This window comes from Ceratotherium simum, chromosome X (assembly GCF_057802395.1).
Source record: "Ceratotherium simum simum isolate JZ-2026a chromosome X, ASM5780239v1, whole genome shotgun sequence".
In the NCBI taxonomy this organism is placed as follows: Eukaryota; Metazoa; Chordata; class Mammalia; order Perissodactyla; family Rhinocerotidae; genus Ceratotherium; species Ceratotherium simum.
In genome coordinates, this window is record NC_141940.1 from 16,803,545 (window position 1) to 16,947,723 (window position 144,179).

Sequence of the window (144,179 nt, forward strand, 5' to 3'; positions counted from 1 at the left end):
ATCATATTATGTGGAATCTAAAAAAGCAAAACTTGTAAAAACAGAGAGTAGAATGTTGGTGGGTGGGGGAATTGGGGAGATGTTGTTTAAGAGTACAAACTTGCAACTAGTAGATAAGTAAATTCTGGAGATGTAATGTACAGCCTAATGATTATAGTCAACAATATTGTATTATAAACTCCAAAGTTGCTGAGAGAATAGATCTTAAATGTCCTTAAAACAAAAAAGAAATGATAATTATGTGATGTGATGGAGGTGTTAGCTAACACTACAGTGGTAATAATATTGCAATATATAAATGTATCAGACCAACACATTGTACATCTTAAACATACACAATTTATACATCAATTATATCTCAATAAAAAAATTACTCCCCATACATGAAAAGAGAAGTACAAATGACCAATGGGCATATGAAAAAATTTAATCTTGATATGTATTCAAAGGCATGTGCACTGAAACATCAAAATAAACTATTTGGCTTATCCAATTGAGATTTAAAAATGAGACTTTGGTACAGGTAAAGGGGAGGAGAAGAAGGAAAACATCGAGGTCTTTATCCCAGTACATTTGGAGACTGGATTTAACGCTAACTGTAAATTGGGGATGATGGGGAAGGAAGAGTTTTAGGGAAATAATGGGTTAAATGAAAGATTACACTGATCTTGAGGGGAGAGAAATGCACCCAGCTTGAGGCAATGAAAGGCAGTAACAAATTTTAAAACATCTGTTGTTACCCGGAATTTCCACCCTTGTCTCAAAACACTCTCATTCCTGAGTGGAGTGTGTAACTCGGCACCACCATTCTGGAGGGTGTCAAAACCCCTAAAGCATGCACATCCTTTGGCCCACTTCTAGGAATATATGTTAAGAAATTGATCACGGGCCAGCCCGGTGGTGCAGCGGTTAAGTGCGCGTGCTCCGCTGCAGCGGCCCAAGAGTTCGCAGGTTCAGATCCCAGCGCGCACCAACGCACCCCTTGTTAAGCCATGTTGTGGAGGCGTCTCATATAAAGTAGAGGAAGATGGGCACGGATGTTAGCCCAGGGCCAGTCTTCCTCAAGAGCAAAGGGGAGGATTGGCGTCCGATGTTAGCTCAGGGCTAGTCCTCCTCACAAAAAAAAAAAAAAAAAAAGAAATTGATCATGACTATGCCACAGCATTTATCCACAATGACATCTGTCACTGCATCATTGATAAAAAACAAATAAAAACAACAAAAAGCAAATCCTCACAACAACCAAAAACCCAACCCCACAAACAAACAACAATAAAGGCGAACAACAAAAAGGCCTTGGGAAATACATGATGAAACCTTCATACAAGAGATACCGTGCAGTTTTAGGTGCAGAAAAATACTTAATCACATGGTAAGATACACATCAAGTAGGGGGAGTAGGTTTCAAAGTCATATGTGCCTAATTTTATATATATAAAAGATGTACACACAAAGAGAAAATTCACCCCAAACTCAGCAGTTTCCCTTGGGGGTAGGGTGGGCTGGGATTCTGTCCACTGTTTATATTTCTCGGGTTCTACTGTATTGGCTCTAGTGCTCCTGGAACTGCCAACTCGGCTGCTGTTTTGCCCTCCCCTCAGTTGCTTAGATCCCAGCCGGTCTCCAGAGGTGAGAGGTAAGGGAGAAGACAGTTGGGCCCATCTCAGTGTGGCCCCAGCTGCTCCCATTGGGGAGCTCCATACCGAGAAGGCCCCCAGCTCTGCCCCCCAAGCCCTGGATTTCTTATCTGTTTCCTGTCCCCTACCCAGAAAGGACAGGGTCATCTTCAGCCTATGCCACTCCCCCACCCCTCCAGCCCAATTCCCTGACCCTCCAGGGGTACTGGGGCGTCAGGAAAAAAAGATTCTGCTTGGGGTTCTAGTTCAGAATGGGTTTGAGACTCCAGTCCTCAGTTTCTCCATAAAATGAGAATAACGTAACTGTTATTACTTAACAGTGGTGTTAGTTTGCAAATTGGCTCCCTTACAACACAGAGGGCGAGGAGAGACTGAATAAAATGGGAGACCACTCCAGCTTGGTAGGTGGCAGGATTAATAAGCAAGGGAACTCACATACAAGGCTCGTCTTGGGAGGCCACAAGATGAATAGATCTCTGTACCCACCCACTAGAATCTTAAAAGTTTATATAGGGGTCTTAATGGCATTTGTCACATATACCGTCCAGATGGTCTCAACGACACCTTACTCTCTCAAGGCTGCATCCCTGAAACAGCTCCGGCTATGGGACCAGTGGGCGGAACATACATTTCAAGGACAGGGGAGGGGCTGACCAGCCTCCGATTGCCCTGGTCCAGCTCATGGGTCAACCAGCTGTCACATCCTCTTGATGACCTCCTCCAACAGGTGGCTGTGTGGATTATGATGAGACTGTGGAAGCAAAGCACCCAGCAGGGTGCCTGGAGCTGGGTAGGCTCTCATCGCATGTCAGTTCCCTTCACTTGGTTTCCTCTCCGTATAGTGACAAGGCTGCTCCAGGTGAGATGTGAGGACAAATGTGGGATAGATATCATCACACTGAATGCCCGTAACCACCTGAAGGCTCCTTGCTGAAAACACATGAGCGCAGCTGGCTAGCCTGGGGCCACGCAGTGGTCAGCGGAGGGCCTGGGCTCAGGGCTCCACTCTCAACCAGAGCAGGACGTGCCTGCCTGCCTTCCTCCATAGCAGGGAAGGGTGGTCCTCCCTCATCAGCAGGCCTTGGACCCCAGGCTCTGGTCTGATCCTCTCCCACCTTGGTTGTGCCAGGCTACACGATCCCTGGAGTGGGTGCGGGACCATCAGGGACTGACTAGGACCACCTAGACAAAGGGGATTGAAGCTCAGGGCACTGGCAGGGACTGGGGTCCATCCCTCCTATGGTGGCTGATATTGGAAGGGTCCCTCTTATCAGGGTGCTTTGCCCCAGGTCATGCTCCTCAGTGTGAACATAACCCTGTGTCCTCAGGACGCCTCCCTCCTGGGGCCTGTGGGCCTTCCTTCCTCTGTGGCTGGCTGCTGCGCTCCCCCCCAGGCCTCCCTCACCCAGTCCTCTGACCCCTGCCCACCCTTACCGTGCAGCGGCCTCAGAGCCCCCGGCCCGGCTTCTCTGGGGAGGCACTGGGAGGGGGGCTCTGAAGAGGCAGTTTGGGTCTAGAGTGGGGGAGGGGGAGCAGGTTTCTGATCCTGGTGGTTCATCTTCCCCAAAGCTCCGCATAGTCCTGGCCAGCAGGGAGGCAGGGGGACCTTGCTACCTGCTGCTGCAGAGGGGCCTCCAGGTGACACAAAATGATCTGCAGACAGTCTATTTCACCTCACTTCCCCCAGCCCACCCTCGGGGTTCAACTGAATTAAGCGCTTTGTAACACCAGGCTCTAAAATGAAGAAAAGACTTAGGTAGTAGGTTATTCAAACAAAGGCTGTGAATGGGACAAATTGCCACCTCTCGGGCCAGGCCTATGCTGCTGCCTTCTCCTCATGGAGGCAGTGGTCCAGGTCAAGTTGGGTCTCTGAGCATCCTCTGAATGGGTCCCAGCCCCTTACAGCCCTCTGAGGGTGCTCCCCTCCCCAGCTCCTGGCCATCAGCGGGGTGACCTCACCACTGGCCCCTCTCTCCTCCAAGGCGACTGCACCACACCAGAAACAGGAGGCCTCCAGTTTTATTTTATTTCATTTCATTGAACTCAAGGACTGTTTTCAACTTAGAGAGACAACAAGATGTGACAACAGCAGAAACAAGACCATTTCTCTGACCAGACTGTGCGGACCAGTACAGAGTTAACACCCACAGGAAACTGAAAGTCATCTTACTAGGTCGGTGTCTTTGATTTTGTAGAAGCTCCGCGACCTGAAAAGCAGGCTGCAAATAAATAAAGTGCACTGACAGCCCGTCAAGCAGCGAGGGCCCAGGGAGGGAGAGAAGGAAGTGGGAGGGCAGAAGCGTGCTAACTACTCAAGGCCAACACGGTAAGGAAAGCAGTGGCAGGGACTCAGGCTGAGGACCTGTCCCTGGCCCCTCCCCCAGCCAATCCCTCTGAGCCCAGACAGCCACAGCCAGAGCCACCGGGACTTCCTGTGCCCCCCTGTGTGGGGTGGGGCTCTCTGCAGGGGAGGAGGTCTCGGAGGCCAGGCCCCTGAAGCTGTGCCCTGTCTGTGGGAAAGCTGCCTCCTAGGCCACAGGCAGCGCCAGCTGAGCCCCCTGCCCAGGGAGGGCCAGGCACTCAGTGCACTCATCCTGCTCCACAGCTCCACCCCACCTCACCACACACGCATGCACACACACACACACCTGCACACGCACAGGCACACGCAGTGAGTGAAGAGCCTCCCTCGTGCCATTCCCAGGCCTTCCTCCTCCCTCCCTGCCTGGACCAGAAAGATGCTGGAGCTGGGGATCGAGTCACCCAGAGGGTGAGACCTCGGCTTGAAAGGGGCACATCTGCATGTCAGCACCAAGGAGGCCTCTCCTCCTCCTCTGCTCTCATGCAGCCCCGTGTTGCTCTCCTCTCAGAGGCTGCCCCAGAGATTGATGGGTGGAGTCAGCAGGCTGGCAGGCTCCCAGAAGTGGTCCTGGGTGGACAGAGCTGGGGTGGAGGAGGGACCACTAGGACGGGGCTCCCAGGAGACTTGGCACAAGGAAGGAAGCCATCGGGCCCTGTCTGTGGAAACTGCAGGGGCCACGTGGTGGCCTTGGTCCAGCCTCATCCCTGGGATGAGGCAGGCAGAGATCTTCACCAGGACTCAGGCTCCGCCAGGCAGCTGAAGAGGGCAGATGCTGTGAGAGCGGGCCGCTCTGTCCCTGGGCTTGAGCAGACTGCTGTGGTTTTCAGTCCCAGGAACCCTGAGCACGTGGGCCTGGAGCAAGCAGTGTAGAGCAGATGTGGGACGGGGCTCCCCTCTGGGCCACCACGGGCCATCCTGTTATGCCAGTCAGCAGCGCAGCCAGGGCCCCCAGGACCAACCCAAGCCCATCCAGAGGAGATTCTCCTGTGTGATCCTGGGCCGAGCCTGGGGACAGAGAGATGGGGTCACGCAGGGACCCAGCCCCATCCCACCCCAGGGTTATCCCTTCACTCTCCTGCTTACATCATGTCCCACCCCCACCCCGCCACCCAAGCTGAGAGGCTTGTGCCACCCAACTGCTGCAGAGCCCTTGGTCACACCTGGGGTGGGGGTGGGGAGGCCAGGCTCTGTGGGTGGGGACCTCGGCTCGGGGGGGAGAGTGGGGTGGTTCTGGGGCTCATCTCTCCCGTGCCCTTCTCAGCTCAGAATGTTCTCCTGGTCTTCCCTGTGACCTCCCCTGCCACTCCAAGGAAAGCTAGTTCCCCACCTTCCCTACCCGGGACCTCTCTCTCCCTAGGTCCCCTGGGAGCCTTGTGCTTCCCCTCCCCTCCCCCCTGTGCCAGGTCTTGGAGAAGACTGGGGGGTCGCTGGGGGAGTGCAGCCTAGGCACAGATTCAGCTGCACCACTTATCTGTGTGACAAGGGCCAATCCCTCTTTCCCCGATTGCCCCAGTTTCCCCAGTCAGTAGTGGGGAGACTGGAACTCCCTCATGGTCTTGCTAGGAGATCTCAGTGCCCAGGTGACAGGGCCTGTCCTTCCCCATGCCAGAAACCGACCACTGGCCTACCTCACCCCTCGGGCCTCTGCCTGGAAGGCCCTTCTTCTCCTCCTCCATCAGGCTCTCACTCGCTGCTCCTCAGGCAGCTCTAGAGCCAGGGGCGCCCCCTGGGCAGGCATTTGCCTCTCCCGACAAGGCCAGAGAAGGGGCAGGTCACCACCCACACACACCGGTTCCTGAAAGACAGAAAGAGAGGGAGACTTGAGAGTTGCCTCGCCCCCCCAGAGAGGTCCCTGTTTCCCCAGTGCTGCCTCTACAAGCCCCTTCTCCATGTGCTCCCCCACCCCAGCCTGAGAGCTGCCCTCTGCTCAAGGAGATCCCCATTTCCCCAGATCCTTTGGGTATACAGGTGCTGCTGGAGGCCGCGCCGGGCCCGGGCCGGAGGAGGGTGTTCTGGGGCACCAGGAGGGCAGTGGTAGGGCTGCAGGGAGCATGGCTGAGATGGCAGAACAGCAAGACTGTGGGGGAGGAAGAGGGTGAGGGAGCAAGTCTTTCCCACTCTTCCTTGTCTCCAAATGCAGAGCTTTGGGGGACGCCCTCAGAGAGGGCAGAGGGGAGCAACAGGGACAGCAGCAGCAGGCGGAGAGCAGGCCCCCGGCCCCAAATACAGGGCAGGCGGTAGCCTGCAAAGGGCTGTGCCGGGAGCTGCAGAGAGCCCAGGGGCCTGAGGGCTGCGAAGGGGACAGACCTGGGAAACGTTTGGCCAAGAACACAACCATCCTCCCGGGCTGTCTACCCCAGGGGGTGGAGGAGAAGGGTGGCAGCATCATTTCTCCTCTAAGGCCTTCCCCCAGCCCAGGGGGTGGGGACTGGGCCGTGGACAGGAGGGGACGCCCGGGTCTCTGTCGGTGATGGGCTGACCCTCCGAGATGCAGATGCGCGGTGTCGAGGCGCCGCCGCCCCTCACCCCCATCTTGGAACCATGACACGGGGATCTGGAGAGCCTGCGCCTGCCCTGCCTTGCCTCCGCTCAGCTCGGTAGCTTTCCAGGAGGGCTTCCTCGGGTCCCTTCCATATTTCCCCCAAACCACCAAAGGGCTTGGACATCTAGACGTCATGGCAACCGCCTCCCTCCAGCCCGCGAGTCCACCCTCGGGCCTCCTACCTTTGTGGTCAGGGCCAGCCGAATCAAGTTCCTGCTGCGGAATTTCTCCTTTCTGGTCCCCCTTTGGCCAATGTGAGGCAACAGGTCGGCCACGCTCACTTTTCTCGAGCCCGACGGAAAGGGCCCGTTGTGTGAGTTTCGGTGCAACCTGTCACCGGCTGCGGCGCGTGTAGGCCGGTCACGCCGGGGCTGGGGCTCGGGGGCTGGAGCAGGGGGTCTGCGGCTCGGAGGCCGGCGTCCTCCCGCGCAGGTCTAGGGTCCAGGGGCCGGGGCCGCCCCACCTCCTCCCTCCGCCGCGTCTCGGCGGCCCCGGGCGGCCCCACCGTCCTTCATGCCGGCGCCCCTGCCCGGGGGGCGGGCGCGGGACCCTCGGGCCGGGCCGCTGTGGCCGCGGGCGCTCACTCGATCCGCACCTGCAGGCGGACGTTGAGCATCACGGAGGCCACGACGTAGAAGTAGGGGAAGTTCATGCGCAGCCGCCAGGCCAGGTCGAAGAAGGTGAGCAGCGTGCGCGTGAGCCCCTTGCAGAAGGCGCCGTAGGAGCCGCGGGCCGCCACCGAGCGCGACAGCCGCACCGCCGGGCCCGACAGGGCTGCCGCCGCCGCCGCTGCGGTCACAGCCACCGACGCCGCCATGGGCCCGGGCCCGCGCAGGCCCCGCCGACCCACCGCAGCGCGAGCGGGCGGGCGGGTGGGCAGGTGGACGCGAGGCCCGCACCGACCCGCCGCCGCCCTCCCGACCCGCCCTCAGTCTCCGGCTCCCAGGCTAGGCTCGGGCCGCACACACCAACACAGCCACGGCCGCTTCTCCGTCGCCCACCGACAGCTCCGCCCCCTCGCCGGCTCCCTGAAGCGCGGCCGCCAGCGGAGCTCCGCCCCGAGCGTAGCCACGCCCCTTGCCGTGCGCCCTGGAGCCTCCGCCGCTGACACAGCCCCGCCCGAGGGACCGCCCCCGGCAAGCCCCGCCCAAGAGTCCGCCCAGCCGGCAAGCCCAGCCCACGAGGCCACCCAGCCCGCAAGCGCGCCCCCTCCTGGGCTCCTCCCGCCTCAGGGCCTGAGCTGATTGGAAGGCAGGGACCGCTCCTACGGAACTTTCTAGAGCGGAGTGCAGGGCCAGAGGGTCTGGACCGCTGTGCTGATTGTGTACAGAAGGTCCGCCTGGAACACTCCGCCGTTCACCCCATTCGCTTTCCCCCACCGTCTCCGCAGAAAACCCGGCCAGCCAACCCGTTGTACCTTGCTTTAATTCGCGTTTCTGTGTTTCATCAAACCCACACGCGCATTTTTTTGCTTTCTGATATGTTTGCTGGTCATGTGTGTTTCTTTATTCGTGAATTGTTCCATTGGCCTTCCTTGTCCCTGTAGGGGTTGAAAGACTCTCCCTCTACTCTTCTAGATTCAATATATATACACCTCTTAGGTCTGTCAAATAAACCCACAACAGGCAGATTAACAGGAGAAATGTATACACATTTATTAGCTTTTAATATTGCCTGCACGGGGGCATCACAGGAAAAAAAGTGAGCACCCAGAAAGGCAGTGAGATTTGAGAGCTTATATACTGTATTCTTCTTTTTTTGTGTGTGAGGAAGATCGGCCCTGAGCTAATGTCTGCCAATCCTCCTCGTTTTGCTGAGGAAGACTGGCCCTGGGCTAACATCTGTGCCCATCTGGCTCTACTTTACATGGGACACCGCCACAGCATGGCTTGATAAGAAGTGCATCGGTGCGTGCCCGGGATCTGAACCAGCCAACCACGGGCTGCTGCAGCGTAGCGCGTGCACTTAACTGCTTGGGCCACGGGGCAGGCCCCTATATACCATATTCTTAATAGGGGAAGAGGAGGGAAGATGTAGGCAATTTAGGGGAAAGAATGATTTTTAGAAAAGATGAATGGTCCTTAGAAGAGTAGATGGAAGATATGATAGTTTGTGACAGAGTTTGTCTGAGTGTGGTGTGGACTTCTAGTTTCCTCTCCTGTGGTAAGAGTTAATTCTTCCCTGGCTGATGAACCTCCCAAGGAAGGGATTTATGACAACTGAATTCCTTCTGGAGGATCTGTCTTTAGACAGATAAGGGGATTTCAGAAGAGGCATCTCCCTGCATTTGCTGTTTTTCAAGTGCCTTCAGCTCAAAATAATCAGTATACTAAAGTGGCATATTTTGGAGTGGCATGTCCTGAGCTCCCTCTTACCTCCTAGTGATTTCTAAACCCTCCTCTTAATCCATTGTTTGTCCTGGATGCTGCACAGGATCTTCTCAGGTTTTCATTTGCACTTGTTCATAGTGTTTTTCTTGCTAATGGGCTTAAAAGCCTTTTCCTTGTTTCATCTAATCTTTTTATTCTAAGCCAAATCCAACCCAAACCCAATCGTGTTTTCAAGACTATTGAAATGCTCACACTTCTTTATAGTCATGACTTTTTAAAAGCTGTCTGCTAGAAGTAGATTTACCACGACCCCATCCCAGTTTTCATGGGAAGGGCTGGGCTGAGTACTAAGGCCCTCTCAAAATGCCTGTTCACTGTCACACTTGAATATCTCTGTGGCATCTGTGTAAATATTTAAGGAACCCAGCAGATTCATATACACTGATTGTGCAATTGTCATTCCTCCCTGGTCAAGGAAAAAAAGCGAGTTTCAGAGACACTAGGTTATTTTGTGGCATCATGATTTTATCAACAACATAACTGTGCATGGGTATGAATGCATAAAAAAATGCCCGGCCATATATATAAAATTACTCAACATTGTTTACCTCTGATTAAGGCAATAGGAAGGAAGACTTATACTTATTAATCTCTATGTATATATATGTATATCTATAAGTATTACTTGTATAATACAATGAAAAATTAATTATTTGAAAAAGAAAGGGCCACAGAAATATAGACTTAAGCCACTTAGAAGCCCTTGGTTCCAGACTGGATCCAGCCTCATTCATTTGCAAAGCTTGTTTCCTCCAATCATTTCTGAAACTTCTTGTCCTCATCTCATTTATTTTTAACATTTTATTTTGAAATAATTATAGACTCACAGAAAGTTGAGAAAATAGTACAAAAAAGACCTGTGCCTTTCACCCAGCTTTCCCACTGGTGGTATTTTCTATAGATGCAGTATAATATCAAAACCAGGAAATTGACATTGGTACATAACTGTTAACTAGACTATAGGCCTAATTCAGCTTTCACCAGTTTTCTAACCTGCATTAATTTGTATGTGTGCACATGTATAGCTCTAGCAATTTTATTCCATGTCAGGATTCATGTAACCCCCACTACAATCAAGATACAAAAGTATTTCATCAACACAAAAGAACTCCTTTGGGCTACTTCTTTGTACTCACTCAGCCACCCTGTACATATTTTGTTAGTTATATCTATTTCGTTTTCTTTGGAGTGGCTGTAAGCGGTAATGTGTGTTTAATTTTGGTTTCCACAAGTTCATTGTTAGTGTATAGAAGTGCAATTGATTTTTTAATTAAACTTTTTATTTTGAGATAATTGTAGATTTACGTGCAGTTATCAGAAAAAATACAGAGCAATCTCATATACCTTTTACTCAGTTTCCCACAGTGGTAGCATCTTTCAAAACTATAGTACAATATTAAAATCAGGATATTGACACAATCCATCTATCTTGTTCAGATTTCTCCAATTTATTTGTTCTTGTGTATGTATATATTTAGTTCTATGCAATTTTATCACATGTGTAGGTTCATGCATCCACCACCACAGTCAAGATACAGAATAGTTCCATCACTGAAAGGATCTGTCATGTTGTCCTTTTTTGACCACACCCACTTTCATCTTGTTCTCCGTCCTTAATGCCTGGCAACCACCAATCTGGTGTCTATTTCTATAATTTTGTCTTTTCAAGAATGTTATGCAAATGAAATAATACAGTATGTAACCTTTTGGGATTGACTTTTTTCACTCGGCATCATTCTCTGGATATTCATCCAAGTTGTTGGGAGTGTCAAGTGTCAATCGTTCACTTCTTTTTATTGCTGAGTAGTATTCCTTGATATGGTTATATCATAGTTTTGTAACTGTTCACCAATGAAAGACATCAGGGTTGTTTCCAGGTTTTGGCTATCAGGCTGTGAACATTTTTTTACAGGTTATTATGTGAACAAAAATTTCCATTTCTTTGGGGTAAATGCCCAAGAGTGCAATTGCTATGTCAAATAGTAAGTGCATGTTTAGTTTTGAAAGACTCTGCCAGATTGTTTTCCAGAGCGGCTGTAACATTTTACGTTCCCATCAGCAATTTATGAATACATCCAATTTTTCTGCATCCTTGTCAGCATTGGGTGTTATCACTATTTTTCATTTTAGCCATTCTGATAGGTGTATTGTGATATCTCATTGTGGTTTTATTTTGTATTTCCCTAATGGCTAATGATGGTGAAAACCTTTTCATGTGCTTATTTTCTATCTGTATATCCTCTTCAGTGAAATGTCTTTTGTAATTTTCTAATTTAACTGTTTGTTTTTTATTATTAAGTTTTGTTAGTTCTTTATATATTCTAGATATGAGTCCTTTACCAGTTATGTGGTTTGCAAATATTTTCCTCCCAGTCTGTAGCTTGTCTTTTCATTCTGTTAACAAGAGCTTTCTTAGAGCAAAAGTCATTAATTTGATTAGGTCTAATTCATTTATGGATCGTGGTTTGGTATCATAATAAGAACTTTTTACCAAGCCTTAGGTGCCAAAGATTTTCTCCTGTTTTCTTTTAAAAGTTTTATTTCACATTTAACTCTGTAGTCCATTTTTTTTTGAAGAAGAAGAAGATTAGCCCGGAGCTAACATCTGTTGCCAATCTTCCTTTTTTCTCCCCAAAGCCCCAGTAGATAGTTGTATGTCACACTTGTACATCCTTCTAGTTGCTCTCTGTGGGACACCGCCCCAGCATGGCTTGATGAGCAGTGAGTAGATCCGTGCCAAGGATCCAAACTGGCGATCCCCAGACTGCCCAAAACGGAACTCGTGAACTTAACCTCGCTGCCACCGGGCCGGCCCCTATAGTCCATTTTGAGTTAATTTTTGTGTAAGGTTTGAAGGTTTAAGTCCAGGTTCAATTTTTGACTATGAGTGTCCAATTGCTAGAGCACAATTTGTTGAAAAGGCTATCCTTCCTCCACTGAATTTCTTTTTCATCTTTGTCAAAAATCAGTTGAGCATTTTTCTATGGGTCTATTTTGGTGTTCTGTATTCTGTTGCATTGGTCTGTGTGTCTATCCTTTCTCCAATACCACACTGTCTTGATTACTGTAGCTACATATATAGTATGTGTTAATATCGGGTAGAGTGACTCCTCGCACTTTATTTTTCTTTTTCAACATTTCTCTAGGACTTGTGTTTGTTCATATAAATTTTAGAATAAGCTTGTCTATGGGTACATTAATCCTTGCTACAAAAAATAGTGTTAAACTTACAGACCAGTTTGGGGGAGAATTGACATCATTTCTATATTTGATTTTCCAATTCATGAACACAGTATGTCTCTTTATTTATTCATTTAGATCTTTGATTTCTTTCATCAAAATTTTTATGATTTTCTGCATTCAATTCCTGTACATGTTTAATAAATGTATTCCTAAGTATTCACTTTCTTTGAAGCAATTATAAATGATATTGTGTTTTTAATTTCAGTTTGCACATGCTCATTGTTACTATATAGAAATTATGTAGAATTAATTAGAAGTGTGTTGTTTATTTTCCACATTTGGAGATTTTATTATTATCTTTCTATTATTAATTTATAGTTTGATCCCATTGTGGTCAGAAATCAAACTCTGTATGCTTTCAATTCTTTTAAATATTTCTTAGATTTGATTTATAACTTGAAGAAGAGCATTCCTCTGGGGTGTTTCCAGAGGAAGACGATGTGGGTGATGAAGGAACTGGTTCCATGTCTTGTGATGAATGATTGAAAGAAATGTTTATAGTTTAGAGAAAAAAAACTTATAAAAGAAACATGAGAGCATCTTCAAATATTTGAAGGTCTACTGGGCTCAAGAGGGATGAAACTTCTGTACTATTCCACGGTTTAGAATTTAGGCCAATTGGCTGAAATTGTCCTTGACCAATGTAAGGAATGGACAGCCTTGAGAAGCCATGAGGCCCCTGTCATTTCAAGTGTCCTAGCACTGCCTGGAAATTAATTATTGGTGAGAAATATTGCTAAATTAAGTTTTCCATGATGGGGCCATTAAACTAGATGACCTAAAAGATTACTTACAATTCCAGGTTCTTTTGCTTCCAAGTTCGCTAATATTTATGTTCATTACAAAACTAAGAAATTTTATTTTGTACTTTATTTGGAAAACATGTTTTTTGTATAAGAAGCATAAAACTATGCTTTAAAATGAGTAAATCTTTAAAATCACATAAAAATCTTAAGTGAGGTTCTTGTAGGCAGCATAGAGATGGGTGATATGTTTTAAAAATCTACCCCGCCAATTTCTGTCTTTTAATTGTTGTTCTCACACCATTTACATTTAAAGTAATTATTGATATGTTAGTGCTTAAATCTGCCATTTTATTATTGGTTTTCTGTTTGTTCACTTTGTTCTCATTCCTCTTGCCCTTTTCTTGCCTTCCTGTAGGATATTTGAACATTTTTTAGAAATTCCATTTTGATTTATCTCTGTTTTTTAATATAGCTCTTTGTATAGCTTTTTATCTTTTATTTTATAGTTTTATTATTTATTTTATAGTTTTTTAATGCAATATACATGTGTACATATCACAGTTTACTGGTATCAGCACTTAAACCACTTCAAGTGTAGTGGAGAAACTTTACTTCCATTGAGGTCCCATTACCCTCTTCCCTTTTAAATATAAATAGCTTAAATATTTCCTATATGTACATTGAACCCACAGCAGATGGTGTTATAGCTTTTGCTTTCACCATAAAACATGATCTTAAAAATTCATCAGGAGATGATTATTCTATTATATTTACCCTGACTTTTACTCATCGCATTGGTCTGTCTTCCTTCCTGAAGTCCCATCCTCCTTGTGTTATAATTTCCTTTCCGGTTAGGGCATTTCCTTTAGCCATTCTTTAAGGGTACGTCTGCTGGCAACCAATTCTCTTAGATTGCCTTCATCTGAGAAGGTCTTTATTTTGCCTTCATTCCTGAAGGATGTATTTGCGGATATAGAATTGGCGGTTGTCAGTGGGTGGAAAAGCAGAGGGCCAACTAGTCCTGCCCGCCTGTTTCCACGAGGGGGTTGGGGGAGGGATTGAAGATCAGCTCCCTGCTTAGCCCTGTTGAAACTGTGGAGAGGAGGCAGCACTTTGACTGGAGAAAGGTGAGTACTGTCAAAAAGGTGTCCTGTTCTGTTAGGCCACCTTTTCCCCAGTTCTTTGACTAAGGGGAATAGGCTTTTCTTTGTTGGAGGTTCTGTGTTGCAGGCCTCTCCAGCGCCCCGTCAGGGATATGTGGGAGGCAAAGAGAAAGCCCAGGGAACTCACTGCCTTGTCTTTCCTCAAGTTCCAAGGTCCCTAGGCAGTCTTTACTTCCACCTTCCAGAGTTTTCCTATGTTTGAGGTATAATTAACATGCAATGAAATGCAACCATATTAAGTATACTTATTGATGAGTTCTGTTAAATTTCTACATCTCTGTAGCCATCACCACAATCAAGATACAGACCATTTCCATCACAACAAAAAGTTCCCTTGTGCCCCTCCCAATCAACTCCTTCCCTCTACACCCAGGCGCAGGCCACTCCTGATCTGTTTTCTGTCACCATAGATTTGTTTTTGTCGCTATGGATTTGTTTTTCTAGCTGGTTCACATAGATGATTCATACGGTATGAAATCATTTCTGTCTAGTCTTTTTTGCTGAGCACAACGTTTTTGAGATTCGTCCGTGTTGTTGCATGCGAGTATTTAGTTCCTTTTTATTGCCCAATAGTTTTCAATTGTATGGATATATTACAAATTGTTGACTCATTCACTTGTAGTAGGCAGCCTTTAAGATGGACCCCAGTAGGCTGGCCCTGTGGCTTAGAAGTTAAGTGCTTGCACTCTGCTTCTGGTGGCCCAGGTTCGGATCACGGGTGCACCTCGACGCACCGCTTCTCCAGCCATGCTGAGGCCGCGTCCCACGTACAGCGGCTGGAGGGATGTGCAGCTATGACGTACAACTATCTACTGGGGCTTTGGGGGGTAAAAATAAATAAATAAAATTATAAAAATAAAAAAAGATAGCCCCCAGTGATCCCCCACAACCTGGTATTTACTTCCTTGGGAAATCCACAGCCTTGAATGTGGGCTGGACTTACTGACTTACATTTAATAGCAATGCTTGGTAGAGAGAGTCTTTAATTTTAGCCATCCTAATGGGTGTGTACTGATATTTCATTGTGGCTTTCTTTTGCATTTCCCTTATGACTAATGAGGCTGAGTGTCTTTCCATACGCTTGTTTGCCATTCAATATCTATTTTCTTGTAGTGTTCATTCAAATCTTTTACTGCCTTTTAAAAATTAGGTTGTCTATTTATTATTGAATTGTAAGAGGTCTTTATATATTTTAAATACCAAGCCTTTGTTGGATACATGTTTTGCAAATATTTTCTCCCAGTCTGTGGCTTGCCTTTTAAATTTTGCAATGTATTTCAAAGACCAGAAGTTTTTAATTTTGATGAAGTTTAATTTATCAATGTTTTCTTTATGGTTCATGGTTTTTGGTCCTGTGTAAGAAATCTGTGCCTATCCCAAAGTTACCAAAATCTTCTCCTATGCTTTATTTTAGAAGTTGTCACTGACTAACTGCCCCGAGTAACTCAAAGGAGGGTTGGGAAGCACTTACTTGTTTCTCTTTTAGTTATGTTAAGAGATGCAATTGCCAACTGCCCTGAACTGGTCCAAACCCTACTGCAAGAGTGACGCCTGCATAGACGGGCTGAGAAGTACCTGAGAGGTTACATTTGCTTCTGTGGGAGATCAAGATTTGGCCACCATGAAATATTTCTTTACCTTGATTGTTTTCTCTCATGAACATTTGACCTCCCCCACTAACTGCCTAAAGAATTTAACATAGAAGACCTGTTCCAGGAAGGAGTTACTATCTGATAGCTGAAATATAATGTAAAATAGATGTTACAATAGGAAAGGCACCAACGGGCCCCTCTTATCAAAAATTCTGTCTCTTCCTGGCCACATTCTCTAGGTGGCCCTGCTAGGAGTTGCCAGACAAACATTTACATTTATAAGGGAAATCTCCATTTGTAAAGGTATCTCCCTCTCTGTACTGGGAAGAGGAGGGATGACCTCATCTCTAAAAACTTATCAGTGTGAAAAGTGAGGCCTTAAATCTGCATAATAACCTTACTCTTGTTTACTGTGCTTTTCTGGTAATCTCCTGTAACTGACTCCCCCCACCCCCAACATCCTCCTTTGTCTTTAGCTGAAGATAGTATTTAAGACGAGAATCTCTGCTATTGTGTTGAGAAACTCAGTTTCCCTGGTTTCTCCCATGTATACATGTTATTAAACTTGGTATTATTTTCCCCTGCTAACCTGTCTTTTTAATTATTTGGCCAGCTAGAAGAACCTTAAGGGAATGTGCAGAGGGGGATTCTCCCTCTTCCCCGACACTTCATTTTAGTGTTAAGATCTCTGCCACCAGGAGGAGCTTAGGCCTTATTACCATAACATGTGACATATGTGGAAGCATGTTTTCAAACTGTGCCTGTGCAAGCAAATACCCACCTCTACATGTGATGACGAAATCTCCCTTTTGAATATTCATTCCCCATCTGAAATAAAGGGTACCTGTTTTCTCTTGCTCAGGGGTCACGGCTTTGGAAACGATTCACTGTGGTCTCGTTATTTGCTGCAAATAAATCATACTTTGTGTGACAACTACTTCTGGTGAAGGCTTTGATTTCAACGCACCAAGAAGCAAACCCACTTTGGTTCAGTAACAAAGTCTTACAGTTTTAGTGTTCCATTTTGATCTGTTACCCATTTCAAAATAATTTTTGGTTATCCTCTGCCCAGTTGGAGTGGCAGCTGGGTGCTTCTGGCTTACAATGCCAGAAAGTAGGAGAGTGGAAGTGCCAAAAGTGTCTGCACCCAGTGAGAGAACATTCATGCTCTGGCTGAAAAAAATAATAATGACTTTTGTATGTATGGTAGGAAATAAGAGACAATGTTCATTTCATTTTTTTAGACACCTTTATTGAGGTATAATTGACATACAATATATAGAGCATATTTAAAGTGTATAATTTAATACGTTTTGACATATGTATACCCCCTTGAAACCATCAGTGCAATCAAGTGAATACATCCCTTACCCTCAAGTCTCCTCATGCCCCTTTGTAATGTCTACCTCCCATCCTTTCCTGCCTCCCACACCTAAGCAACCACTGATCTACTTTCTGTCATTATAGATGCATAGAGGAAGGGTCATTCACCAGGAGCTACAATTGTGGAGGGACATAGCCTCTGCCAGAAACACAATGACAAGTCAGGGTTGTGGTAAGGAGTAAACACCTCGGCCTGTTTCCTCCCATCCTCGGATTTCATGAAGTTGCTTACCATTGGCCAAACCCAACTACCAGCCAGAGGGCAAGGAAGCCCAGGTAATACAGTCTATGAGTGTCAGCCTTCTAGGGCACACAGTATGTAGAGATAGTCATATGTACATAGCATGTACAATAGTCATCTTTTTCAGGACCTGTGATGGAAAAAATCCAGTAGTGGTCGCCTATGGGATTGTAACTTGAAGAGAGAGGAACCAGAACTAATCATCAAGACCATCCAGGCGAGTAAGTGCATCTCTATGTAGTGGGAGGTGAGGGGTGATGGGCAGAGGGCAGTCTTCCTCTCCTGTCCCTTGTGCCGCCATTATAGATGGTGTTGAAACCCCTTCCCTGGGTCTCTAGAGACAGGAACTCTCAGCAGTGGCACAGTCACTCCTGGGCACTGCTGACTAGCTCCATGGTAGAGACCCTGTTTCTACAACCTGTTCCCTTCACTACACAGTGACATCTTTTCCAGTCCTTATTTGTGTTCCTCTGTCAATTGTGGGTGCCACTGTTATAGACACATTGACTATATTAGATGGTTCTCATTTAAAATAAACCTAACTTTGACCTTTTAAGCACCAAAATTTTGATCTTTATTTTTATCCTTATTTTAGAAAGCCATGCCATAGCAGGAAGCAGCAGGATGATGGACTGGGTGGGATTGTCGAAAAGAAACCACAAGAATCCAGTGAGTGCAGGTGTACTGCTCAGGTGCCTTTGTTTCAGAGTTGAGAATGTGGATCTAAATGTTATTTAAAGCCAGCTCTATCTATGAGAAAGGTGAAAGATGGGACCCATGGACTAAGTGGGGAGCAGGGAGTGGTGGTCTGCCAGTCTCTCCCTGTGGTGATGAAGTAGGCATGTGGAGGCATAGGCCAACGATCAAACTAATAGATACAATACTCCTCCACATCTTTACCTTTGATATATTGTTGTCCATTTTCTTGCTTTGCAGATGTTGCTGGGATCACAAAGCATGTTTCATTCACAAGAAGTCTCCAGTATCTGAGTCTGAAAGACCTTTGGCTCATTCTCACTAAATCTCATTTTCAAGCCTGAGTTTCCTCAGCCATCAAATGGGGATCACACCTTGCTATCAGGGATGTTGTGAGGATCAAGTGTGATTATCTTTGTAAAGTGCCCAGCACACAGGAGGTACTCAAGGAATTGGTATCCCATGTCCTTAATTCATGTTTTGGAGCAGAACATTATGGTGCTTGGTTTAGTATTTCCTCCTACCTGACCACCTTCCCATCCCCTATCCCCATCCCTGCCACCCCCCAAGCTCTTTAGATTTTTTCATCATTTCCTTTAATTGTTTGTTTCCTTTCCTAGGGCCAGCAAGTTTCCTCAGAGATTACATGGGCTTCCCTTTGGAAGCCACCCTTCTGTAATCTTGCTGTGAAGCAAGAGGTGGCCCAGGACCCCGGGCTTCTCCTTGCTTTGAGATGGGTTTTGCTCTGGTCAACTTGGACACCTTATGTGGAGGCCTAAGTGGCTCAACACCCAGCACCCATCTGGACTTTCTAGGATGTGTACACTGTGCAGACCAGAGAGTGCCTCTTCACTGGCAGTGCCAGAGAGGTCTCTGCTCTTTCCTTGCCTATGTAAAGTCAGTTCTTTTCTGGGCAGTGATTAATTCATTGAAGACTTTTGACAATTTGAGCAGGGAGATTGTTAAATATAAATATGAACTATTAGAAAATATTCTCAAAGAGACTTTTCACCTTTATTCTCAGTAGACATCTCTGGTCATTCTATTCTATATGCACAGGTTTTATTCACAGGAAAAGCTACATAATTTGCAGGACCCAAGTGCAAAACGAAAATGAGGAGTCTTTTGTTCAAAAATTAAGAATTTCAAGATACCAATAGCAAAGCATTAAACCAAGCTTGGGTCTTTGAATGCACAGGTGTAACACATGAGGCCAGCTGTTCCCCACACCTAAGATCCAAAACCCTAAATTTTTGGGGCCGGCCCGGTGGCGTAGCGGTTATGTTCACGTGTTCTGCTTTGGTGGCCCAGGCTTCACTGGTTCCGATCCTGGGCGCAGACCTACTCACCGCTCATCAAGCCATGCTGAGGTGGCATCCCACATAGAAGAGCTACAACTCTGCAACTATGATATGCAACTACGTACTGGGGCTTTGGGGAGAAAAAAGAGGAAGATTGGCAACAGATGTTAGCTCAGGGTCAATCTTCCTCAAAAAAAAAACCCTAAATTTCTATTTGATTAGAAACTGAACACCCGACCTTGCTTTTGTAGAGCACATTGACATTTCAAAGCCTTTTGATTTATTACTATAATTTATTAAATTATGTAAAAGCCTAGGAAGGTGGGGATCATTGTTATTTTACACCTGTGAAAAGCTGAGGCCTCATATATTTTAAAAAAGCTTAACCCCAAACCACTTATTTGAGCCATGGCAGCCAAGTTCTTCTATGAGCCAAGCTCTTCCACCGTGAAAACTTCCACCGAGTTCTTTGATGGTGACCAAGGGCCAGCCACTCACCAGTTTCATATTTGGCTCTTGACAATAATGTTGTTTATTTGCTAAACCAAGAAAGTTGTGAAAGTGAAACACATCCGTGAAACCTCTTTTACCTTAGAAACCCAGTTGTCTTGGGTGTCTTTATTGTACTAGGTTGGGGGAAGTCCTCAATAAATTGTTTGGTTTAATGAGCAATCCCACTGAGAATTGGTATTGAAAAAGAAGTCACAAGGCAGAGGAGTCCAAGACAGGCGACTCTAATCGGTGGCAATCTCCAGAATTGGAAAGCCACCCCTTCCCCTGAGAAAGGGAAAGTGACTTTTCTCCGAATTTATAGTAGCTCATGGCTCCTTGGATCACTCACAGGGAGTTGACTCCTAGGCCAGCGTTTGTCCTTTTACTCATGTGCCTTTTGTTCAGTGAATGGTTTCTCATTAGTAAGAATGGTAATTTGCTATAAATTATTGAGGTGATGTATTCCACATCAAACAAATTATTGGATTGTGTGTTTTCCTTTTCCTTGTTATTGTCCTTATCAGAAAGAGAATGAATTATTGAAACTTTAAGGCAAGGTCATTGACTCAAACTATGGATTATCTATGTAGGAGACAATTTTGCTAATACTTGATGAAAAAGCACAAAAGCACAAAAAGGCTAGATGTGCTCAATTTGTATTCTTTTGGAAATGATTTTTCAAATTATAGATGTAATATATGCTTGTGTAGAAGGTCTAGAGACTTCAGAAATATATAATAAATTTTAAAATCACCAAAAATCCATCTACCTGGAATTACACCCACTGTTAGCATTGTAGTGTATTTCTAGTTGTACTTTCCTCACTCCCTAGCTAGACTGGACAGAAGGTCTAGGTGTCTCTGCTGTACTATTGCATAAAATGGCACAGAATAGCCTGGTAACTGATAGATTTCAAAGAGTAGACCTGTGAGCTTCCGCTAGTGCACTCCTCCCAGAGTCAGACCTTGCTTGGATGCTTCTCCCTTTGATGACACAGTAATTGATGTTTGGACAAGGATTTCACTAGAGGAGGCAGGTAAGAGGTGCCAGTTGGAAGCATGGTGGGAAAGGAGTAGAGAGAGAAGCAGGACCATACTCAGTGCACAAAGGAACCTGTATAGCCTCCTACTCAGAGGGTAACTTCGTTCCTTCTCTAAATGTGGCATCTACCCAACAGATCCAATTTGTTGTTTTCACTGTTCCCTCTTGGCTGTTAAGTGCCTGCCTCTCTCAGGATCCTTGTGAATTGAGGATATGTGCAAGTAACAGAAGAGAAGGCCTATTTTTTTTAATTTATAGGTAGAGGAAAGTCCCTCTCCCCTCCCCCCTTCAGAAACTTCAGGCCTGTACTTCTCAACTTGAGTGCCACCTTCAATCCTCCTAGTGACTAAGTTGTTTTTCTGGAGCCTAGTTTCCAACCACAGATGGGAAACATTAGCCACTGAAAACAGTGTAGCTGTGTGTATTCTTTCCTGAAAGAAGAAGGGTTCCTGTTAAACCTCACCAATAGAGGAAGCCATGCAGCAACAGTCATTTTGAAAGAGGCACTAACTTTTTGGAAATGGCCATTGTGATGGTGATAATGGTGGTGCTGCTGGTGGTGGAGGTGATGATACATACGAAAACAGCCATAGCTACCAATGATGTAAAGCTTACTAGGACCAAGAATTGAGCTCAGCTCTTTTCATCTATCTCACTTAATCTTCTCAGAAACCTTATGAGATAAGTACTACTTTTATCTCCATTTTACAGATGAGATTGATTATTCCAGCATTCGTCATTGTACTTGATGTCGCACACTGAACTATAACCTTATTACAGTCATCATCATGCTTGTTGTCACACACCGAACCTTACACTTCTCCAGCAGTCATCTTCTTGCTTGTAATCTCACATTGAACCTTAAAATCATTCCAGCAGCTATCTCACGCTTATTGTGTTAGACTGAACCTTTATCTTATTCCAGCCTTCATTGTCATGTTTGTTATTTTGCACTGAATTTTTTTTGTGAGGAAGTTTGTCCCTAACTAACATCTGTTGCCAATCTTCCTCCTTTTGCTTGAGGAAGATTGTCCCTGAGCTAACATCTGTGCCAGTTTTCCTCTATTTTGTCTATGGGATGCCACCATAGCATGGCTTGATGAGCGGTGTGTAGGTCTGTGCCGGGATCTGAACCCGCAAACCCCAGGCCGCTGAAGCAGAGTGCACAAACTTAATCACTATGCCACTGGGCTGGCCCTTACACTGAATTTTAACCTTATTTCAATAGTCATCATCACGCTTTTTGTCTCACACTAATCATTATCCTTATTCGAGCAGTCAACATCATGCTTGTTGTCTCACACTGGCCCATAACTGTATTCCAGGAGCCATGATTATTCTTGTTGTCTTGTTGTTAAGGACACTGAACCTACACATTTTCCAGTTGTCTTCATCATGCTGGTTGTATCACGCTGAAACTTCACCTTATTGCAGTGGTAATCTTCATTCTTGTCTCACTGCAGTGTAATCCTTTGAAGTAGTCATATTCATGCCTGTTGTCTCACATTGAATAATTGCCTTATTTCAGCATTCATCCTCATGCTTGTTGTCCTACACTGAAACTTAAATTTATTCCAGTGGTCATCCTCACAGTTGTTATCTGACACTGAACATTAACCTTATTCCAGCAGTCAGCATCATGCTTCTTGTCTCACCCGAATGTTGCCCTCATTCCAACAGGCATCTTCCTGGTAGTTGTGTCACCCTGAATCTTAACCTATTCCATCAGTAATATTCTCCATTGTTGACACACTCTAAACCTTAACCTTATGCCAGTGGCCACGTTAATGGTTGTTGTGTCACACTGAACTTTAACTTTATTCCACCAGTAATCTTGTTTGTGTTGGCTCGGTGAAACTTAACTCCAGCAGTTGTCTTCATGCTTCTTGTTGCAAACTGTAAATTCACTTTATTCTGACCGTCAACTGAATGCTTGATATCACACATGAAACAAAACATTATTCCACTGGTCATCTTCCCACATTTAGTCTCATACTGAATCTTTTTTTTTTTTTTTAATTTTATTTATTTATTTTCCCCAAAGCCCCAGTAGATAGTTGTATGTCATAGCTGCACATGCTTCTAGTTGCTGCATGTGGGACGTGGCCTCAGCATGGCCGGAGAAGCGGTGCACTCCTGGGATCCGAACCCGGGCCACCAGCAGCGGAGCGCCCGCCCTTAACCGCTAAGCCACGGGGCCGGCCCCTCATACTGAATCTTAACCTTGTTCCAACAGTCATCATCACGCTTGCTGTCTCACAAAGAACTTTAATCTTATTCTTGTGGTCGTCATCATGCTTGTTGTCTCACACTCAACCTTAACCTTATTCAAGCAATCATGTTCCTGACAATGTTTGACACTTAACCCTATGACACTTAACCTTCACTTTATACCAGTGGTCATCTTCAGGTTTGTTGACTCACACTGAACAGTAGCCTAATAGCAATGGTCATCTTCATGCTTGATGTCTCACCACAAATCTTATCCACATTCCAGTGGTCTTCTTCCTAACTGTAGTCTCACACTGACCTTAAACTTCTTCCAGAGGTCGTCTTCACACGTGTTGCCTCACACTGAAGCTTAACCATTTTTGCAAGTCATCTACTTGCTTATTGTTGCACACTGAACCTTAACCTTATTTCAGCAGATGTGTTCATACAAACTGTCACACTTTGAACCCTAACCATATTTCCACAGTCATTTTCAGGTTTGTTGTCTCATCCTGAACTTTCATTTATAGCAGTCATCAACAAGCTTGTTGTGTCACACTGAACCGTACCTTTATTCCAGCAGTAATCAGCATGCTTGTTTTCTCACATTGACTATACCTTCATCCCAGCACTCAACTTCTAGCTTTTTGTTGCTGAAGAATCACCTTAATCCAGTGGTTATCTTCATGATTGCTGCATCACATGGAACAGTAACCTTATTCCGACAGGCATCTTCACGCTATTGTCTCACTCTGATCCTTAACCATAGTCTATCAGTTATTGTGTCACACTGAACCTTATCCTATTCCTGCAGTGACCTTCTAGTTTCTTGTCACACTCTAAGCCTTTACCTTATTCCAGTAGTCATGTTCACGGTTGTTGTGTCACACTGAACTTGAAACTTATTCCCCAGTGATCTTCTTGTTGTTGCACACCAAATCTAACCTCATTCAGCAGTCAGCTGGATGCTTTCTGTCTCACACTGATAAATAATTCATTCTGGCATTCATGGCTATGCTTATTGTGTTAAACTGAAACATAATCTAACTCGGGCAGCCATCTAATTGCTTGTGTTGCCCAGTGAACCTTAACCTCATTCCAGCAGTCATCTTCAGGATTGTTCCTCACAATGAGAATAGCCTTAGTCCAGGGGTCATCTTCATGCTTGGTGCCTCACAGTGAACCGTACCTTTACCTGGTGAAAATGTCCTGCTTTTATCTCACACTGAACAAGTGATCATCTTTGTGCTTGTGGTTTCAACCTGAATCTTACCTTTACTCCAGTGGTCATCTTTATGTGTATTGTTTCATGCTGAACCTTAAAATGATTCCATCAGTCAGATCGATATGCTTATTATCAAACACTGAACCCTAAATTTATTCCAGGTGTCATCTACGCTTGTTGTCTCACTCTGAACCTTAATACAATTCATGTAAGACATTTAAAAAAGTAAATGTGACCGTATCTGTTTGTCGCTGAACATTTAAAAGAAAATGATCTGTCCAAAGATAAGTCATTTTTCCTTTCTCTTTTAGGGAAAAAACTACAGCACAAATTAACTCAGTAGAGAGTTAGAGAGTAGTGAAAACAGAATTACATTGAAAATATAATTTAGAAAACAAATGTGCTTATTTTAGGTTAATAAGTATGATATGTAATTGTTGGTAACAAAAGCCAACAAGAATGAAATACAGACATTTGTATACCACCGTGTTTGCATGCCTCAAAAAGACAACAAAAAACGTGTTAAACTTTTCCAAGAGACGAATATACATATAAATAGGAAAAATTGTCCCTTGTTTATTCTTACCCCAAATTTTTTTCTATATTCAGTAATAAAAGTTTTTACTTTTTAAAAGTAGATGACAGCTATCAGTACAAATTTCTCATTTTAACAGTCACTTTTCATTTTATAATACGCAAGTTAGGTATAAATGATGCATGTTTAAATGGAACAATTTAATGTCACAACCCTTGTTGCTTCAACGTAACTAGAGAAGATTGAAAGCTAGCACTGTAGCATATTTTACTGTGGCAGACACACTGTGTTACCCTGTGCTAGTCTGATAGACGCTGGTCAGTGCTGCCATGGTAGCAATGTTAGGTGGCATTCCTCATTCCTCTGCTTTTTCTTCTTGAATCTTGGGAACACCAGGCGCATCAGAGAAAATGTTCATTCAGTATTTTTCTATAAAGGGTCTTCATGAAAGGATTACTCTACATTTATGAGGTTTGATTACGCCTTCTGATTCTGCAGACTCATCTGTCTCTGCAACTGCTGCTACCTGAACAGTTTGCATTCGTGGCGACTGAATAACTGATGGCTGTAGTGTCTCAATTACGCCCTGGACATGTACCGTTTGGCCTTAAGGTAGCGGCACTAGAGGTAGAGCTGAGGAGCCTCTTCTGATGCCTGATCCAGCTACAGAAACCTGAGCTAAAGTAGAGTTTGAATTTTGATCAGTATGGGTCTGCATATGAGCAGATTCACTCTGCCATAGAATCTGTTACACAGAATCTGTTTCATCCTGCTGGGATTCAATTGTTTCCAGGGTCATTTGTCTTAATATATTTTTTCCTGCCACGTTTGCTCATTATTAAGACATTTGTAATCAAAGCTTTGCTCCTTCCCCTTTTTCTTCTTCATCTATCCCTCCGTGATGTGATTTCTGTAGCAGATCTGGTCACTGATTACAGACGGGAGGAGGTGGAGAGGCCCAGTCCACCGCCCCTTGGGAGCAGGGCTGCTGCCCAGCAACCAGGTGCACGCGGCCCCTTGTCACTCCCACATCAGCTCTGACGTGCAGCGGCGCTTCCCCACCAAGCTGGGACCTGTAAGTCATTTTTATGCTGTTGTCACACACTGGACATTAACATTATTTGCGTCTTCACCTTAATGTTTCTTGTGTCCTGATCAGTAACAGCTGCAGGTATTATCATCATTCTTGTTGTCCCACATTAAGCCTTAAACTTACTCCACTGAACACCCTCATACTTTTTTCACTTTTAACTTAAACTTATCCCAAGGTCAGCTTCCTGCTGTCTTACACTAAACCTTACCCCTTTCCAGGCTGTGAACTTTGAATCCTAATGGGCAACTGTAGATGAAACTGGATGCCCAGCACTCTCCTAGATCAGGTCTCCAGACTGGCTGTTTAACCCCTACTATTCCTCAGCGCCTCAGAGGGCATGTACCTGCAGACTGCCTCAAAGGCAGGAAAAGGCTAGGTTACAGAAATGGCACATGCTTGATATCAGAATTACTAAATCCCTGCATCATATGGAGCTCCAATCAAATATAATTAGCCCAGGGACCACTGGGCTGTGACCTAGAAGCAGACCACCTCGGTACAAGTTTATTTTATGAGGTTTCAAATCAAAAGACACTCAAATCCTACAAGTCCACTTTAAAGCATGTATTGTTTAGTCCTTGAGGGAAAAAAGTCATCATAATATAAGGTGCAGAGAAGAAAGGGAAACCTTGAATAAGTTTGGTAAAGTGAAATGCAGAGGATTGTTCAAGGCTTCCTAAATAAAGTTCTGATAAGCAATGCCCCTTTGGGAAAATGCAAGTGATCCTCTGAGAAGACCAAAATGACAAATGGGTTCAGACCACCAACAGCCAATGGCTTTTAGCAGAGAAACAAGGAGAGTAAGCCATTTTCTTGAGGGCACACCAACTTCATACTAAAGATGTTAGGCAGCTAAATCCTATAGCAACATGCACCTATACTGTGAGTAAATGACTTGTACTAAGAGGCTTTCTGGCATCACATGGAAGAATTGAATTTTCAGTCCCACCTTTACCAACAGGGGTGACCCTTACCCTTGTGTATGGGGCATGATCTTGTTGATGCTCTTAATCTCAGTGGCCTTTAACAAGGTGAATGGGAATGTAGTGGTGTGAGGAAGTTAAGATAATGCCCTCTAAGGGGAAAACCAGACTCCAAAGCTTGGAGATTCTGTTGTCCAGAACTCAGTGCATAGAGAAGGTCTGAATGGAACCTGAAGATTGCTGAGGCAGATAGAGGGAACATCCTGGTTTGAATTCATCCCTCTCATGGAAGGCGTTGCGGACACAACAGAGAGAGATTTATTCAACTTCTATAGTTTTTCAGCAGCTGGAGTGGTTGAAGGATAAGGCTGAAGTTGCTTTTAGAGGGGTGGCTTGGTTTCTCTAGTTCACGCTTTTGACTTCTCTAGAAGTGTGAAATCTGGGTCAGTTTATGCAGGAGTCAGAGCAGGGGCTTTGATAAGACTGAGAGAAAAGGTATTTTGTTTTGAAAGGGAGTATGAAGAAGCGAGTGGTTTAAGGGATATAAAAAAAGTCTGGCGTGAAGCACAGAGTATTATTCATCCTGGACATTCTTCCCTTCAGCATGTAGCACTTCAAAATGCAGGCCATAGTGAAAGGTGAATATGGTGAGAGGAGTATCCAGGAGACAGATGATCATGGATGGAATCCGGCATTGCCCCGTTGAAGGGAAATTCCGAGCGCAGCAGGAAGTGGTCGCATACAATCAACATAGACTACTAATATTGTTTATTTCAAATAAAAATCCAGAGGAATTCTTCAGTGACTCAGTAGTTTTATATCTTTTGCATGTAAACTGGTTCTCTAATATATGAATCAGGTTTCCAGGTAATCCTTGGAGATAAAATTTTGTTTTTGAAAATCGGTGTATCATGTCTGTTGGGGATTGTGATGGGTTTCACTTATTCAAAGGAAAGATATGTAATAGTTTAATATCTTTGGATCCCTAAAAAATGTGACCTTAGGTCTTGCTAGATGTCTGAGAAGTCCTGTCTGACAATGCAATCTGAAAAAGGCCAGACAGAGACTAACCTATATATCATTCTGGTGAGAAAAGAATCTACCACTACCCCCACAATCCCAGTAGTTAAAATTCCAGAATTGGGGGGCTGAGTAAACTGATTATTGATGCTAAGGGTAGACTAAGAGATGAGCTGTCTTCCTGTCCATTCCATATCTGTTACAGAGGCCTAGAAAAGAAGCAGGGGCTGCCCAAGGCTAAAGTGTGAGCTTTTGTTATTTATGAGATTATTCAGCCCATATCACAAGGTTAGAAATGAGACAGGGTTTCAGGAGGAAAGATCATGCAGTTTACTGCAGGTGACCGAAACTGTTTCTCTTCCGAACGTCACGGTGACTGCAGGTGCAAGAGGGCAAAGTGTAACATCTCCTGCCCCACCTGATGGTGAGCCACTTGGGGGCTGAGTCACCCATACGTTACCTTGATTTTGGCCTAGACAACCTCCTCAGCATGCTGTGAAACAATCCCTGCTGATTCAAGAGGGCCTGTTGCAGAAACCTCAGAGTGCCCACTGCAGCTCCTCTCTGTTTTCAGGAGGACAGACCACGATGGAATCCCGAGGGAGAGCTTTCTCAGCTTGGTGTGGAGAGGCCAGGTCTCTCCTAGGTCCTTCAGCTTCCTGCTTTCACTGCCAGCCTCAATAGCCGTGCAGCTATTGACAATTGCTATATAACATCCATAGAACATATCCCCAAAAAACCTCTTACCAAGGAAACGGGGAGTACAGAAATGCAGGGAAGCAGAAATTGGGAGCAACCCAATCTCTTCTATGCTACTGCCTCTTCACAAACACTAAGAACACTCTTAAAGACATTAAAGTGATTGAGAGGTCCAAGGCTGTATTCTAAATTTGTACCTTACAAATAGAATCCTTATTTTCCAGGGTCTTTAGGATACTTACCAAATTTTATCAAATATAAGTTTAAAAAAAACCTAAATGAACTTCAAAAGCAGAAAAAGAATGAACCTCATTTTCTAATCACAATGCAGCAAAACCAAAAATTAAGAAAATGGAAATATTGTACAACTCTTGGGTCAAAGAGGAATTATGGAAACTGCAAAAACAATTTTGAAATCTTCAATAATAACATTGTGATGGTTCGTTTTATGTGCCAACTCGACTGAGCTAAGGGATGCCCAAATAACTGGTAAGACATTATTTCTGGGCATGTCTGCCAGGATGTTAACAGAAGAGATTAGCATTTGATTTAGTGACTGAGTAAAGAGATCTGCCCTCACCAATGTGCGTGGGCATCATCCAATCAGTTAATGGCCTGAATAGAACAAAAAGGCAGAGGAAAGGTAAATTCTCTCACTCTCTTTTTCAGCTGGGATGTCCATCTTTTCCTGCCCTCGAACATCGGAGCTCCTGGTCCTCTGGCTTTTGGACTCTGGGACTTACATCTGTAGCCCACTAGTTCTTAGGCCTTTGGCCCTGGACGGGGAGTTACACCATCGGCTCCCCTGGTTCTTATGTCTTCAGACTCACACTGAATTATACCTCCAGCTTTCCTTGTTCTCTAACTTGCAGATGGCAGATTATGGGACTTCTCTATCTCGATAACTGTCTGAGCCAATTCCTATAATAAATTTCCTCATGTATCTATCTATCTATATCTATATCTATATCTATATCTATATCTATATCTATATCTATATCTTCTATTGGTTCTGTTTCTCTGGAGAATCCTGACTAATACAAACATTACATATAAAATCTATCGAATGTGACTAAAGCCATATTTAGAGGAAAATTTATAGCCTTTAATACTTTTATCGTTAAACAATAAAGAATTAAAATACAATTTGCTGGATATTTATTGAAAGCCTATACTGTGTAGGGCCTGGACAAAATATATTTCATTTAATCTTCATAGTGCTTATGAGGTAGGTACTGCATTGTGCCCTTATCTTTTTGTAATGTTCAGAAGTATATTAGGCACATCCACACAATGTTCTATGATATCTTTTTCCAAGAACTATTTCACATATTTCTTGATTCAATGCCACAAATATTTATTAGTGCTTATTACATATAGGACACTGTAACAAAGAAATGAATAATAGATGTTCTCTACCCTGTAAAATCCAGTCATGTGTGTTTAAGATATAGATGAGGGGGAGGATGCAGCTCATATTATGATTACAACTAACCCAACTAGCTAAAATTGACTGTATTAAATGCTAAAAATGATGTATAAACCCAACACCATGGTTGCAAAGAGTAAAGTGATTCCAACTTAGGGTGGGGGCAGGAGTCAATTGTGGTGCTTGTTGCCACTGCTCAGAGAAGCAGCTCTAAGTTGTTCAAACAGTTAATGTGAGTGAAGCAGAAAGAGCATATACATTTCCACTTTATTAAAATATTGCATAGATACAGAGCAGTTGGGCACATCCATTCTAAGGCACTGTTCTGGTTTGAATGCAATTCCACAAGAGAGAAAAGAGAAGCCATTACATTCCGTATTTTTCATCTCTACATTCAGACTCTTCCCACATTACATGTTTATTGCTACTGGGATCTCAATTTTAACCCCACACTTATAGCAGCATCATAAAGAGACGTGGATGACAAGAATTAAAGACACATCCTGGCTCTAGCACTTGATATCATTTGGCACTTAACTACAAACTCTCTTGCACTGTTCTCCATTTGTTTCCCAACTCTTGTTTAACTAAAGATATTATAAACTAGTTATGAACCTGACCAATGAATTAATTTCTTTAGTAGTTTCCACTAAGCCTAGAACAGGACTACTTAGGCACATGGTAGATACCCCCCAAATACTTATGTTAAATATCACTTCCAAGAACTTCAATGGAATAGAAAAAATATACTTTCCCTAATTCTAGTTTAAGGAAAGGATGACTGGTATCCTCACAAAGGGAAAATACTTGAATATCCTATTGTATTTTATAACAAGGAACTAGGATGAATTAATATTTTCATGTATTATCAGCTTTAACTGACAAAGAGAGTTCTTTCCTTGCTAACAGGAATTTGAGTCATTAGCATGATTATGTGAGAACATTTACATAAGCAGCAATGTGTGTGTGATTATAAGTAAAATTCAAACAGGTTGAGAATCACTGAGTAACTTATAAATTATCTGAATTAGTGACCCTCACCTCCTTAAAATGATGTGTGAATGCATATGTGAATGTGTGTGTGTATGTATTACATAAAAAATGTATATGTATAAAAATTTTTCATAATACCCTTGAAACAACTGGAGATAACTAGGCTTGGGAGCAAGAAGATTATACTGATAGCTATAGGAATATTTGTTAAAGGCAGTGTGTGCCAAGAAGTATTTGCAGAATACTACTTCTGTGGGTTATTACTAGGTATACAAGAAAAAAGTTCTGGAGTCAAACAGGCTTGCAAAACATTGGGCCAAAAGAGGTACTTTTTCCCCCTCTCCGGGAGGATCTCTCAGAGACTCTCATGTGCTGATGTGCACTGTGAATTTAGAGAGGGGAAATAGCAGGAAGGGATTCCCAAACTTATTTGCAGAATATCTTGTAGAACTAAATGTTTTATGACACACACTTAGGGAGACATTGAATTAGAATGGGTAAAATTTAAAAAGTTCTGAGAGACATATAGTTGAATACCAAAGGAGAGTAAAAAGCAATGGACCACTGGTTCCTCAGTAAATCTAAATTAAATTAGATTCTACTTGTATGACTTCAACTGTCAAATGGATTCTTCCACATCCAGCTTACTTATTCTGTGAACAAAATAAATCATCAACTAAACAGCATCACCTCAGACTGCCAACTATGCAGACTAGCAAACTCGGCAAAATTCAAAAGTAAAGGTTAAAATCCTAATTTCCTTAAACATAAAAAAATGTCAATGGTATTAACCCAGTTCTTACTAGGCAAATGAAATCCTCTTCATCCATGTGTTCCTGACACATTTTTATTATTTGACAAAATACACTGCCTCCTTTCTTTGCCACTTGGCACACATATAAAGCTTTGAACGAACATAATCACCTATAATAATGACAGTAGAATACTTATGGTGCTGTTATAAAAGATATGTCAGATAGGCATGATTATCCATTATATTGACTCTACCCTGAAAAGGATTGTCATCAAAGGATTGTTATATACTTTATGCTTACATCTATGATACAATTGGCTTGGGACCAAAATTTTTCATTGTAATAAAAAAATAAGAATTGTAGAGACAGAATAAATCAAATTTAGGAAAGTTGCAAGAGTATGAATACTCTAGAATTCATATGCCTTGGAAGATGGGTTTTTAAAATAGTAAAAAAAAAAAAAAAAAAAAAAAAAGCTGTTCTTATAAGCTCAAACAAAAAGATTCTTCCAAGACAAACAGGCTGCTGCAGGTTAGGATTTTTTTTGAGTTACTGTCAATTTCTGTAGGATCTGTTTCCTTTAACAATTCTTAAAGAAGTCCTCTAAAGTGAGTGACTTGGTGCATAATAAGGCCTGCTCTCTGTCTGAAGCTTTTAGAACAATGACTACACTTGTATGGCTTCTCCCCTGTATGAATTCTTAAATGAATAACGAGGCTTGGTCTCTGTCTAAAGCTTTTCCCACAATAATTACATTTAAAAGGTCTCTCTTCAGTGTGAGTTCTCTGGTGCAAAGTAAGAGCTGTCAGTCTACTAAAACTTTTTCCACAATTAGGACATCTATGAGGTTTTTCACCCGAATGAGTTTTCAGATGTCTTTTAAGACTTGATCCATGACAAAAGCTTTTCCCACACTCAAGGCATTTATATGTTTCTTCTTCAGAATGGGTTCTCTGGTGCCCTATAAGGTGTGACCGCCGAGTGAATCGCTTTTTACACACAGTGCATTCATAGGGTCTCTCCCCTGTATGAAGTCGTTGGTGTCTATAAAGGTCTGAACTACGAAGAAATCTTTTTCCACATTCAGGGCATTTATGAGGTTCCTCTCCTGAATGAATTCTCTGGTGTCCTGTAAGTTGTGACTTCCGAGCAAAACATTTTCCACACTGAGAACATCGGTGAGGTTTGTCTCCTGGACTCTTTTTCTTATGCGGTCTAGGGTTGAGAGGTTCTTCCAAATTGGAGATCTCAGGTTTCTCTCCTGCAGAGGGGTTCTGATGATCTACCAGTTTTGTTAAATCTGTCTGTAAATCCTCTGGGGGGTTTTCCCACTGATTTTCTAACTGTACATAGTCTTTTTGCAAAATGGGACCATGGAGAGCATTCCCCTCTAAAGTAACACAAAATGGATACATATCCTCCAGTTTTTTCTGTTTTGAAGTATCTTCTTCATTTTCTATCCCAATCTCAAAACCTGAGAGAAGAAACAGAAACTGCAGCTGTCACTGTGTCCCACAGAGAAAAGAACATGAGGGAAAATGAAGACTTATATTAAACCACTAGTGGGAATACAGAAATTCCTAAGTAGAATCCAAAACTCTTTACCCTGATTCAGGTTGAATTTTTCTTTTCTTTCTTCTCTAGTGTCAATAAACAATTACTTACCTATCTTGGAATCAAGTAATTGTTTAATTTCTTTGGAATCTTGTAGTTCCTTCACCCATGCCTCTTCTCTATGCTCCAATGGAAAGCTCATGTCAAGCTTTGGGATTGGATATCCTGGCCATAAGAAAGATGAGAAGCATAATAGTTGGAATCATTTGGTTTCTGGTTTTGGTTTTTCCAGAGTTCAGGCTGATATCTTGGACCTATGGCCACTTAATATCTACTTCCTCCTCAATTACTATTACTTGACCTGGAATATCTTACAAGAGTCTTTTTTTTAAAGATAAGAACAAAAGAAAAATGAGAGAACACCCTTTAGTGCTCAATCCAAAGCTATTCTCCTCTAATCTATGGAAGGGGAATGAATCAATTCTGTGCTGAAATCAATGCACGAAATTACTTCTGTATCTATTTTGATAATAGATTTATTTAGGTTAGAGCCAAAATATGACGCAAATCTTCATAAGGTTTTGGCATATTAAAACTGAGAAATGCTGCTATTGAGTACCAAGTGAAGAGAGAGAGGTAAAAGTCGGAGTTATGAAATTGTTTACTGGAATAATTTCAGTTGAGATTTTCAAATTAAAATGGAAATTGACTGGGTTGGCAACCAGCAAAAGCAGTCTTCATGTTTGCTTTAGCTGAAGTCTAGAAGTGGATTCTCTTGAAATTAACCCAAATAACTATCAAACAGTATTCCTCACTGTCAATCTAAGGACAACCGGGAGAAACATCCGCCCTCCCTGTCCCCCTGTGTCCTACCACCCCTCTCCTCAGTAAGAGCTGCTGCGGCTTGCATCCTCTTTCTTTCCACACTCCATCCTTGCCTTCCTCAGCTCTGGCAAAGTATACTGGTCTACAGTCAAGTGTGGGTTGAAAATTGCTGATTTGAGATCAAAATGCAGAATGATGTTTAAATATTAACATTATTAAAATAAAATTAGCAAGTCAATTTGACAGAAATTTAAATTTAAAAACATTGTATCAAACATAGGAAGTGGACTAAAATACCTTATTTTATATTTTCATGGAAAAGAGATCTTTTTAAGATTAAGAAACAAAAATGCATTTCAAATAAAAATCTGTTTAAATTCATTACATGGTTTTTGTTGGGATATCAAAGCCAAGAGTGGGATGAAAGGGTAACATGGCACACGTCAAATAAAACTGGTGGTCAAATATCAAAGGAAAGCTGCCATTAGGTAAAGGTGGGAACAAACTGAAACTTGAAGTAAGCAGAGAGTAGCAAAGGCCTAGGTGTAAAATGTTGATTTATAATCTAAATGTAGGGAGGGAGATAGACTTCCATAATGATAACATGAAGAGCTCTGCAGACCTACTTCCCAATGAAATTTGTGAAAATTATTAAAAATAAAAAAATTTTAAAGTCTCTCAAAGAGGTCCTAAGGGCATACAACAAATTAGGAAACACCTATCTTTTAAAATCTGCTAAAATTCAAAGAGAACAGTGAGAATCTTAAGTATTTAAACCAGAACTGTTCTCTTTAGTCCCCCTCCCAGCTCCACTCTAAATTGGTGTAGCCAAAGGCCTGGGACACCCTCTGCCCCCAGTTTCCTTTCAGAGGGATATCTTTCTGGGAGGGACAGGACCTCAGCATTTCTCATCCTACTCTCACCTACCTATTGTCGAGTCTAAATTCCAGGCAATTGTGGCTGAGGGGTGGGGGCTCCTTTTATCTACCCAGTTTCCACTGGTGTGTGGAGGATCTACCTTGGGTGTAGTATTGCTGAGAATACTAGGGCCCTGATTGCCCTTGTAAGGCAACTGTGGTTTTGTAAGGCAATTGTGATTGTAAGTCAGTGGTCCATGTCTGGAGAGGCAAGCCAAGGAGGCCTGAGGCTCAGACCTAGTGCTCAGGTCCTAAAGTGGCAATGTCACCCATAGATAAGCACACCATTGTTCCCATCTCCAGCTCCAGAGCAATGTGCTAGAGATTTGGCCTGGGAAGAGAAGCACACCTTAAAACAGATAGCTTCTAATGTCTTCGCAAAGAAACCAACTTCATTTGCAACAGAGAGTGGAGAAGTTCAAGCCTAAGGGTACTCTCAAAAAGAGCGGAGGTTGTAACAAAAGGTGTGGGGGATCAGAATTGGCCACCTCAAAATATGTCTCCTTGCCTTGATTATTCTCGAGAACAAAAGACTCTGAAAGAAACTTTGACCTCCCCCCAACTAACTGCCTAAAAGAAATTTAAGATAGAAGGCCTGTCTCCAGGACAGGCCATCATCATAGATAACTCTGGGTATCGCTAGACTAGGAGGGTCCTGCTGAGCGCATTCTTATCAAAGCTCTGAAAACCAAGTAAAAGTTGAAGTTATACTTTGTAAGAGACATTAACATTTGTAAGGGAAATCTCCATTTGTAAAGGTATCTCCCTCTCTGTACCAGGAAGAAGGGGGGATGACCTTATCTCTAGAAACTCTTATCAATGTGGAAGGCGAGGACTTAAATCTGCATAATAACCTTATTCGTGTTTACTGTGCTTTTCTGGTAATCTCCCATAACTGACTCCCCCCACACCCGACATCCTCCTTTGTCTTTAGCTGAAGATGATATTTAAGATGAGAGCCTCTGCCATTTTGGCGAGTTATCCAGTTTTTCCTGGGTCTCTCTCATGTATACATGTTACAAAGCTTTGTTTGATTTTCTCCTGTTATTCTGTCTCATGTCAATTTAATTTGTAGCCCAGCCAGAAGGACCTAGACTGAGTAGAGGAAATCTCTTCCTCCCCTACAAAGGCAATTGGAAAGAGTTTGATCAATTTATTGAATATACAGGCTAAACTGTAGGCTGACTAGTTTGCACAAGAGAACTGGGAAAAGAGACAGCTGGGAGGAGCCTGGGCTCAGAACAAATCTCAAAAAATGACCTCAGAAACTAGCCCATCAAAAATGTCTGAATTTGACTGGATTAGTCTGCAGAGCAATTTATGCTGCAGTGCAGAGTTGAAAACAATAGAGCAATTCACTGGCAATTAATAGGTGGGTCTGGTCAGGGAAAGAGACAGACAAAGAAAGCCCTGCAAAAACTACTGTCATTCCAGGGTGACTGTGTGCTGTGAGGGGTAACATCAAATGCTTAACATTGCAGAGTGGGCTAGACTTCACTAAAATAATCCAGCTATTCACCAAACAAATAACAATAACAAGCCCTGGGGAGTGGGGAGAAGGACACAGAGTTGCTATAATATATTATTTAAAACGTCCAGTTTCTAACAAAAAATGATGAGACATGCATGTGGACAAGAAAGTATACACTGGAATAAAAAGAGCAAGCAACAGAATCTGCCTATGAGAGTGACTAGATATCAAATTTAACAAAGACTTCAAAGTAGCCATTATGAATATGTTCCAAGAACTAAAGGAAACCATGATTAAAGAAGTAAATTATGATGACAATATCACATCAAATAGAGAATATAAATAAATAGAAATTATAAAAAAAGAATCAAATGGAAATTCTAGAGTTGAAAAGTATAATAACTGGAAGGAAAAATTCACTAGAATGGCTCAAGAGTAGATCTGAACTGTCAGAAGAATTAGTAAACTTGAAGACAGATCAATAGAGATTATGCTATCAGAAGAACAGAGAGAAAAAAGAATGAAGGAAAATGAATGGAGCCTCAGAGAAGAGTGGGGCACCATTAAGTGCACCAACAGATATATAATGAGAACATCAGAAGGAGAGGAGTGAGAGAAAGGAGCAGAAAAAATATGAAGAAATAATGGTACCAAACTCCCCAAATGTATTAAAAAAACACTAATCTACACCCCCTAGGAAGCTCAATGAATTCCTAGTAGGATAAACACAAAGAGATCTACAAACAGACATATCACAGTAAAAATCCTAAAAGCTAAATAAAAAGAAAAACCTTGAAAGATAGCAAGAGAAAAATGACTTTTCACTAATAAAGGAGCTCCAATAAGATTAAAAGCTGAGTTCTCATTAGAAACAATGAAGGCTAGAAGACAGTGGGATAACAGATTCAAAGTGCTCAAAGAAAAATGAAAACTGTAAACCAAGAATCTTATATCCAGAAAAGCTATCTTTCAAAAATGAATATGAAATAACTTTTCTGATAAAAACTGAGAGAATTTATTGGTAGCAGACTTGCCTAACAAGAAATACTAAAGGAGGTTCCTCAGTCTGAAAGTAATTCCAAATGGTAATTCAAATCCACATGAAAAAACAAAGGGCACAAGTAAGGATAAGTATGTAATTATGAAGGACAGTATATATAAAAATTTCTGTTTCTTTCTTCTCTTAAAAGATTTTAAAGCAATCACATTCAACAATATGTATATAGTGCATTCTTGGGCATATCACATATAGAAATGTAATACATTTGCCAATAACAGCACAAATGAGGTGGGTGGGAGCAAAGTTGTATTGGGCTAAAGAAATGACTGCAGTTAGTAACTTGAATCCACAGGAAAAATGAAGAAAACCAGAAGTGATAAATAATGTTAATATAACAAACACTATAATATGTACTTGTTTTCCTTTCTTCTTTCAAGTCCTTTAAAAGTCTTAAATTATATAAAGTAATAGCTATAACAATGTATTGTTGAGTTTGTAACATTTTTGATTTAATCTGTATGATAGCAATACCAAAAAAAAGGGGGGAAGGGGAATAGAGCTATATAGGAGAAATAAGTCAGTATCTCACTGGCATTAAGCTAGTATAAATCTGAAGCTCATGATGATACGTTAAGATGTACATGCTAACCCCTAGAGCAACCACTAAGGAAATAACTAAAAAAGATGGTGAAAATTCATTAAAGTAAGTAAAATGTTACATTAAAAATACTTAGTGTAAAAGAAAGCAATAAATGAGGGATAGAGGAACAAAAAAGATATGAGACATATATAAAACAGAAAGTAAAATGGCAAATGTAAATCCAAAGCATATCAAAAATGGATTAATTGTGCATGGATTAAATAACTCAATCAAAAGGCAGAGATTGTCAGACTGGATAAAAAAATCCAACTATATGCTGTCTATAGGAGACACACTTTAAATTCAAAGATGCAAATAGATTGAAAGTAAAGGGATGGAAAATGATATATCATGCAAATAGCAACCACAAGACAGCCACAGTTGACTATACTAATATCAGACAAAATAGACATTAAAACAAAAAAGTTACTAGAGATAAAAAGGATCATTTTATAATGATAAAAGGATCAATCCATCAGGAATATATAACAATTATAGCCATACAGGCACTTAATAACAGAGTACCAAAATACATGAAGCAAAAACTGACAGAAATAGTAAAAGAAACAGACAACTGAACAATAGTAGTTGGAGACTTCAATACCTCCTTGCACTATTGGATAGAAAATCTAGGCAGAAGATCAACAATAGAAGACTTAAAATATACTATAAACCAACTAAACGTCACAGACATTTATAGAACACTCCACCCAACAACAGCAGAATAGACATTATTCTTAAATGCACATGGAAAATTTTCCAGGACAATAGAGATGCTATACCATAAAAAAATGTTCAAAAGTTTAAAAATATCCACCATTACAAAGTATACTCTCCCACCAAAATGGAATGAAATTAGAAATAAATAACAGAGAGCAATTTGGGAACTTCACATATATATGGAAATTAAACAACATACTCCTAAAAAACCAATCAGTCAAAGAAGAAATCAAACGGGAAATTAGAAATATTTTGAGATAAATGAAAATGAACACACAACATACCAAAACTTAGGGATGTACCTAAGCCAGTGCTTAGAGGGAAATTTATAGCTATGAATGCCTATATTAAAAAAGAAGAAAAATCTCAAATTAATAACCTAACTTTGTACCTTAAAATACAAGAAAAAGAAGAGCAAACTAAACTTAAGACAACTGGAATGAAAGAAATAATAAAGATTAGAGTGCAATTTAATGAAATGGAGAATAGTAAAACAATACAGAAAATCAATGAAATCAAGGTTGTTTCTTTTAAAAAAATTAATAAAACTGACAAACCTTCAGCTAGGTTGACCACGAAAAGAAGAGAGAAAACTCAAATTACTACAATCAGAAATGAAAAGGGAGGCATTACTACTAACCTCACAGAAATAAAAAGATCATAAAGGAATACTATGAACAACTGTATGGAAATAAATTAGATAAATGAAATGTATAAATTCCTAGAAACACACAAACTACCCAAAATTGAGTCAAGAAGAAATAGAAAATCTGAATAGACCTATAACAAGTAAACAGACTGAATTAGTAATCAAAACACTTCTCACAAAGAAAAGCTCAGGTCCAGATGGCTTCACTGGTGAATTCTACCAAACATTTAAAGAAGAATTAGCACAAATTCTACATAATCTCTTCCTGAAAATAGAAGAGAACGGAGTACTTTCCAACTCACTTTACTGGCATGAGGAAAGAAAGATATATCAATGGAATAGAATTGAGAGTCCAGAAATAAACTTTTACATTTATGGTGAATTGACTTTTGATAAAGGTGCCAAGACAATTCAATGGGGAAGGAATGGTATCCTTAACAAATGGTGCTGGGACAACTGGATATGCACATGCAAAAGAATGATGTTGGTTCCATTCCTCACATCATATACAAAAATTAATTCAAAATGGATCAATGACCTAAATGTAAGAGCTAAATCCATAGAACTCTTAGAAGGAAGCAGAGGTGTAAATCTCCATGATCTCGGATTAGGCAACACTTTCTTAAATATGACATACAAAGTACAAGCAACAAAAGAAAAAATAGCAATTCTTCACAAACACTTCCAAAAAATAGAAAAGGAAGAAAGACTTCCCTCCTCAATCTATGAGGCCATTATTAGCCTGATAACAAAACCAGATAAAGACAGAACAAGAAAACTACAGACCAATATCTGTGATGAAAATAGATGCAAAAATCTTCAACAAAACACTAACAAATCAAATTCAGCAATATATAATATGAATTATACACCAGGACCAAGTGGTATTTATCTCAGGAATGCAAGGTTGGTTTAACATTCAAAAGTTATGGTAATATACCATTACAATAGAATGAAAAGTAAAAACCATAGGATCATCTCAATAGACACACAAAAACCATTTGACGAAATTCACCACAGTTTCCTGATAAAAACACTCAATAATCTAGGAGTAGAAGGGAACATTCTCATCCTGATAAAAGGAATCTATGAAAGACCCAAAACTAACATTATAAATATTGGCAGAAGGCTAAATACATTTCCTGTGAGATCCAGAACAAGACAAGGATGTCTAGTCTCGCCACTTGTATTCAACATTGTACTGGAGGTTCTAGCCAAGGCAATTAGGGAAGAAAAAGAAATAAAAGTTATCTAGATTAGAACATGAGAAGTAAAACTATCCCTTTTCTCAGATGACATGATCTTATATATAGAAAATCCTAAGTAATCTACTAAAAAACAATTCAAACTAATAAATGAGTTCAGTAAGGTTGCAGGATACAAGATCAATACACAAAAATCAATAATAATTCTATATATTTTCAATGAACAATCTGAAAATAAAATTAAGAAAACAATTCAATTGACAATAACATTAAAAAGAATAAAATATTTAGGAACAAATTTAATAAAAGCAGTGTAAATCTTGCACCCAGAAAACTACAAAATACTGTTGAAAGAAATGAAAGAAGATCTAAATAAATGGAAAAGCATCCCATGTGCATGCATCACAAAATTTAATATTGTTAACATGGCAATACTCTCCAAACTGACCTACAGATTCAACACAACCTCTACTAGCATCCCAGCTGACTTCTTTGTAGAAACTGACAAGCTTATTCTAAATAACACATGGAATTGCAACAAACTCAGAATAGCCAAAACAATCTTGAAAAATGAAACCAGGGCCAGCCCCGTGGCTCAGTGGTTAAGTGCGGGCGCTCTGCTACTGGCGGCCCGGTTTCGGATCCCGGGTGCGCACCAAGGCACCACTTCTCCGGCCATGCTGAGGCCGTGTCCCGCATACAGCAACTAGAAGGATGTGCAACTATGACGTACAACTATTTGTGGGGCTTTGGGGAAAAAAAAGGAGGAGGGGGCCGGCCCTGTGGCTTAGTGGTTAAGTGCGTGCGCTCTGCTGCTGGCGGCCCGGGTTCGGATCCCGGGCGCGCACTGACACACCGCTTCTCCGGCCATGCTGAGGCCGTGTCCCACATACAGCAACTAGAAGAATGTGCAGCTATGACATACAACTATCTACTGGGGATTTGGGGGGAAAAAATAAATAAATAAAATCTTTAAAAAAAAAAAAAAAAGGAGGAGGATTGGCAATAGATGTTAGCTCAGAGCTGGTCTTCCTCAGCAAAAAGAGGAGGATGAGCATGGATGTTAGCTCAGGGCTGATCTTCCTCACACACAAAAAAAAGAAAGATGAAACCAAAGCTGGAGTCCTCACACTTTCATATTTCAAAACTTACTGCAAAGCAATAATAATCAAGATGGTGTGGTACTTCCACAAGAATAGATAGATCAATGGAATAGATAGATCAGTGGAGTAGAAATGAGGGTCCAGCAATAAATCCATATACCTGTGGTCAAGTGATTTTTGACAAGACCATTCAATGCGGAAAGAATCACCTTTTTAACAAATCATGCTGAGACAACTGGATATATATATATATATATATAAATGTTATATATATATATATATATATATATATAATTTGGACCCCTACCTTACACCTTATACAAAAATTAATTGAAAATGGATCAAAGCCTTAAATGCAAGAGCTAAAACTATAAAACTCTTGGAAGAAAACTTAGGGGTAAATTTTTGTGACCTTGGATTGGGCCCTGGTTTCTTAGATATGACATCAAAAGCATAAGCAACAAAAGAAAAAATAGTTAAATTGGACTTTGTCAAAATAAAAAAAAAAAAAGCTTTTGTGCTACAAAGGAGACTATTAAGAAGCTGAAAAGATGAATCACAGAATGGTAGAAAATATTTGCAAATCATATACCTAATAAGGGTCTTTTATCTAGACTATACAAAGAACATACACAACTTAATAAGAAAAAGACAAATAATCCAATTAAAAAATGGGCAAAGATCTGAATAGACATTTTCAAATGAAGATATACAAATGACCAATAAGCACATGAAAAGATGCTCAACACCATTAGTCTTCATAGAAATGCAAATCAAATCCTCAATGAGATAACACTTCACACCCACTAGGATGGCTAGAATAAAAACATCAGATAATAATAACAAGTGTTTCCAAAGGATGTGGAGAAATGGGAATCCTCTACACTGCTGATGGGAATGTAAAAGAGTGCAGTCAGTTTGGAAAACAGTCTGGCCATTCCTGGGAAATTTAAACATGGGGTTACCATATGTCCCAGAAATTCCACTCCTAGGTATATACCCAAGAGAAATGAAAGCATATGTCCATACAAAATCTTGTACCCAAATTTTTATAGCAGCATCATTCATAATAGCCAAAAGGTGGAAACAATCTGAATGTTCATCAACTGATGAATGGATAAACAAAATGTGGTATATATCCTTACAATGGAATATTATTCAGCCATAAAAGAGAAAGAAGTACTGATACATGCTACAATATAGTTGAACCTTGAAAACATTATGCTAAGCGAAAGAAACCAGTCACAAAAGACCACATATTGTATGATTCCATTTACATGAAATATCTAGAATAGGTAAATCTATAGACAGAAGTGGATTAGGGCTGGGAGAGATGAGGGGAAAGAAATTGGTAGCTAAAGGGTACAGAGTTTCTTATTGAGGTGATGAAAATATTCTAAAATTGACTGTGGTGATAGTTGTACATATCTATAAATGTACCAGAAAACAATGAATTATATACTTTAAATGAGTGATATGTATGATATGTGAATTATATCTCAATAATGCTGTTTTAAAAGATCTAAATGTAAGAAAATGTTTAAATGGTAACATCATTAAATAATATTAGCAAGTTAATTTGACTGATGTTAACCTGAAAGAAAATTTAAATTTCAGTACATTATATCAAACCCTAGGAAGTGGCATAAAATATTTTTCATAGGGAAAAAGCAATAGATTTCAGATCAAGAAAAATAAAATGCATTTCCAATAAAATTCTTTTTAAATTCAGTATTTTGTTCATGCTTAGATTAAGTGATGTGGTACAGGTAAAATAAAACTGGAGGTCATAGATCAAAGTAGATGCCATCAAGTAAAAGTGGGAAGAAACTGAAACTGAGGAGAGAGCAACAAGCAGCAAATGCCTAGGGTGAGAGGAGCCTGGAGGCCCAGGGTGTCTTAATATAAAAGACAGGAAAAATAGTTTGGGGAATGACAGGAACTGTTCTTATGGCTATGTCATCCTATAAGCATGAACTTGAAACCCTTCAGGCTACAGATTTAATCAAATGTAAGTTTGAAAACCTGGCCTAGACAATGGCCCTTGGGTGAAAGTGAAGCTATTAGACCTAGTCAAGGACTAAAAGCAACCCTGGAGGCAAAATCTAGGACCCATGAGAACTAAGACCCCTGGTAATACTCCTAATACTGCTACCATACAGCTGTGTCTCATGGGTTTCCCATAAGGTTTGGCCCTCAAGTCCAACTGCTACTTTCTGCACAGCACCAAATAAAGAGGCCTGAGAACTTTCACTTTGGTTTTTCACCCTTAACATCGTACTCCTGGTGCCAGCTATCAAAATGCTTGGCCGCAAATTGGGTGCATCAGGATAGTCCCCCACAACCTGGATGCAGAGAACATGTGCTCAACCTTGAGCTTCCTCCTGGATGTTACGCTCATGCACTTCCTAACTATCTACCCCCCCCACATACTCCATCACCCTGTGTGACGCTCAGATCCTTGTCCTCAGTGCACTTAGCCTCTGCTTCCTGGACTCTCAAAGCCCTGCTTCTGACACCATCACCAGTTTCCATTCCCCATCCTATGCTCACAGCCCATGTCAGCTAAGGCCTCTCACCATTTCCCTTCGTCCCATCTCCCACCCTTCTGACCTCAGTTCCCATCTCTCTTATACATTCCATAAAACACCATCATGAATGCAGAATGAACTTGACACTTACAAAAAATGTTTTCACAGATATTAGCCCTCCTTCTGTCTGTCAATATGGTGAGAACAGTTATGACTCTTTACAGCAAAGATCAAACAGTTGGATGATACAGTCTAAGTGAAGGCGTGGAGAATTTGGCACTCTCATATGCTGTGGTGGGAGGATAAATTGGTACAACAATTTTGGAGGAAAATTTGATAATATCTATTAAAGTTTTAAATGCCCATTAACCAATTGATCCCACTTCTAGAAATTTATCCTATCGACACCTGCATTTATATAAGAATGCTCACAGTACCTTTTATATCTTGGCTCCAGGGCTTTGGGGTCAATGTTGCATGGCAGTCAGAAAGCAGGCCCTAACGCATACTTCAGTTAGGGGGCTCTTCTCTTTACCCTCAATGGAAACTAGTCTGTGGAGCTACTACTACCATTGGATGAATGGTAATAGCATTAGAAGAATACATCAGCAGTAGAAGAAACATCAATTGCTGTCAGTCAGCATAAAAAGGAGGGTCCTACAGATAGAAAGCCAACCCTGGTGGTCTAGTGGTTAAGATTCGCTGCTCTCACCGCTGCAGCCTAGGTTGTTTCCTGGTCAGGGAACCACACCACCGTCTGTTGGTTGTCAGACTGGCAGCTGCATTGTCGCTGTGATGCTGAAAGCTATGTCACTGGTATTTCAGATACCAGCAGGATCACCCATGGTGGACGGGTTTCAGCGGAGCTTCCAGACTAAGACAGACTAGGAAGAAGGACCTGGCCACCCACTTCCAAAAAAAAGTTGGCCACAAAAACCCTATGAACAGCAGTAGAGTAATTGTCTGATAGAGCACCAGAAAGTGAGAGGATGCCACAGAAAGACTGGGCAGGCTTCTGCTTTGCTGTACAGAGGGGTGCTAGGAGTCGCAATCCACTCGATGGCACTAACAACAAATGAGATAGAAACCAAAGCCTGTTACCTTAAATTTAATCATGTCTTCGGCCTTTTAGACTAGAGTCTAGAACATTAGTTTTCCAGTGATGATAATGTATTGTCCAGGATGTTAAATTCACCTCACAGCTATAGCCAAGAGATTCATCATGGGTATATTCCATTTGACCTAATGAACTGAAGAAATTTACTTAAGAAAAAGAAAAAAAATTAGTTTCTGACCTAAAAAACTGAAGTAAAAAGTAAAAGGCTAGTAGGGACAGGGAAGCATGGGTGTATAGTTGTTTTAAATATGCCCCCAAATTCTTCAATATTCCTCCCTTAAAGAGGTGAAGTTTAATTTTCTTCCCCTTAAGTGAGGGTTGGACTTAGTGACTCTCTTCCAATGAATAGAATATGGTAAAAGTGATGGTGTGTGACTAGTTCATCAACATTGTGGCATCCCCCTTGCTTTCTCTTGATTTGTTTGCTCTGGGGAAAATCTGCTGCCTGCTGTGTGGACACTTGGGTAGCCTATGGAGAAGACCACTTAGCAAGGACTTGAGGCCTCCCCACAGCCCCTGCTGACATCTTGACAGCTACTATATGAGAGACTGATCCAGGAACACCCAGTAAACTACTCCTGAATTCCTGACTCTCAGAAACTGTGAAATGATAAATGCTTTTCCCTTTAAGCAGCTAAGTTTTTGGGGGTAATTTATTATGTAGCAATAGCTGTCCAAAACAAAGAGGGAAAAAGCAATCTGAAGTTAACAAAGAAGGTGCTTCATTGATGAATGTTCCCCCCATGCCATGCTCAGGGAATGACTTTATTAAGCCCCATTATCAAAGACTGTCATAAAGGCTCCACTGCCCCAAGAAATATCATTACTATGGTTGGGGTTGGATATTAGCTAATGATATATTATTTGGTATAATAGAATAATCTGAAGAGATTTAAGTTACAAGAATCTTCTGATGCTTTGCAGACAGCATTTGTTTGCCCTATATTTTACTTGAAATTTTCATCTCTCATATTCTTCATCACCAAAAAGATATGATCTTTGATATTTCACCTACAATTTCCTCATCAATTTAAATAAAAAACCCAAAGCTTTGACAAATGAAAATGTGTTCCAAATTTGGTGTACTAATTTTGAACTCCACGTTTTCAAAGATAAGAATTATATGTTTTATATTTTTAGGACCAGCACATCTATTCTTTCTTTTTTTTTTTATAGGTTAATTTTTGAGTTATCTTTTTTTTTCATTCTTTTTGAGGTTTATTTATTTTTTCTTGTTTATTGCGGTAACATTGGTTTAAAACATTGTATAAATTTCAGGTGTAGATAATTATACTTCTATTTCTGCATGGATTACATCATGTTCTCATGTTCACCACCCAAATACTAATTATAATCCATCACCACACACATGTGCCTAATTATCCCTTTTGCCCCATCTATTCTTTCTGATTGCAGACATTCTAATATCTTTGCCTACCTCTAGCATCTGGTGTGTCTGGCTTGAATTCAAAGGGCTTTTCTTTAAGCTTATGTGTTTCTTAGATCACTTTAAGTTTTCCACTTAAGTTATTTTTTTTTGTGTGAGAAAGATCAGCCCTGAGCTAATATCCGTGCTAATCCTCCTCTTTTTGCTGAGGAAGACCAGCTCTGAGCTAACATCTATTGCCAATCCTCCTTTTTTTCCCCAAAGCCCCAGTAGATAGTTGTATGTCATAGCTGCACATCCTTCTAGTTGCTGTATGTGGGACGCGGCCTCAGCATGGCCAGAGAAGTGGTGTGTCGGTGCGCACCAGTGATCCAAACCTGGGCTACCAGTAGCAGAGGGTGCGCACTTAACCACTAAGCCACGGGGCCAGCCCCTACTTAAGTTCTTTTTTATTTTACTCCCTACGTGTGTGTTTGTATTCACTTATATCAAATGAATATCATTAGATGAATATATATGTGTGTGTATAAATATATATATTTTTTCATTTAATATATACTCAACCACTTAACTTTTTGCTGACAGGGAATATATTCGAAACTTTAATATAAAATCAATTGACTTCTTCCATTGCTTTTAAATTTCTTCTACTCTGCTAGCATCCCGTGCTTTCCAATCAACCTACAATAAGATGTGCTTCATGTAATACATTAAAGATATTTTCATTTTTTCAAAAAAGCAGTAAAAGTGTAAGTAACCTTTACATTATAGAACAATAAGTCTTGTATCATTTTGCAAAGCGTAATATATCACTTTAAAAGTGATGATAAATAAATAAATTAAAAAAAAAAAGGGCCAGCCCTGTGGCTTAGCCGTTAAGTGCGCGCGTTCCCCTGCTGGCGGCCTGGGTTCGGATCCCAGGCGTGCACCGACGCACCACTTCTCCGGTCATGCTGAGGCCGCGTCCCACATACAGCAGCTAGAAGGATGTGCAGCTATGACATACAACTATATACTGGGGCTTTGGGGGAAAAATAAATGAATAAACAAATTTAAAAGTGATGAGAAAGGGGCAGTTTCCTCTCCTCCAAATTGGTTTATTTCACTTGTTTAATTCATTCTATCTCATCCTTGTTAAATACACTGCACTCTCCTGTATTGTATTACAATGAAGAGCAATATTGCTGCTCGGCATCGTATGTGATCTTTGTAGCTGGCACTGTTGCCAAGAGGAGCAAATGAACACGGGGAATGTTAATGCATATGCAGAAGATTTAGAATTAATATGACTGGCTGGGCTCTGCCATTTGTTGCAGGCAAACACACAAAAATACAGAATTTTTAGAAATTTTTAATAGACTATAAGCTATAGGTAAGGTAAAAATTGGAACACAAATGACAATATTATATAGTTCTGCTTTGATCATAATATGCATATATATGCACTTGTGGGTTTTTCCTCTTTGTCATCTTTATGTAAAAACATTCTGGAGACCCATAAACACCTCAAACTCCACAGGACCAAATCTAAACTCACTTTGACCCACCAAATCTGATTCTCTTCCTGTGTTCTCTATGTCAGTGAATAATATTACCATCTACCCAGTTCACTGAACAGAAACCTGGAGACCATACTTAACCCCTTCTTCTTCCTCACTCAACACCCAATCAATCACCAAATTCCACAATTTCTACTTCCTACATATCTTTTGAATCACTCCTTTTCTCTCCATCATCACTGACACAATCCTAGTACAGATAATTATCCTGTGTAAGGTGGATGATTGAGGGATACCTGCTTCCAGTCCTACCCATTCCTATTGGAGCCAGAGTGGTCAGGTAAAATGCAAGTCTGTGTATATCACTCCCCTACTTAAGAACATCCAGTGGTCCCCCACTGCCCTGACAATAAAGCACAACTTCTCAGCAAGGCTGACAAAGTTCTTCAGGATCCAGGCCCCTGCTTCTCTCTCCAGCCTCTTTGAGGCTGGCTCCTCTGGCCACTCTGGCTCCTCTGCTCCTCCTCTGCACCCCTCACACTGCAGCAGGAGCTCTTCATATATGCCAAGCTCTCTATCCCTCCGAGCCTTTGCACGTGCCGTCCATTCTGCCCAGAGCCCTCTCCCCTCCCCACTTCCAGCACTCAGCAGGCTTACTCCAATTCATCCTGTAGGTTTCAACGCAGATCCCCCTTCCCCTCTCAGGACGTCTTCCCTCTCTGCCAAAAGCTGGTTAGCTGGCCCTCCTCTGGGCTCTGATAGCATCCTACTCCCTCCAACATATCGTTTCACAGTCCTATTTACATCGCATATGGTACCTACAGTCCTATTTACATATGTGAATGGTCCACAGGAGTTGAAGATCCAGGACACCTGGGACTGATCTTCTGCCTGTGTCCTGCTGGATCCCCAGGGCCTGGCACAGTGCCTGGCTCTTAATAGGTGCTCGTGTATATTGGTTGAATGAATGAATGTTAGGATGTGGAAAGGGACAGGGTTGCTAAGTCCTGGCACTGAGCTAGTTAGAGATCGACCAGGCATCTATAGTTTGTAACTTGGACTGTTCTCGATATGTTCATGTTTTATGTCTCTTTTGTTTTCTCAGTGTCTTGAAAGTACCAACATGTCGAAGCTGTGCCTGAGAGAGTTAGGACAGAGGTACTGGCCACCCTCGGGCCAAAGCTTTAATGGGCGGGGATGGGGGGGGAGTGCTGGGAGGGTGTTGGGTAGAGACAGGGATCGTTGGTGGCAACATAAGAATATCCCCAAAGGAGGTGAAACAGAGGAACACAACAGCTACGCGGCCCACCTGGACTTTTATCCTTCTAGTAGTAACCCCTGTAGTGTCCGGTGCAGTGGTTCTCAAACTTCAGTATGTACAGCACTCACCTGGAGAGCTTGTTAAAAATGCACTCCAAAAAGGGATAATTAGGCACATGTGTGTGGTGAGGGATTGTAATTAGTATTTGGGTGGTGAACATGAGAACATGATGTAATCCATGCAGAAATAGAAGTATAATGATGTACACCTGAAATTTATACAATGTTATACACCAGTGTTACCGCAATAAACAAACAACCAACCAAAAAAATGCACCCCAGGTGATCCTGATAAGGACAGTCTGCTGACTACACCTGGAGAAACACTGTTCTATGTTTTGATCAAATGAGATAGGTATTTCCTTCATATTGTGGTAATTAAACACTCTGAAAGGATCTGAGGTGAGGATATTAATAAACTATCAAGTTTGAATGAGGGTCTTATGCCTTAAAAGCAACTGAGGCCTTTGGGTCCCACAAGATCACAGGTCCCATTGATTAAAATTTGCTGGGGAAATGAATCCATATCCAGAGTAACCAAACTCCCATAGTTTCCCTGTATAACATCCTTGATCAAAGGCCATTTGAGGTAGAGAGGATTCTGGGAAGATGGCAGAGTAGGAAGCACCATGAATCTGTCTCCCCACCTATTCAACAGTTACATTGGCAGAATCTGTCTGATGTAACTGTTTTGGAAATCTAGAGTCTATTCAAGGCTTGCAACTTCCAGTGGAAGGCTTGGATGGTAAATTGTGGTTATTTTTCGTCAATTTCAGCTCTAAACACAGTAGCACCTACCTATCCCACATCACTAGCGCTGTGGCAGGCAGCTGTGCACGTGTTCCTGGAGCAGCTTACACACAGCTTGTGGGAGCCAGGGTGGGCAAAAAGGACCCAGTTCTCCAAGTATCAGGGATCTGGGCTCTGATCACTGATTGCTGCTTTATATTATAGAGGTGCAGACAAAGAGGTGGCAGCCATTGTTATTGTGCCTCCACCTATTGCTGCAAGCCCTTTCTCCTCCTATGGAAGTGACTCCCAGGAGATTTAAAGAGTCAGCAATCTTTCCCCCTCTTTAATTTTTCTGTTTTTCTGCTTTTGGGACCAGACATTAAAGACTAGGATATTCAAAAGCAACTGCACATATGGGGAAAATCCGAAAATGACCATGCACGCCTAGGGAAAGGTGCAGGCTCAGAAAAGACTAGAGAAGACCTTAAGTTTATACCTTGGTCTGATGTTTGGCACAGATACAGCCTACAACAATCAATAAACCCCCAAATAATAAATACAAACAATAACAAAAAAGCAGCAAACCCTAGGGAAGGGAGAGAAACTGATTTCCAGAGTTACCACATTATTAGATTCAAAGGTCCAATTTTCAACAAAAAAATCACAAGTCATACAAATAAACAAGAAAGTATAGCCCATTCAAAGGAAAAAATCAACAGAAACTGTCTCTGAAAAAGAATTGATGGAAGATCTATTAGACAAAGACTTAAAAAAACTATTTTAAAGATGCTTAAAGAACTAAAGAGGGGCCGGCCCGGTGGTGCAAGCGGTTAAGTGCGCATGCTCCACTGCAGCGGCCCGGGGTTCGCAGGTTCGGATCCCGGGTGCGCACCGACGCACCGCTTGTTAAGCCATGCTATGGCGGCGTCCCATATAAAGTGGAGGAAGATGGCCATGGATGGCCCTGGCCATTGGCTCAGGGCCAATCTTCCTCAAGAAAAAAGGGGGAGGATTGGCATCAGATGTTAGCTCAGGGCTAGTCCTCCTCACAAAAAAACAAACAAACAAAAAAGGAACTAAAGAAAGATACGACGTATGAACAAAATGAAAATATCAATAAAGATACAGAAAACCTAAAAAGAAACCAAAAATAAATTCTAGAGCTGAATAGTAAAATAATTGAAATGAAAAATTCACTAGAGGGATTCAAAGGCTAATTTGAGCAGGCAGGAGAAAGAATCAGGAAATCTGAAGATAGGACAATGGAAATCATCAAGTCTGAGGAACAGAAATAAAAAAAGATTGAAGAAAAGTGCACAGAGCCTAAGAGACCTATGGAACACCACGAAGAAGACCAACATATACATTGTGAGAGTCCCAAATAGAGAAGAAAGAAAGAAAGGGGAAGAGAGAATATATGAAGAAATAATGGCTGAAAACTTCCCAAATTTGATGAAAGACATGAATATAAACATCCAAGATGTTCAACAAACTCCAAGTAAGATGAACTCAAAGAGACTCACACCAGGACACATTATAATCAAACTTTAAAAAGCCAAAGACAGAGAGAGAATCTTGGAAACAGCAGAGAGAAGAAACTCATCACATACAAGTGAATTTTAATAAGAAAATTAGCAGATTTCTCATGAGAAACGATAGAGGCCAGAAGGCAGTGAGCTGATATATTCAAAGTGCTAAAAGAAATAAACTGTTAACCAAGAATCCTGTATCTAGCAAAACTCTCCTTCAAATGTGAGGGAGAAATTAAGACATTCCCAGATAAACAAAAGCTGAGGGTGTTCATTACCATTAGACTTGCCCTGCAAAAAATTCTCAAGGGAGTCCTGCAAGATGAAATAAGGACACTACACAGTAACTTGAAGCCCTATGAAGAAATAAAGATCTCAATAAAGGTAAATAGGCAGGCAATTATAAAAGCTAGTATTATTGTAACAATGGTTTATAATTCCACTTTTTGTTTACTACATGATTTAAGTGACTAAAACAGTTTTTTTTTTTGTGAGGAAGATCAGCCCTGAGCTAACATCCATGCCAATCCTCCTCTTTTTGCTGAGGAAGACTGGCCCTGAGCTAACATCCATGATCATCTTCCTCCACTTTATGTGGGACACTGCCACAGCATGGCCTGACAAGCAGCGTGTCGCTGTGCGCCGGGGATCCGAGCCCAGGCCCCCAGCAGCGGAGCGCACGCACTTAACTGCTACGCCACGGGGCCGGCCCCGACTAATACATTTTTAAAAACACAATTATTAGTCTAAAAGCTAGCATTATTGTAACTTGTTTGTAACTCCATATTTTATTTTCCACATAATTTAAGAGACTAATGCATTTAAAATAATTATTAGTTTATGTTTTGGAGCACATAATGTATAAAGATGTAATTTGTGACATCAACAACAGAAAGGAGTGGGGATGGAGCTGTAAAGGAGTGAGTTTTTGGATGTTATTATAGTTAAGATGTTTTAAATTCAAATTAGCGTTATAATTTCAGGCTGTTAAATGTAATCCCAATGGTAACCACAAAGAAAATAGCTATAAAATATATTCAAAAGGAGGGCCGGCCCCATGGCTTAGCGGTTAAGTGCGTGCGCTCCACTACTGGCGGCCTGGGTTCGGATCCCGGGTGCACACCGACACACCGCTTCTCTGGCCATGCTGAGGCCGTGTCCCATATACAGCAACTAGAAGGATGTGCAACTGTGACATACAACTATCTGCTGGGGCTTTGGGGAAAACAAAAAGGAGGAGGATTGGCAATAGATGTTAGCTCAGAGCCGGTCTTCCTCAGCAAAAAGAGGAGGATTAGCATGGATGTTAGCTCAGAGGTGATCTTCCTCACAAAAAAAAAGAAAAAAAAAGGAAATGAGAAAGGATTTAAGCATTTTGCTACAAAAAATCAACTAAACACAAAAGAAGACAGTGATGCATGAAATGAGAGACAAAAAAGCTATAAGGCATATAGAAAACAGCAAAATGAAGGAACTAAGTTCCTCCCTATCAGTAATTACTTTAAATGTAAATGGATTAAACTCTCCAATCAAAAGACAGAGCTTGACAGAGTGGATAAAAACACATGATCCAACTATATGCTGTTTATGAGAGACTCACTTTAGATCCAAAGATACAAACAGATTGAAAGTGAAAGGATGGAAAAAGATATTCCACGCAAATAGTAATCAAAAGAGAACAGGGGTAGCTATACTAATATCAGACAAAACAGACTTTATATCAAAAAAGGTTACAAGAGACAAAGAAGGACATTGTATATTAATAAAAGGTTCAATATAGCAAGAAGATATAACAATCATAAACATTTACACACCTAATAACAGATCATCAAAATATATGAAGCAAAAACTGACAGGAATGATGGGAGAAATAGACAGTTCCACAATAATAGTTGGAGACTTCAATACTCCATTTTCAATAATTGACAGAACAATTAGATAGAAGATAAGTAAGGAAATAGAGGGCTTAAACAACACAATAAACCAATTAGATCTAATAGACATTTACAAAACACTCAACCCAACAACAACAGCATTCTTCTCAAGTGCACCTGGGACATTTTCCAGGATATAGGCAATATGTTAAGCCACAAATTAGTCTCAATAGATTTAAAAAGATAGATATCATACAAAGTATTTACTCCAACCACAACGGGATGAAGTTAGAAATCAACAACAGAAGGAAAACTGGAAAATTGACAAATTTGTGAAAATTAAATAATACACTCTTAAACAACCAATGGATCAAAGAAGAAATCACAAGGGAAATTAGAAAATACTTAGAGACGAATTTTTGAAAACAAAAACGTACCAAAACTTATGAGACAGTGAATGCTGTGCTAATGGGGAAATTTATAACTATAAATACTTATATTAATAAATAAGAAAGATCCCAAAACAACAACATAACTTTACAACTTAAGGAACTAATAGGAAAAGAAAAAAACTAACTCAAAGTTAGCAGAAGGAAGGAAACAATAAAGATTAGGAAAAGATAAACAAAATGGAGACTAGAAAAACAATAGAGAAAATTAATGAAACCAAAAGTTGGTTCTTTGAAAAGATCAACAATATTGACAAATCTTTAGCTAGATGGATTAAGAAACAAAGGCTCAAATTACTAAAATCAAAATTAAAGTGGGGACATTACCAATGATTCTACATAAATAAAAAGTATTATAAGAGAAAAGTATTATGAACAATTGTATGCCAACAAATTGGATAACCTAGGTGAAATGGATAAATTACTAGAAATACAAAACCTACCAAGACTAAATTGTAAAGAAATAGAAGAATCTGAATAGATCTATAACTAGTAAGGAGATTGAATCAGTAATCAAAAATCTCCTGACAAAGAAAAGCCCTGGACCTACTAGCTTCGCTGGTGGATTCTACCAAATATTTAGAGAAGAACTAATACCAATCCTTCTCAAACCTTTCAAAAAAAATCAAAGAGAAATAAACACTTCCTAATTCATTCTCTGAGACCAGCATTACCCTGATACCAAAGCCAGAAAAAGAGTATAAGAAAAGAACACTACACACCAATATCCCTTATGAACACTCATGCAAAAATCCTCAACAAAATATTAGCAAACCAAATTCAGCAGCATATTAAAAGGATTATGCACCATGACCAAGTGTTATTTGTTCTTGGAATGTAAGGATGTTTCAACATATGAAAATCAATCAATGTAATATGCCACATTAACAGAATGAAAGGAAAAAAACCACACAATCATCTCAATTGATGCAGAAAAAGCATTTGACAAAATTCAACATCCTTTAATGATAAAAACACACAAAAAAATAGGAATAGAAGGAAATTACCTCCACAAAATAAAAGCCACATATGAAGAACCCACAGGGAACATCATACTCACTGGTGAAAGACTGAAAGCTTTCCCTATAAGATCAGGAAGGCAAGGATGCCTACTTTGGCCACTTCTACTCAACACACTACTGGAAGTTCTAGCCAGAGCAATTAGGCAAGAAAAAGAAATGAAAGGCATTCAATGGAAAGGAAGAAGTAAAATGACCTCTATTGGCAAATTATATGATCTAACATATAGAAAACCCTAAAGATTCCATTAAAAAACTGTTAGAATTAATAAATGAATTCAGCAAAGTACCAGAATACAGAATGAACAAAAATTAGTTCCATTTCTATACACTAACAATGAAGAATGAACAATTCTGGAAATTATGAAAACAATTCCATTTACAGTAGCATTGAAAAGAATAAAATACTTAGGAATTAAACAAGTAGGTGAAAGACTTGTACAATAAAAATTACAAAACATTGGTAAAAGAAATTAAAGAAGACATTAATAAATAGAAACACACTCTACTTTCATGGATTGGAATACTCAATATTGTTAAGATGTTAATACTACCCAAAGTGATCTACAGATTCAATGCATTCTCTATCAAAATTTCAATGACATTTTTTTTCAGAAATAGAAAAACCCATCCTAAAATTCACATAGAATCTCCAGGGACCCCGAATAGACAAAATAGTCTTGAAAAGGAAGAACAAAGCTGGAGGACTCACACTTCCTGATTTCAAAACTTACTACAAAGTTACAGTAATCAAAACAGTTTGGTACTGGCATAAAGACAGACATATAGGCCAGTGGAATAGAATAGAGAGCCCAGAAATAAACCTCCACATATATGGTCAAATGACTTTTAACAAAGATTCCAAGATCATTCCGAGGAGAAAGGACAGTCTTTTCAACAAATGGTGCTGGAAAAACTGGATATGCACATGCAAAAGAATGAAGTTGGACCCTTACCTGACACCATATACAAAAATCAACTCCAAATGGATCAAATACCTAAAAGTAAGACCTAAAATTATAAACCTCTTAGAAGAAAACACAGGGCAAAAGCTTCATGACATTGGATTTAGCAGTGATTTCTTGGATATTCACCAAAAGCATAGGCAACAAAAGAAAAGGTAGATGCGGAGTACTTAACGAAAATTTTAAAAATATGTCCATCAAAAGACAATATTAACAGAGTAAAAAGACAACCCACAGAATGGGAAAAATATTTGCAAATCATATATCTGATAATGGATTAATATCCAGAATATATAGAGAACTTTCAAATTCAACAACAAAAAAACAACCTGATTAAAAAATGTGCAAAGGACTTGAATAGACATTCTCCAAAGATATACAAATGGTCAATAAGCACATGAAAAGATGTTCAACATAACTAATCATTTGGGAAATGCAAATCAAATGTACAATAAGATACCACTTCACACCCATTAGGATGGCTACTATCGAAAAAACAGAGAATAACAAGTGTTGGCAAGGATGTGGAGAAATTGGAAAGCTTGTACACTGCTGGTGGGAATGTAAAACGGTACTGCCGCTGTGGAAAACAGTATGGCAGTTCCTCAAAAAATGAAAAACAATTACTATATGATCCACCAATTCTACTTCTGGTTATATACCCAAAAGAAGTAAAAGCAGGGTCTCAAAAAGATATTTGTACACCCGTGTTCATAGAAGCATTATTCACAATAGCTAAAACATAGAAGCAACCCAAGTATACATTTATGGAAAATAGATAAGCAAAATGTGGCATATACATACAATGGAATATTATCCAGCCTTTAAAAGGATGGAAATTCTGACATATGCTACAATATGGATGAACCTTGAGGACTTTATGCTAAGTGAAATGTCAGTCAGTCACAAAGACAAAGACTACATGATTCCATTTATATGAAGTACGTAGAGTAGTCATATTCATTGAGACAGAAAATTGAATGGTGGTTGCCAGGGGCTGGGTAGGGGAGCTGGAAATGGGCAGTTATTGTTTAAATGGGTATAGAGTTTCAGTTTTACAAGATAAAAATAGTTATGGAGCTGGATGGTGGTAACGTTTTCACGACATTATGAATGTATTAAATACCACTGAACTGTACATGTAAAAATGGTTAACATGGTAAATCTTAGGTTATGCATGTTTTACCACAATAAAAAAATTGAAGAGAAAAATAGGCTTCTTGAGCAGGGTCATTAGCTGAGGTGGGTTTTAATCCTGTTCTATCTAGCGTGCTTTGTTTCTGCCATTCCCAGAGAGACAGTCCCTCCTCCCACTCTTTGTCAGACTGGTCCGTTTCCATTAGGTAATCGGTGTTTCTAACCCAACCTCAACCCTGGAGAGCTCTTGAGCTCTCAAAGCAGAAAGCAGAGAAAGGAAACAAAGCCCTTGCCTTACCAGGGTCCAGGAAGGGCTGGCACTCCCCAGCAGCACCGTAGCTCAGCTCCTGCGGCCCTGGCTGTGGGATCCACGCCTCTGCCACTGGGGCCTCGGGGGCAGGTCCCATGACTTGGAGTGGGGGTGACTCCAGGTGGATGTCTGGTGGCATGTGTGCTGTCCCCACTGGTGCCAGTTCTTCCAAGAGCATTTCCTGCCTGTCGATCTGGGGAAATGCCAGAACCATCACTCTCAAGTCTAGACCAGCACTGCCCAGCAGCAATATAATGTGAGCCACCCATCTCATTTTAAATTTTCTGGTGGCCATAAAAAAAAAATGAAAAGAAAGAGGAGAGGTCATTCTTCATAGTATGTTTTATTTAATCCAACATATCCAAACTATCAGTATTTCAACATGTAATTGATATAAGCAAGTATTAATGAGATATTTCATCCACTTTATTTTTCATATGAAGTCTTCTGAATGTGGTGTGCATTTTATACTTGCAGCATATGTCCATTTGGTCTAGCCACATTTCTAGTGCTCAAGAGCTACACTTGGCTGGTGGCTTCTGTACTGGGCAGTGCACGATTAGACCATACAAAGATGAAATCTTATATAGTAAGCCAAACAAGAAGACAAAGAAAGGAAGGGAAACCGTAAATTCATTCCATCCTAGGGAGACAGGAAACTTTGGAAGAGTCCTGTTCAGGCAGGCTAACTGCAGAGCCCCATCAGCACACGACACTGCAGAGCCCCTAACGCCCAACCAGAAGCCCTTCCTCCCTTCTCCCAAAGATCTGCCCTGGGCTCAGCCCCAAAGAGGTTTCACTCGGTGGTTCTGAACAGAGGGCAGTGCCACTGTCCCCATGGGGTGCTTTGGATATGATGGCATGTGGTGGCTATCAGAATTTAGTGGGCAGAGATGGGAGTACATACAATTAATAGTGCAGAATTGTTCCACCTTCCAAGCAATTTTGGAATGTCCCCCTCATACATTTAAGTAAGTAAAAAGAACCTGTCAAGAACTTACAACCTCATCTTGTAGGTCATAAAAACAAAGTATTTTTCCATATTTTAGCATGACTTGAATTTTCTAGGAAAGCACTACTTTGGAAATCAAAGAAAGACTATACTACCTACTGTTCAGATTTAACCAAGACTTGGTTGTCACTTTGGAAGATCATAGGACCAGCAGCAACACTGCTCACAGTGTCTGAGCTGCGTCAGCGTGACTTTCCGGCTGTGGCCTTCACGGGGAGTCTATGCAGAGGCGACCCTCGGACAACTTCATGAGGTTCTCTGGTGCGGTCCAGCCCAACATGTGCGTGCTGAGATGCTTATTAGTTTATACTAAACCACATTCCTTTTCCTTTATATCCCTTCTAGACTCTACTTGACTTAGGGCTGGCAAACGTTTTTGTAAAGAGGCAAGGAGTAAATATTTTAGGCTTTGTGGGTCGTGTTGGTCTGTTGCCTATTCTTTTTTTTTTTTTAACAACATTTTAAAAAGGTAATAACTATTATTGGCTTATGGGCCATATAAACACAGGCCTTGGGCTGCATTTGGCCCACAACCACAGAGCACTTACATTGATGTTTTTGATTTTATGTATGTAGGTAGATTATAATATCTATAAATTTCATTTTAGGATAGTAAAGGGGACATTCCCAAATATTTGTTACACAAGAGGAGTTGGGTTTAATAGTTGAGAATCATTGAACCATACACCGACTCTAACAGAAGGAAAAAATGAAAATCATTGCAGGGAAATCTTGGGGCACAAAGACAAAATGTCTGATCTAGGCCCAGCTGCCTCTGCTACTTCTTTTTGTCCAATTATCAAGATCCCAAACTCTTTTCTCACCTGCTGCTCTGGTATCTCAAGTTCTCTCTGTAAGTCTTCTATGAGTGACACAACTCTTTCTCTATTCTCTGGGCAGTGTTCCCTCACCCAGGTCTCTATCTCCGTGGGCAGAATGGTTAGGAATTGCTCCAACACTAGCAGCTCCAGGATTTGTTCCTTAGAACGCATCTTTGGCTTCAGCCACTGACAGCAGAGCTCCCAGAGTTTGTTGAAAGCTTCATGAGGCCCGGCCGCTTCTTTGTACTGAAACTGCCTGAAGCGCTGGCGGAAGACTTCACAATCGGTATCATACTCCTGAAACACTGAGCCCTGATTCAAGGAGGCCTGGATTGCACACCCCAGGGCCACAGCCATCACGCCCTTCCTGCAGTGTACAATGTATCTGGGCCTGAAGTCTCAGATTCCAATTGGTTTCTTGGTGTAATTGTGGGGCGGGGAGCCACCTACAGCTGCAGACAGTACAAAATGAGAGAGGAGAAACGCAGTGGTTACCAGAGGGCATACTTATCTCTCTTAATTGCTTACTTTTCACCAAAGCCTTAAAGCAGCAGATCATAAATTTTTTGGTGGCTTTGGAAAAACCATGGACTCAATTCCTAGAAAAACCAAAAGGTTTATAAAATGTCGAAACCCATTCACGGACCTTCTAGAACTGTGCTGTCCAATATGGTAGCCACTACACCCATGTGGACGTTTAAGTCAAAATTAAAATAAAAATTGCAGCTCCCAGCCACATTTCAAGTGCTCAACAGACATCTACAGCTCTGCTCTAGAATTCCACCAACCAAGGCTAAGAACCCCCGCCCTGAAGGAGAACCCACCATGCCCTGCAGGCCTGTAACCGCACTCCCAGTCTAAGACGGGCTGTCTCGTGTTTCTGAATACAGGGAGGCCACAAAAGAAGTGGAGGAGCCATACGTATAACACTGGTGAATAACCCCGGAAGCCCATCTAGCTTTGAGGAATGCTTAGTCTCCTGCAACCACAGCATCTCAGCTAGAGCCATGCCTTGCAAAGACAGCAAATCCTCAACCCCCCATTCTTCTCCACTTGAGGTGTGTGTGGTTCAGCCAACATCACCGTGTCCCTCATCCCGCTGTGGCCTTCCAACTGGCTTTCTCATGAGAAAAATACACTGCAGCGGGGCAGGCCATCATGACCCTGGTCTGCATTAGTAACAAGGACATTTCTCACATCCATCACGCTGTGAGCCAGGAGCTGTCCTAAGCCTCCTATGCATATTAGTTCACTGAGCCCTCCGCCAGGGTTAGGAGGAGGGTACTAGCACTATGCCCTGAATACAGACGAGGGGACTGAGGTTTGAGGCTGAGGAGGACTGAATAACTAGTCCCAGGTCACATAGCAAATGCCAGAGGGAAGTGGTGATAGACTCCACAGATTCCTGCCATGCTCATGTCTGCAAACATCCAAGCGTTCTTAGTGCAGTCTCTGAGGTCACAGAGGCGGTCACATACATGTCTCCACAAGTCTAGAGACCAGGACTTGCCCACGTGCTATGGGTCCTCTCTCCCCGTGTTTGCCGACATGGCTCACGTACCTGTCCTCTGTCCTGGAGGGGATCAAGAAAAGAGTACTCAGGACTCTTCCCACCAAGTCATCCCAAATGGACACTGTTCCCATATCACCCTTTATTTCGATGGCAGCCTGGACTTGAGCGGCAGACCCATGGAGGTGTGACAACCTGCTAGCTGTGTGACCCTGCCACCCAGGGCTTCTGTCTGTAACATGAGAATAATCATAGCATCTATTTCACAAAATTTCCTGCGGTGGATCAGTCGCATGGAAAGCGGACAGCAGCGTGCCCGGCACAGAGGAAGCGCTCAAGCAAGGTGATTGCTCCTGAGGACTCATTCCTGGGAAGCTTCTCTTTCCCCCGCCCAGGCACCTGACCGTGGCTGGAGGGCATCCAGGAACAGTGCCGGTTTGGGCTGTGGACCCACCGTTAACCCCTCCAGCCTCACAGCTGGGCAGCCCTCCCCTGCCTGACCCAAACCTTCCACCAGCTCTACCGGGGAATCGACCTGATCCTCCGGGTCTCCCTCCAGATGAAAACCTCACTCCACCTCGGGGCTGAGGGCTTCTCCCCAAACCCTCCTGAATGAAGCCGCGCTCATAGGGCCCGTGGATAAAGAGGGGTGTGACAAGACGGCACTCGGGGAAAGGCAAGAGGGACAAGTTCCTAAAACGTCTAAAAGACGGTGTAAAATCGGATGCCGGGGGCGCGGGCGCCGCCCCATCGCGCTGCCCGTTGAAGATGTCCCGCCGCCCGGGGGGCGCTCCCAGCCCCGGAGGACCCCCGGGAAGGCCTGGCTGGGTCGCAGGGAGAGGCGGCGGGGACCCGGGCCGGACAGGGGCCCGCCGCCCGTCGTTCCTCCCCGCGCCCGCCGCCCGGTCAGGGCTGGAGGCGGCCGGTTCGCCTAGCCGGAGCGGGACCGGAGCCCCGCTACCCCCGCCCACGCCCGCGCCCCAGGGACGGCCACGCCCTCTCGCCGCTCCGGGACTCACCGCCTCGGCGCCCACGGCTCTCCCAGGCTCACCGTGTGCAGCTGCCCAGGGCGCAGGCGCGCGGTCGCGCTGCGGACTACATCTCCCGGCAGGCCTCATGCCCCCTGCCCAGACATCTGGGCCCATAAGGATGCTGACGTGGGAGGGGCTGGGACTTTCCTTGGCTTCCACCAGGCCTCAAGCCGTTTTGGAAGCTATCCCATATCCGGTCCTAGGCGCTTCTAGATCCCAGGGGATTGGGTGGGGCGTGCCCTGATCTTGATCCTAGCGAGGACTTCTTTCCCATCAGCCCTAGAGTAACCGGAGCTGGTGGGGACCTCCTTTAAATTTGTTATGACTGGGTCGGTGATTCTCAAACCTCTCTGTGTAGGAAGAATTTCTTGGGAGAGCTTATTAAAAATTCAGATTTCTGGGACCCACCCCAACACCCTGACACATTGGATTTCGTATGAGCTGAGAATTCGCATTTTAATAAGCTTTCCTGGGTATTATGATTCTGGTTTTCTGCTTTCAGGTCACAGTGGCCTTGAGCTACCGTCGTATTTTCTTCTGTTAATGACCTGAGCTTCGACCTAGCTACCCCGTGCATTCATCTCCGTTTGCAGCCGCCACCAGAGGGCTCTTGGGTCTTTGGGTTCGCCCGATGGCCTCGCCTCTTGTCTTCCAATTGGTCCCTCGCTGGTCCCGCCCCTGGAGTGCAATTTTCCCTTCTGGGAGGTCAGCAGTGAGTTGTGCGAGGCCAGATGCAATGCTGTCCTTCAGGAAACGTAGTCCTGACATTGGTCCCGAGCTAGTACCGTTGGTCTTTGGATGCCAAACTTTAGTGCTGTTACTTCCTGCATGGGACCAAGACCTAGTCCTGCGTGTGTCCAGGACAGAGAGGAGAGAGCTGCCTGCGTCTGTGCCTCCTGGAGGCCCTGGTGGAGGCGAGACGAGGAGTCAGGCAGCCCACTGTCCTGGACCCACGGAGGCCAAGGCACTGGCGACAGCTCTGCCTGGGCTGGAGGTAGGCTCATGGGCTGAGACTTGGAGCTCGGGCACACCAACTCCCGCGGATGCCGTTTATTGTCACACGGGGAGCCAGAAACCTTTTCTGGCTGTCGCGGCTGGTTTCAGGGCCAAGGTGGTCCAGGAGCCTGACGGTGGCTTCTGGCCCAGGCTCCCAGGAGCGAAAAGGGCTCCTGATTGTGAAACCGGAAGAGTTCCTGCGCCTGGAGCCAGGCTGCCCAACCTACGGCCCAGCGTGGAGACCTCCCACCTGTGCTTCTGTGGGTTCTGTCGCTTGTTCCCGTGAAACCCTCAGGTGACACCTGGAGCTTTGCCATGGGTGAGTGGCTTAGGCCTAAGATGCGCACGATGAAGCAGATCTTGGAGCTACTGGTGTTGGAGCAGTTCCTGACCATCCTATCCCGGGAGATCCACAGCAGGGTGCAGAAGCTGCACCCGCAGAGCTGCGAAGAAGCTGTGACCCGTACAGTATAAGCAGAGAGAGCTTGCGACACTGAGAGAATAAGTCAGTGAGAGCGAGCGAGCGAGAGAGCGTGCAAGAGAAGTTTTATCTGTGGTTTGGTTGGCTCCGAAGACTGGGACATCACGGAGTCTTATTTCCCCATCCGGATTTCCTTGATTGCCCTGAGTAGACCTCTCATGGGTGAGTGACTTTGTGTAGTTTAGTCTGGAACTTGCATCTTGCAGATTTTCCCCCGAGCGCACAGAGTGAACAGTGAAGAGCACCTGTTTCCACGGGGAGGCAGCGTTGCTGCTGCAATAGTTGGTGTCAGCTCTGGAGAGCGATCAAAGGGGTTCAAATCCTGGCTCTGCTCGCTGCGCACTAGCTGTGGGACTTTGGGCAAGTCACTATTCCTCCTCGGGCCTCCAGTCCTCCGTTGGTAAAATGGCTTCTGGGACTGTTTGGAGGATTAAAGGGGGAGAGAGCAGCATGTACGGTTTAGTCGCGCTGCTGGCACGGAGTTAGTGCTTAAAACTGTTAGCTGTTGTTATATTAGGGTCGGCAGTCTGGTCTCCTCTGCAGAGCTGGGTCTCAGTTAGTGGTGAACTTATAAAACCCGTTTGGCACTGAGGCTTTGAGGTCACTGCCCCCAGGGCCCCCCAAGTTAGCTTATCTAGCAGTGAGGGACCAGAGCTTCTGGAAAAGGGGAGGGAGGGAAAGGGGGAGTGAAGTACATCAGAAGATCTATGGGGGAAAGGTGTGCCCTGGGAAGGACCCTCTCCCACACCCTCCACACACAATCACACGCACACATTTTCACTCGTGGACATGGCATCGAAAACCCTTCTCGTTTAAACCATCCTTTTCTTTTGTTGGGTCCGAAGAGATAGACTGGTTTCCTGTTGATGGTTTGCCCTCAGAGTCCTGTAATAATTTCCCTTTCTGTTGGGCCCTGTTGTGATGATAAGTGATGGCAGATTGGCTCCTACATTAGAAACAATGGGCTGGGCACACAAGTGCTTTTGGAGGAGGCTTTGCCTCAGGAAACAGCATGAAAGTCACTGAGGTTCAAGCTGGAGCCAAGGGACACTCAGGGAAGCCCTGAAGTCTAGAGTAGTTGCTACTACTTGCTCACTAGGTCCAATCAGCTTATCATCATCAATGTAATAGACCTTTGTGATGTCTTGTGGAAGGGAAAGTTGATCAAGATCTCCACGAACTAAATTATGACATGGGGCTGGAGAGTTGATACACCTCTGAGGTAGGACAGTGAAGGTGTATTGCTGGCATTGCCAGCTGAAATCAAACTGCTTCTGAGGGTCTTTACTAACAGTTACTGAGAAAAAAGCTTTTGCCAGATCAATAGCTGCATACCAGGTACCAGGGGATGTGTTTAATTTGCTCAAGCAATGAAATCACATCTGGAACAGTAGCTGCAATTGGAGTCACCACCTGGTTAAGATTACAATAAACCACGGTCATCCTCCAAACTCCATCTGTTTTCTACACAGGCTAATAGGCCAGTTGAATGAGGATGTAGTGGAAATCACCATCCGTGCATGTTTCAGGTCCTTGATGGTGGCACTCATCTCTGAAATCTCTCCAGGAATGTGGTGTTGCTTTTGCTTTATTATTTTCCTAAGTTCTAGTGGCTTCTACTTGGCCTTTCTCGCTATAATAGCTCTCACTCCACAGGTCAGGGAACAAATGTGGGAATTCTGCCAGTTACTGAGTGTGTCTATTCCAATTATACATTCTAGAACTGGGGAAATAACTATAGGATGAGTTTGGAGAATTCACTGTGAGACGGACCTGAACTAAAACTCCACTGAGCAGCTGACTACCATAAGCCCCCCACCCTGACTTGTAGACCACAGTAATACTTTGGGCCTCCTAGAATTAGCGTCAGTTCAGAAGCAGTTTTCAATACTCCCTGAAAAGTCTGATTATTTCCTTTTCCATAATGCACAGTCACCCTGGTAAAAGGCCATAGATCCCTTTGGGGAAGGCTGACAGAAAGATTAACACTATATATATATCTTGGCAGTGTAGCAGGATCCGTCCTCAGGGGACCCAGCCTCCCCTTCATTCAAGGGGTCCTGGGTCTGTAAACTGGCTCCCAAGGGCCCTGACTGTCTGTTTTGGTGATTCAAATTAGACTTCAGTGCACTCAACCTAGAACTCTTCTGCTTATACAGCTCAAGTAAGAATTTAGTAGACTGCCTATCTATTTCTTTTCAAGGGACACCATGGTCAACTAGCCAACACAATAAGTCAGACTGTTCTCATTATTGCTTTGACTCTACTGTCCATTACAGTAACTGTGTCCACCTTACCTCTGTCGATTAAGTGCCCTCACTTGGCGCCTGCCACCCCGGAATCCAGATATCCCCATTGCATTCAGTGGCAGTAGTTCCCACTGTAATTTCCGACCTAGAGATAAAAGCGAGCACAGAGCTCTTCAACGTTGTTGGGGTTCCCCTCACAAATTTATTTCTCACAGTCATGAAAGTTGTGTTCTTGGACCTTCTGCGGTGGATGAACAGCTCTTACACGATAAATCCACTCCTACATTCCAATCTCCCTCAGCTTTCAGACACAGTATACCAAGGCAGTTCTAGCATTTCAACTTCATTTAGCGTAGACCACCTTTTGGTTCATGTTTCAGCCAACCAACCAACCAAAGTGTTAGTGCCCTTTCTAGCCCCTTGAGCTGCATCTTTGAGTCCAGAATCTTTGCTTAATAGGCCCATATCCATATATTCAGCCTGATGCAAGTTTATGTTCTTCATACTGTTATCTCATACCCTTAATATCCATTTCCACACAGATCCCCCAGATTTCTGTTGGTATAAATTGGAAAAATCATGCAGTTCTTTTGATGTGTAGTATGCCTCTTCATGGGTCACACTTCATACCTCACCTTTTTGGGCCTGCTGGGACTCAAGGCTAGTTATCAGTCTAGAAGCAAAGATGAGTGTAGATCCTGAGGAGAATCAGCAGTGTCTTCCAAGTCAACTACCTCAGGCGAGGCCATTAAAGATTTTCAAGCAAAGCAGGGTTAACCTCCTTAGATGGGGTAGAAGGGATACTTCTATTGGCAGAGGAGACTCAGCAGAATTTATGGGTTCAATGTCCCCAGCTTTATTGGGATCTGTCCATATGTCTCCATTCCAATGATCAGGATCCCATTTCTTTTCGATCAATGCCCTCACTTTAACAGAAGACACTCTGAAGTTTGGGATCTAATTTGCATTGTAATTTAGCCATGGGCAGAATGATAGTCTGGGTTCGGTTTTCAGAAATCTCAGCCCTGTGGCTACCCTGTGGTTACTGTATTTTTCAGTTCTATAATTGTCATTTGGTTCTTTTTTATAACTTCTATTTATTTTCTGAGATTTTCTCTTTTTTCTTTCATTTCAAGAGAATTTGTGATTGCTTTTTTGAATTTTTTTTTAACTTTTAAAAAAATTAATAGATTTTATTTTTTAGAGCAGTTTTAGGTTTACAGAAAAATGAGCAGAAAGTACAGAGTTACCATATACCTTCTCTTAGCCTTTCTCCTCATTTCCCCTATCAACAATCTTGAATTAATGTGGTACATTTGTTACAAATGATGAGCCAATATTGATATATTATTATTAACTAAAGTCCATAGTTTTTATGAAGCCTGCTTTAAAATCCTTGTCAGAGAATTCTGATATCTGATTCATCTCGGTGTTAGGGTCACTTGATTGTCTTTTCTCATTCAAGTTGTGACCTTCCTGGTTCTTTGTATAAGGGATGATTTTTTTATTGTATTCTGGATATTTTAGGTATTATGTTAGGAGACACTGTGTTCTATTTAAATTTTTTACTTTAGCAGGCAGTCCCCCTGTTTAGGTTTGGCATGCAGGTCCTGGCCTAGTGTTGTGCGGTGTGGTTGTCATGACAGTATGATGTTCAGAGATTATATGGTGCTACACAGGTATGCTTGGTTTATCACATGTCTTCCCTGTGGATGCTGCTTGACGGAGTGAAAGGAGCTTCCCTAGGCCTGGCCACCTAGTGGTGGGTGAAGGGATTCTGCTGACTTCTGGAAGAAGAATGCTACCAGTGTTGGGAGCTTCTGGAGGCAGGGTGCCCCCTGCCAGTGGGGGATGGGAAACATTTCAACCAGGCCTGGCCCGATTCCCCTTGTTGGTGTCTCCCAGCAGTGAAGTGGCTCTGAGTGGGAGAGGGCATTCTCAGGCCCAACGGTGAGGGAGAGGGTTCCTGGGCCAGGCACTTTGTTGTGGTGGGATCCCCCTTGCTGGTGTCCCTTGATTTCATGGTGCTGCTGGCTCAGAGCGGGGACTCTCAGGCTTGGTAGAGAAGGAGAGTGCTTCCCAGGCTGGGTGCTTGTTGTGGTGGGATCTCCATTGCCAGTGCCCCAAGTCACAATATCTCTGCATGGGGGTTGGGGGATGGGCAGCCTCAGACCCTGTGGGGAGTGGAGTCCTTTTCTCTGTCGTGGGAGGGCCAGCTGGATGGTAGGAGGCTTGGAGCACTGCAGGCCAGCAGGGAAAGACAGCCAGTGTTCCTTTCCTGTGACCCCATCACTTTGGGTATTATTAAGCCTCAGTTGCCCTGTCTTTTCGGAGTATTTAGTCCTAAGGAGCAGGGGCTGGGTTTGGGGGAACGGATACTATGTTGTAATAATCCGTGGGACACACGGGTTACAGGTGCTGTTGTCATTGTGATTTCTATCACCTTCAGCATTATCTGCCCCCTGACTTTCTCTCTTTCCTCCTGAGGGGACCATGGAAGACCGGGAGATGGTGGACCCAGGTGGCATGGAAGATGCTACTTCCTCCTCGCTGAGTGCTCCTCTTGTGGGAGCCATTGCTGCCGCTTGCAGAGGGTCCTCTCTGTCACCCACACGTGTCCCCCCTGCCCTCCTCATTTGTCTCCCCCACATCTCAAACGTAGGCCCACTCCCCTGCTCCCCCATGAAAGCTGTTCTCCTCACGCCCATATTTTCCCCTCTAGTCCATGGCTCTTTTGTAGAACTGTTCTTGATGCATCTGGGGCTGAAGGGGACCTTGTGCTCTTTCCGTGTCCTGGGTGCTTAGGGGACATGACTGTGTACTTCTCCCAGGAGGTGTGGGGTGTCAGGATCCTAGCAAGGGGGTCCTCTCTAGGGACACAGGACACAGGGCACGGTGCAGGAGACTAATGGAAACGTGGACTCAGTGGGTTAGGACTTCTTTTCCAGGGATGAAGACCGAGCCATTTCTGACCACGATCCTGTCCTTCAGACACTCACCTCCTGACATAAGCTCTGAGTTTTGCCTAGAAACCTGCACAGGAGGCATCCCCTGACCTAATGTCCCCTTGACTAGAGTCAGTTCCACATCCGCCAAGTGGCACAGTGGCCTCAGACTCAAGCCCCAGCTGCCAGAGTTTAAGGAAGGGAGGCGGCCCCGTGGTGGACTTGCTAGGACAGAACAAGTAGAATCCAGTGACCCTCCACCACAGTGTGCCAGGATACTGTGTCTGATCTAAGTTTCTGACTCTGCAATATCCAGGTACCTGTTCTTCTGAATTATCTTACACATTCTGTTCTCCGTTAGTACTTTAGGCTTTTCCCCAAAGTCAAAAATTTCAGGGGCACTGGCTCAATGTTCCAGCTTATCAGCTGTCACGGGCCTTAAAAATTCAGGAAGGAGGGTCTGTGTGCTCAGGGAATTTCATCTAGCATTACTTATAAGTTTGGAAATTTGGAACCAAGGAGTATATCCAAAATAGGAGATTGTCTAAATAAATTAAGATGCATCGATGTGCTGAACTATTATGCAGAAATATAAAATGATGCCCAGAAAATGTGACCAAAAGTTCATCATTGGACTGTGGTGGAGGGTGGACAGGTGTGCACTGGCCAATTGTTCTAACTTTACTATATGCAGGAAAATTCTCATGAGAAAAGGTTTGGGGAAGTCTTAAAAAACGATATCATGGTTCATGCCACCCAGGGACTCAAAAAAAAAAAACACATAAAATAAGACCAACATACATTATGATTACAACCACGTTGAAACACACATGAGAAGAAAGAATAACACTTCAATTTGTTGTCATGCATCAAGTACATAAAGTGAGTCACAACTGTAAAACATTTACACTAATTCTGAAAGGGGTTACTGTTAATTTCCTTTCACTAGGACCATCTCCTTGTTCTCTGTGTCACTTTTCAGCTGTTGTGCTGCCCAAAGTCGAGCCCAGCTCCTTCAGTGAGTGCCAGATATGGAGGGAAGTTCAGACCGGTTTCTTGGGGCTGGACTTCTGTGTACGTCTCTGTTTGCTGGAGGTGGACGGAGCTTTCGTTGTTCCTCTTGTTAGCACAGTACGCGAATAGGACTTTTGATTTTTAACCTCATTTTTCTCTGAACCCCAAATCCTTTTCTGGTTACCTATCATTTTCCTTTTTTATCCTTCTGGAGTTTCCCAGTCAAATGTAGTTCTATTTTATATTTATACATAAGAGTTAAGACTCTTTTATAATATTAAACTCATTCTTCAAAGAATGTAACCCCTCCCCACCACCACTGTAATATCCCCATGCAGATCTTATTATGTCATCAAAATGATGTTGCTCCTACTTGAGGCATTGTCCCTTGATCCTAGAACAATGAGGAGCCCAGATACTTGGTCATGGGCAATAAAAAAGCATTCCAATAGGAGACTTCACCCAGTACCCAATCTTGCTCCCCTTCTGGCAAACTTCATAGGCATAGCTGTTCACTGCCTTGTTTTAATGAGATGATGTTGCACAAAATATTGCATGTAAAACACTTAGTGCCTGGTGCACACATGTATTTGTGCCAACTGTGGGCAGATAAAACTGGCATATTTCCTTTCTTCTAAGTTGCTGGCACTGGGGTCACTGTAAGACAACATTGGTGGGAATTTTAGGGAATAGTCTCCTATTGAAAGGCAGGATTGATGACCTCCCATTCTCCTGTAGTCATATTTCAAAGAGCAGGTCCAAGCTCCTTACTGGAGGATCCCATGAGGTCACTGCAAGGGACAGCTAAGGAGGCAGAGAGAATGGCCTAGGTAAATTCAACAATGTCACACAATGGTTGCTGATGAAAAATTGTTCATGCTACACCAAAAAGAAACCTGATAAATCTTCCAGCTAACGTTAATATCCTCAGTTCATTCCTCAACCTGCTAAAGAGCATCTATGAAAAATCCACAGGTAACACCATACTTAATGGTGCAAGACTAAATGCTTTGCCCCTGAGATCAGGAATAAGACAAGGATATTTTATAGATTTCCCTATTCTGGACTTTTGTATGAATGGAATCATATAAAATGTCATCTTTTGCAACTGGCTTCTTTCACTTAGTGTGATGTTTTTAAGGTTCATCCATGTTGTAGCATGTATCATTATTTTATTCCTTTTTATGGCCAAATAATATTCCATTGTATGGATATATCACATTTGCTTATCGAATAATCATTTGATGGACATATGGGTTGTTTCCTCTATTTGGCTATTATGAATAAAGATGAAATTCATATTTGCCTACAAGTGTTTGTGTGGACATACGTTTTCATTTCTTTTGGGTATATGCCTAGAAGTGGAATTACTGGGTTATTGTTAAGTCTACATTTAATTATTATTATTATTATTTTTTTATAATTTTGTTTATTTATTTATTTTTCCCCAAAGCCCCAGTAGATAGTTGTATGTCGTAGTTGCACATCCTTCTAGTTGCTGTATGTGGGACGCGGCCTCAACATGGCCGGAGAAGCACTGCGTCAGTGCACGCCCGGGATCCGAACCCAGGCCGCCAGCAGCGGAGCGCGTGCACCCAACCGCCAAGCCATGGGGCCGGCTCTACATTTGATTTTTTGAGGAACTGCTGGACTGTTTTCCAAAGTGTCTGCACCATTTTATATTCCTATAATGTATGAGGGTCCCAGTTCATCCATATCCTCTAGAACACTTGTTCATTTCTGTTTTGTTTCATTCTGTTTTTTGGCTAGCCTAGTGAGTGTGAAGTGGAACATTATTGTGGGTTTGATTTGCATTGCCTTAATAACTAATGACCTCGAGCATCTTTTCATGTGCTTGTTGGCCATTTGTATATACCTTCTTTAGAGAAATTTTTGTACAAGTCCTTTGCCAATTTTTAAATTGAGGTTTTGACTTTTTGCTGTTCAGTTGTAAAAGTTGTTTATATATTCTGGATGTTAGAATGATATTTTTGCCAAAGATACCAAGACAATTCAGTGGAGAATGGATAATCTTTTAAACAAATGGTCCTAGGAGAACTGGGTAGTTACATGCAAAAGGATGAAATTGGACCCTTACCTCACATGATATACAAAAATTAACTCAAAATGGATCAAAGACCTAAATGTAAGTGCTAAAAGTATAAAACTCTTAGAAGAAAACATAGGGGTCAATTTTCATGACCTTGGATTTGGCTATGGTTTCTTAGATATGATGCCAAAAGCAGAACTAACAAAAGAAAAAATAGAGAAATTATGCTTCATCAACATTTTTTAAAGTTTTGAATCACTGGACACTCTCACAAGAATGAAAAGGCAACTCACAGAATGAGAGAAAACATTTGCAAATCATACATATGGCAAGATCTAGTGTCCAGACTATAAAGAACTCTTATATCTTAACAAAAAGACAAATAATCCAATTTTTTAAAAATGGTCAAAGGACTTGAATAGATATTTCTCCAAAGAGGATAAATAAAGGGCAAATAAGCACATGAAAAGATGCTCAATTAATCATTAGGGAAATGCAAATCAAAACCACAATGAGATACCTTGGGACTTGGAGTTTACTAAGGATCCATATCTACAGATTTGGGATGTATCCACTGCTACTCCCTACTTCCATCCCCTAGCTACCATATCCAAATATTCCTAAATGCTAAGGACTTTTCATTTCTTACCTTAATACATCCTCACAATGATAAATAGGTACTATTATTGTCCTCGCTTTATAAATGACAAAAATGAGGTTAAACCACTTGCCAAGGGACATAGAGTTAGTCAGTTACAGAGCTGACTAGGGATAGAAATTCAGGACTTTCTGACCCAAAGTCTGGGTACTGAACACTACACTACACTGATTATCAGTTCCAGTTCAGCCTCCAGATCCTTTAAAACAATATTTAAACTTCGTTCTAGCTAGAAACTTTGTTCAAAAGATCAGTTTCAAGTCTTTGATTCTGATGGATGCTGGAGATCCTTGTCCAATATTTGGTTAGGCAGGTATGACTCCACTGCAAAGACCTGGTTTTATAGACTGAATTGTGTCCCCCTGACATACAAATTCATATTGAAGCCAGTGATATAATAGAAAATATACATATATTTGGTCTCTGTCCCTGTTCCTGGCACAAAGCTCCTAAAACCCTTGTAATTTCCTAAGTGATAAGAACACTAGGAGCATCTCATCTTCTAATATTTAGCTTTTGATCCTGTCCCTGCCACAGGACTCCTAAAACCCTTGTAAATTTTTTTTTTTGTGAGGAAGATCAGCCCTGAGCTAACATCCGTGCTAATCGTCCTCTTTTTGCTGAGGAAGACCGGCTCTGAGCTAACATCTGTTGCCAATCCTCCTCCTTTTTTCCCCCAAAGCCCCAGTAGATAGTTGTATGTCATAGTTGCACATGCTTCTAGTTGCTGTATGTGGGACACGGCCTCAGCACTGCCGGAGAAGCGGTGTGTCGGTGTGTGCCCAGGATCCGAACCCTGGCCGCCAGTAGCGGAGCACGCACACTTAACCGCTAAGCCACGGGGCCGGCCCACTCTTGTAAATTTTTAAGTGATGAGAGCACTAGGAGCATCTTTTGTTCTAATGAAGTGACTCTGGGTGGGCTCCTGTATGGCTCCTGGTCACCAGAAAGGCCAAGTCATGATTAGGAGCTTGGAATTTTCAGCTCCATCCCCCACTTCTCCAGAGAGGGGAAAAGGGCTGAACATGGCACTAATAATTGATCATGCTACATGAGGAAGCTTCCATAAAATCCCAATAGTGTGGGGTTGAGAGAGATTCCAGGTTGGTGAACATGTCCGTGTTGGGAGGATGACATACCCCAACTCCACAGGGACAGAAGTTCCTATGTTTGGGACCCTCCCAGATCTCACCCTATGTATCTCTTCATCTGGTTGCTCATCTGTATCCTGTTCATCTGTATTCATTGTCATATCCTTTAATAAACTGGTCAATGTAACTAAGTGTTTCCCTGAGTTCTGTGAGCTGCTCTAGCAAATTAATTGAACCTGAGGAGGGGGTCATGGGACCCTCCGATCTATAGCCGTTTGGTCAGAAGCACAGGTGACAACCTGGACTTCCGATTGGTGTCTGAAGTGTGTGTGTGTGTGTGTGTGTGTGTGTGTGTGTGTGTGTGTGTGTGTGTGTGTGAGGGGGGCAATCTTGTGGGATTGAGCCCTTAATCTATGGGATCTGACACTATCTCCAGGTAGATAGTATCAGAATTGAATTAAATTGTACGACACCCTGCTGGTATCACAGAGAATTGCTTGGTGTGGGGAAAAACCTCCACACATTTGGTGACCAGAAGTGAAGTGTTTTATGTGAATAGTAAAGGAGACTCACAGGGAAGAAAACTCATAGGGAAGAATCTATGTAGGGTTTTTCCCTACATAGGAAGGAAAAAAGTGATTTTTTCCTTTTTTAAAGCCCTAATCTCCAGTACCTCAGAATGTGACTGTATTTGCAAACAGGGTCTTTAAAGAGGCGAGTAAGGCCGGCCTCGTTGCTTAGCGGTTAAGTGTGCACACTCCGCTACTGGCGGCCCAGGTTCGGATGCCGGGCGCGCACCAATGCACCGCTTCTCCGGCCATGCTGAGGCCGCGTCCCACATACGCAACTAGCAGGATGTGCAACTATGACATACAACTATCTACTGGGGCTTTGGGGGGAAAAATCAGATTTAAAGAGTCGAGTAAATTAAAATGAAGCTGTTACGGTGGGCCCTAATCCAATCTGATTGGTGTCCTTATAAGAAAAGGAGATTAGGACATACAGAGAGACAACAGGGATGCGCTTGCAAAGAGGAAAGACCACATGAGGACACAGCGAGAAGGTGGCCATGTGCAAGCTGAGGAGAGAGGCCTCAGAAGAAACCAACCCTGCTGGCATCTTGATCTGGGACTCTTAGCCTCCAGAACTGTGAGAAAATCAATTTCTGTTGTTTTAAGTTACCCAGTCTGTGGTATTTTGTTATGGCAGCCCTGGCAAATGAACACACCGAATACACTGTGGGAGGTAAGACCTGTGATGCACATTTTCTCTCTAGCCTCAGTTAACATGCTGATTCTTTAGACAAAGGCTTCCAGATAACTGCATACTGTGATGTGGTTTGTGAATGAAAAATTATCTCTACTCCAGAAATTCATCACCAGTGTGTTGAATCTTGTAGAGGTAAGTTGTTTTCATCCTTTGTCTTGTTTCGTTCTCTTAAATTTTAGTTGGCAAAGAGTATCTATTAAAAGAGAGGCAATGTTTTAGGGAAAAGAAAGCAGAGCCCCAGTGGTGAGGTGGTAAGTGACTTTACACTCGCCCACCACCATCATCCAGCTGCTTCCTCCCCACTTCATAACGGAAGTTTGTATCTCTTAGGTGATTATATGAAAAGGTAGCAATAAAATGTAGTTTCGATACCTGCTGTAGTTCTGGCCGATAATCAAATCTATTTCGTTAAACAATTTAAAATAAAAAACTTCATGCTGACTTACTTTTTGTGTAACAGCACAGAACAGAAAACAGAAGTGATCATAAATATCAGACATTTTACAGAATAATAAAGCCAGATACAGCATCATATGAATAACAGATTCCTGTGGGTTAACTTGTGTTTGTACACAAAGGTCAGCTACATTCCCTATTGTTTAATCTGCTGTCATCTTAGATACAGAATGTTTTTCACTGGCTTTATAAATAAATTAATCTTCTTGGGATAAAATAAAATTAAAAATGAAGTGTTTCTCAACTTCCCTGCAACAGCAGGTCATTATGGTTGATGCCCACGAAATAGTCAATGCAGTGGGTTTTTTTCTACTTCTCATATTTAAAGCAAATTTATAAAAGACTTCTATTTCTTACTGTTGCCAGGATTATTTACAGTGTCCAGTTACCCACTCTCTAACATTTTCTCTCTCATAGATTTCCCATTAGGAAAAGAACTTTTTATTAGTGTGACTTCTCCCACATGCTTCTGAAGGAGAATATGCTCTCTGCTCTGGTGTGCAATGTGGCAGAATATTTACCTGTGCAGCAGGTTTCTTTCCTGCAGATCAGCACAGTCCCCTTTATCATGCGCCTCCTCTGAGACACAGGCCCACGGAGGGACAGGAGAGCCCAGCTCCCTGTGGTCTGCCTTCCCATCACTCCATTTCCTGGTCCTCAGCCTGAAAGGTCATGGGGTACTTCCACCCTAGACTAAAAGAATATGTCCCCACCAATCCTTCCCTTATTTGCCCTCTCTTTAGCAGGGAGGAGTGGACATGGCACAGCTCTTGTTTTGGGTTGGTCCTTGAATAGAGGACCATTCTTAAGTGTTCTTGACCTTGTGGAATGATTTCAGTTCTGACCCTACTGTGCCTTACACACCCAGACCTACCTAACCGCTACTAAAAGTTGCAGTGGGAAAATATTTAGGGACACGAAACCAAGGTTTTCTTTCCCAAAATCATTCTTGCTGCCCCTGACGCCTCCCCCATTGAAGCTGAGGAATCCCCTTCAACAGAAGAATGGCAGAAACCAGCATCCAATCAAGGCGTAGCTTCAGATTTCTGAAATAGGTTCTGGAGCCCATTGCATAGACCTTAGTTTTTTTAAAATATTTTTTGTTTTTTTGGGGTTTTTTTGGTGAGGAAGATTGGCCCTGAGCTAACGCCAGTTGCCCATCTTCCTCTTTTTGCTTGAGGAAGAGTGGCCCTGAGCTAACATCCGTGCCCACTTTCCTCTATTTTGTACATGGATTGCGGCCACAGCATGGCTTGATAAGCAGCGCATAGGTCCGTGCCTGGGATCCGAACCTGCAAACCCAGGCCACTGAAGTGGAGCACACTGAACTTAACTGCTACGCCACCAGGCCGGCCCTGTAGACCTTAGTTTTTAAAGTTAACACTTTCATTTGCAAAATCCAGGCTTTGTTGAAAGAAGTATATGCCGGGGCAGGGTGGGGGGTGCACAGTGTAGGTATGTACTGCCAGACAGGCTGTGCACTGCACAACTCCTGGGTGCGTCACATGTGAATGGATCCTCTTTAATTGCAGAGTGCACAACCTGCATAACTGTATGTAATGACCCTAGAGAGCAGCTTGGAAAGAAAGGAGAGAAATGTGAAAGGTTAGGAATCCAAGAGCAGGATGGCACCTGGCTCCACATTCTACCTGGAGCTCTGGGAAGAAGACATCCTCTCAGTGCCCTACACCAACAGGAGGAGGCAAGAGGAGGTCAGAAATGACAGCCTGGCATTTAGGGAAGAGAGACCCTGAGACTGCCTTTGGGTTTCCCAAGGCTTATTGATAGCATAAATGAGTTCCAGCTGCAGGCCTCAGAAAGCAACTCCATAGAAATGCTGAGGGGACTGGTAACAAGACAAGGCCTGGGACTTGGAAGCAGATGGCCCAGAGTGTGCAAATATCCTGATTGGAGCCATGACAGCAGCCACCAGCACCAGCAGCAGAGGCTGGTGTGTGCCAAAGGCTAGGAAGGACCAGTTACACCCATCCGCCAAAGATGCCAGAGGGACATGACAAACACCCCAAGACTAAGGGAGACAAGAGAGCAATGGGGTCAGGTCCGTCCTTGCTGCTATCATCTGCAGCTAGATAATTTCTTGAGGAGGAGGAAGGGGAAGAGGAGTGAGAAGCAGAAGAGGAGGGGAAGGAGGAGAAAAGCAAGGGGGAGAAAGAGAGGAGGACGAATAGGAGGACCAAGAGGGATGAGGAGGAGAAAGAGGGAAAGGGGGCCAGGCAAGAAGGGGGCGGAGGGAGGACACATGAGAGGAAAGAGCAGCTCTGATAGGGATGTTGGATTTTGAATCCACACAATTGAAATGCAGAACAAAATAAGTAATTAAGTGCCCCAAAGAGATTAAGTTTTAAACCAGAAGAGACTGAGTCACCTTAAACTGGCAAGGTTTAATTATTTCCTCCATCAGTAGAAATGGAGGTTCATGAGCAAGTTGACATCAGTTACAGAGATATAAAGAAAGCTGTTCATTTCCGAACAGGTGAGTTACTACTTGAAATTACGAATCTGCTAGAAAGTGCCAACATCCACAAAACTTCCAAGTGGTGTCAAAATGCTTGCACGTCCATTGGGAAGTTTCTCTTATTCTATAGCTGAACTTCATGAAACAGTTATCAGCTATTACATGAATCAAAGCTCTCCATGCTAAAAAATAAGGAAAGCTGAGTTAAATAAAAAATATGTATTTGTAATTGCAGGATTTTTGGAATCTTTGGTACTGAAGGGCACCATCTGACTCCACCCACTGACACCTGATGGACAGTGCCCTCGGGCTGCCCGAGACCTCAGTGACAGTTCTGAGCCCCGCTGTCTTATGCAGAACCCGGGAGACATAAGGAAGCGCACAGCAGGAAGGGGAAGGAGCGTTCTCTCAGGGAGGAACAGCTCTGTTGGGCACACCTTTCCCCAAATGCTCCCAGTCTCCATCTGAATAACTGCTTGCTCCTTCCTCTGCTTGGCGTGCCCTGATCTCTCCCCGTCCCACCTGCTCTGGGTCTTGCATCAAGGATCCTCCTCCTTGCAATAAGCTCATTTACTCAAACACATTCATTTCTCAGGCTGGGAAATAAAAAATCCAAGGGCCCTTGCAGCAGTTGAGGTGAGGGGATTTGTTGAGTTACAGTGGGGTCAAAAAAGAGGTTAGGGGTGAAGAGGATTCAGGCTGAGTAGGGAGAAGGTGCTGGCACTACCAAGAGGGCCAAGAGTAGCAGAGTACAAGAAAGGTGAGGAGCTCTGTTCCGGGCCCCCAGTCTTCTCTGGGCCTTGTCCTCCCTTATAACCATTGTCCTGCGGGTAGATGTGAGATTAAAGAAAAAATATTTCAGACACTGAATACCCTGGCACTCAAAAGGCCTGGTATTATGCATATGCACACGTATAAATATACATAACGCACAAGCAGTGTGTACATGTACATTGCACACAGCTCCAGTATTCTGCTGGAGGGTCTCTGATCATCCCCAGAGCACAGACCTCTCCATGCACATCAGGGAACCCCTTCCTCCTCCTTTTTCCTTCAAGCTGGCACTAACTTGGAGTGGAGTGAGGGGGAGGAGGGGAGGCAATAGAGAAGAGGGAGGGATAAGGGGCCCACTCCTTCCTGGTTTCATTTCTGCTTCTTGTTCCTGTTTCTGTCCCCACACCAAAAAGACCAATGAGTGGTGGGCATTGGGTCCCTCTTTTCTAGACCTTTGAGAGTGATCGAGAATCTTCCCTGGACATTTGGCATTGGCTCTCCAGACACTGGACAGGGGATGTTGGTCAAGCCCTATAGGAAGAAGGACTCATATCAGAGGAGGGCTGTGAGCCCCTAGACAAACCAAAGGGCAGGAGGTCCCTAAGGAGAATGAGTGTGGACATGGCTGGTCCTGTGCAGCAGGCCCAGGGTCCACTTCCTATCACTATCTTTTCCTAACCCCCTGTCTCTCTCTCTGTTTCCCCCTGCCTCTGTCTCCCCCTGCCTCTGTCTCTCTCTCACTCTCTTGGCTAGTCACGCCCCCTTTTGAATTTCTTACACGTGATTCTGACTTCTGGAGAGACAAATCACGCCCTCCAAGTGGACACTTTGAGACCTCATCCTCCCAGTAGGTGAAGGATATTTTCCTCCTGTAAACTCGGGCCACCATTGAGCCTCTGTAAAGCGCCTCTGTGGTCTTCAACCCACCCAGAATGTCCCATGTTAGTCCACGCCCTCCCGTGGGTGAGTGGTCGGTGCTCACGTGAGTGTGTGTGATTGCCTCCCTTACCAGTCCTCCATGGATGGTCAGGGAGCCCCTGTGAGATGGTGAGTAGTCGGAACCAATTGTTCTGGGGAGTCAGCCAAGTCTGAGAGAGAGTTCCCCCTGAACTTCCTGCTGCACTCCTTGGGGGACCTTTACTACATATGTATATATTCAAGACTGCTTGGCACATTTTAATTACCTTTTGCTACATTCCTCTGTGATGCTTGTTTTTTCCGTCGATATGAAGATTGTGAGGTTTATCCACGTTGGTACATGAAGCTCTACGGCCTGAGTGTTATGTCTTCTCTTGGTTGCCAGTGGATTGACTGTAGGAGGTTGGCTGTCATCGGTCTTTGCTGCCAGGTGTGTCTCCTTCGTGCCCTACCTGTTGGTCTCCAGCCTCAGGTCCTCACTTTCCTCCAGCTCACAGCCTCTGTTTCCTCATGAGTGGTAGGTTACTAGTCACTCACACGGGGGTGTTGAGACCCTCCCCTCTATCCCACAGCCACACCTGACCCTCTGAGGAAGGACTAGTGGCTATGTTTGACAATGCCAAAGCAGAGAGTGCACAGCCAAGGGGACAGGAACAGGGAGGAGGGTGAAAAAGACACAGAGGGGGTGGGGGTGTCAATAGTTCTGCATAACACAGAGCTGGGAGAGACTGGGCTAAGGGGAGCGAGAATATAGCCCCTGAGACATGGGTGGAGGAGGAAAGACAGGAAGGGTGTTGTAGGAATGCTCTACAAGTTGTGAGGACACGATGGAGAGGAGAGGAGAGGGGGGAGAGAGAGGCTTCCTGGAGTTTCCTTCTGGACATCACATTGCAGGATAAGAGTCCTGCTTGGAATGTGTGATGGTTTGAACTTTTCCTCTTGTTTTGATGTAAGCTTACTCGTCGTTTAGGCTTTCCCAATCCCCCTGCCCCTACCCCTGAGCTCTCCCTGTCCTCCCTTCAGCTTAGCTCTCACTCCTGAATGCCCAGTTCCTACAATTCCCATTTCCACTTTCTCCCAGTGAGATCTGACTTTCCCAACACAGGCCTTTGGGGAGCCTTTTTTGTGGAAGCCCTCGCACAAGTCTTGTGGACCAAGGGCTGGCTTCACTTCAGTCAAGTGACTTCTCTTCAGTCAGCTGTGGCCTGAACTGGTTTGTTTCACATGGTACAAATAAAGGGCCCTGGGGATTCCACTTCTTTGGGGACAGTGAGAAGAACGATTCCTTTTAGAAGGCCTTGAAGGTGTGATGTTCCCAAATTAAAATGCCTTGTGCTCTGATTTTTTAATATTAAATAGAACCAACCAAGACACAGTGCTGCAGTTTCTATATGGCACTCTCCTAAGCGTCAGAATAATAAAAAGAGGGGTAACTTAAACCTCCCACCCGCTCATGGCCTGTTCTCAATGTTTTCTCACCAGGGGAGGCCACTAGTTTTTAGAGGGGAGCACAGTGGAGGTCTCTGCAAAACGCCTGGGAAGAGGAGTCTGGGGTCTTGGAGTGACCCAGTATACATAACTATCCCCTTCCTATTTCATCAGATTAAAGGTGGAAGAAATCTGATATGCAGCATGATCTCACCATCTCCCAGTGTCTGAGACTCCTGCATAGAATGTTAGAAGGAATAGGCTCCCCTCTCCAGTGCTACCCAAGAAAGCTGTATGGGCATAAAGACCTGTCAGACCAAAAGGAGCAAAAACACAGCTTTTATTTGAACAGCTGAAACAAGGCAAGAGTTTGTTATTTTAAACCATTTTTTTTCTTGCATTTTTCAAAATTAAGGGCAGGCATAAGCAGGTAAGATAGATGATTTTTTGGCAAAGGCCAACTCCACCCTGGTGTGGCTCTTGTCAGCATCCACAGCCACTTTGACAGATCCACATCATTTCTCTGCCTCCCCAGTTGCCTACTGAGTAGAAAGGTCAGCACGTTTTTGGAGACCAGAGTGGGTTTTAGGTATTCATCTATCTTCCTCCTGATGCTTGGTGTAGGGCTGCTTGGCTTAACTTCAGAGCCTCCTTTATCCATGACTGATTGACACCACAGATGGCTTCAGGAAGAGAGCACAACTGAGAAATCCTGAAAAAGATGATGAAACCCACTTAATCCAGTGTCTCCAGGGGCCCCTTCCCCGTGCCACCTTTCGGCCACACTCACACTCATTTCCAGAGTAGATGTAAGAGATTGCTTTGGGGCATCATATGACCTCAAATGCCAAGCTTATCATTTCTTTCACTCTGTTATAGGCATGAGTCTGCATCGAAAATCTATATTCTGTTCCATTGACATATTTTCCATTCCTATTTTAATTGCTAAATGGATAGTGTAGGTTTTCCTATCTTGGAGGGCAATGTCAGTATCATGGCTACTCCCACAGATGTTCTCTTCTGTTTAATTGAATAATCAGCTCATTTTATTTCATGGCAAAATCCTGTTAAGGTTCATGACTGAATTCTTAGGTTTATTTGGGGAAGAATTGCTAGGATTACAATAATTAATTTTCCTAACCAGCCAGAAATGGTGTTTTTAGCGTCACGCAGGAAACTCATAAAAAAGTTTCATGCATATTTCCCTCAGTTTTTTTTTTTTTTTTTTTGGTGAGGAAGATCAGCCCTGAGCTAACATCCATGCTAATCCTCCTCTTTTTTTGCTGAGGAAGACCGGCTCCGAGCCAACATCCACCGCCAATCATCCTCCTTTTCTTTTCCCCAAAGCTCCAGTAGATAGTTATATGTCATAGTTGCACATCCTTCTAGTTGCTGTATGTGGGACGCAGCCTCAGCATGGCCAGAGAAGCGGCGCGTCGGTGAGCGCCTGGGATCTGAACCAGGGCCACCAGTAGCGGAGCGCGCGTAATTAACCGCTAAGCCACGAAGCCAATCCTCCCTCTGTTTTTAAAAATGATATTGGGCCGGCCCCGTGGCTTAGCGGATAAGTGCGCGTACTCTGCTGCTGGCGGCCCGGGTTCGGATCCCGGGCGCACACCGATGCACCGCTTCTCCGGCCATGCTGAGGCCACGTCCCACATACAGCAACTAGAGGGATGTGCAGCTATGACATAGAGCTATCTACTAGGGCTTTGGGGGGAAAATAAATAAAATCTTTAAAAATGATATTCACTTGTGTTTTGTGGACAGTTTGAACTGGTTTATTATTCCTATTGTTTTACATTTCATTCTTAGAGGAGTATATAATATCTTCTTTTGTGCATTTAACTTGTATCCAATCTTACTTTTTTGTAAAATATCTGGGTGATTGACTTGGTTTTTCTAAAGAGACATTCACTTAAGACAAAGGCAATTTTTACAATTTCCTTATGTAAATGAATTATAATGTATCAATAATATGAAATAAAGTGCAGCTATTGAAAGAGATGAAGTGGTCCTCTGTGTACTGACTGGAAATGATCCCCAAGAAATGGTACTTGAAGAAAGAAACTTGAAAAACAATATGTATCTTACCATCCCATTTGTCCTTCTTCACAGAGTCATCTATAGCGATAAAAGTAAATGCAAAGGATAAAATCTGAAAAATATACAGCAAACTGCTAAGGCAGCTCTTCTGGTGTAAGATGGTGGAGTATAGGAAAGGAAGGGGGATTATCAGTTGATCTCTATAAATGTAATTCTTACTTGTATTTTCTATAACAAGAATGTAAAATTATGTGTAAGTCAATCTGTAAAATTCTTTAAATAAGCCAAGATTGCTCAGAAGCATAGACTTGAGACACAGAGAGGCGCAAACACCAAGGCGGGTTGACCTAGGCTCAGTGCTTCCTCCCGGGAAGGGCACTGGAGCTCAGAGGAAAGGCACCAAAACCACCAAACAAACAATAAGTGAACCAACCTGTAACTGGAGTTCCAGGCAAGAGAGCAGATTTCGCCAGGGCAGAGTGTCTACCCTGTCTGTGACTTTAAGAGGTTCTCATTCAGGAGGGAAAGAGGAGGTGAGGACACCTCTTCTCCAGTCTCCTAGGCTCCCTAGGCCTCCCCATTTTCCCAGGAATACATATGGTAAAGACAAGAGTGACAACATCTGCAAGACCACACCTCTGTTCAGGGGCTCTGCCTCCAGGCACTTCCCCAAGGACGTTACATACAGCAGCTCAGTGGACCTCTAACAGTTTATGGGGCCACTGTCACACCCATTTATCCAGGGCAGGAAACTGAGGGACAGGAAAGTTATGTAACTGGCCCAAGGTCACATACTGGTATGTGGAAGAACCAGGATGTGAACACAATTTGTCTGGCTTCAGCACCCCAGTCCCCACCCCTGCCCTTCAGGATGCCTCCTCTTGATTCTTGTGGAAGGTAAGGAAACAATCCTCGTCCTTCCATTTGCTTTGAACACTGAACACAGTATCTCAGTGTCTTTCCATGGTTCTCTATGGGATGGGAGGAAACCTGGGTGACTGAGCCTCCCCTGCCACTCAAGGAAGGGAGTGTGTGGCCTGGGTCCCTCTTACAGGCACCTGTGCCTCCATTTCCTCAGTGGTTATGTGAGACTGAGGGGGGCATCTAGTGGGGCCAAGTCACATCTCCTCATCATAGTCATTTTAGTTCCTCAGGAGAACAGCTCTATAAAACACACAAGGTCCTTTCCTCACCATTATCCCTCTGACATCCCATCAAAATCCATGTCCTACCTCTAGACAATGCGCACACAGCTCACACTTCAATGTTAACTCTATAGTTGTTCCGTATCAGAGACTTGCAAGGTAATACGGCATGAGAAGTATGACTACTCAGCCGAAATTTCTACAATTAAACACCCCATATATGATGTGAGTTGGTATTTAAACCAATATTTTGGTATTTTAAATTGGTAGTAATTTTAGAACCATGGCCAAGGCTAGATCCAGAGATCGAGTAAAATTAAAAGAGTAAAAAATTAAAGAGTAAAAAATTCTACCTGAGACTGCATGTCTCTCTGGGTGATTGGATCTTGAGGCCAGAATCACTATCCACTGCCCAGTGGACCTGCTGAAATGCAATGAACACTGTTAGGACGTTTTGGTAACTCCTCCCACAGGAGAAGTTTTAATGGAGAGATTTTGCACAAGCCAAGGAAAAGCTCTGAGGGCAAGATAGCTGAGTATCCTATCCAGGGAACGGATATGAAGAATGTACCCAAACAAGGGTAATATCTGCCCCCTCTTCTGGCACCTCGCACTCACTCATTGTATTCAGCCCTGAAGCACAAGTAAGCCAGGTGGTGATGGCCAGTGTGTGGATCTTGCCATTGCATGTGGTCATAAGGTTCTGTGAGCCATTGTGAGTCATCATGACTCCTCTTGCTGCTTAACCAATGATGCCCTGGGACTCAGGGAAAGGTAATGGGATAAGGGGAAAGGGAATATTTCCTCTCCTTCTTTGCTCTCTCTTCCAGACCAATTGTTATTCCTGTAGGGAACATGGCTGCTCAAAATAACTCCTATGGTCTGGGTAAAACATTCAGGTACACCTAGATAATGTAGCATCTTTATCTGCCATTATAATATGAATTGACTTGATGAACTCCAACCCTGTTGGGTTATAGCTATGCAGAAGACTAACATCTGCCCATATTAGTAAGATGATGCTGCATATAAGTGGTTAGGAGCACAAACTGAAGAGACATGCTGTTTAATTTCCAATCCCAGTTCTATGTGACCCTGGGCAAGTCTTTTAACTTCTCTGATCCACGGGATCCCCCTTTGTAAAGTGCGAATGACAACAACACTTCCTCCTCTTAGAAGTTTGTGAAGATTAAATGAGATGATACTATGAAAGCACTCAGAATGGCATCTAGCAAGCAGGTAGTGCTCAGATGACCTCAGCATTCATCATTGTGGTCATCTCCGCCAACCTCTCTGATTTAAGCAGTCTTGGATATATATTCAGTCCCTTCAGAGTTCACCTCCCCAGTGGCACTGTTCCCCTCCTCTCCATCCCATTTCCAAAGAAGAGGTCTTGGGGTAAGGCAAAGCTCCTGATCCTCACAGTATCAGAAGGGGCAGGGCTCCTGAGTCTCAAGCTGGTCTCCACACCATGGCTGATGGTCAGGTCCTTGGCTATGCAATTACTTGTGTTCACTCAAAAGTGGATATTCCCTTTGTATCCCTGGAGGTTCTGCCAGCATCTGCTGTTGAGAACTTCAGCTAGAATCACTCAGCCTGCGCCACTTGCCCAGAGAGCTAGGACAACTACCCTTGCAGCCATGCATGAGCTCAACTCCAGGTCTCACTGGGACTGGGGATGCCGAGGTCTGCCTGTGACCCAGATGGGTGCCAGTCTGGGCACCTGGGCTTGAAGCACTGCTGCTGGTGATACTGACGGTGCTCAGGGAGTCATGACCCCAAGCAGGCCCAAGACCACGAGATTGCATAGTCTACAGACACACCAACCTGTAGCCTCTGTCTACAGTGTTGTTGGTGGCAAAGAGGTATGCATGTGTCCTCAGGCAAGAAAATACATTTTTATTAACGCAGTGCGGGGCACTGATGTAAAGGTGAGCTTCATGTCCGAATGGAATAAGAGTTAATATACTAGCAGCAGCACCCTGAAATTTAAAGGGTAATTGTATACTGCATATAATTGGTGTGACATTTATCATTAATTTGTAAGAATCCTGACATAATAAAAAGACTCTACTCCCTTACTTTGGAAATCAACTTGTTATTTGTGCACATGTTTCCCACTTTACCTTGCTTGGGTTAATAACAGAAGCACTGACATAAGGTAAATGTGTGTCCAAATCCCAGTGCTGACACTTACAAGCTGTGAGAATGTGGACCATCTGTGTTGACTTCTCTAAGCCTTATTTTCTCATCTGTAATGTGCAGTCCTGATCACTTTTACCCCAGAGTTGGTCAAGAAAATGTCTGTAATCAAGTATATTACTCCATTTTTGATGTTTGACTACTCATAGATTTCAATTTCCATCTTGGGAAGTCTGCCCTGCTCTCCTCAGAAAGCCTCAGTACATGAGTAATAAACCTGTTAATACACTCTTGGCGCATGTGTAGTATCATCAGTCTTGATACCCAAACCAAATTTTGAGTGGGGGAGGCGGTGTCCACTGCATCTCTGGGGGGTTGCAACAACTATTGTACAGTGAGTAGGATGTCTAGACAGTGATGACCACCACTGCTTGGCTTTGGCTTCCTAACTGGCTTGGCTGCCTACTGAAAGAATGGATTGAGCTGCTGCCTACTGGAAAGCTTGCTGTTTGAGCTGTGCTGGTTTGTTCAGCATTTGATGAGTCCTACCAAGCCTCTGTTATTGATTTAACTAACCTAATTTGGAAATTTCAACAAGTAGCATGTAGCGACAGAATTATAGGATTGGGATCCTCCTTAAAGTGCCCCTGGGTCATGTGTCTCATTCCAGACATATCTGTGTGTCTCAGATTGCATTGTGTGCCTGAATTCCAGCATAAACTATGACTGACACGAGGCTCAGGGAATGACTCTTACCCTGTGACCGTTGGTTGTGTGTCTCAACCAGGCATTCGCTCCCATTCTATGGAGCATTCAGTAGAAAGAATAATGCCCTGTACAATATGTGTGCCCAGCAGGTGGTGGTTTGTATGGAGGAAGAGTAGTTACCATGTGGCATGCTGACTTCACACTCTTAAAAGCATATGGCTCACTAGGACCCTACCAAATGCCCTTGCTGTTTTTGCTGCCTGTGCCCCTGTTGCAATAGAGCTCCTGATCCTCAGGGTTATTAGGGAAAAATACTCGTTCACCCCTGTGGCACAACCGAGGGGTTAATTCAAACCTGACTTAATCCCAGGATCCTTAAACCCATTAAAGCAATCATTGCCACAGAGAGGCCCTTAATTCTGATGATAATGATTTGAGACTCTCTGAAAGAAGAAAATTATAAATATGAGGAGAGTAAAGAGGACCCCTCAAAGTATATCTAGAACCCACCAAAAAAAACCCCAAACAAATCTAGATACAGGGGAAAGAAATAAAGAATTGAAAGAGAGGTCCACAATTTGAACCAGTTGGAAATCTAACATTTACTAGAATGATATATACAACAAAAAGATAAAAGGATGCTGATCGGCATTTATGCTTCTGAGTTCAGACTTAAGATTAACATCTGCTAAAATGCACCACCTGGTAAACTTTCATGGCCTTAATCAGCACTGGGGCCCAAAGTACAGTTGTACCTGGGGATCCAGCTAAATTTAAACAAAGTACTTCCTATACTCTTAGGGCAGTTACCAAACACAAAACAGAGGGTACATAAATATTACTCACCCTAAACATTAGAACTTTGCCTTCCCTAAGTTTTTCATAGTCATAGTGCCCATTTCCCTAAAATATCCCACAGTGGGCATGGAAGCTCTGACCTAACAAGTAAAAAATTAAAATTAAGTCTTTGACACTTACAATTGGCTTAACAAAATGGGACCCCATGAACTCCCTTCTCCCCTGCCTGAAATAGTTGATGAAGCCCAACATAAATTAAAACAGGGCCTTTAAGAATTGAAACTTATGCACGATCTATTTATACAAGTGGTAATTATTCCCACTGCCTCTCCATTTAGCAGTCCAATTTGGCCTTTTCTTAAACTTGGGAAAAATGAATGACACTTCATGGTGGATTTCCTCAACTTTGATGTCAAGGTCCACCCATTAAGTCCCCTGTATTAGTTTTCTATTGCTGTTGTAACAAATTACCAAAAATAGTTACTTGAAACAATACAAATGTATTATCTTATAGTTATGAAAGTCAGAAGCCTAAAATTGGGTCAGGAGGACTTGTGTTCCTTTTGGCACTCTAGGGAAGAATCCATTCTTGCCTTTTCCAGCTTCTATAGGCTGCCCACATTCACCGGCTCATAGTTTCCATCACTCTAACCTCTGCTTCTGTAGTCACATCTCCTTCTCTGACTCTGACACAGCTATCAACTGACCCTCTCAGAACCCACAGCATTAAAAAAAAAAACACAACATCTTTTAGTGACTTTTGGGTTCTGGAAACAACATATTCCTCATTTAAAAATTTTTACTTAAGCCCATTTATGCTGATATGTTCAAATATGCCTGCCTCAAATGGGGCCCCCTCCAATGCAAGGCCCTAGAATATGTTCAAATTGTAAGACAACAGGCACTCCTACTAGTGCTCCCCAGAGACTTTTCACTGTAGAAGCTTTAGAAACCTTCTTTCACACCTCCAAGAGCCTCTGGACCATCTATGATAGCATAAGTCACCCATGATCTTGTGATGTAAGCACTTGGCCGCAGGCTATATGCCATGAGAGTGGCAATTGGTGGCCACAAATTGGGCTTTCCTGGACATAGGCCCTGAGCTTGTGACTCTCCATACTCAGCTACCAGTTATGCTTTGAGTCATGGAAGCAGCACCCAACAAGATTGGCACAGACATCGAGATTTCCTTCCTACATAATAGAGCCAAATGTGACCTTCTGGAATATCCAACCTTCAGGAAAGGGTGGTTTCCTGCCCTTTCCTGCCCTCATTCTCTTGCCAGATGCCATAATGCTGAAGTTGGTCATCCCTCTCCTGGAACCCTTGTCTTAACAGGGAGGCCCTTGGAATGAACTGACTATAAAGCAAAGGGAGTTTGTACACCTTATCACCACTATCATAGGTGATGGAGCTTGACCAAGAAGTCTCCAAAATGGATGGGACTCAAAGATCTGCACAATTGATTGAATTTCAGGCAGTTGTCTTAGCACTGGATGCCCTTGCCAATCATCTCCTGAATCTGCAAATTATTATGGACTCTTTGGCCATTGCCAAGGGTTTGGCCATCTGATCCAGCCAATGGCAGCAACAAAAAGTCCTTATCCAAGGTTGCTGACATTGGGGTAAAGAACTCTGAGAATTTCTTGCCTCACAGATTCCAAAATCATAAATCACTTATGTAAGACTGGTTCAACATTTGAAGATTGATTAATGTAACCCATCACATCAAGGATAAGGGGTGGCAACAGAAAACTTGGTCCCATACTGGAGGGAACCATGAAGAGTATCAGTCCCTCTAGCCAACGTGGGGTTTTGTGGGCTATCTAGGGCCAATGGCAGGAGGAAAAAGGACAGCAAAGACATCTCTGCAAGCTCTGCTCTTCCCTGCCAAAAAAGGCAGGTGAAGCTCAGAAAGGTCATTGCCAGGGAACAATCTCCAGCCAAAGACACTCAAGTTCCCCGGTGGATGGCATCTATGTTGATGCAGTTTCAGGCATCTAGTTCTTCCAGAAACCTGAAGGCCTCGAGACATGATGCCTGGGAACACCACTTTGTTTGTGTCTTGACATGAGTACAGCCATGTTTGGCCGCTCCATTGACCTACAGCCACCAGCACAAAAAAGAAATACAAAGCTGCTTTCTGTGTGGTGGGAACTGGCCTTTTCCCGGGAACTGGCCTTTCTCCCACGGAGGGAGTTGCAAGTTGTAACAGTTAAGGCTCTTGGAGCGTCGTAGCACGGGATGGACTGGCCATCCGTGCCGGGCTAAGACGATAACCAAAGGAAACAATGCATGTACACAACTACTGGGCTGGGACGTTAGCCAAGGGGCTCAGTGCACGTACGCCACTGATAACTATTTTGTGCATGGAAACACTAGATGCTTGCTCTGTAAACTCTGTAACTGCTTATATAAACTGCTGGAAGCTGAGACCTGGTGAGAGTTCCACCTGCGGAAGGGACACCTTGCTCAGGACGTGTGATCCTTGCCCAGCCGCGTCGATTGACAGGGCTCTCTCGGCAGTGGGGCATGGATATTGTGAGTAATTGATTTGATATGAAGTAATTGATTTGATGTGTTCTCTTTTCGGTCAACCTGGTGTTTCTCTTTCCCGTTGATTTGTGTCATTTCCCTTCAGTCCATCTGGTGTTTCCCTTTCCGATCGATCTGATGTTTTTTCCCTCTTATTATATGACCTATTCGGATCTGTTTGCAGACTATCGCCTTTACTATCCTCTATATAATAAAATATACCTTCAGTCCATTTGTTTGGAGTGGAAAGTGTCTTTTACATCTCCGATCGAATCCCCGAACCTCTCATAACAGTTTGTCCCCAGAGCTGACTCTACCCTGCTCCTTGGGAGCATATCCTGGAAAGAAGGCACTCTTCTACACACATTTACCTGATATATATTCTGGAAACTGTGCCAGGATGCTGGAGACACAATTTTGAATAGGTCATGAGTCGTCCTCCAGAGCTCACAGCTCAGTGTGGAGCCCCGAGGTGGCTCCAAAGCTAATGGAAGTTCTATGTGGGGTGAGCTGACTTCTACCTCAGTTACCTGCATCTGTCTTTCTGCATTTCCTGATTTTTCCTCCAACTTTTAGGTTTTAAAGCTTTCATACCTACAGAAATGTTGAGAGAATAGCACAATGAACACCCATATATCATTTACCTAGACTCAGCAATTGTTTCAGTTTTACTATATTTGATTCTCTCTCATTCTGTCTGTTTTTCTTACTCCTTCTCTCTCTCTTACGCAGACATACTTTTTTATAGTTATAATTCTACTATCAGTCCACAATAAAAATTCACTAACTGTCCCAATATCATCCTTTGTAACTTGTTCCTAATCAAAGATTATACATTTCCTCATGTCTCCATAGTCTAATTTCACCTAGAAAACATCCACCTTCTCCAGTATTTTTTTCTTACAAGATAGTAATGTTTTTGAAAAGTTCATTCCAAGCATAAAGCCTCTAAATTTAGATTTGTCTGATTTTTTCTTCATTATTAGCCTGAAGTTAAATGTTCAAGTGTCTCAATATTTCTCCATTGTAATTAATGGAGAATTTCCTCTATACAATAAATAAGTAATCTGAGAGTGTGTAAATGCCTTATTTTCCTACAGTTTTTCACCCAATGACTTTAGCATCCATCAATGTTCTTTTCCTAAATTAATTATTAAAAGGGTGGTTAAAAATGGTGATGTTTCTAAGGAGGTCTTTTTCTGTTCCATCTGTTAGTTGGCATTATTAGCTCATTATGCACTATAAACTTTTTGCACTTATCATGAACCCTTCAGCTTAGAGATGTCGTGGAGTTTTTTGCTATTGTTTTTTTGTTAGATTTTGACCATTTAATTATTTTTTAATATAAGTCACTTTTTGCAAGCTAGCGTATAGAATCAAACTGTGGCATCTAGTCCTCTAGGGATCCAGGCTGAGTCTTGCCATCTTCAGCAGAGTGGCATCATAATACCAGGTGCTTATACTCTCTAAATAATAACCACTTATCTACATTTTTCCCTAGGAAACACCCAAAAGTCTAGTCATTAACGGCATGATACACAGAACATCTTCATCTACAAAGGACAGAATGACCCAAATTATATGCCGACCAATCTACTGGTGAACCAGATCAGAGCGGGATAAGGATTGTTGAACAGAGAAAGTGTTTACACTTTGAAAACTTGTTCTGAGGATTTGAAAATTCCTGGTTACTGTCAGAAGAAAGCAAGTAAAAAATATTACAGATGCACTCACACTGATATTTGATTTCACCAAAGTCTTCCACTAGAACAAAAAGTTAGAGATGAGTGTCAGGGATAAGATACTTAGATATTTTCAAACTAAATTACTCAGTAATAAGAATTTGACATACTGCATGCCTTCCTTTGCCACAAGAACAAATTGACAGTGAGGACTATTTAAAAGAAATGCTCAATTCTGAAAAGGGTGGTGGCACTTCCCACTATAAAATACCCTCCCACTTTCCCATACCAGTAACACTGGTACTCTTCCATGATGTATATTCAAGTGGAAAAACTTGTCAGGAGCTTTTGCCGGGGCCAGAAGGTAGCTTTTGCTAGGAGGTGAAAAATAAAGCTAATGAATGAATGAATTAACTAGCTAATTGTAAGCTCAGTTAACATCTTCAGAATGGACTCATAAAATCTGCTCATTGCTAGTTAAACACCTGCAAAATGCAGAATTCCTTAGCCCCTAGCCATTGTTTCTACTAAATGTCTTAAAGCTGAATGTCCCATCTGTGATTCTTCTCCTAGGGCTAAGGTGGGTGCCAGTCATCAAAGCCTGGAATGTCAGGAGTAACTCTGGAAGCCTTTGGATGCATAGTAGGCAATACCAGGTGATAAAATGGGGGCTGGGGTGTGCAGGAACACGAGGATGCCAACGATCAGGATGGAACCCACCCATTCAGTTCCACCCCTTGCCTGCCTGTGGAAGGGAGCCTATGATAATGAGAACGGCGCCAACTAAAACAAGCACTGTAGCGAGCGCGGTGGCCTTATGTGGGATCTTAGGAGGGCTTTTCTTGAACTGAAGGTCAGTGTAGCCATGGTCTGTGCTGGAAAGCCTTGAGTATTTCACTTTACCACTGGGGAGTCCAGTAGCCAGGTTGGTTCGAGGAGGCATCCCAACAGGCTGCTACAGCTGCAGTCACACCAGGCCGCCCACCCAGAGCTCACTCACGGCCCACAGTTGAGGTGCCCAAGGCCCTCAGACATGCTTCACGTAACTGTCCCCTGCCTGGCCCACCCGCCCCCTCACCCAGACCTAAAAAGCGAGGTGCTGGAAAATCGTATATGTTTCATATTTCAACTACTCTTCCATGAGTGCTTATGCTAGGCACTATGTGCACAGTATATATCATCTTCCTAAAATCTCTGCAGTATTCCTGCAAGGAAAAGGTTATCATCCCCATATTGCAATCAGAAATCTGAGTTTAGAAAGATTGAGTTTGTCAAAGCAAATAATCAACAACCAATCTACAGATAGGAAAGACAGAGTGATATTTATTGATATCTATTGAGCCAATGCTGAGGACTAGCCCGGAAGTTCCCTAGGGAAGAAAGCACTCCGGAGAAGCGTGGTTTACAGCTTGGTTATATACCATTTCAGAACAAAGAACATAATCAAGCATGACAGGAATACAATGTTTTTCTCAAAGTCACAAGGAGATGGTTTGCTGCGGTTTAGTACATGCACAGCAGGTCAACTTGACCTTGGTTCTCTGGGAAGAAAAGCTTACCTTCAAAGAAATAACAGTATTGGCATCAGAGAAAGGGAGATGTTCATCCCTATCTTTAAAGAGTGCATTCTTTGCTTTACGAAAATGTCTGAAGCAGATGTACAATGCATGTTTGGTGGGCCTGCTCTGGGAAAAACAAGCAGTCAGGCTGCTCTGGGAAAAACAAGTTTTAGGCTGAATCAGATTTAAACCAGAATGGCTTACCCATGTACCTCAATATGTGAAAACCTCTTATTATTCTTATTATGTTTATCATTTCTCCCCTTTTGATCAAAAATTTTTCCATAGAAAGCATTGACGATCAAGTTATTGTCCCTCAGTGCCAGGGTGGTTGCTGCCTGCCCTGGCTCCATCATGTCCCTCAGAGCTGGGCTTTTATTTTATTGATTTACCCAGTTATCCACATTGGGGGAAAATAGCAAGCTTAGTGAGCAGACATAGAGGTGTATTCTGACAGGGGAAGCATTCCATAGGTCAATAATTTTGGATTGTCACACAAACATTGTACATGTGCTTCAACAATATTTTGTAATCATCGCTTATAACAATTAACAACTACAGAGCAGATATAGCAGTAATGATACTAAAGTGTTTAGTTTAGAAGAATAAGTCTTAAGCATAATCCTTATCAGAAAAAGAGGGTCATTCAGAATTATAAGAATGATCAACCATCTCAAGTTGTTCAGCGATCATTACTCTAGCTTGTCTATCAGTCTTACAACATTAAGTAAATAAAATTGTAATTAGCTTGAATATTTTGATTAATACAAGAATTCCAAAAAGTAACAAAAATAAGAATTGTAATCCAGATTGTGGAAGGGACCTAATATCCGAAGGGAGCCAACTAAACAAATCCAGACTTGGTTGAGGGATTGCTTGGGGCATTCACCTGTTTTTTTCATGTGTTTTAACAGAGATGACACATTGGAAGATTCATCAGGTATAAAAACAGAACATTCATTTTGAATTATAGCACATGTGCCACCTTGGGATGCAGTTAGAATATCAAAGGCCATTCTATTTTGAAGGACAGCCTTTCTCATTTAGGACATCTCAGTATTCAATGAAACTATTCTTGTTTGGCTATCGTTAAGGGCCTGTTAAGGAAATTTAGTCAAGGCTTCTACATGTGATATGACGTCTTCTAATCCTACGGAGGGAACAAATACAGCTGTTAGGTGGTCTTACCAGTGGAAAACTGAACGAGTCCATCTGGCCTTAAGGAAGAGGAAAATTGGCAACAGTTGTTACTTCAGGACAAATCCTTTCCTGCATCCAAGGGAACCCCAGGGTGCAGCGTCCTAGCCATCCAGGCAGTAGCCAAGGCCAAAAACTTGTTCCACACAACCACTGAGTTCCATTGGAGGCCACCCAATAAATGCTCGGCCTTTGAAACCAATCTGTTCCAAACCAATCACTTTCTTTAAGAATGATAGTATTTTGACATGATTTCGGGCGTATCCAGCCCATGTTTCAGATACAGTTAGGCAAGTTTTGTTTGGAATGGTTTCTCGGTTCCCAGCATCAAGCTGCTCATGTACTTAAAGACCCATAACTAGGAGTGAGCCAAACAAAACCATCCCAGATTTTCATGAAACCTCCCATAGTTCCTGTTGTAGAACCCAATTTCTTTTGTTCACCAGCAAATTGTTGGGATAACTGAATAGTTTGAGCAACAGAAAAGGAATAATTATGTCCTGTAACCATTAATAGTATTGGCTATTGGCCAGGTTTCAGGATCATAATTAGTAATATCAGATGAACTGTCAACATTGGAACTAGAAGTCTCTGTCATAATAAATTGTTTTAGAGCTTTCGAACATGTACCTTGAAAGGGAGAAACCCATCAAGGTAACCCAGATGTACTAGAAAGGGGAAGTTGGCCACATATCCAACAATTGGACTGATTATTATGTGAAGCAAAGGAATGAGCCCATTGTAAGAAGACATTGCCATTAGAGGCCCATTCAGATGTAGACTGAGTAAACAAATACAATATCAGAGAAACCTTAATGACATTCTGGTAGTTAATTAAAAGATTTTGTACTTAAGCTCTGATGTATTTTAGTCTAGAGGGATAGAAAGAAAGTATTAGAGTTATAGGAACAATAATTAAAAGGCACCAAAAAGGCAATCTAAAACACAAGGAAAGTGACTAGAGTCACATGAAAGTATTAAAATTGCTAATATGCTCAAGAATATGATTATTATAGCATTTATAAATGGGTATACAGCTCAAGCATTACAAGGGTTTAAAGGACCTTATGTAAGGTTGGGAATACAGGCCTGGTCTAGGATCTTGGGATGGCTGTCTACAACAGATGCCGGCTTCTTCTCATCCTGGTTTGGTAGTACTTGTCTTAGTCAATTGAAGCCAGGTGTCAGTAACAGGGGTTGAAGTCCACTCAGGAGGAGAAGCCTTTTTTCAATGAGAAATGTGTGAATCCATGAGTTTATGCCTTTAAACTTTGCAGCACATGTATTGGTTAAAAGTACCTGGTATGGTCCTTTCCAATGAGGCTGCAAAGAATCTGTAATTTGGTGTTTCTTCCCCTAAACAAAATCTGCAGGTTGTAGTCCATGATCCTTAAGGTCTTAATCTCTTGGGAGCTTGCTGTGAAAAGACTGTTATCAATTTTTAATTTCTTTTTAGTGTATTAATAAAACCTTGAAAATAATGTAAGATATCTCCTTTGAGTAAAGTTGGTTCATACATTCCTTCATCTAATTGCATAGGCTGTCACGTTATTAGTTCAAAAGGAGACAGCTAATGCCTACCAAAGGGTGTAGATCTATGATTGAGGAGCACTAGTGGAAGAGCCTTTGGCCATGAGAGATTAAATGCTTCTGAAAGTTTTAGCAATTGGGTTTTGATTGTGCTGTTAGTTCTTCCTACCAATCCTGAGGATTAGGAATGAAAAGTGCAGTAAAAGTGCTGCATTATTGGCCAAATGTCACAAATAGGTTTAATTATTTGTCCAGTGAAATGAGTTCCCTGCTCGTAACTCAATAGTAATTCCCCAACAGGAATTATTCTTGCTAGTAACAATTTACCTACTGTTAAAATCATTGCTCTTCTGCAAGGGAAAGCCTCAACCCAATGTGAACACAAAAAATCGTTACTAAGATATATTTATATCCTTGAGACGGTGACATTTCAACAAAGTTAAATTATCATACCTCAAAGGGTCTCTTAGGAGGGGAAAAGTTGCTTTGTGACCCGTGAAGTGGTTTCCTGGGATTATATTTAGGACATATAGTACTATGAGCATAGGCTTTATGAGCCACTGTGGGAGAAAGTTTTCAAAAAATATTGTTTTCCCCATGAAATCATCTTTTCCAGTGCCCAATGGGTTAAGTGATGTATATGCTGGAGCAGTGGCAATTGTGACCCAATAAGAACTATAGGTTTTTTATTGGGCCCAAACCATATTTGTGCAGTGGGGTCAAAAATTCCCCCTCTTTGTTGCCATATTTGTTTCTCTTCTGTGGCGATTTCTTGAGGCTGTAGAAGGAAATCTTTCACTGGATTCGCAGGGTTAACAGAGAGCAGTGGGCATTCTCAAGGCTGAACAGGATAAGTTTTTAAAGCTGCCTGCTTAGCAGCTGCATCAGCAAGTTGATTTCCTTTAGCTTCCAAAGTGTCAGATTTGGAATGCCCTGGTATTTTACTAATTGCCAATTGTTTTGGTAGTGGTATAGCATTTAATAATTCTGCAACCTCTTTTCTATTTTTTATAGGTTGCCCTGAAGAGGTCAAAAACCCTGATGTTTCCATAGCATTCCAAAATTGTGTGCCACTCCAAAAGCATAACGGCTGTCAATATAAATATTTGCCACCTGGTCTTTAGCCAATTGACAAGCTTTAGTTAAAGCAATTAATTTGGCTTGCTGTGCTGACTCTATTTCTGGTAAACAGGAACTCTCAATGATGTCCACTGAAGATGTCACTGCATATCCAGCCGGGTAGTGTCCCTGCTCATCCTTTAAATAAGACCCATCTGTAAACCAAATTATATCAGCATTATCAATAAGAGTCTCTTGTAAGTCATTCCTAGGAGCAAGAAGGTAATCTGTTATTAAAATGCAGTCATGGTCATTTTCCTTCTGTTATATTGGAAGCAAAGTTACAGAGTTAAGATTATTACATCGGGCTAAGGTGATATTAGGTGCAGAAAGCAACAGAACTTCATATGAAGCTAACCAGCTTACAGAGTAATGCTGAGCATGATTAGAAAAGATTCAACTGAGTGTGGGACATAAATATTTAAAGGAGACCCCATCACCATTTCTTCAGCGGCTTTACACAACATAACTGTTGCTGAAATAGCCATCATACATGGTGGAAGTCCTTTTGCTAGGGAATCTAATTGCTGACTATAATATCCTATAGGTTAATGTTGATCACAATACTTTTGAGTCAGAATATCTAAAGCACTTCCTTTATCTTCATGCACAAGGAGGAAAAATGGCCAGCTGTAATTAGGATGTCCTAAAGCTGATGCCTGAGCCAAGACGGACTTGAAGGTATTTACTGCTTTCTCTCCTCTGGCGTCCATTCAATCAGGTCAGGCTGGTTGGACTTAAGCAACGCATATAAAGGTTGAGCAGTAAGTGAAAAGTTAGGCACCCGGTTCCTGCAATACCCAGTTAGTCACAGAAAGCCCCTCAATTGTTTTTTGTTTTAGGGAAAGAAAAGCCAAAATTCCTCTAGAATCAATCAATAGTCCATCTTTAGATATTAGGTGCCCTAGCTATTTCACAACAGGAAAACAAAATTGGAGTCTATCTTTGGAGACTTTATGTCCCTTAGATGCCAGTTGTAGCAGATAGATTGTGTCCTTTTGAGAGTCTAATTCAGTTTTTGAGCATAAGAGCAAGTCATCTACATATTCAATTAAGGTAGAGCTGTTAGGAAAATCTATATTAGCTAAATAACTCTTGAGTATTTGAGAAAAGTAAGTAGGCCTTTCTGTATAGCCTGGGCATAACTGGGCATAACTGCCCAGGTATACTGGTGACCTTCCCATGTAAAGGCAAAGAGATATTGACAGTCTTTTTCTACTGGCATGCTAAAGAACGTGCTGCATACATCGATTACTGAAAAATAGAAGCTGTTATTTGGAATGGCTGAGAGCAGAGTGTGAGGATTTGGGACCGCAGGATGTCATGGAATCACAATCTTGTTTATGGCTCTCAGATCTTTAGCAAATCTCCAGCCTTTTCCATTCTTTTTCTTTTTACTGGTAAAATAGCTGTATTACAAGGACTGGTACAAGGAATTATAAGTCCCTTCTCAAGAAATTCCTGAATAATAGGTCTTATTCCATTTAATGCCTCTGGTTTAAGTGGATATTGCCAAGAGGCTTAGAGTTGTCAACAGTCACTTCAATAGGAGTAGCCAATTTAATCTTTCCAACATCTGAAGAACATGATGACCACAGTTCTTTAGGCACTTGCAATAACAGGTCATCAATTTTTTCTTGGTATATTTGAGTCGCTGATTTTATAACCATTTCAGTAATTAAATTTTGGTCAGCATCCAAATTTTCTAAATCTAGAAGCATTCCACCCTTTTGCAAAAAGGCAATATGAGCATATGCTTCTAGGAGGTCTTACCCAATCAAATGAATTGGAGCACATTTTACCAGGAGAAACTCATGTTTCTCTATGATGGTTCCTAATTGAAAGGTTATTGGCTCCAATTTAAAGACTTGCATTGTTAAATCGGAAACCCATACCATTTGAATTGATTGTTTCCTCTGAGGGAGCCGGCAATGAACAAGGGTAGGGTTAAGAACAGATAACGCAGCCCCAGCCCCGGTACCTACAAGGGCCTTTGAAGTTTGCCTTCCCATAGTTATTTCAATTTCCCCTAAGGTATTAGGTGGAGGGGAAATGCCCTCTCATAATCCTTGAAGCATCCCTATTGCTTTTTAACTTTGCCAAGTTCGAAATCCCATTTAAGCTTGCAGCAATCACATTAGAAATGACAGGGCTTTTTGTAATAGAAACAAGTGGGGTCATTTCACTTCTAGACTGGGTTTGAAAAAAGTGTCTTAATTGAGCCACTAAGCTGTTGTGCAGTTGTACGCTTATAACTTCAGTGGCCCTTTTTCTTTTTCTTTTTGTTTGTGTGTGTGTGTGAGGAAGATCAGCCCTGTGCTAACATCTGCCAATCCTCCTCTTCTTTTGCTGAGGAAGACTGGCCCTGGGCTAACATCTGTGCCCATCTTCCTCCACTTTATATGGGACGCTGCCACAGCATGGCTTGCCAAGTGGTACGTCGGTGCGCACCCGGGATCCAAACCGGATAACCCCGGGCCGCAGGAGCAGGGTGCGCGCACCTAACCGCTTGTGCCACAAGGACGGCCCCACGGTGGCTCTTTTTCTTTCTTTTGTAGGATTTCAGAGTTTATCCACAATAGTGACAAGTGCACTAGTACGTAATGTGGCCCAATTCAATTCATGTATTTTGATTAGCCTTGCTAATTTCTCATCTAATCCTTCCAAAAGGATGAAATTTAAAATTGTATCATTTTATTTTTTATTTTTTTTTTTTTTTAAAGATTTTATTTATTTTATTTTTCCCCCCAAAGCCCCAGTAGATAGTTGTATGTCATAGCTGCACATCCTTCTAGTTGCTGTATGTGGGACTCGGCCTCAGGATGGAGGGAGAAGTGGTGCCTTGATGCGCACCCGGGATCCGAACCCGGGCCACCAGCATTGCAGAGCACGCACTTAACCACCAAGCCACAGGGCCGGCCCAAAAATTGTATCATTTTAATGCTGCAGAAAACTCTCCGGAGCCATCTCAGAATATTGTTTGAAGGTTTTTTCAAATCTTTCAAAATAATCAAAAATAGTTTCTCTGGGTCTCTATTTACATTGGTGGACCTCGGTCCAATCTATTTTCTTAGGAAAAGTTCTGGGAATGGCTTGGTACAAGTTAAGAGCAATTTCCCACCACTTCTGAAGGCCAGCTAACTCATGTTTATGAAAATCTTCCATGGGTGCTTTCCAGTTTTCCTCCTTTAGCCAATTCTTATTTTTACTTTTGGATACTAGAAAATGCACAAGCTGATATAAATTGGAGTATCCTGATTCATATGTTTTAACAGTTAGGTCCAATTCCCAAGAAAATCCTAAAGGATCTTGTAACGGGTCTGAGAAGTTCTTAGTTAAGTTCTTAAGTTCAGTTCTAGTCCAGGCTCACCTCTCCCAGTAGGTTTCTCTTTAAAGGGAGCTGCAATGACCTTAGGACTTCCAGTAATTGTTTCCTGAGATTTACTTTCAGTATTACTTCCCGGGGATTTACTTATTGTTTCACCCAGGAGTAGATGAGGAGGAGGCAAAGTAGACAAGTCAAGGCACAGAAGTTCAGACAGGAGAGAAAGTAAAGTTGCCAAAGAAAGAGGTTGGGGAAGAGGTGCCAAAGGAAAAGAAAGAGGTGGAGGGGGAGGTGGTGGACTCTGAGATGCTGAGAGGGGCGCAGAGGTGGTAGAGGAGGTGAAGGAGGCAGGACAGCCTCTGAATTTTTCTCTTTCTCTAATTTACCCACAGTCTCTACCAATTTTTGGTTATTTTCCTGTAAAGATATTTTGTCATTACTATGGTTTGAAGCTTTTAAACACCAATTATAATATGCTTCTCATTCTATTTGTTTAATCTCACAGCCAGCTTTCTCCAGTTGTGCATGCAAGTAAACTAATTTTGTCAGGTCGAATGTTCCCCATTTTGGCCATTTAAGACTCGAGTCATCTTTAGTCAAACCTTCCCATTTTGTTAAATACTTGCACATATTGGCTCCATACGTATTGTGCATGAAGCCAGCCAGAGTTCCAGTGGGTGGCTGTCTGTCTGGGTGCTGGCCAGATTTAGAAGCATGATTTCCTATTTTCTTTTAGTTTCATTTTATTCTAAAGTCTGAACAATTTCTAAGGACAGTGTAGTGGGTCAGAAGTGTGCTGCTTGTGAGTGCCACTTCCTAAAAGGTCATGAACACTCTTTTACGTGTCTTGGTTTCTCCCGCCAGTAGTCTAAAACTACTGTGGGGGCTCGGAGCACTGGATGACCCATCCTATGTGTGCATCTCTGGATGAGCCTTTAATTATTTAAAGCGAACAATCATGATGGTATTCCCAATGAGACCACTGTACGTCGCGAGGATCAAACTCAAACACTTCCACTAGGTTCTCGGTCACCTGAGAATGCCTTATGGCTGCAAGGAGCTGGTGTCCCTTCTTTTCAGAGCTGAACAAGTTCAGGCTCTCATTTTACTATCAAACAATTTGTTCAGACTTTATAAGCACAATTCCTTTCCAATTAAAGCCAAATTAAAAGGACAGCCAGGGGCTGGCCCCATGGCGTAGCAGTTAAGTGCGTGCGCTCCACTGCTGGCGGCCTGGCTTGGGATCCCGGGCGCCCACCAATGCACCGCTTGTCAGGCCATGATGAAGCGGCATCCCACATAAAGTGGAGGAAGACTGGCACAGATGTTAGCTCAGGGCCAGTCTTCCTCAGCAAAAAAAAGAGGAGGATTGGCATGGATGTTAGCACAGGGCTGACCTTCCTCACACACACACACACAAAAAGCACAGCCAACCCAGTTCACTCCAAAGTTCCCCCTGGTCCCCTTGCCTAGGAAATTTACCCCAAGATTCCTCTTGCCTAGGAAATGCCCCCCTAGGTTCCTTTTGCCTAGGAAATGTACTGGTATTCCCTTAAGATACCTAGTCTTAAGACCTGAAACAGCTCAAATAAATATCAAGAGCGTCAACTTAAGCAAGGAGGTCCGGATTTCAGAAGAACTCACTGAGGCACCTGAAGAGTGCAGTGAAGCTACAGGGACTCAATGGGCCTGGACTGGCACCAAGCACCAATTCAAAGTAAATTTCAGGTGGTCTCAGGTGGGTCTCCCCGAAATCCTGCCAACTACACCAAGAAATGTCAACACAAATAATCAATAACCTATCTACAGATAAGAAAGATAGAGTGATATTTATTGATATCTATTGAGCCAATGCTGAGGACTAGCCCTGAATCGTTATCTTCCCTAGGGAAGAAAGCACTCCAGAGAAGTGTGGTTTACAGCATGGTTATATACCATTTCAGAACAAAGAACATGACCAATCATGACAGGAATACAATTTTTTTCCCCAAAGTCACAAGGAGATGGTTTGCTGCAGTTTAGTACATACACAGCAGGTCAATTTGACCTTGGTTCTCTGGGAAGAAAAGCTTATCTTCAAAGAAGTAATGGTATTGGCATCAGAGAAAGGGAGACATTCATCTCTATCTTTAAAGAGTCCATACTTTGCTTTGCAAAAATGTTTGAAACAGATGTACAATGCATGTTTCCCAGGGTGCTCTGGGAAAAAGAAGTTTTAGGCTGAATCAGGGTTAACCAGAATGGCTTCCCCATATACCTCAATAAATGAAAACTTCTTATCAGTCTTATTATTTTTGTTGAGTTACTTGCCCAGAGCCAGAATTCAAACCTGGATCAATCAAACTCCTGAGCCCTTTCTATTCACCATTAGGCCATACTGTCTCCCTGTGAGAGAATAATATTTTATTATTAGTCAGGAACCATAGATGTCACTTTTTCTGCTGATCTATGAGGCTCAAAATGGGCTGTCCTGACCACTCCCACAGGTCAGTTACAAAGTTCTCATGCCTGGATAGACGAAAAGCCATGTGTGTGACTAGCCAGGAATCAAGGCTTCCGTGAGTTCCGGTTGGTTGAACCTACGTACTGTTCAATTGGCCCGTGTGTTTTATATTTCATAGAGGACTTGATCCTTTTGGTTTTTTCTAATAGCTGTCAATACTGAGTTCACTGGATTGTGTTACTACAATAACATCCAAGCTCAGCATATTTTATGAAAATGGATGAACCCCAAGGGGTATTTACAGTACAAATAGCAGATGTGTGAAATTCTCAGGTTGACCAGAAAGATGTTCATTGGGCTCTTGCCAAGACCAGCAAGCACTATAAGGATCCTCAAGGCAGCTGGCTCACAGCCAGCCTCTGGTGACTGAGACAAATGAGTATATGGATAGATGATGGGGACATGTGATAAAAGTTACACACAGGGAACTGTGGGCTCCTGGAGCTGCTGATCTGGTATTAACAGATGAAGCAAATCTTCTCAGCAGAGCCTAAAGCACCTACGAGATAATCTGAGATGATCAGGAAGATAGCAGAACTTTCCAGTTTATAGCAGGATATATTGAAAGAGCAGAGATAATTTTTCAAACAGGGGCAATTAAGATCCAGGGGACTTTATTCATTTAGAGACAAAATTAACACACCATAAATATCACCCTTTCAAATGTAAAATTTTGTGATTTTTAGTATATTCATAAAGCTCTATAACCAACATCACTACATATTCCAGAACTTTTTTATCACCCCCAAAAGAAAACAGATACCCCTCAGCAATCATCATTATCCCCAACACAACCAGCCCTGGCAACCACTAATCTTAGTTCTGGCTCTATGAATTTGCTTATGCTTGACATTCCTATACATGGAGTCATACAATGTTTAGTACTTTGCGACTGGCTTCTTTTATGTAGCATAATGTTTTCAAGATTCATCCAGGTTGTCGAATGTATCAGTACTTCATTCTTTTGTACACCTGGATACTCCTCCATTATATGGATATAGTGCATTTGTTTATCCAATAATCAATTGATGGACATATGTGTTGATTCCTCTGGCTATTAAGAATAAAGATGCAATGAACGTTTGTTTATAATTGCTTGTGTGGACATGTTTCAAGTTGTTTTGGATATATACTAATGGGTGGAATTGCTGGGTCATATGATAACTCTGTATTTAAACTTTTGAGACATTTTAATAATTTAATCATTCTATCTGGTCCATTATTTCTATCAAGTTTGATATCTCTCATGTCTTATAAGGCATCAACTCCAAAAGAACCAAAAATGCATATTTCAGAGTGATAATGGACCAGTCAAATCCCCAGGAACGTTTATTAAAATGCCCTTATTGGAGCTCAAACTAGAGCGAATGCGTCAGGGTGTCGAGGTGTGGCCTAGAAATCTAAATTTTTAACAAGCTCTCCCAAGAAATTCTGCCCACACAGAAAGCAGAGAATCCTGACCCTCGTTTTAGGAGATTAACAAGGGGCCCATCCCTGCCCCGCGCGCCTCTTGGCCTCAGGCTGAAATCATACTTACAGCAGGATGCTGTGGGCACCACGGGTTAGAAAATGCGGACTATGCCTCAGGGGCTTGAAGTCAGGGTGAGGTCAAGGCGAGTCCAGACGTCGGTACCAGGACCCAGCACGGGGCAGCTTGGAGGGCCGGGAAGGCGGAGGCGGTGAGTCCCCGAGCGTCGGGGGGCACGGACGCCCGTGGGCGCGGGCAGCGGGGCTCCCTGGGACGCCTCGGGCTGCGGGACTGGCCGCCTCCCGCGCTGACCCGGCGGCGAGCGGGGGAAGGGGGGGGCGGGGGGCCGCTGTCCGTCCCTGGGGCGCGGGCGCGGGCAGCCGGGCTCCTGCTCTGGCCAGGGTGGCGGGAACTGACCGCCTCGCCCCGTGACTAGGTGGCGGGCGCGGGGAGCAGAGACGCGCACGAGCCCCGCCCGTCCGTGGGCGCGGGCAGGGCAGGAGCGGCGGCCCAGGTGCATCCACGAGACGCGCGCGCAGTGGCGCGGCGCCCTTCGCACCCGAGGCCGCGGGAACCGGTCGCCGCCAGCCCCGACGCGGGCTTCTCGCGCGAGGAGGAGCCGCCGGCAGCGCGCCTCTGTCCTTCCACCGGGCGCGGGCGCGGGCGCGGGGAGGAAGGCTGGGCAGCAGGCCCCTGTCCCGCCCGGTCCCTGCCATGAGGAGAGACATATAGAACTAAAAGAAGCCAGGAGGCAAAAGACTACTTACTGTATGATTTCACTTACGCAAAATGTGCGAAAAGGGAAAATCTATAGATATAGAAAACAGATTACTGGTGGCCTGGAGCTGTGGGTATGGATGGAGATTGACCACAAATGACCAGGTGGGATCCTTCTGTTGTGACGGAAAAGTTTTAAAATGAGACTGAGGTGATAGTTGCACAACTCTAAATTTACTAAAAGTCAGTGAATTGTACACCTAAATTGTACACCAAATTCACATTTAATGGTAAGTAAATTATACCTCATTATAACTCAAATGGCTTCCTGGTCTAGATAAGAGAGACTAGGCTGACGGCAAAGAATATCTCCTACTCTTTCCCTCTGACATTGGCCTCCAAAAGATAGGGTGAAGTGAAAACATTAGGGTAACTGATGACTCCCATCTCCTGGTGTGGCTGCAACAACAGTAGTATGAATATCTGAGCATGTAAATTTAAAGGCATAAAAGGACAATAAACTCCTTTCACCGGTTTGTTTCTCTTCTTTCCCTGAAATTCACAGCTAACATAAAAATGGACCAAAATAATGTCTGAATCTGAGAAGGAAGGCGTCTCTAATGCTGACAGACCAAAAAATGAGACCTAAAGTCAAATATTTCCTACCTCTGCAAAAAATGGCTGAAATGTCAATATGTCAATGTTTTCTTCCCCATATTTTTTAAGTCTCCGGGATGGGATAGTCTGGAAAGAAATTTGCAAGTGCCCATCTTGAATGCCTCCAAAAACAAACAAACAAAAAGTGTATCGACACAATTCTGAATTGTCTAGAACAAGTCTTTTATACTCAACAGTTTTACATAAACACCTTTCCTTGTGTTAAAAGGACTCAGTGTATTCACTCACCAAAAAGTAACTGATACATAATAAGTAGTGGAGTAAGTCAGGAGATTTCAAACTTTTATTTTAGATTTGGGGTAAATTTTTCAAACAAGATCTTACTTGGCACTCTAATACTATATAAAGCAGTTAAAGGCAGAGCTACTCCAGTTACAATAGGTAGAAAAAAGAGACTGGAACTTCAGGCACCTCATGGAGCCAAGAGTTTGAAAATAACTATCTTCAAGTTGTTAATTAACTGAATTCTTAACACAGTATTTTTAATACTGACGGATGAAGATAAGAAATTATACCCAAGTTGACTCTGAAAATAAGAAAATATTTCATAAAGTTTTCTCTGCTTGGGTCCTGCTCTCTCATTTGATTGACAGCCCACATTTCTCTGAAAAGGTTCACAAATGTCAAATTCAAGATTCTGGGGGATCTAGAGAAATGACAATGGCGGAAATCTGCAACATCTCTGAGACCAGAAGGATAAAGGATATCATTGGATACTACAGGCAAGTTAAATATACCAACAAGAATTTGAGGAAAATGAAAAATTGGGAGAAGAGAGGATGGGAAAGAAAGGAGAATTACAAAACCAGAGTGAAATCTGGTAAACTTTATTCCCAGTGGTCCAGAATCAGAGACTGTCTACACCTCAATCAAGTAATGGGAAGAAAGGTATGTAACTTTTTCCTCCATTTTTTTTCTTCTAACTCTTCTTTCCAGTTTATCTGTGACTAGGAAAGAGGGAAAAGTGGTTTTTCCAATCTCCTTATGACACGAATTGTCATCTTACATTTGGGAGACAGTGGAGAGAACTGGTTCTTTACCCCGGTTTGAATAAGAAAACTGAATACAGAAAAGGCTTTGTAATTAAAAACAGATGGGACAAACACCAATTAGACCACTTAATAGCACTAGGAATGGTCTACATAAACTCTCTGAAGCTATTTACCTAAAAAATAGGGGAAATGCAGATATCAAGTGTACATTTTTGCGGTGAAGCATTAAGTTAAACAGCATATAGAAAGTGTATGTGAAAAGCAGTGGGCCCAATTTGATAGTTGCCACACATACATTTGTTTATTAGCTGGCCTGAATATCCGACCTTACTGTGTGGCCCTTAAAACATACAAACAACTCAATTGCTCAGTGAAACGTGTTTGCTTACTGCTTAGGATTGCTGATTCAGGTCCTGACATAAGGAGGGTGGTCAATAAACACTTTCGAAGTGAATAAATGAACACATTTTTAGAAGGAGAGAGCAAAGAGTGAGACGTTGTTTACTGGCACCTGATGGTCTAGTAGGGGTGGTACAATGGTTGGATCACCCATGTCCAAATCTTTGCTGGATAAATCCAGAAATTCTGTATGTATACTCTGAGGAAACAAAGATCAGGTTCTTGGGTTCATGAAATGGACTGTCAAGAAGCAACAGTCTCTTCCGTCTGGGAAGGCCCTAGACAGTGACTATGTATGAATGTTAAAAGATAAATAACTGACAACGGGGAATAAAATACTTGTGGTTGTTCATCTGTGTATTCTCTTTCTCTCTACGTAAGCCAAATGACAATCAGGAAGTTGCTCAGTGTGCCACTCACTTAAGCAGAAGCATGGCAGTTCTTTAAAGGCTCACTCACAACAGCCTATTGGTCCTCCATTGCCTGGCAAGACAATGCGAGTTTCTTGACCTCCTTTTCTATGCTCCATACTGACCATGCCCCTTAATGTTAACGGTGACTATTGCTATTTATTGAGTGCTTGCACTATGCCACAATTATTACTAAGTTGACATACTTCATCTCATCTTATCCTCACAACCACTATATGAGGTAAGAACTATTCTTACTTTTTCTACATTTTAGAAATGAGGAAACTGAGGCTCAGGGAAGTTAAAAAAAAATTACCCAAGGGGCCGGTCCTGTGGCGTAGTGATTAAGTTCCCACACTCCACTTCTGGCGGCCGGGGGCTCACAGGTTCAGATCCTGGGCGCGGACCTAGGCACCGCTCATCAAGCCACGCTGTGGCAGGCGTCCCACATAAAGTAGAGGAAGATGGGCACACATGTTAGCCCAGGGCCAATCTTCCTCAGCAAAAAAGAGGAGGATTGGCATCGGATGTTAGCTTAGGGCCAATCTTCCTCACACACACAAAAAATGTTACCCAAGGTCACACTACTAGCTATGATTCAGACTGCAAAGCTGGACTCTAAGCCATGACACACTTTGTTCCTTTCTGATAACAGATTTATCCTTCAGCCTGGAACTGAGTACAGGTCCATAGCCTTAAATCAAACCACTGGGGCAAGATGTGTCATGGCATTCAGAATTTTCCAGTAGTAGAAAAGTAATACAATAACACCCTCAGTGGGACGTGAGGTGCTATCTCATAATGAAACTCTTCAATATTAATACAGAATGCATGAATATTCTCACACTAAATGGGATAATTAAACTTTACAGATATCCTCACATCCTTTCTGATCAGGTTTGCTCCTCGATTTTCGCACCAAACTTAAGAAAAACAATCTGGTTTTGAATAGCTTTTTCTGCTTCACAACTGCATATGAGAAAATGTGGACATTTTTGAGACTATACCCCAAGGAAAAATATGGATCATTTCTACATTCCCCAGCGACTGTTCTGGGTGTGTCACTGATAGATTTTACCTGAAAAAAAAACTATATTGGATTAAAAAAAAAAAACCTCATTCTTAATGCATAATTTTTAAAAATGTTATTCTTAATGGGGAAACATATCTTCAAATAACCTTCAAGCAACCAAAATTTTTGCTGTTGTTTTGAACACAAGCTACAGTAAATTGTCTCATGTTTGATCACTAAGGACAAAGCGGTTGGCATTTCATGTATGCCACATTTATTGAGGTCCACTATGTGCCAGGTACTATGTCAGATGGGTTACAAAGAAGAGCAAGAGGAAGCCCCTTCCTTCTGGCTGGCTGTAGGGAACACAAAGGGCTGTGGCGAGAGATGAAGGCCAGGATCAGATTTTATCCTTCTGGTCCCTAGAGATACGGGTACTTGTATAAGCCAGTCACACTGTGATTTGACAGGGAAGAAGCAGCCAGGTGGAGTCTAAGGCCCATCCTAACATCAAGATTATCACACTGCTGGGGCCGGCCCCGTGGCTTAGCAGTTAAGTGCGTGCGCTCCGCTGCTGGCGGCCCGGGTTCGGATCCCGGGTGTGCCCCGACGCACCGCTTCTCTGGCCATGCTGAGGCCGCGTCCCACATACAGCAACTAGAAGGCTGTGCAACTATGACGTACAACTATCTACTGGGGCTTTGGGGGAAAAAAATAAATAAATAAAAATTTAAAAAAAAAAAAAAAGATTATCACACTGCTGTAACAACTGGCACAGAGGTCTGTCTTACTCTCTACACTTTAAGACCACTCCCTTGTACAGGGCCTGGCATATGTGACACTTGATAAATTATACATCAGTGAATATACACTGGACGTGGGCACTCAATTATACCCAATAATCATACTCTACTTCTGTAATACATATGCTTTTCCACAATCTGAGACTTTTCTCAAAATTATAACTACACTAGTTAATGTTTTAATTACATAAGTTTTTATATTTATTGATGAAAAATTAGGAAACACAGATAAGCAGGACTTGCCTCTTACTTCTCTGAGAAAATAAAGGCCACTGGACAGGAGCTCCTGTATCAACCTCCTGGCACCTGTCCTGGCTTTCTCTGCCTTCCCTCCTAAAACAGTAAAGGGATGCCCAAGCCCCAACCCAAGGCTGACTCTTCCACTGGGCATGTGGTACCATTCCCTCTTGCCTCCATGAGGACTTTGCTCCTACAGTTATTGTTTCTCTTCCTCTTATATCAATAATTTTTCTCTCTCTCTAATGAGTTAATATACAAATATACACTTTGATCTCCCATCTTTTAAAAAGAATAACTAGATAAATAAATCTTCCTTGACCTTATCTCCCCTTCATTCTCATTTCTTTGTTACTTTTACTCCTTGACTGGAAAAAAATATTGAAAGAATATTGCAATATTTTGAAATATTTTGAAAGAATATTTCAATCACTTCCTTATCTCCCATTCCCTCCTCAACCTCTGATGAGGCTTTTAACCCCAACATGCTCTTGAAATGGCTTTCAGGATTGCCAGTAACCTCCAGGTCACCATGTCCAGTGGTCAATTTTCTATGCTTTCTCCACTCAACCTCTTAGCATTTGACCCACTTAATTACTCCATGCTTCTTGAAGTACTTTCTTTGCTCGTCTTCTGTATCACCATCTTCTCTGGAGAAGCTCCTTCGTAGACTCTTTTGCTAGAGCTTCCCCCATTGGCTACACACTAGAGTGCTCCATGGCTCAGTCCCTGAACTTCTTCTCTATGGACACATCAGTCCCACAGCTCTAAATTTCATCTAAATGCTAATGACTCCATTTTCACTGAGTTATGGACATGGTTGTCCCATAGGTATCTCATGTCTAATATTTCCAAAATTTAACATGTCCTGAATTTCCTGCAAAAATCTGCTTTCCCCTCAATCTCCTCTATCTCAGAAAATGGCAACTTTGTTCACTCAGTGGCTTAAGACAAAACCCCTGGCATAACCCCTTAATTCTCCATCACAACTCTCATCCAATCCATCAGAAAATCCTATCAATACCTTCAAAACACATCTATAATCCAACCATTTTTCAGTATCTCCAGTCCTACCACTCCAGTCCAAAGCACTTTCATTTTGAACCTTCAATATTACAAAAGACTTCTAGCTCACTTGACTGTTTCTCTCTCTGCTCACCAGCATCCATTTTCCACATAGCAGCCAATTTTTTTTTTAAGATACATGAAATTTGTCTCTCTTTTCCTTAAAATCTCCTAATGGGCTTTCCTCTGCACTTCAGGAAATTCCAAACTCCCTGCCTCAATCCACAGGTGTCTATGAAATGTCCTCCTCTGTGCCCTCATCATCTGCTACTCTCCCTCTATCTCACCATGCTCCAGCATCTCAGACTTCTTTCTGTCCCTTAAACACACATTCCCTTTAAGACTCCCTAAAATCTAACTCTGATGTCAAAACTACATCCTGCCTGTACCCAAGAGCCCTAACTTTAGACACTCAGGTACTGGAGAAAAAGCCATCCAAGTGGACTGAGGAGCAGTAGATGGAGGGCTCTTCTAGGGAGGGAACTGCACTGGGATAAAAATAGGCACAGCCTGGAGCTCAACTTTCACATTCCCTGACAAGTGATTTCTGCATACCTGAGCAAGGATAATTTGGGGTTCATGTTGGGTAGGTGGGTGGAAAATCAGATATTGGCAGGATGACACATGACTGGAAGGGAAAGCAATGGAGACAGATAACTGTTCCAGATGCCTGCCTGCAAAAGGAAAGGGGGCAACTGAAGGAAAAAGCAATCTTGTAGGCTGAGAGTTGTTTACTGTGGGCTAAGATTTGGGAATTTTAAATACTGACGGATATTAGCACTTAGAGAGAGAGAACCTAAAGACATAAAAAGAGAGGAGATAATCAATAGTGTGAAAAAGGTGTCTGAGGAACAAAGGGAATGGGATCTGAAACACAGGTGAGAATGGTTAGCCTTAGGAAAAGGCCACTTCCATTCTAACAAGAGGGGAAAAGGAGATGATAGGTGAGGGTATGGTATATTTGCAGGTTTTTAACCTAAAAATTTTTAGGTTTTTAACCTAAAAATTAATAGCTTTGGAAGGAAATGAAACACTACCCATCCATCCAACTTCACCTTCCAAAGAGAGACAGGCCTAAAATGGTTTTTAATAATTTATAATCTTCATGGAACATATAATTCTTTTTTTTTCAATAGACTTTATTTTTCAGAGAAGTTTTAGGTTCACAGCAAAAGTGAGCAGAAGGTACGGATTTCCCACACATGCACAGCCTCCCACACTATCCACATCCAGCACGAGAGTGGTACATTTGTTGCAACCGAAGAACCTACATTGACACATCATTATCACTCAGAGTCCATAGTTTACATTACTGCTCACTCTTGGTGTTGTATATCCTATGAGTCTGGACAAAGGTGTAATGACATGTATCCACCATTATAGTATCATACAGAGTAGTTTCACTGCCCTAAAAATCCTTTGTGCTCCATAATAATTCTTATTTCAAACTGTGCAGGAGCACAAAAAACGCAAGTTTCCTAATTCCTCATACAAAGCCAAAATAAAAGTGATTCCAAAAACTGACAAAACAAGCAGAAAGAGAGACAACTGTAGACCAATTCCATTTACAAAGATGCAAAAAAAATCTAAATAAAAAAATAAGCAAACAAATCCAGTAGTACATTAGAAGAGTTATATGCCATGACCAAATAGGGATCATTTCCTCAGAGTAATGATGGCTTAATATTAGGAAACTGATTCACATTTTCCCCATATTAATAGTTCAAAGGAAAAAACTATATGAAAATCTTGAGGATGCTGAAAAACATTTGAAAAATCTATCATCCTTGATTTCTGAAAAATCACTCCTTTATCAACAAGGTATTTCAAAACAAATGTCAGTGTCATGCATTCTCAATAAAACAAGAACCAAATAAGGGCTATAACGAGTCTTTCTTATATTTCAAGATGCTCATTTTTTACATTTTAACATTTCTGAAATAAAGACGATAACCATAAGGTATGCATATGTTAGATTTCCATTATTAAATTAATGATGTGCATTAAAATTGGTGATAGTCTTAGAATTGAGGAGATTCTGTTCTGAAAGGGTCAATCAGTATGAGACAGGCAGAAATACTGTATTTTCTAGATTTTAAAATCTGCTTTTAAGAGTCTAAAATAATAATATTTCTTATTATACATGTCAAAAATTGACAATTGTTTATTTTGAAGTTATAAAGGAAATCTATGAAAGAGTTAAAAAGAATGTGTGTATATATTAATATTGATAAAAGAAAAAAAGAGAATAATACAATTTAGCTAAATTCCACATCTTTCATGATGCAAAGTCAATAAATACTGGCTAATATTGCCAAGTCAAGAAAAAGTATAAGCATATTATGCATGTTATCCAGGTGCCCACTGGAAGAGCTAAAAATAGAAATCCTGAAAAGAATGATGACTGAGGAATGTAAGTTGGGATGGAGGGCAGGAAGAGAGATTTTTACCTTTCATTTTATATCCTTCTAGAATTTGAATTACTTATGTATGATTTTTATGTGTGTATATATATATATATTTATATAGCTTTTCAAATTTAAAGAAAGTTGATATTAAGTATTCAGTTAACAGTTAATTAATACCTAAGTAATATTAATTAAGCACATCTCAACCATTTAATAAAAGCAGCAGGAAAAGTTTAGTAAGTTTACCAGCTACCAAATTATATAACAAAAATGCATGTTTTATTGTGTAAGAAGAAAAAATTAGTTTGTAACTACAGTGTAAAATTATGTTGTTAATGAGCTAAAACATAAAATTCTTGGAAATAAACTTAACAAGAAATGTGCAGAAACTATTAGAGGTAAACTATAAAACAGTTCAGAAGCATGTAAGAGGAGAGGCATGCTTTGTCCGGGAAAGACTATCGTCAGTATTATCAATTCTCCCTAAATTAAATCTATAAACCTAACGTCATCCCAATAGAAAAATCTTGATAGTTTTTATTGTTATTGTCATTGTTGGGAGAGTGGAGAGGATTTAATGATGATTCTAAAATTTATCCAGAAAAACCAACATGTAAGAATAGGCAGGAAAATAACGAAAATAAATAAATAAATAAAACTTTAGCAGTGAAAGTGAGCTACCAAACACTGAAATGTGTTATTATGTTTCAGTAATTCAAACCTTTTGATCATGCCACCAAGGTAAGACAACATGATCAATGGGACACGATAGGAAGTCCCATTAGATTCAAATGCTTGTGGTGATGTAAGATAGAGGTGCCATTTTAACTCAGTAGGGAAAAAGTGGATTATTCAATTAATGGTATGGAAACAACTGGGTAGCCATTAGCAAAATAAGATCTGGATCCTTCTCTCAGTCTTTACACCTAAATCAATTCCATGCAGACTGAATGATTAGACATGAATAAATAAATATCCTTCAAAGGAGAATCTAAGCAAATATTTGTGAAAATTATAAAGGAGAAAAAGCCTCTCTAAGGAATCTTACTAAACCTAAAAGCTACATAGACAAGATGGACATATTTAAAGTATATAAAAATTATACTCCATAAAACAACTGTCTTGGAGGAAATGTTTCTAAAACCTTCATATGATAATTTTCTTAATAAAACCCTAATTAACCTAACAAATAGTTAATAATGTCCCCAACATATGAGTAGTTCTAAGAAAAGAAAAGTTGCTCTATTTTCACTAATATTTGAAGAAATGCAAAATAAAATTATGAGACTGCTTTTTACCTCTCAGATTGGCAAAGATTTCAGATTGATAATATTCCTCTCCTTGCCAATATTGGGAAACAGGCAGTGTCACAGCCTGCTGCTGAGAGCATCAATTAATACAATACAGCTAAAGGAAAATTTGATGATACTCATTAAAATGGTAAATATCTGGACTGTGGTTATGGTTGCAGGACTCTGTCAACTTACTAAAAGTCATTGAATTGTACTCTTAAAACAGGAGGATTTGATTATATGTCAATATACCTCAATAAAGCTGTTTTTAAAAAATGCTTAAAATGTATGTGCTTTGACCTAGCAATTCCACTTCTATGAACGCATACTATAGAACTGAATTTCTTATGTGAAAAAAGGATATTGCAGGATAATAGAATACAGTAATTATCATTGTTTGCCATATATTTTACGTTAGAAGATTAGATTCACGATTTATGGTTTTATTAATGGAAAAGACTACAAAGATAAGAACAAAAGCACCCACACTATCAGGCAAGTGAGACTCCAAATTCCACTCTACATCCACTACATAAGGTCACATCAAAGAGACTGAATGGATACAAGAAAAGCGAGCCCACCAAGAATAAAACTGTCCCCAAATTCATGCAAATCTTACTTTGATCGCTTTTAATCCGTGAGATGTTTTATCTTCTTCCACAACTGCAGTAACTTTTTGTCCAATCTTCAGAAGCACATTGCTAGTCACAACGTCACTGCTGAAGAAGATCAACTCATCAATCAAGCCGTAATCACTACAGAACTTTGTCACAACTCCCTGCGCAGTTTCTAACCTGGTGTCACCTAAGAGATGGGTAAACAAAAGTTTTCATTAATTAATCTCAAAAGCAAATAAACATTACAAATAGGCCCTACCAGGAAAGATATGGTAGACAATGATCTAAATCTAGAAATAAATTGGGCTGGATTTGAGATACAGATGACACAGACAGTACAGCTTAGTGGTTACGTGTGCAGGAGTCTAGAGGCAGAATGTTAGGTTCAAATTTGGTTCCACCATTTCTCTGTAGAGCACGGTGGCTCAACGCCCCCGGCGGTGCAGTGCCATTGGTAAGAGCACTGAGTCTGGGGCCAGACCGCCTGGTTTTGAATCTCAGCTCTTCCACTTACCATCTGTGTGACCCTGGGCACATTTCTTAACCTCTCTGAACCTGTTTTCATCTGTAAACCCAGGACAACAACAATGTCTGTTTAATAAGTTTGCTGCATTAACTTACACAGGTAGACTGCTTAGAACTGTGAGTGCCTCCCACAGGTGAGAGTGTAAATGCTCCTTGTCATTGTTATCATCATATCTGCATCTGCAGAGTCTTAAGCATCCACTATTGTTATAGATAACTTTATCATCGCCAGCAGCAGCAGCAGCAGCAGTAGCATCTAGCGATTCTTAGACATCTCAACAGACAAAGCACTACAAGAGATTAGAGGAGTGAACTCTAGCTCCAAAGTGCATCCAAATCACACAGGGGAGTTTTGCTTCTGAACAAGCAACAGCTAGTAAGGGATAGTTTGGGATCTGAACCCAGGCAGTTGCCCTGCAGCAGCCACACTCTGAATCTCAACACCACAGCTGCCTCCCCAAAGACATGGCTGAATCAACAGGATGGCTAGGAGAAATCTTCATTATATTACATTACAGAAGCAGAACATAAGAAAATTCTGTCAAAGTGAAAAAAACAGGCAAAATCTGTTAGTTGAAATCATATCACAGAAGAAAGTAGAAGGGACAACTGTCATTCAGGCACATGAAAACTTGTCCAAGACTCTTGCATGTGACCCCCTTCGTAAAAGCAGGGCTAATTAGCGATGCACATTGAGAGATGTCAGCTAAAATCTGAATAGCCTTCTAAGATTAAGGTTTGCTAAGACTAGGCCACCTGTGCAGGGGTTCAAACTCTGCTGGCAGAGAAGCTGCAGGGAAATTCAAGCACCAGGAAGGCCGGATATAATGTTGACCAAAAAGGCACCTCTCCCAAAGTACTATCCTGAATTTGCTGTAAATTTACTCTAGTAGAAGGAACTGCCTCCAGAAGCTGAAGAGCATAGAGGTTAAGAACATCAAGGCTAGACCTGACTGCCTGGGTGTGTATTCTGCTGGGACATAAAGTTGCTGTGTGCCCTCATTCACCCGTCCATGTCTCCTTGACTGGGCTTTAAAATGGAATGATAATACTACTACCTTCTTCATTGATTTGTGTGTGTGTCTGTGTGTGTGTGTGTGTGTATGTGAAGATTAATGTCTGTAAGGCCCTTAGCCCAGTGCTTGGCACATACAAGCACTCAACACACATGAGACATTAGTGCTATTCAGAGGAGGGATATAATCCGCCAAAACAGTCTTGTCAAGTTTTATTGGACTCTCACCAACTAAACGCACGCTTTCACAAGTAGCCACTGAGTGCCAGACTCAGGGGCAGGTTTTTAGGAGCTAAAGGTGAGAGCAAGTTAAATTTTGGGCTGCTTCCAGGTGACAGATATATGACTCTTCCACCTGACTTCAAAAGACCTGCCCATTTCAGATACAAAATCAAAGTGATCCTTAAGTCAGGGAGATCTACTACTACTGGATATATTTTATATATTGAAATATAAAAAGGAATCTGTTGCACATTTGTATGGCATTAGCACAAGTAAATTCCAAAAGCATTTGGGGAAATTCAGGGGTGGGGCATAGCTCCACGGGGGCCTTCTCTGTCTACACCATCACCACTTCAGACAGGAGAGTTTGGATTTTGGCCAAAGCAGGCCGAGCTCTTAGGTACTCAGTGACTAGGGAATGCTCCCCAACCATTACAAGATGGCGCCATCTCCCCTCCCTGTCCCTCCCTCCAGGCCCAAGTCCTGGTGTGCAGAAGGGATGAAGTAGGTACCTTCCTGGAGCCCCAGCTGCTGTGGGCACTCCTCCTCTGCAGAGTCTGCCCTCCGGGAGAAGTCCATAGCCCTGGTCATACAGTGGAACATGGTCCTTTTGACAGGGCTGGACTGGGCACCACGTAAGAGAGGTGTGAGGTGCAAGGCCTGCTTTAGTCGCAGCTTCCACCTTCCTACTGCCCTCCACTCACAGTGGCCACTCAGGACCTGCCCCTCCTGCTGTTTCGCTTCTGCCTCTGTGAGGCTAAACTGTTAGTCAGTACCGTCACAAGCGTCTCAACTGCCACCTGAATAGCCTGCAGTTTCCCAGAGCCCCTGGATGTGCCCCAGCACATGCAGCTGCCTCCTACCATGGGCCAGCCAGTGGGGATGCAGTGTGTGTAGCAGTGGTCAATGATACATGATGGGTGGGAAGGTATGTTGTCCTGGTCCCTCTCACCAATGGCAAGGGAGGAAATATGGTGGCCATCTGGAAACCACTTCCAGTAGAGGCTCTTACATGCTCCTTATGGGTGTAGAGGTTCGTCTGTGGGGTTCCACAGGAGGACTAGGTTCCAGGCCTGGAAGATGGAGCAAAAACCTGCCTCGAGGCTGGAGGCTAGACTAGGCTCTGGCTCCTGGGGGTCCAGCCCCTACACCTCCCTAACTCAGGGGTAGTTTTTCTTCTCCCTTTATCCCTCTTCTCCACTCAGAGAGTTCAGTGGTCAGCTCCAAGCCAGGGCTTGCTGTGCACTCTCAGATGCTACCATAGATATTATGGAAAACCCAAGCTTTCACATACACTGTGGCTTCAGAACAGAGTCTGGGCCCAGATCTATTTGGAAGCTCAGGCCTATTGTGACTTTATATTAAAGCACTCCTTGTAGTCCTGAGTTAAGTATGACTCATCTAAACAGTGTCAAAGTCTAAGATTTTAAGACCATGTAAGTTAAGTGGTTGGGGCAGAGTAAGTGAGAGATAGAATAGCAGGAAATGTGGTCAGAGAGGTAATAGGGAGCCAGGCTGTGCAGGGCCTCGGAGGCCACTATAAATTCTTTGGGTTTTACTGTACGTGAGATCTGCACTCCCTGAAGGGTTTGGATCCTTAGAGGAGTGGCGAGTTCTGTCTTATGTTTTGGAAGGGTCCCTGTGGCTGCTTGGTTGTGAAGAGGCTGTAGTTGGCCTTAGGGTGAAGCAGGGAGACCAGGTAGGAGGGTGCTGCCTAGTCATCCTGGTGACAGTGGGCACTGTGGATGAAGTCTGTGTGCCCTTCTTGTCCTGGGAACAGAGGGAACAGGCAGGATGCAGAGGAGGAGAGCCAGGTGAGAGCAGTGCTGGGCAATGAGGGAGGTCCCCAGGGAATGGGGGACACGGGTGCCCAGTGCCATGGGCTGGAAGTGCTCACGCGCGTAGGCCATCACTGGGTGTTGTGGGTGGATTGGGGCAGCAGTGGGTCATGAAGGGAGCACAGAGAGCACGGCCTGTCCTTTCGACAAGCGTCAGCGTGAAGAAAGTGAGAGAGCTGGGGGAGAATGAAGGCAGGCTTTTTCCTTCCTGTATGTATTAGTAATCGCTAAGAAATATAGAGTGTGTCCTCTGTGCTGGGTTCTGTGCTGAGCACTTTACGTTTTGTAGACGAGGAATGTGAGGCAAAAGGAAGTTGGAGAACTTGCCTGAGTGCCCTAAGCCAAGGAGGAACAGAAGGGGGTGGGATGTGGGCCTGAGCAGCCTGGCTCCATCATCGGTGCCCCTAAGCACAGAGTCACACTCAGTCATCAAGCCTGGTGACCTGCTGAGTGGAGACACCCATCCTTCTACTCCTTCCTCCCTTCATTCCAGAAACTCTCCTGGAGGTAGAGGTATTATGTTGTATTGTGTTAGCAAAGTTAAATTGTAGACAGACTCCCCAATGCAACCAGTTAGAATAATTTTTAGTATTTATTTCCTTGTTTCACTTGTCAGAAAATCTGAAAGTAAAGGGATTTTTCTTCAGGATGAATTATTTTCAAGTAAATGAGGACCTTTCACAGTCAAGCTTGTTACCTTGCATCTATTAGGTTTGCAATAAAACATTTTGCTGATTTAATTTGGATGATTATTGATGCTTAAATAGTGTAATAAAATCATTTTAAGAACATAATTGTGAACATGCATAGAATCTCCAGGTTTTAATCCATCTGCTCAACTCTGTTCTATGACTTTTTTTTCAGTGCATTCCTTAGCAACTGTATCAAGGAACAAAGTCAACTCAGTGAGTGTAGCCCATGACCTACGAATGAGAAAGTTACAGTCATAAGAACTCCCAGATGCAGATGGACTACCTCTAGTCCTGGCCTGTTCCCTGCCCCTGGTGGGTGAGCAGCCAAAGCCTGGCTAGATCTCTTCATGGTCCACTTCCTATGAAGTACTGTTTGGCACATTTACGTCAGACACACAGTTTCACCATCAAAAGCAATGACAAGGGAATTCCATTCCTGGCTGGGTCTTTCCCAGAAGGCATTGGAGGGCATTCAGGTATATTGCCTATAATGCCTCTCTCCCACCCATTCCCTTCAAACCCCTAGGCCATGGAGGAACAGATTTCTCCATCCCCAGACTGCAGGGGTTTCTTGCCACCCTACCACCACCATCCCCGCTCCTCTCTCCTAGCAAGAAAGAGTCCTAAGGAGAAGGAGGCCCAGTAACCGCCTGACCATGCCAGATCCTCCTCAGTAGGCTGGCTAGAACTCTGAGTCAGGGTACTCAGCTGTGTTAATAACCCATATTCTGTCAAAATCTTTAAAATTTTCAATTAATGACCAGGTATTTAGTTTAATATTACCTTTAGTTACTAAACCACACAAACTCACACTCACACACACATGCACACACACTCATGTTACAATTATTTTAGAGATTGTAAACTTTCAGATATTATTTGTTTTGACATTGCTATCACAATTATGCATTTAATTTGGTTTGGATGTAAACTTTTCCAGAATGAATCAGCAATAAATGTGAATTGTAAATAAGAGAACTAATTTACAAATAGCTATTCCTCTTACTACATAGAATGTATTTTCCATACTATTTTTTTTATATATAATTTTTTTGTGTTTGTGAGGAAGATTAGCCCTGAGCTAACGTCTGTCGCCAATCTTCCTCTTTTTGCTGAGGAAGACTGGCCCTGGGCTAACATCCATGCCTTTCTTCCTCCACTTTATATGGGACGCCACCACAGCATGGCTTGACAAGCAGTGTGTCGGTGCGCGCCCGGGATCCGAACCCTGGGCTGCTGCAGCGGAGCGCATGCACTTAACTGCTATGCCACCAGGCTGGCCCCCTCCATTCTATTTTTAAATACTATGAAGAATATATAGAGTTAGCCCTGATGGCCTAGTGGTTAAAGTTCAGTGCTCTCACCGCTTTGGCAGCCTGGGTTCGGTTCCTTGGTGTGGAACCACACCACCTGTCTGTCAGTAGCCATGCTGTGGCAGTGGCTCACATAGAAGAACTAGAAGGACTTACAACTTGGATATACAACCATGCACTGGAGCTTTGAGGAGGAAAAAAAAAAGAAGAGAAAGATTGGCAACAGATGTTAGCTCAGGGCGAATCTTTCCCTGCAAAAAAAAAAAGATTATATAGAGTATAAGCTTCTTGAGTACAGAGATTTTTGCCTGCTTGATTTACTGCTGATTCTCCAGTTCCAAGATCAGTACATGGCTCATAGTAGGAGCTGAATCATTTATTTTGTTGTTCTTGTTAAAAAGGAAATATATACTAGTTATAAACAGTAGATATTAGGTCATGGTTCTTAAGTTTGGCTAACTTTGAGAATTTTATTATAAAGAAAATAAGTGTCTTTATTTAACTCTTTCACTGACTTCAGTGGGTAGATTTTTGACAAAAAAAGTATTTTAAAATATGTATTTTTCAATAAATATTTTTAAATTAAAAAATAACATAATATCATCTTTCATCAAATCACAATACCATTGATTGTAATATGCACCATTATTTTATGTATTGCTAAGAAAGACTAAAAAAACTACCATTTAAATTATGATGCCATTGATCATAAAATCTACCCTGATTTCAGAGATGTTAAAATGTGGAGGGAAAATGTGTATCTTAGAAGAGATGAAATATAGTATTATAGGAAGTTTAGGAATTTGAAAACAATCACATGTAATTTTACTACTCTAAGATGTCTGATATATGACCATTTTGTATATTCTCTTTAGTTCCTTATATATATTTTATTTTATATATTTTACTTTTATTTATATATACTTTTTTTTTTTTACTTTCTATCATGGAAAACTTCAAACATGTATAAAGTATAATGAACCACCATGTACCAATCAGCCAGTTTGAACATTTAAAAACTCATAGCCAATCTTGTTTTATTTCTATTGCACCTCATCTTCCAACCACTAGCTTTTGGTTTGTATTCATCACTGTAACAGATATTCCAATGATCAGGGACTGTGTCTATCTTGTACACCATTCTATCCCCGGCACCTAGCACGATGTCTAATAACACATAGTGGTTATTCAATTCATTTTTCTGGCTAAATAAATTTATTTAGATGAAATGAGCACTTTCCTAGAAAAATCTAATTTATCTAAAATAGGTGAAGAAATAAACAGAAAGCCTTAATAGTCCTGTAATCAATGAATCAGTTAGTTGAAAAATTTCTGATAAAGTAAACAAGTTCAGATGGTTTTATAAGTAAGTTCTGCCAAACACTTAAAGATTGGTTGATTCCAATTGACACAATCTCTTTCAGGAAATAGAAAAGAAGGGAGCACTCCTCACCTCATTGATGAGGCCAGCATAACCTTGCTAACAAAACCTGGCAAGGACACAAGAAGATAGGAAAATTACAGGCGTTTCTCAACCATGAACATAGATGCAGGTCTCTTGAATGAATGAAACATAAGCAAATCAAGTCAAATGGTATACAAAGTTAGTAATACGTCATGGTTTCATGTTAGAAATTCAAATAATGTAATTTATCACATGAAATAATGGGAAAATCATAGATCATTTTAATAGAAAGATATTAGATAAAATTGGTAATCAATAAAAGGGAAAAATGTCTCAGCATGCTAGAAATAGAAGAGACATTCCTTAACCTGATTAGAGGTATTTTGGGGAATAAAAACCTACAAGAAACATCCTGCCTCATGGGAAATGTTGAAAGCACCTCCTTTCAGGCAAAGGAAACCCCTGAGACTAAAGATCTTAATCAGACTAATAAGGCAAGATAAATCAATAAAAATATAAGGACGAGAAAGGAGGTTACAAAGTTGTCATTCTTCACAGATGATGTGATTTTTTACTTAGAAACCATAAAAGAACCAGATATTAGCCATTGGAATTCATAAGAGAGTTTAACAAGGATGCTGGATATAAAATCAATATAAAAATCGATTTTATTTCTACCAGCAACAGTGCATTTAAAATGTAATCAACCAGGGGCCGGCCCCGTGGCTTAGCAGTTAAGTGTGTGCACTCTGCTACTGGTGGCCCGGGTTCGGATCCCGGGCATGCACCGACGCACCGCTTCTCCGGCCGTGCTGAGGCAGCATCCCACATACAGCAACTAGAAGGATGTGCAACTATGACATACAACTATCTACTGGGGCTTTGGGGAGAAAAAGGGAAAAAAAAGGAGGAGGATTGGCAATAGATGTTAGCCCAGGGCAAGTCTTCCTCAGCAAAAAGAGGAGGATTGGCATGGATGTTAGCTCAGGACTGATCTTCTTCACATAAAAAAATAAAATAAATAAAATGGAATGAACCAAAAAAGATGTTCTATTTTGAATAGCATTATTGCATACCTAAGGATGATCAGGCAGTTCCACTCATTAAATAATCACCTTGTGGTGAAGCTGTGTCAATTTAAAAAGCAAATTTGCCTGTTATTTTATCTCAAAATGAGTTTATTTAGGAATAGTCAAAAGAATTGCAATTTGGGATGTGCATGCTATGGCAAACCATAGGCAAATCCAGGAAAGAAAAGGAGCTGCTTTTATAGAGAAAAAGGGGGAGTAGGGAGGGGCTATTCCAAAAGAAAATCCATTAAGGGAAAGTAGCAGTTCGTTGGCTAAGCTGTGGCATTTCTCACTGGCTGGGCTGTTGCCCGGTGGGGAGAGAAATCTTCCTTCAGTAATAAAGTAGTTTTACTTCCTGTCCAAGATGCAAGGGTCAGTCTTTTCCTGTTTGGTGTAACTGACGATGTGTGATAGGGCGTGAGAGCTCCCACTATGGGCCTTCCCAAGTCTAATTTAGTTAAGGTTTCTTTTATTAATTTCCACAGCTGGAAGAAGCTTTAGACCTCATCAGGATTCAACTTCATCGCTGGGACAGAATGAAGACTGCTGCCCAGGTAGAGAAAAGATTTGCTCAGATTCAAACAAACCATTCCTGGCATAGTTGGGGCCACATGCCATGTCCTCAAACAGAGCACCATTGTCAACATCCAAATATGGTCTATGTCCTGGCCACATTGCAGTATTGGCTAAGTGCTTTCTGCTTTGTCCCTTCACTTTATCCCTGGCAACGAAGGGCAGGGGGAAGAACAAGGGGCCGCTGTTTAACATCCAGCTCTACCTGCTTTGTTGAGAACAGAGGGGAAGGAGGGAAGAACTCATGTTTATGGAGTGCCTGCTAGCTGCAAGTTACCAGGACAGTCCACATCACATCAGCATTAGCTGTGGGAGAGGACCGAAACAACTCACTGAGCAGAGCCACGGCATGCTGGAGAGAAGAGAAACTAAGTCAGAAGAAGGGAGTTAGTGAGAAGCAGCCCAAAGTCTAAGGCAAGCTCATGTAGCCCTCCTGTCCTCCTCATTAGTGTCTCCCTTTCAACAGATGTGGACGCTGAGAATCAGGGTGAACGACTCCCCAGGAGCCCACAGCTAGTTTATGAGAGCGGAGTTTGGGTTCTCTTCTGTCTGGGAGAAGCCACACACCTTTCTTGTACCAACAGAGCATGCAAAAGAGAGAAAAGGGGGCGTCTGACTTTGCTTGGGCATCTCTGTAGGTGGACGTCAGGTGTTGAACCGCAGGTACACATATTTCCAGAAGAACTCAAATAAGAAGGGAAACACCCCTGGATAGAGTGTCTCATTCCTCCTTGGCAGCCGCCAATATGGGGCAAAAAAGCAAAAGAAAGAAAGAATGAAAAAAAAAAAAAAGAGAGAAACTAAGGTAGCTGAAAGGCATACATTTCTAGAAAGCCTATAAGATAAAAATGATATTCTAGCATGGAATTTATCTTAAGGAGTAAAACTCAACAAATGGAAAGTAACATATAGGCTAAAGTTCAAGTTGCCTTCTTCTGTTTCTTCATATGACAGAAAACACACTTTTTAAAAATCTTTTTTCTTCCCAGCTAGAGGGATCCTGAGACCCACAGGTAAAAGAGGGCACCATGTCCCTTTCTTCACAACCCCTTCTCCCAAGTGATGGAGAAGAAGGAACATATTGCTCCTACTCCTTCTCCTTAAGTAAGGAGCTTGGGCTAGGAGACAGAAGGAGGGCATGTTTTTGGAGGGTTTCAACTCATGCTCTCGTAGTCATTGGACATCACCTTGACTTGCGACCCAGCAATTGTAACTCCAAGTTCTTTACCCAACAGAAATATATATAGATGTTCAACAAAACATACATACAAGAACTGACTATATAGAGCAGGGAAGAAGGAGAGAGACCAGTTAGGAGGCTATTAGACTAATCCAGGAGAGTGGTAAAGGTGGTTTGGACAAGGGTAGTAACAGGTGGAGATGCAATGATGTGGTGACATTCTGGTTGTATGTTGAAGGTAGAGCTGAGGATTTGCTGATGGAGTTAAAATGAGGCATGAAAGAAACATAGGTGCTGAGGAGGTGACCAAGGTGTTTGGCTTGAACAGTAGGAAGGAAAGAATTGCCATTTACCAAGATGGAGAAGACAGAGGAAGGAGATTTGGGAGGGGGGAAAAAAAAACAAAGTCTTAATAAATAAACCCTTCACAAGTACTAAATAGTTCTATTTATTTTAAAAAGTAAGCCTATAAAATCAGTGCAACTGTTTTCCTTAAATGTTCCAATATATGAAAAAATATATAAATTAGTAAGAGTTCTACTTAAAATTCCAATTCTGAAGTCATTATTCAACTACATATATTGAAGTGGAACAACAGACACCACATCGTCTATGGGCCGAGCTCTTGTGGGAATCCATGGGGCTGACCTGCAGCGTTGTCTCATAAAAACACATGATTTATGAAGGAAACTCAAGTGAGTGTCCTCGCCTTAAGTAAATGGTGTACTATGTGCATATATGTGATTATGATGTTAGAGAAAGTAATGTCATGATCAGAGTGGTAACTCGATTTTGTGGTGTTGGTAATAAACTAAAAGCAAATGCCTCTGGTAAACATAACCCCTCTTATTTTAATCCTTTCAACATCTAGGGAGAACACTGTATGATTAACCTGTTTGGTCTCTTAATATAGAAAATTAAGAGATTTCTTAACATTCAAGCTTCCTTACACTCCCTGGCCATAGTCATCATTGTTTGAATGTGCTGCTCTGAATTATGTTGGCTAATATTTGGGGCAATATCTGCGGCCTGAGTGCCACAACACTCTGGCTGAGAGATGCATCAATAAGGAGGAAAAGGTGTTCACAGAACCTCACTCAAGGGGCGTCCGCAGACCAAGGGTTCACTGAGGAACTCTTAAGGGCAGGTGAGTGGTGGATGGGGAGGGTGTGCACCAGCCGGACCCCTCAGATCCAGACAACTTGGACCCTCCCCTCCTCACCCACAGCACTCACCATGTGTATAAAGCCTGGTGGCCTGGGGTCCAGCCCTGATCCCCAGCCCTCATCCACGGCTTCCCACCATGAAAATCTTCAGCGCCCCCCCCTCCGATTCCGGGCTCACCTCCACGAACTGGCATTAGACCCGCCCCCGGGTCTTGCTAGTGCCCTGCGTGGGGTACGTATTGCGCCTGCACACTAGCGACCACTGACTCTGTGGGTGGAGACTGCGCAGGCGCCAGGTAACGCCCATGACCCCGCCCTCCCTTGCCATGGGCCAGCCTCCAGGGACATGAACTTCTGGTGATGGCTGGGAATGTCATGTTCAGAGTGGCAGTGTTATTTTGTGCTCTTTGGTAAAGAGTAAAAGCAAATGACTCTGGTAAAGTCATACCCAGTGACCTGAACTACGATCAAATGGGGAAACAGTCACAGCTTAATGTGAGACACATTCTGTAACACAAGAGAGGATAAGAAAAGGCATATAGATAAAGGTCCAGCTGCAAGTGGAGAAAAAGACAATGATTTGAACTCTGCATACTGATAAACTCCCTCAGGCAGAAATGAGACACTGCAGCTCATCCCTCCTCCCTCTAGACTGGATGGCAAGAACAGAGTTGCTGAAACCAGCAGCCCAAGACCTGTATGAAATCCCAGGAAGAGAGCCCCACCCAACCACCCAACCACCCAACCACTTCTGGACTGATCTTCTCTAGAACCAAGCTGGTTGCCCTACTCCTACCTTACCCTTGGCAGTATTAGGAGATCCCTCCAACCTCACTCCACAATCCCCAAATCTGTGTTTATGGCCTCCATGGAGTGGCTAAAAGGATCACTTGTTATAGGGAGGGATTAGATTGCACACTACCTGTAGGGGAGTACTTCCTTAAACAAAGGGGGGAGCTTAACAAAGGGGTAATTCCCTCAGGGCCTGGAGAGCCCCTTCCCCTGCAACCAAGCCCCTGTCCTTCATGCATCAGACTCTATAGCTCAGAGCTCTGCTCTGGCTCAGGCGATGATGCACATGGCACAGCCACAGCTCCCTTGATCTTGCTGGTATTCACTGTGAACAAAAGAATCGACAAGTGGCATCTTCCAAAATAACTAAATTTTATTGGAAGAACACAAGTGTTCTATAAATGGCAAGAAACTTAAGCAGCAAACACATTTTAAAGACACAGAAATGAGGATAGCTCAGGAACACTCAACAGCATGTCTTTTAAATTATATGCTCTGCAGTGAAAGGAAATTATGAGCTTTTGCCGGCATCATTCATTCTTGGGATCTAGTCCCAAACTCTAAATGTAACAAAAGGATGATTGGCTCAACGAGATTAAGCTGAAAAGTATCAAACCAAGTAGCCATGGCCAGGGCACCCAGTCACACAGTAAACAAAGGGTGAGGGAAGGTCTCAGAGAAAAGGTGCCTCCTGGAGAGACCAATCAGCCTAAGACTACGGCCTTCCACCCTGTAGAACACAGATACAGGACATACACATTTTGACATGTCCCCATGTGTAAAATATTTAAAAGATGTCTTGAGTAAGCACAAAAGCACATGCCATAAACAATGAAAAGAACCCAAAGTCCAAGGCAATCCCAAAGTCACAGCACCCCAAAGTCAATTTCTGGTCCTAGGAGAAATAGCTGATGTCACAGGGCCACTCCTTGAGTCGAAGTTCTGCAGGTGAAGTTCATGGCTTCTGTCGAACTGTTGTGAGTCTATGAAATTCAACATCCTCTGGACCAACGGTTAACCTTATACACGGCCAATGCAAATGCTACATGTACATGGAGAAATCACGGCAAAGCAAGAATACAGACTCAGGAAACGGCATCACCCATTTCCCTGTGTAGACACATTCTTCCCTTCAGTTCTAAAGTCTAAAAATATCTGAGGGGCACTCATCTGTAATCAAGGGAAGGTCTTAATTATTATTATTATTTTAAACCACTTCATTGAGGTATGAAGGTATGTTGACATACAAAAAGCTGTACCTATTTAATGTATATGATTTAATGTGTTTGGAAATAGTGAGACATGTGTGAATCATCACCAAAATCTGTGCCATAAATATATACTCCTCCATAGTTTCCTTCTACCCTCGTTAATTTGCAGAATTATTACGTGTGATAAGAACACGACATAAGATTTACACTCTTAGCAAATTTTTCAGTACACAACCCATCTCTTCTAGGCTCTGGAAAAGAAGCACAGGTGCTTGGTTCCTGACTCTAACCACACTTCACACATGGTAGCTCAGCAAACTGACCACATAACCTTAGTCTCCAAGTTGATCTGAGAGTTTAATCAACCTCAGGTCTTTCAGCATTCTGGAAGGCGGCTGTGTCTGACTGATGGGGGAGACTGAGAAAGTCGTGACTCTTTTTAGGAGTCACTGCACAGAGCACCCGCTGTTCTTTTCTGAAGTGGAAAAGAAGCAGTACAGGAGGTCTGCATGTGAAGAAGAGCCAGGGGAAGCTCAGAAGGCCAACCCAAACTCAACTGCGAGCTGGCCTGGCTGGCAACTCTCAGGAATCCATATACTGTGCTCCTGGGGTCAGTATGATGGACTGAGAGGGCAAACCCGAATCCAGAGGGATAGAGAAGAGACCATTCACATGGTGCAGGAGTGCCCACATTCTGCACATTACTTCCACCTTTTTTGAGAGGCCTGCACACTAATATCCATAACACAGGATCTGAGTCCTCTCCTCCCACCAAGTGTTCTAACAGGTCCTGTGTATCAGAAGACACAGAGATCAAACCTCTGCCCTCACCTGCAGACAAAACCACAGTTCACTCGGAAAATGGAAAATAACACCCTGTCCCCAGGATAAATGTCTCAACTTGACAAGAGAGCCATATCTTCTCACATCATATCCATCAGTGTCCACTGTTACCTTCTGTACCCCAGCTACGCTGGGAGAATGCAGAAAGAGGCCAAGAGACACATCCCTGCACCCACAATGCCCATCACAACTTTCACACCAAAGTCCCTTGTCCTCCCCACTGTCAATTTTTCCTTATACTCTCAGAGTGTCCTCATATCCCTGCTGGGCCCCTGATGTGCCAGCCCCAGACTTCACCAATCGAGAGAAATCAAAAGCCTGAAATGGAAAACCCATAGTGCCCCTCCCCTCCTCAAATTGCAGCTCCCCATCCTCTCTCCCCTCCATAGCTGCAGTACCACACACGATGCACACACCCCTCACTGTTGTGTCTACAGCACCCTCTTACCTGAGAGTGCAGACAAGGTCCCCCTGAGGCACTGTCATTGCCCCGTGAGAAGACCAAAATGGCAGAGGGGTCAGACCACCAAGCAACAATGTCTTCTAGCAGATAAACGGGGGAAGGGACAGACAGAGCCTGTGGGTAAATGGCCTCTTCAGCAAGGAGGAATAGGAGGGCTATATCCTCCAGCCTGGAGAGCTCACATGGGATGTTCCTGGACATCCAGGCTCATCTGCACATGCCCATGACGATCCAAATGTCTCCAACTTCATTTATCATTCATTGACAGGACCCAGTGACTTTTCTCTTCCCACCCATGTGCAGAGTATGCTTAGCAGAAGAGTGCAGACAGCTAATATGGAAACGCTTGGATAAAACTCCAACCAAATTCCCGTACAAAGAACCGGGATCCCTAATGATTCCTAATAGGCCATTGCTCTGCATGGTGGACAACATTCTGCTCAGCACCTTCACGTCAGAGCACAGAAACTGACAACAGGCCATGGCCTGTTATTTCCCAGGGACCCCAAATTTCCACGCACCAAATGCATTCCCCAGCAGCTAAGTGCAAAATCCTCAAGGAAGCTGGAGAAACAAGCAGCAGCCCCCATCATAAAAATTTCACCTTGGCCAGAGGGCCACATGTTCTCATGTCACACTCAACAGTGTGCACTGGTATCGTCTGTCCTCCAGCTAGGCTGATCCCAGGTAGTGCCAGGGATGGGGAAGTGGGCAGGAGACACTCTTGAACACACAAAGGCCAGTACACCTTTCACACTGAGGGCCCTTATCCTCCTGTCTGCTTTGCCTCAGGCTCTGAGAGCAGCTCTACAGAGGGCCACTCGTTCCAGCCCTCTCCCCACCTCTAGGCTTGAAGCATCTGAAGGAAGGAGTTAGTCCTTCCATATTTCCTGATCAGAGAACCCCTGTCCCCTTTTTGAGCCTCCAACCTCTGTAAAGCGTCTCAAGAAAGCCAACAATCTCCAAGTGGCTGGAGAACCAGTCACAAAATCTTTTTAGTTAAACATGTGTTCTCCCATGTAAAGTGGTGCAGCCACTGTGGAAAACAGTATGGAAGCTCCTCTAAAATTAAAAATAGAACCACCATAGGATCCAACAATCCCACTTCTGGGTGTATATCCAATGGAAATGAAATCACTATCTCAAAGCGATATCCACACCCCAGTGTTCATTGCAGCACTATGCACAAGAGCCAAGTCATGGAAACAACCTAAGTGTCCATCAACAGATGAATGGGTAAAGAAAATGTGGTACATACATAGAACGGAATATGATTCAGCCAGAGGAAAGTCTGCATATAAGAGGGAACCAGTATAACAAGCAATACACTCCATTTCAAGGGCCTTGCCTTAAAGGGTCCAGTATAATCCCTTCTCTTTCCATCACCCACATAAATAAGAGGAAGGAAAAAATACATAAGGCAAACAGGACTTTGACGTGGAATACCTCACACCAGAATCTACAGCACATTAATATTCCCACCAGTGAGCACATATTCATGAGTACATGTCTCGTGAGGCTCAGTAACATGGCTGGCCTAGGAATGGACTCCTGGGAAAGACAGAGATCCCATCTTACATTCTGAGCAGGGTCTCCTTCTCTTTCCTGAGAGTCTTGATTTTGAGAATGCCACCAAGTAGAGGCACTCTTTTGGAATCCTCAACCTCGTGACTTATATTTAAATGCCAATAGTCAGTGGATTTACCCATTAAACCCTACATTTTGGTCTTCCCCACGCCTCTCCCATGAAGTGAGCTAAGATGACTTTGATGGGGAGTGGGAACAACAAGTGTGTGTGGAAGGGGAAGAAGGCATCACAGTTATTGCCGTTTCACACGTGTTTTTGAATAGCAATTAAGCCAGTCATGGTCACCGTCATGTCACTTGGAGAAGGAACACGGGCTTGAGTATGGGTTTTTCTAAGGATCTCACACATCAGGTTTTCACTGGGTAGACAACCAAATTGATCCCCACCTTCCAAGGCTCTAAAATAAAGTAAGCAATTACAAGGACAAAGGAATGTCTTTGCGATGTCAACACGCTGTATAGAGGGTACAGACTGTAGTTTCTAATCACAAAGAAGTGTGGATTGTTTTGACCTTTGGTGAGTGAATATCGGGTTCTGTGATGCCACCTTGTGGATAAAACCAGTGCTAATAAAGCGATAGAGGAACCAGAGGTAGCTATGGATTAAAGGTTAGAGGTGTCTTTGAATGCACCTTAGATAGGCCATATTTACATTTAGCACTCCCCCCAACTGTCAAAAGTCTTTACTTGATCTTCAACGAATTAACCACCGCCCAGAAAAGAAGTGACTTTATACAGGCAAGGAAGAAAGTAGATTTCTGTGGCACTGCCAGTTAACAAGTACCATCCAGCCATAACTTGGTGCTGAGCCACATCAGCTTCGATGTGAGGCGTCCAGCTGGCCAGAAAAGCACGTGGCTCAGAGAAGGCAAAGTCTGAATGGCCAGCTTCCTCCTGGCATCATAGGAGAATTAAAGAGGTTGGTTTCTAGAGAGATGCCCAGTAACCTCTGAGGACGTTTGCTGGCCCTGTGAAAGGAAATACACATTTAGTTGAAATTGTGGCAAGGTCTAAAGACCTGAAGTGGGAGTGGGGGCTGACAGGGTGAGGAGCTAAATCAAGCCAAAAGATTCTGCTCCAGTAGATGCATTCGGGGAGTGGTGAGCTAATTCCTTCAGCACTTGCTGTGTGCTGAGCACTTTACAAAGATTATCACACTTGATTCTCACAACACCCCTGATCTCAAGGCGTGAGTCCCATGTTGCCAGTGTGGAACCTGAAGCTCAAAGATGAGAGTAGGAAAGAGACAAGTGTCTTTTGCACTCAGATACCAATAATTTATTGTCAATGAAACACAGTGTCTGATCACTACAACATCTCCAAGGCAACAAAATGGTCAACAAAGTACAGAAGGGTATATATTGAAAGAAGTATTGACCTATTTATTACTTGAATTGTTAGCCTTTGCCTGCAGGACCACCGCCACATAAATGCCCACCCACCCATAGCAGGTCTGGACTGGCAGACTACCAGTCTCTGGCACCCACTCGGTGTACGGGTCTCATCATATCCCCCCGTCCTAGTTAGAGCTGCCTTTAAATTACATGCAAATCCACATTCTCGTACCTGAAAGAAAAAGCACATGAGCAATCTCCCACAATCTCTGGATTCCCGAAGGCTGTTTTTGACAATAGTACCCAGTCCATCCTGCTTCTGCCTGGTCTTGCAAGGGTTTTCCAACAGGATAAAAAGACAGCCAAAACCTTGATGTGAAAATGTCGAAATCAGGTTTTTTTTGAAATGTGACATTCTAATAAGGTCAAAGTGTCTGTAACAGTGGCACCCACAGGGAGTAGAGGAACACAAACGAGGACTGGAAGAAGATGCCCTTGACTAGTGAAGAAATTGACTGTACACACGGTCTCTGCAATGGGGTTACTAAGCAGTGCCCAGGGAGTGCCCCTGACATTGCCGGAAGTTCCTGTCTTAGAGACTCAGGGAAGGGAGTTCCACACCATCTGAAATGGGGGTACAGCTGACAGGAGAGGAGGGCTACCCTCCCCCAACTCGGTCGCCTCACAAGCATGAGATGGCACTCACCTGTCTGGCTGGTCTTGACTACTGGTTCCCATTCCACTCTCTCCTCATTACAGGCCCACAGGCTGACAAACTGGACTTTTCCACCACAGGTCCTGAAGGAGATGGTGACTGTACAAACCTGCAAGGAGACTTGACTGTGGGTGGACAGCCTAGCACAACTGCAGGAAAATTATGTTATTTGGAAACTCATACGAGATGAGTTGCAGGGACAAACTTCCTCTTTTCCTTACCCAGAGGAATTTCTGGAAATGGTTGATAGGGCCAGAGTACCCAATCCTGCAGCCTGTGTGAGGTAGGCCAAAAGAGTGAAAAATACTGTAAGACTGGCACTGCATGAATCAACCACAAGATAAGACTGCTGCTTTAGAGGCCTCATTGCCCCTTCAAAATGACTCATGGTTCATCCTGCTTTACTCAAACATCGAGGGGAATATTAAATATTATGTTGAGAGATACTGTCAGTTATTTGCTAGAAGGGGAGTCTCAGAATTGCATTTCTTCTCCTCAGTAACAGGGAATTGACTTATACCTAAAAGTATAGGTAACAAACCTTTGGAATGGGTTATGGTTCTCACTTTGTTACCAACTACTGACACTTACGTGCCATGCAAGATTATGGGTAACAAATCATTCATATGGGCTTTGTGTTCTTCTTAATAGACCATGAGATGCATATTATACAGCTGTGTTGTTGTTATATTAGTCTCAGTAATTGGTAACAGTAAGTTCAAAAATTACTAAAACTAGGCATGAGCTAAATGAATATAGAACAATTTCATGAAAAAATGTCACATATTACATAATGTTACTACCATCTGACATTGAACATAGGTCTTTGAGGAGAAAACAATGGAAAACACTGGACATTTGGTAATATACAGACTGGGGAATTTGCTCTTAGTTTGCAATATGCCCTAGAATACTATGGGCAATGGGCATGGAATAAAACTACCTTCATCCCACACTTAGATATTGTTTCAGGTCTGGGGCTCTGCCTGAAAAGTCAGGACTAGTGAGGTGAGTTAGTGTCCCAATTTCTGAAATTGGTATTGGCAGGAATCTGCCAGTACCAATGACACAGAGGAAGTAAAACCCAAATACCAGCAATGAATATTTTACATTTCTAAATGCAATCTCTAAATGTAATTTAGAGAACATCAATGTTCCACAAATATTGAAGTCATTAAATCATTTCTACATTAGATAATATACATAATACACTCAATATGATGAATCAACCAGAAAAAGGCTCATAAGCAAACTCAACTAAGACCATTGTCCACAGGACGTTACTGTTTTACTTAACACCAGTATCAGGTTACTCTCAGTGACTAGGGTCCTCAGGGTTTTGAGCAAAACAACAGTTTTCCTTTCATTTCATTCTCCCCTTGAATACTCATTAGGTGTCACACGATGGAGGAATGAGAATCAACAGGCAGGCACTGTCTGTTTCTTAAGCCAATATGCTAGCACCTGAGGCACTAAGGCACACTCAGCACTAGTGTCCAAAGAGGCGAGGACAGCACGCCCAGCCTGGCCCGGGACCTCAAACAAGGAGGATAGGAGTGGTCCTGGGCCACTTTACAGGATGTAACGTATCATATCCTCCTTGTTTGTAAAGAAACTACACAAATCAGTCATTCTGTGGGAGAATACCTGGGAAGGAGGACTTAGGTCAACACTTAAAAGAAATAACGACATATTCAATGCACAGTTATGGCTCTAAAATACTATTCAAAAGTATGCACGATGACCTGCGAGGGACAGTCCCTCCTGGAGAGCAGAGAGCATTCATTCTGGGGGTGAATTTCCGTATACGTAAATTGAAAATGCCCCACGATTGTCAGAGGAAATGCATGAAAAGGCTCAGGACAGAGCTGAATTGAATAACGTGAGACTCAACACACAATTATTGCAAGAAATGAAATCCCGGAAGACCCCAAATGGCTCCCAGCGGCGGCCGGTGACCCGCAATTCTGGGAATTCACTGTCATAAAACAACAACGATCAGGCAGATGCTCAATGTGAGAATTTTTTACATTGAAAACAAATCTTTCTTCATTCTTATTAGATCTAAGCAATAAGAAAAATAAAAGCGAAACTTTCAAAAATTTAATGATAAAAAGTTCTAATGGTAAATAAACTGAAAGGTTCGGCTACTGGACCGCTTGAAGCCGGTAACTGTCGTAAAGCAAGACGCACAAAGACGATCAGAACAATCTTCTCCTCATTTGTAAATTGAAGACAACTTGAAAATTTTTAACACAAAGCTTATGAAAAGGAACAGGACGTACATTTAATAGAATAAAATGATACCAAATGCCATTGTTCTGTAAAACACCTTTCCAGCCATGTTACCGCCGGGCCTTGACATACGGTGAAGAGCAGTCACTGTCGTAAAACCTCAGGGACTCAGCCAACTGAAGGTTCTGCCTTGTAAATTGAGAGGACCTCAAAACGTGTATTTTTAAGAAAAATTATGAATAGGGAACAAGACCTGAATAGAACAGTATAAATTATGGCAAACACGCAGTTATATTATAAACTTAGGCGCTCAATCAGACGCTAAATTCCTCCTCTCTAAATTGAAATTTACCCCAAACCATTTAAAGGAAGTTTATGAGGAGCAACAGGACCTCGTAATTAAATGCATGTCGATGAACATGTAAAATTCAATGTCCAACAGGGTCGAGTCTTGTCTGACAAGAGCGCTAAGGGGCCTTCACAGAGCTTGTAAAACTTGCAGAGCCCAGCCGGGCAATTCAGTCCCGAAAGTGCACACGGAAAAGACTCTCATTTGAAGAATGTTTAGGAAACGCAGCTAATATCAAGATGAAACAAATTCAAAGGACTGCAATATCGTGAACAACAAGAAAAAGAGTCACCCCACGCCATTATACTGTAAAATAAAACAGGAAATAGGATCCTGGGGATGGGATTCCCTTCAGGGACTTAAGGCAACAAGGTCTTGCCAACCAGACCGCTATTTTTCTCCTTCCAAAGGTGGAAAGGACACAACACTTTTTATGGAAACGCATGAAAGGCGTCTGGAGCACTCCCGATGGAATGCAATGACATTAGATACACACACATTTTAGGACATGAAAATGCCACACAGCCTTCACCCGGGACTGAAGGCGGATCCCGGTGGTCAGGGAACAAGCCCGAGCCGACCAGGCCGGCTGCTGACTCATCGTCACCTTGAAGTTACCAGGATTTTTCTCTTCTTAAGGCAACACATGAAGAAGCCCGTTCCGAAATGTGCCCAACAAATGGTATGAAAGACACACTCACGTTGTGCAGTGAACACAACACTCGCTCAAAGGCAGCTGTCGGCCCTCAGCTGTCACACTCGCACACGCTCCCTCAGCCCCTCGCTTTCCTCTTTCAAGGTCGAAAAGAGCGGAAATCCTGCCACTCCGAAAACTCTCACGGAAACGACCAAGATGTAACAAAGACCCGGCCACAACATCCCCCCAACGACAACATCCCCCCAACGACACGCTACAATCAAAGGCCACATCAGCTCCCTGGCGGCCAACGGCCACGGCCCGTCCTGGACCCACACCCCCCGGCCCACCGCCCCAGCCCTTTCCTCATTTCTAAGCTGTCCACACCGCAGGTCATCGAGACCACGAACAGGGGGTCCAAGACCCACATTTCCACAACCACATGATCTGAATGTTTCCTCACGTTGTCACAGAAAGCTCAACCCTGAGCCCGATCGCGGCGAAGGGGCCTGCTCTGCCCTCGATGCAGACTCCAGGGGACACTTCTGTCACTGTCCAAGTGCATCAGCACACACCATCTCCCCGATTCCCTCAAGAGCACACTGCGGACAGCCGACCAGGAAATAAAGTAAACTTACACTTGGGAGATGGCAGGAAAGGGAGCCGCCATGTTCCCTCGTCACCGAGGATAACAGTCCACGGAAGCCGCACTGCACAATCCAGCTTTAAAGAGCCTCGTCAACCGTTATGGCTGCCTCGACGTCGTTTCTATGGTCCCGCCTTCAGACATCGCCATTGGTGGGCCTGCAATGATTGACGGGAAGACTGTCCACTCTCTCCAGGTCTAAGAGTGCACACTCGGCTCATACCCCAAGACCCTGCTAATTGACTGGAATCTTTGCGCATGTTGTTACCTCTTTCTACATCTGTTTCCATCCCTCAATGCCAAGCTCTACTTCTAAGGCTTAGAACGTATCTTTTGCTTTGTTTCCTGTGATCTCAGACTTTGGAAATCTTGATCACTCAGTTTATTTAATCCTAGCTCAACTGCATCCGCTTCCAGGAAGCCCTCCATGCTTTCCTCCTCCCATCCCTAGAGGTAGATATGAGTTCTTCTTTGCTATTAGATATGGACATGAAGAAATATCAGAGTAGGGATGCAGTGGAATCACGTGAGCTCTGGGATCAGACAGCACTGGCTGGGCACAGTGTGAAGGACCAAATGTTTGCACTTGGAATTTTGGGAAGTCTGTTAAGGTTGCAGACATTTTGGGAAGACCAAGGAAAACCAGCAACACAGTGACTCACGGCAGCCTTCCAGGATTGGTCCCAGCGATGAATTCAAACAACTTCCCACACCCTTCTCAGGATTTTCATATCATTTCCTACCTTTCTGTCTGTGGAACTCTCGCCCACTCGTCAAGGCCCAGGCATAAGTCACTACCTCTCTGACTGCTTCCCCGATGTCATGTTCCCACCCTCAACCTCCAGAAGAGTTATTTCTTCTGCAGCTATAAGATGAAAGATAAGGGGACTTCATATCTCTGCCGCAAAGTTCACGAAGCTTCCTGATTATTCAAGGTGAGGCTGGAAGCCCATTGCGTTTCAGGAGGCCATCTGCTGAGAGATTCTTGCAGCTGCTCCCAATCTGTGAGCTGTACAAACAGGGAGGTTCAGCTCCTCTAGGACTGACTACCTTGAATGTTCACCTCACCTACACTCTACCACGGTAGGTAGACCACAAGCCACGGGTCATGTTAGGTGGACTGCACGCTCGCAGTGGACAGTGCCCCTGGGAAGGACACTCTAATGCCAGCACTATCCTGACACAGGAACTATCACTATGGTTGCTGTGGTGAGGCTTCACGTGTAGACGTTGTTATGCGATAGTTTCTGATGTTGCCCTAACCACTGTGAGGGTTAATTTTATGTGTCAACTTGACTGGCCACAGCGTGCCCAGATTAAACATTATTTCTGCTTGTATCTGTGAGGGTGTTGCTGGATGAGACTGTCATGTGAATTGGTGGACGCAGTAAGGAAGATTGCCCTCCTCCATGAGGGTGGGCATTATCCAATCCATTGAGGCCTGAATAGAACAAAAGGTTCAAGAAGGAAGACTTGTCTCCTTTCTTCCTGCCTCACTGCATGAGGGGGAACATCTTGTCTCATCTTCTCCTGCCCTTGGTCTGGGATTGACCCCATCAGCTTCCCTGTCTCTCTGGCCTGTGGACTTGGACTAAATTATACTACCAGCTTTCCTTGGTTTCTAGCTTAGAGACGGAAGACTGTGGAACTTCTGAGCCTCCATAAATGCGTGAACTAAATTCCTTATGACAAATCTCATCTCATATATATGATATATATCATATATATGATATATCAGATATATATCATATCTCATATTGGTTCTGCCTCTCTGGAGAACTCTAATATACCTGGGATATCGCAGTCAGCTGCAGCTGTTAGACACGGCTTCCTAGTGCTCAAACAGAACTACCAAGAAACGCCAAATTAAAAAAAACATTAAAATTAGTTCCAAGCTGTGGGGGAGGAAACTAAGACACCGCAAGCAGACAGCCAGATAGTCGGGCCGTTGGCCCTGATGGGTGTCTTATCCACCAGAGTCTGGCTGCTCATTTGCAAGCCCCGAGAAAGCTTCTGGTGAGGTCTTCCAGAGCTGGGCTTGTAGGGTCAGGGGTCAGACTTTGAGAAAGATCCAGAGGGCAGGAGAGCTGTTGCAGGCTTTGTCAGCAATCAGTGAGGCCATGCATCTGTGACCTTTATCCACATGGGGAGGGAAGACAGGGAAGACGGGGGCTGCTGATGTGACTCCTGTCTCCAGGATCTGCCACCTCTCTCAACACCCGGACTAAGGCTTGTCCCTCTGACTGGTCCTCTAGATGGACATCTGCTGGGCTCTTTCAATGCCTGGCATGGGATGGCCAATACCACACAGGTCTTGAGTCTCAGATCACCTGTGTCCTCTTGATCTTTATGTCACCAATCATTCCTGTCCCATTCACACTTTATCCCGGACAAACACCCTGGGCTTCTGCCTGTCTGGGCAGAACTAGGAGTCACTACTCACCTACTAGGCGTTATGGCTAGTGGTTCTGTATATGGGCTGGACCTTTGCTGCTGGGATTCCTGTACCAGCTCTTCCTCCTCTCAGCTGGGTCACGTTCGATGATTGTTGTGCCTCTATTTCTTCATTTGTTAAGTGAGTGTGCCAGTAAGAACCCTCTCACGGGGCTGTTGTCATAATCATTGAGTTAATGCAAAGCCCTTTCTTGGTGCCTGATACACACCAAGCTCTCACCTACTATACTCGTAAGGATGGAAGACGAGGGGGAAAGGCAGCCCAGAGCAAACAACCCTGGGTTGGATGTGGTGGAATCCATCAAGAATTGAAGGCCTTGGGTAACAAGGTTCAATTTGCTTTTCAACTCTATCATTTGGGTATCAGTGTGCAGAATGGATCAGAACAGGATCACTAGAGAAGGGAGGCCATTTAGGCATGAGAAAGCTGTTAGAGTCCAGGCGGGTTGGAATGAATGCTGGCGCTCCTAAAGGTTCAGTGAAGACGAAATGAAAACTTGGGTGACCTTGGCATGGAGTGAGTGTGCAGTGGCTGCCATGTGAAGAAAGGGAGGTCAAGGGGTCAGGGGCTCCTGCTGGCTTGATGGTGCTGCTGACTGGGTGGATGGTGGTCCCACCAAGTGAGAAAAGAGACGCAGGGACATAACAGTTTGGGAAGAAAATGGAAGATAAAGAGTTCACCTTACAATAATTTTGAGACCTCGAGGAGATTTGAAATAAAGGTGAACAGTAGTTGAGTGGAAATACAGTCTGGAATTGAGGGAGGAAGAAAGACCCAGGGCTGGGAGTCCTTGCAGCAGGTTCCATGTGGGAGACCCTGCAGTGGACGAGACCTCCTGAGGACAGAGAGTGGGCTGAGAAGAGAGTCCGCCCACAACCCCAGGAAGGCTTAGATCTTAATAGTCTGCTCACCAACTGACAGCAAGAAAGGAGACACAGAGAAGGAGTCAGGGGTGCAGAAGCTAAGATGCCGCAGGTCATGGCTAGATTCTTTGTGTTTCTGCAATGCCAGGATTGTTACAGCATCCTGGTGCCAGTGCTCTCATCGCTCAGGCTCTCACACCTGCCCCCCGCAAAACTAAAGGCGTCTCTGAGGCTCATTTACCTTTTGCTGAGAGATGCATGTTCTGCCATATTGGTCAGAAAAAGAAACGGTCCCAGTGCATCAACAGTCAGAAGACGTGATTAATCAATTCATCACTTGGTGTGGGGTTGGTCCCCAGCAACAGACCTCTCGCTCCTTCTCCTCCAGAGCCTTCACTCTGATCCGTCTGGCTTCCTTCCCCTTCTCCATATAGCCCTGACCTGCTTTCTGTCTCCTTCACTCCCCTGGCCCTCAGAACCCACTTGCTCGCTCTCCTCCTGTACTCTTCTAGACCATCATGCCAGCTGCTTTGAGTGCTGGGCCCGTGGTAAGACGGGGCCATTTCAGCGTCATGGACCCATTGCTGCACTTCCTTCCCTGTGGAATGAGTTCCTGAGATGGTCAGCATATTGGGCCACATCTTCCACGGACGGACAAACTTCTGGATGTGGATCATCTTCGACAAAATGTATTAGACATTTATAAGCTTTTGACATTCATAATGAAGATGTCCTCGAAAAACACTATTTGAAATACTGTTTAAAAATATGAGAGAATGTTCATTTCCTCTTGACATTACCAAAATGGGGTATTAAGAGTTTTCTTAAGTTTTAAAATATATTAGCGAATAGTAATAGCTCATGATTGTCGTACTTTATATTTCTTTGAATATAAGTGCGTTTTTTGGTCTTAATACATTAAGAACAAAGGTTGGGACTGCACTCATTTAATGTCTGACTTGTGAAAGTGTCTCTTAGTGTTTGAATGTTGTGAGTGCTGCCATGTAATCACAGGGCATTCATTTTCTTCATTTATAAGATATTTACAAACCTCCTCTGAAAGATTTTTACCATTCCTTACCCCTGTCAATGCTATGAAAATGCCTGCTTTTCTGCATCCAGAGTATTCGATTTTTCAAGCTTCATTGTAAATCTTATCAAGAAAGACACTGTTTTAATTTCTCTGGTCTGCGTGTGTTTGAATAAAAGTTGAATGAAAATGACACTGAATGTTCACTGAGCATCTGTAACTTTCCTCTGCAGGTGGCCTGATCAAGAACTTGGCCCATCTGTTTCTTGGTCCGAGAGCAGGTGGCCCCGAGGACTCCTGACTTAGGGCTGGATTCTGAAGTGAGGGCGGTCTGGTGGAGGACCGTGCCCTTAACCTGTGACGTTCGGCCTAACTGTGGATGGTGAGTGTCAATTGCACCACACCTCCTTCCCCTCATGAGGAGGGGTCCCCACTGCCCCACCGTAGGGCTGGGCCACGACATGTGAATAGTCCAGAGCCTTGCTCTGGGACTTGGCACAGTCACCAATATTAAACCTTCACCCGGAAGAGCAATGGCTGCCCAAGCCTGACCCGGACCACCTGCCTGGATCAGCAGAGGAACTCAGACCCCACACAGGAGGGACCAGACCCTCATGTCTGTGCCTCTCTGTCTGCAGGCCAGGCCCTAATCATACCCTGAGTTCATGGGAAACAGCTAGATGGACAGAGAGACAGCTGGACAGGTACATAGACAGAAAGAAAAAATGGGAGGGAGGGAGGAAGCTTGCGAGGACACCAGTGCTGGACCTGCTGCACAGGACCGGCGGGGTCCACCTCCCTGTGTCTGGAGGAGACTTCTGCCCCAGCAACTTCCTGCACACTCAAAGCCTCGACAACCTGAGTCACTCTTGTTTTGGGCCTCACCAAAATCCCCTTGAAGAGTGAGTGCCTGGAAGACCACCCCCGAATGTGCTGAGAAGTCATCAGTCGCTCCCAAAGGCTTGGCAGACATTGGCCCTCCTGGGGTGGGGCCAGGAACCAAAAAAAGAAGTGAAATAAGAACACTGAAGAAGGCGAGCCCCTTAGCAATCCCTCCTTTCTATTGGCTGCCTAAATCACATCAGCTTATCTCCGAGTTGGAACATTTTAAGGAAAAGGTAGAAGATAGAAGGGGTAAGGGCCAAATGAAGTGTGTGGAATGTCCTGTGTCTTGAGGAGGATCAGAGACCCTTGTCCTCCATGTGAACAAGGGAGCTCTGTACGTCACACACGGTCCAGGCATTATGTATACTGGTGTTAACATAATGGAAACTCGCCTGTTATTTTATCCTCAAAATGAGTTTACCAAATTTAGCAAGCTCTGCTGCTTTCTTCAGATATTATAACTTTTTATAAGGTTTTCATAGGAGTGGTGTTCTGTGGGAGTGCTCTCAGCATATCCATCTGATAAACACACACGCGCACACACACATTTCCCCTGTAGACAGCTGCTCAGATGTTTTCAGATGCATGTAACTTCAGATCTAACTTCAGGCAATGGGATGGACACTGCCAATTTAAAAGGCAAATTCACCAGTTATTTTACCCTCAAAACGAGTTTATTTGGGAATAGCCAAAAGAATTGTAATTCAGGATGTGCATGCTATGGCAAACCATAGGCAAGCTGGGAAAACAACCCGAGGGGAACTACGTTTATAGAGGAAAAGCGGGAGTACAGAGAGGTTGTTCTAAAGGAAAGTCCATTGGGGGAAAGCAACAGTTCAGGGCAGCAGCAGCTTCTTATTGGCTGAGCTGCAGTGTTTCTCATTGGCTGGGCTGTGGGGTTTCTCATTGCCTGGGCTGCTGCTAGGTGGGGAGAGAAATCTTCCTTCAGTAGTAGTACTTCCTTCAGTACATCCTCTGGAAGATGTTTGTCTCTTTCTGTTTGGAGTAATTGACATGTGTGAGAGGGCTGGAGAGCTTCCCCTATAGGCCTTCCCAACTCCAATTTAGTTAAGGTCTCTTTTACTAATTTCCACTCTGGTATATACACAGGCCTGGGCACCAAGACCCCTGTTCTGAGAGCCAGGGTGTCCAGTGCCAGAAATCGATTCCCTTTAGTCTTCACATGTACCCTCAGGCCAGTGGTTCTCAGGGAGGCTCATATGGTCTGGCCCATAAAAAGAATGGTCCTTAAAATGTTTCTTAAAATGTTCCAACTTGGAGATAAGCTGATGTGATTTAGGCAGCCAATAGAAAGGAGGGATTGCTAAGGGGCTTGCCTTCTTCAGTGTTCTGATTTAACTTCTTTTTTTTGGTTCCTCAATAAATGGAAGAAGTGACACACCTCAAGACTTCCCCAGGCTCCACCCAGGAGACAGGGACACAAAATGGTCCCTGGGGCGCGTGAGGCACAGGTCGCAAAGGGTGCAGTCGAGCAGAACATGTAGCCAAGTCCCCTCGAGTTCACTCCCAGCAGCTGCTGATGCATGGAATCCCCTGGGCCCATCCACTCCACTGCTGACCAGGCCGCCTGTGCTGAGCCTTCCTGCGGGCCTCCCTGCTGCCTCTGTGGGACCCTGTGAATTGGAGTCCATCAGGCTGGATGAGAAAACCCTCTCATGCTAGCATTGCAGACTCCAAAGGGTGAAACACAGAGGCACCTCATTCAGCCTTTAAACCTTTGGGCTCAGCCCCAAGGCACCGAGAATCCCCACCCCCCAGAGAAGCAAGGCAGCTACAGCTCTCCCTCCCCTTGGTCAGTGGCTCTAAACCGTTCTGTTTGCATGGCCCCTTCTGTTGTGTGTGTGTCCTCTTGCTCCCTGCATTTTTATTTGTCAAACTGTACC

General features: G+C 42.9%; 3 protein-coding genes and 2 pseudogenes across 5 annotated transcripts in view; 1 reads left to right on the forward strand and 4 right to left on the reverse strand.

Annotated features, from left to right (window-relative positions):
• Positions 1-4,649: 4,649 nt before the first annotated feature.
• On the reverse strand, positions 4,650-7,553 carry LOC147911755 (small integral membrane protein 10-like protein 2A). Of its 2 annotated transcripts, XM_087427461.1 has the most exons (3): positions 6,724-7,553; positions 5,628-5,794; positions 4,655-5,004 (listed from the first exon to the last, which is right to left on the reverse strand). In XM_087427461.1, exon 1 carries the CDS (start codon positions 7,356-7,358, stop codon positions 7,122-7,124), a length of 237 nt encoding a protein of 78 aa, XP_087283587.1. In that variant the 5' UTR covers positions 7,359-7,553; the 3' UTR covers positions 4,655-5,004; positions 5,628-5,794; positions 6,724-7,121. The 2 variants fall into 2 exon arrangements, with proteins under 2 accessions (XP_087283588.1, XP_087283587.1); XM_087427462.1 differs by lacking the exon at positions 5,628-5,794 and having other exon boundaries at positions 4,650-5,004.
• A 17,433-nt stretch (positions 7,554-24,986) lies between these two features.
• LOC101399260 (cAMP-responsive element modulator-like) lies at positions 24,987-25,766 on the reverse strand (annotated as a pseudogene).
• A 6,417-nt stretch (positions 25,767-32,183) lies between these two features.
• Positions 32,184-62,073, reverse strand: ZNF449 (zinc finger protein 449). 2 transcript variants are annotated; one of them, XM_087427375.1, is made up of 5 exons: positions 62,028-62,073; positions 59,502-59,950; positions 57,654-57,858; positions 33,378-33,491; positions 32,184-33,186 (listed from the first exon to the last, which is right to left on the reverse strand). In XM_087427375.1, exons 2-5 carry the CDS (start codon positions 59,853-59,855, stop codon positions 32,303-32,305), a joined length of 1,557 nt encoding a protein of 518 aa, XP_087283501.1. In that variant the 5' UTR covers positions 59,856-59,950; positions 62,028-62,073; the 3' UTR covers positions 32,184-32,302. The 2 variants fall into 2 exon arrangements, with proteins under 2 accessions (XP_087283501.1, XP_087283502.1); XM_087427376.1 differs by lacking the exon at positions 33,378-33,491.
• A 30,402-nt stretch (positions 62,074-92,475) lies between these two features.
• Positions 92,476-92,843, reverse strand: LOC147911756 (transmembrane protein 230 pseudogene; annotated as a pseudogene).
• A 44,300-nt stretch (positions 92,844-137,143) lies between these two features.
• LOC147911757 (small integral membrane protein 10-like protein 2A) overlaps positions 137,144-144,179 on the forward strand; it is an 8,548-nt gene continuing 1,512 nt past the window's right edge. The window contains exon 1 of the mRNA XM_087427746.1: positions 137,144-137,160. Within this exon, the coding sequence (XP_087283872.1) occupies positions 137,144-137,160 (17 nt within the window). The remainder of the gene's footprint in view (positions 137,161-144,179) is intronic.

What these genes read in the sequence shown, in the direction of transcription:
- ZNF449 (XM_087427375.1), bottom strand. Translation starts at nt 59,855, where the DNA reads ATGGCTGTGGCCCTGGGGTGTGCAATCCAGGCCTCCTTGAATCAGGGC. An exon ending in CCAGCCCTTCCTGGACCCTG is followed by an intron (nt 33,492 to 57,653) that starts GTAAGGCAAGGG and finishes TCTTATGGCCAG; the next exon opens with GATATCCAATCCCAAAGCTT. An exon ending in ATTACTTGATTCCAAGATAG is followed by an intron (nt 33,187 to 33,377) that starts GTAAGTAATTGT and finishes TTCTTCTCTCAG; the next exon opens with GTTTTGAGATTGGGATAGAA.
- LOC147911755 (XM_087427462.1), bottom strand. Translation starts at nt 7,358, where the DNA reads ATGGCGGCGTCGGTGGCTGTGACCGCAGCGGCGGCGGCGGCAGCCCTG.